The 144,179-nt window shown below is 34.2% G+C and overlaps 8 protein-coding genes across 10 annotated transcripts; 6 read left to right on the top strand and 2 right to left on the bottom strand.

Annotated features, from left to right (window-relative positions):
* Nucleotides 1-31,947: 31,947 nt before the first annotated feature.
* LOC132696771 (short transient receptor potential channel 4-like) lies at nucleotides 31,948-39,637 on the bottom strand. The gene is made up of 3 exons (XM_060661782.1): nucleotides 39,475-39,637; nucleotides 39,079-39,414; nucleotides 31,948-33,832 (listed from the first exon to the last, which is right to left on the bottom strand). Exons 1-3 carry the CDS (start codon nucleotides 39,617-39,619, stop codon nucleotides 32,010-32,012), a joined length of 2,304 nt encoding a protein of 767 aa, XP_060517765.1. The 5' UTR covers nucleotides 39,620-39,637; the 3' UTR covers nucleotides 31,948-32,009.
* A 5,414-nt stretch (nucleotides 39,638-45,051) lies between these two features.
* On the top strand, nucleotides 45,052-49,904 carry LOC132697007 (gustatory receptor for sugar taste 64e-like). Its single transcript, XM_060662235.1, has 8 exons — nucleotides 45,052-45,147; nucleotides 45,205-45,513; nucleotides 47,377-47,562; nucleotides 48,724-48,878; nucleotides 48,959-49,084; nucleotides 49,273-49,584; nucleotides 49,646-49,735; nucleotides 49,791-49,904. The coding sequence occupies exons 1-8, from the start codon at nucleotides 45,141-45,143 to the stop codon at nucleotides 49,851-49,853; spliced, it is 1,248 nt and encodes a 415-aa protein (XP_060518218.1). The 5' UTR covers nucleotides 45,052-45,140; the 3' UTR covers nucleotides 49,854-49,904.
* A 339-nt stretch (nucleotides 49,905-50,243) lies between these two features.
* LOC132696971 (ATP-dependent RNA helicase WM6) lies at nucleotides 50,244-56,098 on the top strand. Its single transcript, XM_060662183.1, has 8 exons — nucleotides 50,244-50,336; nucleotides 50,537-50,749; nucleotides 50,848-51,252; nucleotides 52,063-52,181; nucleotides 53,979-54,110; nucleotides 54,280-54,426; nucleotides 55,550-55,805; nucleotides 55,867-56,098. The coding sequence occupies exons 2-8, from the start codon at nucleotides 50,554-50,556 to the stop codon at nucleotides 55,878-55,880; spliced, it is 1,269 nt and encodes a 422-aa protein (XP_060518166.1). The 5' UTR covers nucleotides 50,244-50,336; nucleotides 50,537-50,553; the 3' UTR covers nucleotides 55,881-56,098.
* A 7,881-nt stretch (nucleotides 56,099-63,979) lies between these two features.
* On the top strand, nucleotides 63,980-106,988 carry LOC132696139 (four and a half LIM domains protein 2). Of its 2 annotated transcripts, XM_060660786.1 has the most exons (6): nucleotides 63,980-64,275; nucleotides 71,443-71,632; nucleotides 84,390-84,564; nucleotides 104,424-104,593; nucleotides 104,649-104,852; nucleotides 106,284-106,988. In XM_060660786.1, exons 1-6 carry the CDS (start codon nucleotides 64,121-64,123, stop codon nucleotides 106,422-106,424), a joined length of 1,035 nt encoding a protein of 344 aa, XP_060516769.1. In that variant the 5' UTR covers nucleotides 63,980-64,120; the 3' UTR covers nucleotides 106,425-106,988. The 2 variants fall into 2 exon arrangements, with proteins under 2 accessions (XP_060516769.1, XP_060516770.1); XM_060660787.1 differs by lacking the exons at nucleotides 63,980-64,275; nucleotides 71,443-71,632; nucleotides 84,390-84,564 and adding an exon at nucleotides 97,601-97,911.
* Nucleotides 106,989-116,571: 9,583 nt separating this feature from the next.
* Nucleotides 116,572-120,161, top strand: LOC132696875 (uncharacterized). The gene is made up of 3 exons (XM_060661968.1): nucleotides 116,572-116,649; nucleotides 116,842-116,906; nucleotides 118,877-120,161. The coding sequence occupies exons 1-3, from the start codon at nucleotides 116,626-116,628 to the stop codon at nucleotides 120,102-120,104; spliced, it is 1,317 nt and encodes a 438-aa protein (XP_060517951.1). The 5' UTR covers nucleotides 116,572-116,625; the 3' UTR covers nucleotides 120,105-120,161.
* Nucleotides 120,162-121,817: 1,656 nt separating this feature from the next.
* On the bottom strand, nucleotides 121,818-123,318 carry LOC132696641 (protein abrupt-like). Its single transcript, XM_060661590.1, has 3 exons — nucleotides 123,001-123,318; nucleotides 122,195-122,950; nucleotides 121,818-122,141 (listed from the first exon to the last, which is right to left on the bottom strand). Exons 1-3 carry the CDS (start codon nucleotides 123,181-123,183, stop codon nucleotides 121,896-121,898), a joined length of 1,185 nt encoding a protein of 394 aa, XP_060517573.1. The 5' UTR covers nucleotides 123,184-123,318; the 3' UTR covers nucleotides 121,818-121,895.
* A 322-nt stretch (nucleotides 123,319-123,640) lies between these two features.
* On the top strand, nucleotides 123,641-133,858 carry LOC132696664 (HEAT repeat-containing protein 1). Of its 2 annotated transcripts, none has more exons than XM_060661620.1 (4): nucleotides 123,641-123,723; nucleotides 123,782-124,944; nucleotides 126,828-129,598; nucleotides 131,554-133,858. In XM_060661620.1, the coding sequence occupies exons 2-4, from the start codon at nucleotides 123,791-123,793 to the stop codon at nucleotides 133,659-133,661; spliced, it is 6,033 nt and encodes a 2,010-aa protein (XP_060517603.1). In that variant the 5' UTR covers nucleotides 123,641-123,723; nucleotides 123,782-123,790; the 3' UTR covers nucleotides 133,662-133,858. The 2 variants fall into 2 exon arrangements, with proteins under 2 accessions (XP_060517603.1, XP_060517602.1); XM_060661619.1 differs by having other exon boundaries at nucleotides 123,775-124,944.
* Nucleotides 133,859-134,518: 660 nt separating this feature from the next.
* On the top strand, nucleotides 134,519-137,272 carry LOC132696453 (deoxyribodipyrimidine photo-lyase-like). The gene is made up of 6 exons (XM_060661270.1): nucleotides 134,519-135,054; nucleotides 135,166-135,365; nucleotides 136,036-136,402; nucleotides 136,454-136,646; nucleotides 136,727-136,968; nucleotides 137,034-137,272. The coding sequence occupies exons 1-6, from the start codon at nucleotides 134,703-134,705 to the stop codon at nucleotides 137,216-137,218; spliced, it is 1,539 nt and encodes a 512-aa protein (XP_060517253.1). The 5' UTR covers nucleotides 134,519-134,702; the 3' UTR covers nucleotides 137,219-137,272.
* Nucleotides 137,273-144,179: the final 6,907 nt, after the last annotated feature.

Genomic DNA, 144,179 nt, shown 5'->3' with positions numbered 1-144,179 from the left:
ACAAAGAGCAAGATGGCCAAACACCGCACTCATCGCCCGTCATCGTCAAACACCAGGATATATTTGGCTAGGAATAAAGGTGGAAGAGGTGGAACCTGGAAATGAAGTACGCGGTCCAAATAAAGAAATTGTATACTTACTTCACTAACTCCACGGCGAATCTGCACAGAGCGATTGTGGAAGCTGACAACTACTCTCCATTGAACCTGACTTCTGCAACCTCTCCTAAAATAAAAACGAACATACAAATGCTGGAAGAGAAGTTGAGAAATAAACAACTACACGGAAGATACGCAGCGGCTTTGCATGGCAGTGAGGTTCATGAGAGGTTGTCCACTCTCTATCTTACCAAGGGTAGTCTGATACCTGAAACAAAGGGATTTATTCAATCAATTCAGGATCAGGTGATGGCGACAAAAAATTAAATTAACTATATCAAGAAAAAGGACCTATCTGTCGCCTGGGTGCCCAATCCTCGTGCCAAGGGATTACACGGAGCGGCACACCAGATTTGCACCCAGAAATCTGCAAAAAATATAATCTGATTAATACAATAACACCGTTTTATAAATACTTACTCAAAATTATAATGGAGAACGAAAATCTGAAAATTTATTGCGACAGGGAAATGGTCACGAATAGAGAGATAACAACGAATATCTTTGACATCACTATACCACTCGGTGATAATATCAAAAGAGCGAGAAATGATAACTTCAGCACGACACTTATATCTACCATGAAGACATGGACGAAGAGAAAGAGTGTGAATATTTATAACATCTGACGTTTGCAGGAACAGAATATGCGGTTTCTCCAGTCGAACGATATACTCGTGCAATTGGCAGCGGAAAAAGATCACAATTTCGCTACCTTGAAACTACAGCACAATCGGGTAGAGTTCGATGTCCAAAAGAAGGTTGCAAGAACACGCCGATCGGTCAGAGCTGGCAACACACGGAATATGTCCTAGAAGTTTAGACACCATAAACATGGATCATCAACTCTATCCTGAGATCGATGGATTTCTTGTTGCTATTCAAGTTCAAGTCATCAGAATGAGAAAGTATTAAAAGTATTGCCTATTCCTGAATGTCGAGGACAGATGTAGGAAATGTGGAGAGCCTGGTGAGTCCATCGACCATATTATGGCGTGTTATGCCTGCAAATAATGCATATCTTGGTCGCCAAGATAATACATCAGCAACTGGCTCTTAATATAAATACCTATCTTCCCCCCTGTTGAGCAGTGCTTTACTGGGACCGCTCTATAACAACAGATAGAACTCTCGACTGCAACAGGTCGGATATATTGCCACAACCACGCGAAAGTGGAAGCAGAAAATACTAGAAAACTTATCGAAATCAAACATGTTTGGCAGTGGCATCGGATAATCACCATACCATTCGTAAAACCATTGGATTAAGCACTAGTATCGCTTCGTACGGAAATAAAGCAGTCTTACTGCAAACCTGCCATTTAGTCCGAAGATTCATAAACTTAGTGGGACGAAATGAACTGTTTTCACACCAAATGATTAGTACTTGATATCTCAGAATATCAGAGCAAAAAATAAAAAAACAAATAACAATAATAAACTGGTTTTATTAATAATAAAAGTATTACAATATAAATTGTGATGCACAAAGTGCGCTCTTCCATGTAACAGCAAGAACCTAGAAAGCAGATTTAATAAAAAATATCAAAGGAAATACCCAAGAATTATGAAAATACATATTTGTATTCATACATTACCATAGTATCGTTTTGTAAAACTATTATTGGTACCAAAATATACTTCCTTATCTACATCCTAAATACAAGAAAAAGACCCACATCATAAACTCAGACACTTTTTATTGTGGATAGGCACTGTTGAGGTTGCAACATCCGGGTAATTCAAAATCCAAAAGGTTTTCGCAAGCACTTTAATGGCGTGACCTAATTATCGCCAACATGGTATGCCTTGCGTTTATAACCAAAATTATAATCACCTTTTGTACAACACACGTTTAACGTAAAGCAGGAACGAGATTTCACTCTACGAATAGAAAAATTAATAAATCCTTTCACAACAACATCGAAGGAAAAATCAATGAAAACGATTAATTGCCAGCAAGCGGGAGACGCCTCCCCCTTCTTGCCTTTGCTCATAACCTCAACCGTGTAACACGGGTTGCCAGCGTGCCTGGCGTCTAACATTTGAATTTATTTATTTGTTCGGTTTTCCCGAACAGGCACGTTATAGCATAAGGTATTTAGTTAATGAAGTTACTAAAGAGTAGGCAAATTCAATTAATCTCGTAATCAATTGTGCACCCTTAAGGGACAACGAATTGAGAGTACTAGAAGCTCCATTCGATGAGTTTGAGGAACTATCCAAACTCCCCATGTGCGTTCATAATAGACCGAAAGGGGCACATAGAATAGAAATAAGAGTAAAATACTTTTTGCAAATTAAACTCATATGTTTGTTTTGCATCTAATTGCAAGTGATTTAAATGAGACACAATGAAAAAATTAATGATACCATTGTAAGAAGCTTTTTCTAAACGCCCGCTGTAAAATATCATATATACATATCTACCTGACTCGGTCTGTCTTGATGCCTTGTGTACTCTATATACGGTAGCCTGAAAATGCTTTTCTCTTAAGATCGCGCTGTAAATTTCAAAGTTGCGGAAAACCAAATATGGAATTACGTTATTAAATCCTAAAAAATACTGTTCAATATTACCAAAGTTAGAAATGTGTATCTTAAAAGTTTTTCAAGATAGTGGACAGCGAATTGAAATTGATTCATATTGATTATTATTATGTATAAGGGTGTTATGTAAATACTGTGCGTTTGCTGATGTTAAAAATAATAAACTTCCTTTCTCGGTTCTTCTTTATACAAACTTTTTTTGGTTGGCAATTAATCGATTCACCCTGTATGCCGATAGTTAATTTAAAGTAATCGGAACTGAGCGTAACGGCTAGCAGTGCACTGGGTAATCTTATAAGCGACGCCAGATTCGAAAAACATCTGAGCTTGGGAACGCAGGTGCGCAAAGCACGAGCTTTTACTGAAAGTGAAATCGGAAGTTCATTTAGTTCCGAACCGAATTCTTTCTATACTTTTCTACACTCGACTGTTATTGGGTTTACTACTCCATGCTCCCCTCGCGATCGTTTTATACGATATTAATTTTGGTAACTCAATTTTTCAAGGGCCAGGCTTGTAACTTACTTATATGCATAAATACTGCATACTTATATGTAATAAAGCTTATTTTACCGAAACATTTTAAATACCAAAGTTGTTTTGCTCGACATTTGTCAAGCGGCTTTATTATTAAAGGTATATCAAAGTCGACAGTTCTTTTTAATTGTAACTGACTTTGACAAAGTTTGATATGTTTTTGGTTTTATTTAATTTATGTGATCCATTTAAAATATAGAAGTTAGGTACTGCAAAATACTTATGAGATACCCTGTATAACAGCAAGGGCTTTGTCAAATTTATAAGGAACACTAATCCCACTAATAAAATTATCTTTTTTGGGCCTTTAAAAATATATAAAGTTGATAAGTGGGTAGACTTCCGTTTTACTATTTATTTTAATAAAGAAAAAATAATTAAATGTATATAAATGTATATAATTATGACAAAAGTTATTTTTGCAAAAGATTAATTTCTGACTGGTGTATGAAGAAAGTATTAAGCTTAAATTTGTGTTGGCTGGCTGCAAAATTGTCTTATATTAACCCCAGCTTAAAGTAATCACTATTCTAGAGTTGTGAAAAACTCATACGTTTTTTTTTCTATTCCTTACCTAAATATATTCAATGATCCATTAATCAAGCATGCGCAAAGTGCGACTTTAAGATATCGGCTTCGTTAACAACGCTCCTGACCCCTTCAGACGTTTCTGGTCACAGGTTTGGAAGAAATCGGATATTTTCGCTAAATTTCAGCAAACGGATGGGTTACTCAGTATTTGTGCTCTTTTGCAAAAATTTACAAAAAATCAAGGAGCGTAGAAAAAGGGACCTTTACAAAGAGTCCAAATCATCAGTGTTCCGCTGGCGAAATATCTATGGCCACATGATTTCCAGGTAGCATTCACTGTTTTTCTTTACGTCCATAGTTTTTACTGAAAGTAAAGAAGTTGTATTTTTAAAGATACTTACATTTTTCAAAGTTTCTGCATCGTATAATAACCATTTTTCTACTATCGTCTGAAAATACCTACTTATAGACCCATCTGGAGTGCGTCTATTAAGCATTTACCGCACTTGTTGCATAATATACTATTACCAGGCAGTTAATTCACTAAGTATGGTTACCACGTCAACCCAAAAAAAACGACCATATAAATATATACACTAAACGACTCAAATATGAAATAAAACGTACAGGGTGGATCAAAAAGTATATGTCGATACCAAGTTGCTTTTTTTAAATGGAACATTATTTTCTAAAATAAATTTCTGCGTCATATTTCACGCCTTCATGTAGCATACCCTATACCTATAACTTACTTTTTATGAGCAAAATAATAAAATTAATGAAACTCAGAGAATATGGAGACACAACGTCAACTCAAAAAGAAGTTTGTAGTTTGTTAACCGCAAAATATCCAGAGAGCTCCTTAACAAGATCCACATTGAGTAAAATTGAGAGAAAATTTATAGAAACAAGGCATGTCAAAAAAAAAATCTACTCGGGATGTTTTCATTAATTTGCTTTTTTTCGTATCTACACTTTTTCCTAAACCATTTTTGACTTTAAATATCTCCAGAACTTTACTGGTACTGGTACCTGATCATTTTAAAATTAAATTTCTGTTTTTTTGTCTGTAAATCATAAAAGGTAAGAAAGAGGCGCATGATACATTACAAAAAAGAACTTTGTATCGAGCATTTGTCTTCCATATTTTGGCTGTACACTGTATATAAAAAAAATACGCCTCTCAAAACCAAAATAAATAACGTGCCTAAAAAAATCACCTGAACAATGCCAAAATAAACGTTGTTAGATCATTGACATCTATATGATTACAAATGCACTTGATCATGTCCTTTGCTAACCTAAACCAATAGGTTTGTGGAGGGAGATGGTAGGAGAATACTACGAAAAGTTGAATACCGATCTACGGTATATTTAAAAAAAGTGCCTACGATTAATTAAAGCTGGTATTTCGAACCTTCTTAAGAGAACATTATAATCAAAGCCTGACTCTGGAAATGTCGAAAGATACCATCAGTCTTAAATCCTAAATTTTAAAAATCTGCTTTGAATTTTTGCTAACTGAATAATATATTTATTGAAAGTAGACTGCCGTATAATGGCGCTATAATAGAACGTCAATAGGGTGTCGTAAATGCGTGTTCGCTTGTAAACTCACTAGCATTCTTAAATGTAAATCCTAAAATTTTGGAAAATCCTATAATTTTGAGTTTGATTGATGTGGTCAGCAAACGAAAACTTAGTGTCTGTGTCTTTATCTCCATGCTATCTTTTCAAAAAAATCAGCTTTTGCACGGACGTTCACAATTTCAATTTAAGATTTAAAGGCCTGCTCACCCCTCTACGTCACACCTCTGGAATTTCTGAAAGATCCTTTACATATGACATAGCTAAGACATATAATGCATTGAATCAGTCTCTTAAATTGCTAAATAATACCTTTTCCACACACCTGCGCAAAGTATTATTATCAGTAAATATTTAAAGAATGTCTACTGTAAACTATTTCCAAAGTGTAAGTCCCTCTGTTTGCACAGATCGTACTGGGTTTATTTATGAATTTTTCCTGCCTAGCGCTGCCACCTTCTTCTTGGGATCGGTTTAAAAACGGAGACTCAAAATATCTTATTTTGGTCATCTGAACCGTCCCTTTTCATTGTATATTTATATGTGAATAAAAATTATTATTATTATTATTAAATACAACTCCTAAATATTTCCTGAATAATATTCAAAACCGAGCCAACCAAAACCTATTCGAAAAACTAACAGAACATTTGTCAATGTTCCGTATATATGGTGTTCCACTTAAAATAGGAGGAAAGTTGAAACCAGTACAAGAAACTTTTGCATTTAACTTTTTAGTACCGTGCGTTCAGTTTATCTTGATAAAATTTTAATTGGCTGTAACTTTTTTGCTTTTAGAGATACCAAGGTAAACAAAAAAAAACAAAATGTAGGGTTAGTAGTCAACTTTTTTTCCAAGTGACAAAGACAAGACAAGACAAATCACTATCAATTTTCATATAAGCCTACATCACATTTTTTTTAAATGGAACACCCTGTACATTGTAGATGTGTTTAATAGAATATCTTATTCCGACTACAATGATGTAACATACTTTATATTTTAGTCCATTCGTTTCTGACAAATCGGCAAAAATAAAAACAATTTCTATAATTTCTAAGAGTGCCGTGACTGATAAAGCCAAGAGAAATTGAACGCACGGTACATCGAAAGTGGTTGTGAATGATTTCGTAAAATTAGTCGGAAAACCTTTCGCCTTTGCGGAATCAAATCACGCGAAACGCAAATAAATTAATTTCTCAAGAACGACATCCGTATATAATGACGGTGTTAATTTGAGAGTGCTTTTTTCTGCGCGGGGGGTGCATTTCATTGGCTTTCCTCAGGGACACTCGCGTGATATACGACACCGCATAGGATTTCTTGACGTCGCGTTGCGACTGTCCTTTTTTTCAGATTCAACAAAAAATCGCAATCAGCAACATCAAAAGATTTTTCAAAACACGCGTTATAATTCGTTCCTCGGTTTGCAAGAAATTGGCTCTGATTTTGATTGTGTAACAATTTATCAACAGAAACGGAAATTTTATAGAACTTTTAGATTTTATGCCCATAATTGTCACACCCTGTATATAATTCAACCAATATTGGATATAGAGGTTTTAGCTCTGGATCTCCTACTTTTGGTGGTATGTGAATTTTTTCAATAGGATGAATGGTTTTCGAGAAAATACTTGTTTTCTGAAAGCATGCAGTACGACGTAATAGTAAATGACGTCATCGCGTCTAGATGGAGTGCGAAAAATGGCGATTTTCATATGGATTTTTTCAAATATCTCGAGCAGTGTATGTTTCAAATGAGACGAAAAATTTGATATATTTTTTACGAATTTTGTGTTACGGCTAATAATTTACTCCGGAAAAGGACAATTTTCAGGGTCTTTTACATTTTTATCCATAATTCAAAAACGCTGTATATAATCGAAAAAACGCATAAAATAAAAGGTATAGTACTGGATCTTCCGCGTCTGTCGGCTAAACAATTTTGCCGATAGGGTTAAAAGTTTTTTGTGAAAACCAAAAACAAAAACAAAAAAAAATCTTATTTTTTTAAAAAATACTTTGGGTTACTTAATTGCGTCCAACTTTAATAATTTAAATATGGGGCCGGACTCCTACTTATCTGTCAAATCTGAAGTTGGCAGCTGCAAATTTATGGTACCTATTACGTTTTTTATTATTACATGGAATATCGCTAACAATAGATTTAAAACTCAAATACTCAAATACCTAGCTATTTATGCGGGTTATATTGTCATGTAAAAGGAACTGACATGTTAAATATTTTTCAGTTTTTTTGAATATGCTACGCACAATATTTTTTGGATTTGATAACCGGTTTTCGAGAAATGATTTTTTTCTTGGAACCTTGCAAACGCGGTTTAAAATTTTTTTTTAATACTTGCCGACCCTCGAGCCTCCCCAATTTCAACAGGTTTCGTTAGGGGACCAAACTCTAATTGTTTGCCAAATTTGAAGTCGCTAGCTTTAAATTTCGGGCACTTATCGTGTTTCATAGCAATGTCCAAAAAATAGTCGAAAATCTAAAAAAAAAAGATGGACGCCGATGGCCTTGGCTTATGTGTTTCGTGGACTGCTTAAAAGGAGCCAAATTTGAACGTCATATTGCCTAGCGGGTATATTTTCGAAAAATTCGATTTTATCGACTATTGCGAAAGTAATAAGAATAAAGGGATTTCGCTATAAAAAAATTTTTGCCCATAACATTAAACAGTTTTGTGTCTACATTTTTTAGTACTCCCCCTCTATAGGCTACTACTTCCTGGAGACTGGCTAGCCCATTTTCATTTTCCTTTTGATCGTTGAAATAATTATCCGGATTAAATACGATTGATTTTAGAGGGTTGCTAAAATAAATTGAACTGTTACTAATTAGATAAATATGAGTTAATTACTTAGTTTTTTTGTTTTTATACGGATTTTAAAATTGTTGTAAAAATGATGTTATGGGCATATCAGAAGAAAAAAGAAAATAACAAAAATAGTTTTCCTTTCCTCGAATACATTCGTAATTTCACATTTTTGTAGTCTTTGTATCTTCTGATTTGTTCATATAGGGTCTTTTAATGAACACACTTTTAACTACCTCGTTAGTTTAATTAATTAATTCAGAAGATGGGTGTCTGAAGACCCCGAATTCAATTAAACTCGGTGGAAATGACTAGTTATTTTAATTTTAATTAATTTAAATAAACGCATCAGTCAACAGTCTTTAATAATTTGTCACTGTTGAAAGTTCTTGAGAAAGACTGTTTGTAACTCGTTATGTTGGCATCCACCATCGTCTGATTTTCGTTAATAGCACACTTTAGCAATTGTTGCAGAAAGGTTTATAACAAAAACCATGGTTATCAATATTTTGTAATACGTCTGGGGCCTAATTCTCAAAATAAGAGGATAGTAATTCTTCTATATAACGCTTGTATTGATGGTAATATTTCTAATTGAACTTATAAGAAAGGTAAAATTTGCACAACAGATTGAGTTTACCCAGTCATTTGATTATTTGAGTATTGAAAGGAATAATAAATACTGCATAGGTGAGGCTGCCTCTCAGTATTTACAAAATTTGTTTTTTTAGAGGTGGGGAGACACAACGGCACGATCGGATGACGACACACACGTGACGAAACACGTAGACGTAGCATCGGGGCCCGAGTTTTGGTTTTCTCAACAAACTGAATCGAAATTAAGTAGCTAGGCTGATGTTTTAAAGTTTTTATTTTCTTAGGCGGAAATCTACATAAAATCGTTTGAAGTTCAGTCGGCGGTATTGCGCGGTGGCTTAACGACACAGAGGCGGTCTGCCCGCCGGCTGGCAAGCTTCGCCACGGGCGCGCCTCCCGCATTTACATTTTGCGAAGGGTTGCGAAATGGATGGGGTGGTGGAGACGCAGATATTCCATTCGAGTTTTGTCTTTGTTCTTCAAAAAATATTTACGTTGAGACAATTTGGGCCGCCCGCGTCGAAAAGGGCGGAAATTACATGCTTACGTGGTTTGTAATTTAACCAAAGGGGTAGTCAGACGCTAATGGCTTTGTTGTGCTAAAACCATGTGGTCCGTTTTTTCTTTGTCGGGGAAGGGAGGAGATGTTGCGTTTCGGTAGATCTTTATCTAAAAATAGGGTAATGATTGCTTTTTCGTTATTAGCTGTCCCATTACAAATCAATTACTACGTACGGCGGGGGACCACGCCCTCGCCATATTCGTTTACTAATCCTTGAGCAACTGTATAGAAACTGCGTAGAACTCTGTTGCAGAAGTAACGTTCAACACAAACAAAACTATCCCGATATTTATTATTATTATTATTATTCTAATAAATAACCAATTACAATAATTATGGCAATATCTGCCACTGGTCAGGGCAGTCGCACTTGCTGACGTTTCGCCAATCGTCCTGTTGGCTTCTTCAGAGCTTGACTAAAACTGGCTCGCATTTTACTCTGCACCTGCTTATATATTGTTTGAGCGGAGCGGAGCTAAATGAGGGGCATAATGATGGCTGATTCCCATATTGGTGACAGGTAGAGACCTGAGTTGCGGTTAAGATTGTTAGGTTGTTTATAAATTTCTATAGACTTTCGCATTTTTCGTTGGTAATAATAAGCTTCCATTCTTAGATATTCTTATCAATCGAAAAACAAACCTAACATTGGGTAATTGTGTTTACCGAACACCTACCCACAGAGACCGATTCCTTAATGCATGGTCACATCATCATCCGGCCCAAAAATCATTGGTTATCAACTAACTCTCTTGTTTACAGAGTCGTAAAACTATCTCAGCCCGAGTCATTGAACCCCGAATTAAAACACCTTCAGAGATATTAAGCGTACCATCAAAACATTCACGACAACCTTCCAATAGCAACAGCTGTTGTCGACCACAATCACCAAACCGGACATACAATTTTATTCAATAAAACTAATATTCTTGCATGTAATCAATTCTTCTACCAACAGAAAATAGGAGGATCTATAGAAATCTATAAACAATCTAACAATCTTAACCGCGACGCCGGTCTCTACCTCAGTCATCCGAGAGAGTGTTTATGCCCCTCATGCCCCTCATTTAACTCAAAAAATATATAAGCAGGTACATAGTACGAGCCAGTTTCAGTCAAGCTCAGAAGAAGCCAAGAGGATGATTGGCGAAACGTCAGCAAGTTTGACTCACCAAATCCGACGAAAGAGGAATCCAGAAGATTTGTAAAAAGTTGGTGTTTTTTTAATGCTGTTATTATCTATGCAATGTCCTAGGGTCTCAAGATCGCGTCCTAATGTAAAAATGGATCCATAAAATTTTCGCATTATTATTATCAATGACCTCCTTGGTATCAGATTATTGTTGATCTGATGTGAAATCTAAAATATATCTAAAGGTGCATGCACAGCAATAATAACTTTTCGTAAGCAAGAAATTAAATCATTGTTATCTAGATCCGTTTCAGAAAAATTGCCAACGCAAAGGTGGCGGCCTGGAAACTGTAGCGGAAAACTGATGCTAAACCGATACGCCAATCGAAAAAGATGTTGTATCCGCATAGGAGTGGTCTGAGCACTAAGATTAAGTTAAAATTAAGGAGGGTATTGTATTAATTCATCTTAATTAGGCAAATGTTGCTTCACAGGACATATTTAGATCAGGGGAAATCAGGGATCATGGATCAGAATTCTTAGATATGCATACAATATTAGAAAATGTGATTTTGAAAATTTGCATCAGAGAATTTCCTGCAGAACCCACTTTTTCATGGTCTTATATCCTTATATCCTCGCCAAAAGATAAAACTGTTACCTACCGTACCTCATATTTTAAAGCGTTCAAGCATTCAATCCTTCAAAAATAAATCCAAGTGCCTATTGTTAACGATCTTATAAACTTCGTCTGAAAAATGAGCTAATATTCACTAATATAGCAAATAAATAATTTTTCTTAAAATTGTCTTTTAATCCACTTTGCAAAATGTTTTACACGTTATAGTGGTAACATATATATTGCATATTTGTGTCTTTCAAATAACAATAACAACTTTAATAAAAGTTTATGTATTTTGCTGAAAATAATCCGATTTTTTATAAATACCAATAGATAAAGACGTTAGGATAATGTTTGTTTTTTATTTAATTTAATTAAATTTAATTCTGTTAATACTACACATCAATTTCGAATAAAATTAGTGATAACACCAAAGACGTTTTATTAACAGGATACACCACATTCACTAAATGAGTCGACATCGACAACACTTTTATGACTTGGTTCCTATGGTTGGTTACACATTTTACGCTTTGAACTATCAAAACTTCCATTTGTGCTGTGGCATACCATACCATAGGGTTCGACTCCATAACAGTCAAAAGACAACCAAAGTTTAGCGAGAAGAATTTGTTGTACCCTTTGGAGTGAGCCTTAGGTTTAACATCAGTTCATAAACTACGGAATTCTGGTGGTTCAGCGATGTGATCATAGCTTGCTATATTTTTTCTATTTTTATTTTTATTTTTGTTTTATATCCTCATTTTGAATAAATTCCCATATGGATTTGGATGAGTATACTGCAGTGGTTTCTTCTGTTGTTTAAAGTAGGTTCATTTTTCTCACTAAAAAAAGAAACAGGTCACAGAAATAGAATGCTGAATGATTGAAAGAACTAACACAAATAATACCCGGTATCTCAATGACTCAATTCCAATAAAACTTTTCAAACTTTTTTAGAAACCTCAAAATAAATTTTGAAACTAAAGTATGCGTTGCTAGTACAATTTTCTTTTTCGACATTGACTTACGATTCTCGATGCTGTACATCTTTTGCAAACCCTAAGATAACAGAACTCTAGCAATCCCACAACTCCCATTGATTTCATAATCTTTGTTTCATTTTCTAACCTGTGCTATTAATGGTTGAGTTCATTTTCTTCAGTACAGAATTGAAAACTGACATAAGGAATATCGTAACTGATTTTCCGCACACTAAACAGCGCAAAACTATTTAAGCTAACCGAAACTATTTTTAATAATAAATAGTTAATATTTATAAACAAAACGTTTCTCAATTAATAAAAATTGCAAAATCACTAACAGCACAAAATTCAGCATTAAAATTTGAAATGGCCAAAAATCCTTAACGTAGACAAAGAAATGAATTAGATATTGATCCTAAATTTGAGAATAACAAATTTACTGTAGCTTGAATTACACGATATGTTTGGATGAGCCTGTACAGTTTGTATAAGTAATTAAATATTTTTGTTTATTTAGAAAATTCACAACATAGTATTTTATTATAAATCAGATAGAATTGTTTGATGGCATTATTCAGTTTTTCTCATTGCCCTAGTAATCGACGAGTGCTAATATTATCAGAAGTCCGTTGTGAACATTTCGTCTCTATTTTGAAATAAATGGAGTATACTAAATTATAAAATTTCACGGAAGACATCTCCATAATTTTTTAAATTTGGTACAGACCTATATCACAAGCAATAGGTAAATCTTCGTTTCCATGGTTGTAGTTCTCTCAAAAAATGGAAAAAGGAATATAATATAGATTTTGATGGGTTTTGCAATAGTTGTATTGAACTGAGGATAAAATAAATAAGAACTAACAGTTCAGATTTTCACGAAATTACATATTTTCACATGACAATTGTTTCGACAACACCGTGTCTTTATCAAATCTGATATCTGAAATCTGTAATCTGATAAGAAAATCACATTTGATAAAAACACGGTGTTGTCGAAACAATTGTCATGTGAAAATCTGAACTTTAAGTTCTTATTTATTTTGTCAATAGTTATATCCCGAAAAAAACAAGAATTATCATGTACATCAACTCTTGTAAAAGGTATAAACCTCAATACAAAAAAATCCATAAGAATAATGGTTCATCGCAGATTCACTATGAATAGCAAATTCATAAGGAGCCAATAATTTCTTCGAAATGCAACATTCTTTTTTGTTTTTTTTTTTTAACTTAATTATCCTGAGGGTTAGAAATAAAGAACACAGAAACAAAATATTTATACTTTTTACAAAACTTCTGGATTCCTCCTGCGTCGGCTTTTGCTGAGTCGAACTTGCTGACTTTTCGCCAATATCCTGTTGACTTCTTCAGAACTTGCCGGAATTTGGCTCGCATTTTACTCTGTACCTGCTTATATATTGTTTGAGGGGGGTGGAGCTAAATGCGGAGCATAAACACCGTCTCGGATGACTGATTCCCATATTGGTGACAGGTAGAGACCTGAGTCGCGGTTAAGATTGTTAGGTTGTTCATAGATTTCTATAGACTCTCGGACTTTTCGTTTGGTAGAAAAATTGATTACATTCAAGAATTTTAGTTTTATCGAATAAAATTGTATGTCCGGTTTCGTGATTGTGTTCGGCAACATGATGAGCTGATGAGTTTATTTGTCTTAGTCGTAAGGCTCTTTCGTGTGCTTTGAGCCTAGTTAACATTTTTCGTCCGGTCTCTCCAATGTATTCTTTGCCGCATATGCATGGAATGCTGTAAATTCCTGGCATCTCAAATGGAATTTTGTCTGTGACGAACCGAAGATGTTGAGAGATTTTTGGACAAGTGGTAAATATGGTTTTGACGTTATACTTCTTTAGAACTTTTGATATATGGTCAGTGATGTTTTGAATGTAAGGAAGGATAACAGTGGCAAGTGTAAGATTGCTTTCGCCCTCATTGAAGTGTATTTTTGAAGTTCATTTTTAATATGGAAATTATTAGAGAGAAGAGCAGAAGTAAGATGTTTTAATTCTGTGTTCAGTGACTCGGGCTGAGATAGTTTTAAGGATCTGTATACAAGAGAGTTGATAACCGATGATTTTTGGACGGGATGGTGATGTGACCATGCATCAAGGTATCGGTCTGTGTGCTTAGGTTTTCTGTAAACACAATGACCCAATGTTAGGTCTGATTTTCTATTGGTAAGAATATCTAAGAATTATTATTTATTATATTATATTATAATTAGTTTCCAACCCATTAAGTTTTAGTTCATCTTATTTCAATGTTTCCCAAAAAATATTATTATTATTTTATATTTTATTTACATTTTGAAATAAATAAATCTAAAAAAGAACTTTTCACTTTTTTTTATAGATGAAAATCACCACAATCACAACACTAATATTATCATGAATTTTAAGTCATATAACTGTTGAAAGTGCGAGTTATTTTATTGCATATATTAATTAAGCAAAATAACTGCATCTATGAGAACTACAGCAAATTCGAATTTTCGCTGTAAAATATGGTTTACACTTCAATCATATTGGCAGCACAATATATCATATCATGTGTTTTATAATAATCCCAAATAATCTGATGTCTCCCATGACAGGTCAAAATATTTACACATTAGAGTAAAATGCGCCAATCGTAGTAATGTGCGTTTAGAAAATTATCGGCGTGTCGACTCAGAAACTAATCTAAAGAAATATTCATAAATATATTTAGTGCAGGCAGTTTTCGCCTTCTATTTTGATCTATAAATGGTATTTCTGTCAGGAATACTGTAGTACCGGCTGTTTACGTTGGTTACTTAAACACATCATCATCTGTACGTGTATATCAGTCGAACGCTCAGCGTCAATGGTTGTGCGATTGCTCGTTTAATTCTATAACACTGTTAATTAGCGGCGGTTAATGTAGCTTAATTGGGAATCAGCCATGTGTCCAGCCGAGCAAATCCTTTCAGCTCGATTCGCACGATCTCGTGACCCCGGTTGAGCTCCTAACAGCATTTATGACATCATCGCGATAATCACAAACAATGGTGACTCAGCCGTTCCGTTCATTAAGTAGGTACACGTCGCTGGATCTCGCGGGTGAAAAAACTGCGTCATGTTTTTATATGAACAATATGGACATTGCTTGACTTTTCTTTCAGTTCCGGAATAGCTGAGAGAATGAATGAATGTGTTGCAGTCAAAGCATTCGTTTAGTAAATGTATACATTTACTAGCCAATGCATACTTTTGCTAAACTCCGTAGTTAAAGTATTCATTTTAACCGAAATGAACACATTTGCTAGTGGACGTATGCATTCACGGACTACTTCTAGTCAAAGAGGGAAGTGGGTTAAATTTACCGGGAAACCTAAAACCTAACCTCTTTATTCGTGCTGCACCGTTTGCTGTTTGTTGTTTTTCCGTTTGAGATTTTTGGTAAGTGAATTGTTTAAATTGTATGTGTCCAGAATAATTAATAATTATTAATTATTTTTTTAGTCATAAATATAAAATGGATAAAGAAGGGATGAAAGTTAAATTCTACGAATATCTCCACAAAAAGCTGACGGCTATTGTATGACTGCGGAAAGATGTACAAAACTAATAAATGATGTTAAATCCGCTAAATATGCTCAGAAAAAAGAAAATCGTCACTTCTGGTTACTAAAACATTATGATATAGTGTATGTATAATGTGGATAAACTAATTGCACTAATAGCAAATGAAAAAGTGCTGTATTATATTACTGTTGAAGAATTGTTTGAAGTTTTATATGAAACTCATTTATCAATTGGACATGGTGGACGAGACAGAATGAAACAGGAACTTAACCTTCGCTTTAGAAATATAACAGCACAAGATCTTCAAACATTTTTAAATAATTGTGAAGTGTGCCTTAAAAAAAGGGCGAAAAAAAAGAAACGCTTGGTGGTTAAGCAAATGGTGTTTTCTCATTTTAATTCAAGATGTCAAGTAGATTTAATTGACTTCTAATCACAGCCAGATAATAAATTTAAATTTATATGGGTATACCAGGACCACTTAACAAAGTTTGTCATTCTTAGAGCTCCTAAGAATAAGACAGCTAATGAAGTTGCTGATCAACTCCTTCGAATTTTTTTACTATTTGGGGCACCAACTATTTTGCAATCGGACAATGGCCGAGAATTTGTTAACCACGTCATTGCTGATTTGAAAGGTTTATGGCCTGAATTAAAAATTGTTTAGCCACGCCACAGCCAGTCTCAAGGCAGAGGCAGGCAATCAAGATATTGAGAATATTTTAACCGCATGGATGCAACAAAATCAAACCAGTAATTGGAGTAGAGGACTGGATCATATGCAGTTTATGAAAAATCGAGTCATTCACGTTGGTATAAAGCGAAGTCCTTACGAGGCAATGTTTGGACAACCCGCCAAGGTCGGTCTTACCTCTTCTTCCTTACAACACGAGGTATTATACAATATAAACAGTGAAGAAGATTTGGAGAAAATTCTTGAAAATGTCAACGGTAATGAAGAAAGTGTCCAGGAGATTCCACGACTTGAAACCATTGTGGAAGATGCTCTAGAATCAGATATAATCATCAGTGAAGATGTCGGGGAATTGCTAGTGGTTCAAGATGACACGGAACAGCGTTGTTCACCGCTTGACACTACGAAAATGTGATGGATGTGACATTTTACTGAATTCGAAATGTAATAAAATGTGCAATCACAGATCAATAATGCCCGAGCAGAATCAAAAGAAAACTTACATAAGCAAGCTAAGCGCATGAAATTAATTTCCGATGCTTCGCATCCTCCGGCGAAGATAGGAATGACAGTAAGAATTAAGGCACCGGAAGTTGATAGAGGGCGGGGAGATTCTCGTGCAATATTGGGATGTTTATTAACCAAAACGGATGATGACTATTTTCAAATTGGAACGCGCAATGGAATTTTAAAAGGGTTATATTCCAGATTTTAGTTTAGCGTTTGTCCCGAAAATATATTAACGCCAAATGATATTCAAGACAAGGCCATTGAATTACCATTACGAACTATTACAACCAAACAGTCGATAGGTACCGGACAGGGATTTTCTAAATGCCAATGTAAAACAAAATGCACAACAAACAGATGTGCATGCCTTACACCGAAAAAATTGTTCAATTCCAAGTGCCATGGAAGTTTGAATTGTTCAATTGTTATTTAAAAATGTGTTTGTGTTTCAAATTATTTTCTTTCTATGATAGGTGCTTTTGTATTTTTATGTTATACTAGCTCTAGTGCAATAATCATCCAGTCAATAATTAATTTAATTATTCGCTAAACTAAATTTTATTTTGAAATTCATCAATTAACACTTTGACTGCAGTTGGTAAGTAACTGCATGCATTACCTAGTTAATGCATGCAGTTACTAGTTAAAGTGTTCATTCCAATAAAATGGGAAGTGAATGTATGCATTGGCTAGTAAATGTATACATTGACTGGAATGTATACTTTGACTGCAACAAATATATCATTATATCATTGAGTGATTTTTGGCTGATTGATTTCACCGTTGAGAGATTTCGGCGTATGACTTCTTTTAATTTAGGTTTATGGGAATTAAATTAAGCTCTAATTCAAAATTCTGACCTTACTATTTAATATCCTATACTTAACACACATTTCGAGACTACTTGCTGCAAATCTTGTAGTTTTATTACTAAAAATCGTCAAGTAAATCATTTCAAAGTGGATGGAGCTTGGCAATAATTTCACCAAATTTTATTTAATTATCTTTATAGGTTTGAAAGTGATATACAATCATTATCAAGTCTTTCCTGTGTCACCATGAGGGAAATGGGGACCACATTTTTTAAGAACTTTCACATGGCTAAATTATTCTAAACACGGTGACCTCTACAGTGGAGCAGTTATTTACTGCCGATAATTATACATGTACATAAATGCAATGATAGAAATTTCCCATTTTTATGTTGGTTTAAAAATACCCATTCGGCCAAATCTAAAGGCTAAAATATTTTTTTTTATTAATTATGCACAAGTATGTGCAGTTCTACATTCAGCGTTTGATATTAGTTTATTTTTCATAATAAATTGTAAAATGTAAATTTGTAAGAGATTTCTTATAGTTCATATAAAATTATAACCTATTTATGATTCGTATATTTAGCACATAAAAACGCTAGAGCAAAGTCGAAAAATTTTTACGAACAAAGAAAGAAAGCTTTTCCACATTTCGAATATGATCGTAACAATTTTTATAATTATGCGTGTATTTTAATGCAGATTCGAATTCAACAGAAACATTTAAACAACTTATTATATTTTTTTATACCTGCAAATGAGCCTATAGAATCACCATTAACTGATTACTTACATTATAAGATTAAAAATATCTCGACTGCCTTTGTCAAGAACCTCTGGGATTTTAAATACAAGAAAAAGAATTATATGCTATGAATTTTCATTTTGGAAGCGCTTTAGGGGCCATAAGAAGCAAATTTTGAACCTTTTAAACAAACGAAAAATCAGTCAGTTACAATTTATTCATTATAATTTTAAATAACTATTTAAAAAGTAATTTCGAGCACCAGAGGCAGTCATTTTGAGGGGAAGACCTAAGCGAGATCACATAGCCTTCAACTTGGAAGGAGCGAGGGAGATCCCTTCTAAAACAGTGAAATATTTAGGCATAACCATAGACAGCAGAGAAAGTTTCACAAAAAATATTGACTGTGTAACTGTGAAAGCAGAAGCAAAAATATCTAGCTTAGCCAGAATTGTGCCTAACGTAAGAGGGCCCAAGAGCGAAAAAAAAGCAGTACTGTGCAGCGCTATCCCTAAAAGCACTGCAGGTTGTTGCAGGAGCACTACCAAATGACTTGATGGTCAATGAACGAAAGCACATCTATAAACACAAAGGCGGAGACCAACAAAACAAAAAGGCTACTACACGCGAAAATGCACTGGACATCTGGCAACAAAGGTGGCAAAACGAGACTCTAAAGGCCCAATGGACCAAAAAGCTCATACCGAACCTGAAAATGTGGCTAGATTGCAAACATCGTAGTACAGATTACTACTTAACACAGGCCCTAAGCGCGCACGGCTGTTTTAGAGTTTTCGCTAAGACATTTGGCAAGGGCCACACGGACCGCTGCATATACTGCTCCGAGGTTGATACCGTCCAACACACCCTGTTCGATTGTTCGATATGGTATATAAGCTAAGAGCATATGGCGCAATAGACTGTGCGCTAGATCTAGATTCGTTTGTACCGAAGATGGTGGAAAGCGCAGAAAATTGGCGAGTTGTGAAAGATATGGTAAGAAGAATTTTGAGCGAAAAAGAGAGAGACGAACTTGAAAGATAAAAACAAACAAGGTAGGAACAAGGATAAAAAAAACACTGCTGGTTGCACCAGAAGACATGTCGACGACGGTTCCGGGTGTAACGTTTGGAGCAACAGGGGGTTTTAGTGGGTGGTCCGAAACCTCGGAGAGTCCCACACTACCACGACGCAAACCACCAAGCGCGTGGTGTGCATAAAGCATTTCCGCCTCAAAAAAAAAGTAATTTCGAAGAACCATAACGTCAATAAAAGAGTATGGATAAAATTGGAATACTATAAGTGTAAATGGAGTGAAAGCTTGCTAAAAATTAATTTATGGGAAAAATTCAAAAGAAATTGATGAAAACACATTATCAGAAACAATTCAAGAAAAAAATCGGCTATATAAAAATCTGCAGTCAATAAAAGAAAAACAAAATTCGACCTCTTCGGGTTCTAATACAAACTGCTAAACATACCTACATGCAAAAGAAAATAAATAAAAGTAAAGTTTCTTGGTCAACTACGTGGAACTGCGTTAATAAAATTAAAATTAAAAATTAAAAAAAATAATATTAGTATGTAATAAATTATAATACATTATATATAAAACAAAAACAAAACAAAAAGAGAATTAGAAAACCTTTATACAAAAGCAGAGACAAAATAGGTAATGATAGACCAATATCAATGCTAACAATTTTTGCTAAAATATTGGAGGTTTATAAAATACCAAATGATTCCATTTCTGAACAAAAATATCAGCCTCCTATGTTTGTAGATTGGTCTAAGGCATTCGACATAGCTTGCCATAGTAAGTTACTTAAGAAATTACAAAAATACCGATTCAGAGGAAAAATTTAAAATTTACTAAAAAAATATAGGGTGGCGTTCGTTGTCCCATTTTATTTACCTTATATAAACAAACGTAATTAGTTATGCGGATGATACAATGAAACTGCAAGATGGATTCGAGGAGATCACACTTCTTGTTATATAAAAATCACCTGCCAAGTTTGGATAAGTTAACAGTAAATAATAATATTCTATGAAATATACCGGCTTTCCTATAGACAGTTTTCTTAGATGGAATTTACATATCGCAAAATGTAATTTATAAACTTAGAGGGTTACTGTCTAAATTTTACCGATTAAGAGACTTCTTATCAATCCGATAATTGAGAACTACGTAGACACACCTATCATACGGCACCTTGGACTAGGATGGAGTTTTGGGAATCATGTTAAAAAGAGACTCTGCAAAAAATAAAATTATTGTTTCGTAAACCAAAATTATACACAACTAATTTGCTGTTTCAGGAGAGCGACATGATGGATATAAGGCAGCTATATTGTCTATCCGTATTAAAAGATATAATACATACGACGGCAGTGCCAAAATTTCTTGGTCTGAATATGAAAGAAACAGAGTAACAATTTTTTATTATTTTTCAATATAATCCACCTTAACTTCAATACGCTTATTACATCTCTTTATTAACAACTCAATCCCTTTAAAACAATATTATTTTTGTTTGTCTGCAAAATGAGCTAAAACAGCCTCTTTTAACTCAACTCAACGTTAAACCGCCGTCCACGTAAATCCTTTTTCAAACATCCAAGCAAATAATAGTCGCTGGGGGCCATATCTGGACTATAGGGAGGATGATCCATTTGTTGGAACCCACACTCTAAAATGGCAGCTTGTGCAACATCAGCAGTATGGACAGGTATGTTCGTGCAAAAGACGCACACCTCTGGTCAGTTTTCCTAGACGTTTTACACGTATTCAGTCTCGCAATTTATGTAATAATGTTGCATAATATTTATCATTGACAGTGGTATTGGTTTCATTAAAATATATCAAAAGAATTCCTTCACAATCCCAAAAGATCGTGGCTATCACCTTTTTTGTTGACTGGCAGACTCCGATTTTTCTTGGAGGTGCTTCACCCTTACGACGCCACTCCATTGATTCTTTTTTCGATAGAGGGTCACAATAGAGAACAATAGTTTCATCTCCCGCCACAATAGTTTCTATCACAGGGTTCGGTTCCGACCCACAGAGTTTCAAAAAAGACCGCGCACACTCGACACGGCGCTGTTTTTGAATAGCCGAAAGGTTTTTAGGAACCCATCTTGCGCTAACCTTATGCATACCTAAATGATCAGGCAGGATTCGACGAACACTTGTATCAGAAAGCTTAGTCATTTCTGAGATTTGACCTTTAAAGGTCGCTCATTCAATACCACCTCTTCCACAATCGCAACAATATCTTCCGTTATGACCTCCACTGGTCGACCACTTCTTGAATCATCTTCAAGGGACTCCTGCCCCATTCGAAAACGTTTTGCCCATTCTTTCACTACAGAATACGAAGGAGAACTTTCGCCGTACGCACCATCCAGCCTTTCTTTAATAATTTTAGGTGCTAACCCTTCTTTTGTCAAAAACTTTATGACTGCTCTATAGTCAATTTGCGTTATTTGCCACATTTTTTCGGACACGTCTTGTTTAAAATGCTGTCAATAAAAAACTATTTGACGCAAGACTTCTACTAAGATTAAAAGAAGACAAAGTTTTATCGTGATACTGGAGCTGCATCTATGTCAGGCCGGCAAATTTTGGCGCTAACCTCGTACATACCATATGTACATAGCAGAAATAGCGCAGTACCCCACAGCTCTTCAAAAAACCAACGGACAACATTCTTCACCCAGACTTAGAACATGCTACCGATGTGTATACAAGACACCCAAAATTATATTGGTCCACAGCTTTTAAATGATCCTATTGATTATGAGTACTTAAAATAGATAGATTCAAATTTAACTCTTAACTCTGTATCTGTTTATCTAGTATTGATTTTTCGAAAATAAACGTTATTATTATTATTCTTAATAAAACAAAAAAGGCGAAACTTTAGCACAGAATAAACAAAAATGAATTTTGTGTTCTTTTGCGCATAGTTTTGTGGAAAACCATCAGGCTGTTGATATAACGATATATTTAACTCCGTTGCTCCGATAATTAAATTAACGAAATCATCCAAGCATCGTATTTGAGCTTGTCGTTTAATAATTGTAAAGTTGATTTTTGGAATGTTCCAAAATTGGTCAGGTCCCGCGTATATATATATTAATAGCAAGCGACATACTTAATTTGATTAATCCCGTTGTTTTAGAGATAACGCCCGTATACATATGAACCCCGACGAGGTTACTAAATATTAATAAAACTAATGTAAACAATTAAAGAGGATTGAAGATTGGACTCGTCATTATAAATGAGTTTTAATTAATTAATGGGTAAAACGGACTAAAACACTAAACGAAAAAGGTGGTCATTTACTTGCGCTGCGAGTTGGGATAAACGCATGTGGGCACCGATTTAAAAATCATTATGGCCCCTTAAAACGATTATATCATTGAAGCAAAAAAAAAAAAACAAGTCAACGGCGATATAAGGGCACCGTTTAGATTTATTGCATTCGCTAGATTAAAATAATCGTAAAAAATAAATAAAGTGCTTTTTTTATAACGTTATAAATTGTCAGGGAATCATTTAAAGTAGTCAGAATCGCCATTGAATGAACAAGTAGATTCGACGAGGGCATATTCTACGAAATAGAAAAACACAATATTAGGTCCGGAATTTTGATCAGATAGTTTATGATATTTTGGACTTGGTTTGGTTTTCCCGTGCGCTCTTCATTTCATTATCCAATACAAGAAAGGCTAGCGCCGTACAAAAAGATTTTATAGGTTTGTTTACAACAAAAAAACCTCAAATACACCCACGACGAGAGGGACCCGTTTGAACAAGCACATTTCTTCCAATCTCAATCTCCTCCAGAGCCTTCTCAAAATTGGCATTGATAATATCGTGCCAGCACTCAAGTTGGTCGACGAACTTCATTATTATTTCAATATTTGGCCAGATATTAGTATCACTGATAACCAATAGAACAGTTTCCACCTTGGGAAGTAAAAATTTCCCTGGTTCTTAGCTAAAATTCAAATTTTACCTAACCCCAATAGCATGGAACCACGGAAATGTAAAAATTAAGACAGTTGTGATTTATTTATTATTTATAACTTGTGATATTCTACTTACTTTTGTTTGCTATATATGTTAGTATAGTGAGCTTTTTCTATACAATGATTATTACAGATGAATTCATACGAAGCATTCTACAAAATCGAAGTAGCTATAAGTTCTATTGACATTTATAATTTAAATTTCAGTTTAAAACAAAATTAACATTAATTAACTGAGTTATACAGATTTGGTCGAAGCAAAATTTATGATTTTGTACAAAGAACTATAAAAATCGCCCCGATACTGATACTCGTAATTATTTCTATTTAAAATTCATTACAACAAATATTTTGAAAGGCTCTGCATCTATAATATTGAGCAGACAAGAACGGACAAAGAAACTGAATAGGCTGCAAAACAGTTTTTTAAATTTTTAAATTTAATTTTTTTAACAACAAATAATTTCAGCTTTCCATTTTGTGTATTGTTTAAGTAATTTGTATTGGCAATTATAAGTGTTTCATAATATTTCTATTGCAGAAATAAACACTAACTAAAAAAATTAAATAAATGAGTCCAGAGAAAGTGCTATTAATTATTTTCTTGAATTTTAAAACTACGAAATTTCTAATATTAACCGCGGTTGTTGCTCTTTACGCGGAGGTATTCCAACATTCTCTTAAATTAAATTAAATTAAATGTTAATATCTCAAAAAAGATTTAACGCATTTTGATGAACTGTAAAAAAAGCCCTTTACTAGGCTCTGATCGTGCGTTTTCTGACATAATTAGATGGAAAATAACAACCTAACCTAAAATGTGAATAAAAGAATTTATCAATTTTGCAATTATCCCAAATTTACCAAACAAAACGCCACATTATTAATTAAAATTAATAATAATATTCAAAATCAAAGTAAAATGTTATTATTTATGTTCGAAGAGTGTGCGCGAGTTACGTAGTAATTTACATAACTTATATTACTTCGTAGTGACATGATTAACTGTTCTCAAATTTTTAATTATTACCACTTATCTTCTGACTAAAAATTAATTTTAATCACTAATTCGATTACTGATTAATTGTTGGCAACTAACATTAAAAAAATAAACAAAATATCTCTTTTGACACAAATAATTCATTTCACCATATATTTTACTATTAATCGTGTTATAAAAATGGTAAGAAATTAAAATAAAATCTTATCCTAAATAATGAATTAGTGTTTTATTTGGTTCAGGAAAATGTAACATGAATAACAACTCGTAAAGAAGTTTTTTTTTAAATCAATTTTTTTTTTTTACTTTAGTTTTTTTAATTATATTTGAGTTTAGAATAAAGATATTGGGACGCAATTGTTATTGTGCGACATTTTCAATATCTACCGATATTTAAGGTCTACAAATAACTACAAATGAACCCAATACAGAAACTATGCATAATAAGACAAAATATATAATATTAAATTTCATTCCCTCGTACATTCCGTCAACAATCATTCATTCACCCATTCTCCCCGTTATTCTTTAAGAACTCCGTATTGTTTTGCTCACTAATATTTTTTTAGTGAGTTGTTAAATTTGCTTTCGTTGGTAATTAGTTTAATAGAGTCTAGCAAGTGATTATAAATTTTAATAGGCATTATATAGCTGTTTTCCATGGAACACGTGAATTCGTGCTGTGGTTATATAGTAATATAACTATGAACTTTAGCAGATTTTATAAAGTTCTATAAATGTTTTCTTAAGTAAATGTCAGACTGCAAAAATATAATCACCGTGAGCATCTGTAGCTCCCTGAAGAGGTCTGCACAGAAAAAGGTACTAATTTAAAATACCATTGTTCTTCGTTTTTGCCTATCCGATGTACACACTATCACCCCAAACGAAAATAATAAGATAGTATGGAGTTAACATGTATAGTATGTAGGATAGCACAACCTTTCTATTTACAGAATTTCCCAGTTTTGATAGCATAAAAGAGTGGGAGGTATTATTCATTTTGTTAGTCGCTCATTTGATATGACTCGCCTAAGATGGGTCAAAATCTAAATAATTTTACTACTTCTCACTGTTAAATGGAATTTCAAGAATACTACTGTCCGGTTATCTATAAGAGAAAATACGTGAAGTTATATTAAAACCTAGGCCATTCTCATCACTGAAGGACTACATCTTGCTTGTACAATAAGATGAATATCAGAACTTCTTACAACAAGAGCGACATTAGCTGGAAATGTTTTTTTTTATATCATCACTAAATAGAAAAAGGAGCGGTCCCAGGACGTTACCCTGTTGTACACCTCTTTTAATTACACGCCACTCTGAGAGGATTTATGTCGCCCCTCTCTCCGTCCTCCAAATATGAGAGTAGACAGCTACAAAACAGACTCCACAATTAATAGGTTTTAGCTTTAAGAATTTATGATTAACCATTTCAAATACCGGTGAGTAATCCAAGAACGAGCCAGTAGCTTTATGCTTTTCGGTTAGTGTCTGGATGATGAAGTTTACTATGTCTATGATAGCATCCATTTTGGAGAAAAGCTGACAGTAAAGTCACTGCCCCATAACTGTCTTTTCTTTTTCAAAGCTAGCGGCAAAACACCCTTAGTGGAGAAGTCAGTAATAAGGAGAGTTACAATCGTTACGATTTTAATTATATCACTTGTGTCATGAATACTCACATGGAATTTGTAGGTGTTACCTGACTGCAGTTTGTGTTTACATTAAAGTAATCATTAAATCTATTAGATGCTGTTTTGAGGCTCGTTATTGCATGTTCAGTTCATCTTTAAAACCTTTAGGATAAGTTTTTTTTATATTAATTTCTTTGTTAATTATTCGCTACTCTGCTTGTGATTTGTTAGTGCTTCATTATATTCAATATATTGTTTTGCACTGAAATTTAGTACGTTTTATTGGCGACATTCTTATACTTTTTATGATGATGAGATGACTATGGTGATATCCAAAAATCATATAACCCGAATCGACACCTCGGAAGACACAAATCGACATTCCAAAAGTCTCGAAAACTGATTAGCAATGAAAGCGGAACACTTGGTGCCGCCACATAAATTTTCCCGACGAAACGGTAATAAATCTAAACGTGTCCTGGAGGAGTTTGTCCGAGAGAGCGTTGATACGGACCCAGAGTGCCGGGTTTAGCCCGCATATCAGGGGCTCTTCGCTAAGCTGTGCACAACACCTGGCGTGGTTCACATCGTCAACCTTAAACCTCAGTTCCAAGATTTTCCCGGACATGTTTTCCGAAACACATTCGCAGTCGAAGGTAGTTTGCCCGAGATTATTTTGCTACAGGTCGAGAGACAACCGTTTATACTTGTAAAGGAAATTTGAAAGGAGAGAATTAAGAATGCTGGGTGTTCATAAAAAAGATAATACAGGAACTTGTGAAGCAACTATGAAAAAAAAAGCTACATTGACCAACCAACATAGCCGCTGACAGATCGTCAATAATTTTGGATGAACGAAAATATCAATGCAGTTTGCAAAATCTCATTTTTTACCATTCTGAGTATTTTACCTAATAGCTATGTGAGTTTATCCTTAATTTGCTAGCGTTGCACATAAGAAACGCGAAATCTTTTGCTTAAGTGAATCCGAACTTTTGTTATTGTTATCAGAAATGACGCTTTTTGGATAATGCCTTGCTGTAGATGTACCCATTCCAAATGAGTTTATTGTTTTTTTTATATCCGTTGCAGAACTGAAGCTTCATATATAGGTTCTTATTTAGGTTTTTTTGCTTATGAGAAAATAGTCGGCTTAGAGGAATTCAACTGCCAAGCAAAAAATGGACAAAAAGTCTACAGGTAAATATTAATAGATAGATAGATTATTTTTGTCCGTTGGGTAGACAATAACGATTGCATCAACTTAGTATAACAGGTATTTATAAGTAATGTTTTAGAGTAGTGTTGAAATAATAAGACATTGTTATTATAATACAATTTATTAAAGTAACCAAATGAAATGAAAACAGTAGGTGCCACCTTATAATTAAATCGTGAAATTTGTAATTTTTCAAACACATTTCCACAGGCTACTGTAATACCACTTTACAAATCTTCTGGGTTTCTGCCGAGTCGGTTGTTGATGAATCAAACTTGCTGCAGTTTCCCCAATCATTCTTCAGAGCTTAACCAAAACTGCCTGGTTTGAGTTAAGTTCTGAAGAAGCCAACAGGATGATTGCCGAAACATCAGCAAGCAATTTTCCAAATTATCGTGGGGCAACCTTGTAAAACCGTTCCCAACTGTTCCCAAATATAAGTACTACCAAACACACAAATCAATCTTTTTGTGAATTGTCTAAGTTGCGGAAAATTGTCTTCCAAGTATCAACAGTCTTCCATGTTTTTGAAATCGCTTAATTTCTCCTTGTTTTTGAAGATTCAAATTTGATTCATTCCGAGTAAAGTCGACGAGGAATTCCAAGTCCATTGTGGGTCACTTAATTCAGATAGTGGTTTATCTTTTATTTGCATAACATCTGCTATTTCGTTTCTAAGCTCGTAAAACCATTTCTTGATTTCACAATAATATGTTACGTCATCCTATTCGACGCCTTTGAAAATTGATAGTTTTTACTGCCATGGAGTCTTAGAACACGAGTTATGTTGGTGGTTAATGGTCAGGTCATATTATTGCACATTTAATTCAGTTGCTTTTTCATTCAAAATTCGGATTAGATCTTTACGTAAGTCGGACGTAAATGGCAAACAAAAACTTCTCAATACCTTTTGAACTTAATGAAAATATCCTCCTCGGGAGTGGTCCCTTTTAGCGGCTGCAAAGCAAGCAATTCCTGGGTAACGGTGAACTCTTTATCAACACTTCGAATAAACATAGCCTGGGAGAAAATGATTTCAAACCAGCTATCAATGTTGCTTTTATTAAGGACGCAAAACAGTGCAAACTTCTAAATTCTCCTTCTGCGAACAAAAACTATAAAACTAGCTTTCACATTATCATGTCGTGTTCTTTGTTCATGAGACATTTGCTGCCGTTTTCCAATTTTGTGGTAATCTTCTGGATTTTATTTTTTCTGAACTTGATTCATTACACGGCAAACAAATACGCTTGCCGTTGTGCAACATAAAAAAAAATAGTCATGGTGTTGATTTGTATGGATGATAGACATATACAATATAGGAAATCATAATTCTGTTTCGCAGCGCGATTCTCGCATAGATATTGTGAATACTGATATTGTGAATCTTTCAAAATATAGAACACCAGATAGGGGTGCAGGTAGACTTTCAGCATCTTTGTCAAGCAGATCTGGAAGTTCTTTTTTTACACCTCAAATAAGGAAAGAAGGCTCTGTGCGAATGAAACATGCTGTTCCACTATCAGAACATATGTTAGATGTGATATTTGGCCTCTGCATAAATTGCAATATAGACTATCGTGACCTGCTACGTGCCACTCTCGGGATCCTTGACAACAACAAACGTACAATACTACGCCTATGTCATTCAGCTAAAGCCACTAAGTTTTACAGTTAAACAATGGTTTGTAAGTTACTGGCATTATGAAGCAGAGCATAAACAGTTATGATTAATTGGTTAGTTGCCAGAACAAAATATATATAACATTATTTTCTTATACTTACTCACAGGTATGTTCAATTCCTAGCAAGGGTAAAGAACAATAACCCTTGTTTGCACATAGTCTTGCAAATAAAGTGGTTTGATTGATTGATTGAAATAAATTGGCTGGAATAACCTCTTGCTGCATTGCAAACCACATTCTGTCGCTAAAAGAGTGGGGGGACAAGTCGTTTTCAATTAGTAATTTTTGTAAGGCTCTAGAATTTATGAAAAAACTATTTTTTTGACCCGTTTTCCAATGAAAATTTTCTATTGTACATAATGCCTAATTTTTATTCTGTTAAAATAAAATTCTTTGCTTTTGACATGTATCCTACCGGAACGCCATTGGTATATACATTTTCAACTCAAACCCCGATGGTACATACCTGCAGTGGATTAATGGAAATAATTTTGCTATCAATTAAACGCCAAACAATGAAAGTGGCTTATCTATTTCTTGGGTCACTCTGTAGCCCTTTTGCATACCTACCTTTAGGTATCTTTAACCGTTTCAGAAACAATTAACAAAAAAAAAGATTTATTGTGGCCATTACTTCTTTATTTTACCCTATAACTAATGTTACCGGCGAATTGCGTTTTTACACGTCACTTAAGATTTTCGTGTGCGAAAATGAATCAAACTCCACATTTCTCACGCCAATTTGAGCCGCGCCATATGTACCCACGCAATAAACTCTAATTGACTTAAAATGGAACGTCCTATGAAATGTATGCGGTTTGCTAATTTTACTCCCAACAAAGTGTCCGTGATTCGTGCAAACGTTTCTGCGACGCTTCGTCGATTCATTGAATCGATTAAAATTGTGTCGACCAAAAAATGTAATTTCAAGGTCGCTTAAAGGGCGCCGGAAGCACCCACGACTTGTCCAACTGTAAGCTCGTTCGGGTGTCAAAGTACACGTCTTACTTATATTGTTTTTTGCTTCCAAAGCCTTTTACGGCCCTTATTTTTTAACTTTTTCACCTGAAATCAATTTGTCTCATCCATATTTCCAAGTTATGGGATTAAAACTATCAATATTCGTATACTCGCGGAGTAACCAAATTGGTAACAGGCACTTGAACCGCCACTAAATTTGAAATTGCCCATATAAAAAACAAAAAAATTAAAAAACTGGCCGAACCCAAAACCCAAATGATGCGCCATCTGTTAGGTGGTAGCTGAATTGAACGCGAAACTTATGCTGAGAACCGCTCGGATGTTTAATGATGGCGCGACAAGGTGGCGCTAAAGCTCGAGCATAATTTATATTTACTTGTGCAATAAATTTTTCAATAAATATATAAGGAGTAAACGATATACTTTCTTTTCAATATAAATAATTAGAAAATAAAATTTGTTGGGAACAGCTGTAGTTAATAGAGGGCCTTACTAGTTCTGTATTATCTTGCATAAGCACAGTCTTGTCCGACTTATATATTGATTAACACGCCGCTCTTTGCTAGATTGAGGATAATATTAAGAATTATTTTGATTAATTGCAGATACAACCACCAATTTCAATTACCTACGAACTATGACTATACAGTTTATTAAAATATCCTTAATATTGGTTGATTTAAGTCTTTACACAGTCACCGTAAACGGCCACTGAAAACCAAATTTAAATTTGGTTTTCTTTTCGATTCTGATAATTCTTTTTTAATTTGTAGATTGATTCCTCAGATGATGTTATATCAGATTTTTTTTATAATAATAATAATATGACTTAATTCTAAATACATTAGAAGAACACATCACAAAAGCCGAAAGAAATGTTATACAGCCTTACTTAACCCGCAGTTGCAATGATGGGAGGAAAATTACTCATTAATACAGGACAGGCCGGTAGAATATACAAAATGAATAAAAACACAAGACAAAATACAAAACAATAGAAAGAAGGGAAACAAGAAAAGCCCAAGTTAAACATTTTTTACATAAATTTGTTTATATCACAAAAAGTAAGTAACAAAAGACGAAGAAGATAAGTGGAGCATGCACTCCAGGCATACGCAGGTTTTAGATATTGTAGGAGGTAAAATTGTAAGGCTAAGAGGGATCCTGTTATAATTTAAACAAACCTGATAGGAAAAGAATCTCATAAAGAGTAATGTTTCGTGAGGGGGAGGCGATATACTGCTTTTATGCCTAAAGTCCAAATTATGAGGATCATATCTGAAATAGATATTCAGGACATATTTTACTGGTTATTTTATTAAATAGCACTATACTATGATAATATCCTCCTTTCTCCGTGTTTTACCAAGAAATTTCCATCATTTTAGAATCAACCCTCCGTTCATACCTCTGATACCTGGCGGCCATTTTATGAACTTGAAAATAATTTCTAACTTCTTCTCTTGGCCGATTTACCTACAAATATTTTTTTTTAACTTGGGTTCCTGAGATATGGCCGGTGTCCTTTTAATGGACCACCTGGTACATCTGACGTTTCAATCCACAATGTCTCTTTCGAGATAATTATGTCGTAAATTCTTTTTTCAGAAATTCTCACTTAAGTCAGACCTTGTGAATTTTTACTCAGAACTTCTGACTTGTTTCCCAGAGAGTTTGATTTAAGTCAAAAATTCTAGCCTCTTCCTCAAAATTTTTTCTATTTAAATTAAAACCATTTTTGTGTCCTTTTAGCCCTTTTGTATAAAACTGAATATTTAATAATCTGAAGAAAAATTTCAGACATAGCATCGTTACAAATTGTGTCTACTTTTTAGTACCCGTTTTTTTGGCGGTGAGTGTGTATTAAAAAAAATGATTTTGTACTAGCTTGTTGAATTTTTTAACTTTTTTCAATACTTCTGTAGGAGTCTAATAAATATTTGCAGTGTAGAATGATATTTATTCCATATATCGGATTTGTGGCCGTTTATCTTAATCTTCTAGGACTACTTGTTCCTCATGTCTCCTTCTCGGCAATTATGTCGCTCAGCAACGCCTTCAGCTCGTGAATCTCTTGCCTGAGCAAATCCATCTCGGTGGCGTCCTGATTCGCCTCGTCCTTCTCCCTGAAGTATCTCTGGACTATCAGCGACATCAGCGCCGGAAACTCCATATCGTGCATACTTTTCTCCACCGTATCGCCTGGATGTTTCCTCTGACACGTGACGGTGCTTTGACCTTTGTCCACCGGACGGACGCCGTTCATGGTTTCGATGAAAACGCTCACTCCGGCCGGGGTGGGGATGAGATTAAATGGCGGCGGAGTAGTACTCTGCAGCATGTACTCTAAATAAAAGTCCGTTTTGCCGAACGTCCATTCGACGTCCAAATTGTCCAGCACGCGTTGAAACGTGGACGACATCGTCGCTATCAGCATGTTCAAGATCATCACTACGATGAGGACTTCGAAAAGGGCGAAACATATATAGCCTACAGTTTCGGTAAACTCGTGGGTGTTGATGATGGTTGCGCCGGGACCTTCTCCGGGCAAGTTTTCGATCACCACGTCGGCAGATTCGAGGGCGGACATGCACAAGATTGCCCAGAAAAAGGTTTTCAACGTGGACGCGAAGTCCACGAAAGAAGAGGTCTGTTGCGTTTTGATGCCATTCTCGTCCACTTGCACCATGCCGTCGTAGTACTGGTAGAAACGGCACAGGCCCGCCGTGAACGAGATTATGATGATAGCGAAGATGACGAAGTACTTGGCCATGTCCGCACACATTTTACCCAGCGATATTTGCAACGGGCCCAAGTAATAGTTGAGCCGGCAGAAGAATATCAGCTTGAAGAATGTCATTATAGTCGCGACGGCGAACGTGCCTTCCGCGACCAAAAGTGGATCCAGGTGGTGCCAGTATTTCCGTTCCAAGTCCACCTGGCCGTTGTTGACGGCGTCCAGGTACGAAGCCAACCAAAACAGAAACGTCAACACGAAAAGACTGTTGCTGATCAACGCGTGCCAGTTCCACATTTTCCGGAAGTACCGCTTCGGACCGATGAACGCGAGCATCCTGATGTTGCTCCAAATGTTCCCAGCCACGAAAACCATGATCACAGGTTCGAGTCCCGAATTCGGAGGTTTCCGTTTCTGGTCGGTTTTGTCCATGTTCGATTCGAGGAATATCAACACCAGGAACACCAGGTAAGCTGAGACGTGACTGATCATTTTGTTGAGCGGGATACTCCAGTGCTTCGTGAGCGAGTGATTCGGCATCACCATACACATCAGGGTGATAATGGGAAGCGTGAATATCCGCAAGACCGGATACAAATAGATGACCGCTGCAGATTTGAGTTTGTATTCGTGCCAATCGCCGCACCACGTGGCTTCCACAATCTGCTGCGTGTTCGGATGCGCAACGAACGTCTTCTGCTTGTAGTCCATCGCCAGCGCCAACCTGGGCAAGCTGTAGATGTAGGATTCGGTGCCCGCGTGTTGCTTCAGGATCAGTTCCATCTCGCAGGTGCTGCGGCAACACGCGATAAGATCTACCGCGAAGTTGCTGATTTCGTTTGAAAGTTCGGAGTATGCGACACGGAACTCGGGCACCAGCTTCGAGCACTCTTTGAGTTCCTCGCTCAACTGGAAAGCTGCCAGGATCGGGTCGTGGGTCGAATGGCAAATGTAGGCGGGATTGGAGACGGCCCTGTAAAGGTTGAGGCGCAGGCTTTCAGCGTGCAGCAGGTCGTCCCTCTCTAAATGTACTCTGCAGTCCGCGCATCTGCAACTCGGCGGGTGCGGTTTGGTGATCACGTGACCCCTTTGGATCAGAAGCTCTGTGAACGCGATAGCGAGGGATTGGTGTGCCGGTTAATGATCTGGTTTGAACTACGGACTTTAAAATTTTAATTAAAGCTCCTAAACGTGTTGTTGGCTGTATTTCAACGCTTCAAGCAAAAGGAAATTCGACAGAGACAATTGTAAAATTAACATGTATAACGTGTGCCAAATAAAACGACCCACTATACGATCTGGAAACCCATAGGAGATACAAAAAAAGTTTCGTACAAAAGTTTCTTGGACTCTCCTGAAGATTTAAAATATTATAATTTTGTTGATACAGGGTGTCCCAAAAGTGCCCCTTTCGACATCAACTTTGTTATTTTAAATGGAATACCCTGCATATATCGACATTTTGGTAATCCTTGGTTAAAATAAAGGTCACTTTCTTAAGAAATTCCTATTCGAATTTTGCTTTGTTTAGGCAGAAATTGAGGTTATGGGTATTTTTTCATATTTTGATTGGCCCTTATAAAATTGTGTTGTGACGCTACTGATCCCGGTATTGCAACGGAAATTTAACCACAGACTAGGGAGATGATGCACTATTCAATCAGTTTTAAAGAAGCTCCTCAGCTTATACAGGGTGTCCCAAATAGGTGGTGCCATTTTGGCGAATTCAATTAACAAAATCTCAAGATTTGGAACACCATATATTTTTACAGGTGTTATTTTAAACCTCAAATGTCTCAAAAAGTAAGAGAAATTTAAATATTACAAATTTATATATAGCATATATTTTATTTGTATTTTAAATAAGTTATAGTTTTTTGGTTAGCCTATAAACTTTAATTATTTATTTTAGTTAATAGGTATTTTCAATCAAGCTAGATAATTAACTATTAACTGTTTATTTAAATATGAATTCTGAAGTTTTATTAAATCTATTAAAGTGTGTAGTATAGAGTCGATTTTTCTTAAAATCTCCAAGTATTAATGGACGCCCTCTAGTGTTAACAATACGTTTTATCCGTATATCGCTGCAAAATAATAAGTTTTGTTAGTTAGTTAGACGTTACTCCTTTTAGATTATTTGATTATTTTTTCTATTAGATACAAATTTTTTATTTTAAATCGAATCTAGTATATTTTGTTGAGCTAGTAGTAGTTTTTTTTTTGCAACGATGTTCTTAAAAATACCGGGATAGGACAGATTTTTATCTAATTAGGTTTGCTGTGCTAAGTCAAGTGCGTGAAAATATAAGGCAATTTTGAGAAACTTTATGGATTTATGGATTCATACTGGAAGTGAAAATTGGTCTAGACAGTGGTAAGGGTATTTGGAGAGATGATACATTTGTTTCAGGATGACTAGGGCACTGGTCCTGACGAAACCCAGTGCTGGATGATGCGATGTTAGCTTCTTTAAGGAAACCTTGAGCTTCTCTCCATTCAAGACCGTACTGCGTGGTGATGAACCACAACCTGCACGAGGTGGCCTTGTTAACACGGAACAGTACGGATTTAGATCAGGAGGTCGAAAAACATCCATGGTGCATTGAAGCAGAGACCACCATTATAAAGATGAGGCGTAAAGAAAATTATTCTGGACCGGTTCATTGTTGGAATGCCATAAGTGTGACTGAAGCAGTTTGAACAGTTATGGTACTGCGACGAGGAAGGCAACGGAAATTGTATTTCCTAGCACAATTATCATGGGGTCAAACAAAATACAAATGGCCCTTAGTCCCCGGCGGACCTTAGATGGTCAGAGGATGCGAACAAGAAGCCTTAATGTATCGGGAAAGCTGGAAAATACAGCAGCTGAAATAGAAAGACTAAATATTAATATTTTGGGTGTCAGCAATGTCCATTGGTCAGGGTCAGGAAAATGCCCAACGAAGAATGGTATGATGTACTTTTCTGAAAACAGCACAGCTCATCGTTATGGTGTCGCAGTTATTGTGGACAAAGGCTCAAATAGTGCAGTAGAGACTTTTATTCACCTGTCAGATCGTGTAATGATGCTTACATTTCAAATAAACCCGGTCCCTCTCAATATGATTCAGATCTACGCCCCTACAGCAGACAAAGAGGAAGAGGAAATCGATAACTTCTATCAAGAAATCGAAACCGCAAAAAAAAAAAACAAAAATTATGAAGCAACAATAATTATGGGTGATTTTAATACTAAAGTTGAAGAGGACAAAGTTGAGAGTTGCGCTAAAAGATTTGTCATGGGATAGTACAATGAACGAGGAGGGGAGAGGCTGGTGGAGTTTTACCAAACGAAGAAATTGGTTGGCAGACAGCACAAATAGCATAGTAGTAAATTTGCCAAAACATACCCAAGAGCCCACGTCAAATCTGATTACAACTCCGTAGTCTCCAGTATTAACGTTAGACTGAAAATATTGAAACGGGCGGTAAATAAATGTAGAATCGATGTGAGAAAACTTAAAGAGCGCGGCGTACTTCATTAAACGACACAAAAAGTCCATAACAACCTAAAGCGTATACCAAATTTTCAAGACACTTCTAAAATAAACGAGACATGGTATAGCATATAAAACGATTTAACAGCAAGTCAAAAAATGCGAATTTCAGAACGAAAGGTAAGACAAAGTTGAATGACAGAGGAAAGACCATGCTTAACGGACGAAAGGCGTAAGAATAAAAATAACAGCATCAAATATCAAGAAATCGACAACATCGTTCAAAGAAAAAATAAATCTGCCAAAGAAGACTGGATAAGGAGTGACTGTGTGGAAAAAAACGAACAGAGATATGACAGCTTCAATCTGCATAGGAAGCTGAAAGAAATGACCGGAATGAAGAAATATAGGCAGTCTACTGTATTGAGAAGTTCTGACGGCAGTATTATTGCGGATGTGAAGCGAAAACTAATTCGCTGGACTGAATATATTAAACACCTTGTCAATGACGATCGGCCTGCCTTGGCCATGCTGAAGAGACTGATTCGGTGATGCTCCGCTGAGACGAAAGGAGGAAGAGCAAATGGCCCCGACGAGATACCGATCGAGCTTTTTGAAATTATAGATGAAGGTACAATTATGATACTCGTAAATCTCTTTAATATCATATGCTCAACCGGAGTTATTCCAGTTATGTCTTGCATCTACATTTAAAACGTTACCTAAGAAACAAAATGCCACAGAATGTTCCGTTCATCGAACAATAGCCCTTATGAGTCACACTTTGAAGGTGTTTTTAAGAATTATTCATAATAGAATATTCGCTAAGTTGGACTCCGAAATCAGCGATAGCCAATTAGGCTTTAGAAAGGGTATGGGGACTAGAGAGACTTTGTTCAGAATAAACGTATTAGCGCAACGATGTCTCGACATGAACCAAGATGTCTACGCCTGTTTTGTTGATGTTGAAAAGGCGTTAGATAATGTTCAACACCAAAAACTTATAGAAATATTACAGAACGAGACATCAAAATCATAGCGAATCTTTATAAACGCGCAGATTTTGAACAACTTAAACTTAAATAACGTTATGCGGACGACACCATTATAGTTACGGACAAGCTTGAAGATCTACAAACCCTGCTGCAGATGTTAAATGATACATGTGACTAAACGTGAACTTTAAGAAAACTAAATAAATTATTATTACAAAAAAAGTAAAAGTATCAGCGAATTTTGGAAATCTCATGAACTGGCAGGGTTTGCAATCTGGAACTGCTACAAAGAACAGGAGGAAATTATTAACTCTCTAAAAAGAAGAGAATTTGAATACTTTGGCCACGTGATCAGAGGACCTAAATATGCAATGCTACAGAACGAAAGAAAGATCAAGGGCAGAAGGAGTCAAGGGAGAAGAAAAACCTCTTGGCTCAAAAACTTAAGGAAATGGTTTGGAATGACATCAAACCAACTATTCAGAGCAGCTGTTAACAAGATTATTATAGCAATGATAATATCCAACCTCCGTGAGGAGAAGGAACGAGGAGAGGAAGAAGAAGTGTTTTGGCATATTGGCATATGGCATATGACATATGGCATATTGGTGAAAAAGTGTGTTTCTGAAAAGAGCATCACGAAGACACTAGCTTTACTAAAAAGGAAGGTAAGCCGCAAAACCAGCAAGAATGGGACAAACTGTGCACAGTTATGAAAAGAGACAACAACACCAGACTTGCTTGGAACGATATATTTTTGTTCGAATGGTCCAAAATTTCGTAACCTTAGGTTTGATGATCTGCAATGAATTAACAGCATGACATTTATCCAAAACACCCTGCATATACAAGGGATTTTAAAACAAATACGAAAAGAGTAGTTTGATTTATAAACATTGGGTCATTCTTCTTAACTAACTAAATTTAAAAAAAATATATATTTTTTTGTCTCCTGCATTTTTTTTTCATACTTACTGTTTCCAAATAAAAAAGTGAAAATTAAAAAAAATAACGATATACAAAATAGATAAAAATATCTAGTGACCAGAGGTCACTTCTTAAAGCGTCTCTTATCTTGCTTTATTTAACATTGATTAGTTAGTTTGGATAGAAAACACTACTAACTTAATAAAAAATTTCATTTTAAAATTCAAATTCCATTTAATTGGTCAATAATAAGAGCTTTTAAGCCATAATTTGAGTTACATTGTTTAAATAAAACGTTTTTAAAGCAGGTGTTTATTCATAGTTTACGCATGAATAGATTAATTAGTTTCAGAAATATTTATTAAGAAATTATTTTTAAAATGTAATTGCTTTAAAAAAAAAGCTTTAAATGCTGGTAAAACAAACTACTTCTCTTTAGTAGCACTCAGCTAAACTATTTATCAGAGACAGCAAAGTTGCTAATAAACCCGTTTATCGAAATTTATTTTTTCCTATGTCTTTGTTTAAGTTTTTCTTTAAATTTATTTAAAAAGATTGATAGATGATACACTCATTATAAAAAAAATAAAAATATATGTAGAAAATGTTTTTTTTAATAGTAATATTTCCGTAATATTTTGTTCTTTCATCGATGTTCGCTTTTCAGCTAAAAAATAAAAATATTAATTTTCCGCCATATTTGTGCAGCGCAGTGGTTGACTTCTGACCCAACATTTATACAACAAATATCCATTTGTTTTAAGCAAGGAATCACCTTCTTAAGTTTTCCGCGTTTGTTTTGAAACGCCCTATATATTTATCAGAAGGTGGGCCAATTTTTAAGAGACGCGATTATAAGTAACATTAGAATAAAACTCGCAAGTAGTACAAACATTAAAGTATTCTTTTCGGATATGCTGTTGCTCTCTACCTATACTCGCTCACCAATGATTTCGTAGTGACCACATTGCGCAGCCAATATGAGAGGCGTGATGTAGTCTGGAAAATCTGTACTGTGGGTGACTCCGACAAACTCCAAACTGGGTGCTATCTGACTCAGCTTTTCCAATAGCATCTCCAAAATTTTCCTTTGGTTATCTTTAATGGCGTGAAGAATGCAATCGCCAATATCGATCCCGGGTTGCGTTAAAAGAAACTCGACCATTGGTTCCGAATGGTTTTGGACGGCTATCAAGAGCGCCGAGACGCCTTGGAAATTCACACAGTTTATGTTGAACCCCCGATTAGCTTCCAAATACTCTTTAACGGTGATTACATCTCCTGTAAATCAACAAGACGTTTCCGATGGTTTTTTATTCTTCCGAAGCCCACAAAACTGACCTGCGGTCACGAGTTCGAAAAATTTCTTCTCAGACTCCTGTAAGTGAGGCAGAATGATGCTTGGCCTAGGCATTAGCACTTCCGAGTCTTGATGTAACCTTTTGTAAGGAACCCCTCCGGGCGGTGCCAGATGCTGATCCGCCATTTTTCCAATGCTCCGTTTGTTAATATAATCGGTAAAATATTGAAAGGCCGATTCCGGCGAGCTGTCAAAATCTGACTTTGAGTAGACAGGATTATGAATAATATACTAAAACTTTATGTTTATGTTCTGTTTTTTAATTGAACTGTAAACCTACCTGTACTTTAGTGTTGTTGGCAAAGTTCCTTCATTAAAAATTGCTAATGTTCTTTAATTTGCTGAGAAACAGATTAGTAAAACTTCGCTTTCTAAAAATGGCAAAATTAGGATTCTCAATGTGGTCAAAACTTTTCGCCACTAAAAGTCAATATTCGCAATTGCAAAAACGGTTTAAATTCTCCTTTCCCATGGCCAAGAAGATATTGTGGAAAATGAAGTTTCGTTACGAAGAAACTCAAAAGAGAAGATCACTTTTCATACAGAAAAACGAAGTTATGTGTTGGCGACGATGATATTAGAGAGTAGTTAGGCAGTTTCGAACGGAAAACAGGAACATCTATAGTCTAGACTACTTAAAGCAAGTGCTAAATCTTAGTTATAGTCATGGCCAATGACAATCCAGCAAATCCTAAAAGTATTCACGCCTTCTTGGGAAAAAAATGACATCATTCATTGGCATACGTTAAATAAGTAGCGATTTTAGGAAGATACGCTTAAAAAATAGCAAAAATAACAATTATTTTCTTCAAATAATTCGATCTTACACAAATACGCCACCTCACCAGACTTTAGGGTTTTCTTTAGGAATTTACCATTTATCAATTGGATCAGATAAGGGTTGATAGTGCTATCAGACAAATAAGAACCAATGCAAGTAGTACTGATAGAATGGAATGATCAGCTATGTCATTGTTTATTTGTCAGACCATATAACTTTTGTATTCAATAGATGTTTAAAGCAGAAAAATCAGATTCTGCCTGGAATCCAATCGAAATCGGCAACTATTTGACCCACAAAGGGTGTTTTTAAATTGTAGTTGCCGATATCGAATAAATTCCAGTCAGAATCTGCTGTTCTTTGTGGTAAACTTCAATGCTTCTGGCTTAACAAATCATCCACTTACTTAATTCAAAGGTATTTGAGTGGGCGAAGTCAGAGGGTATCTTATGGCGATAAATTGTCACCTTTTTCGGAAATTACAGTGGGGGTTCCCCAGAGCAGTATATTGAGTCCCTTCGTATTTTAAGTGTGTACCCCTGATTTTTCTGATTATTTTAAACATCTAAAGTCGAATAAATATGCTGACGATATGCAGCTATATTTATCGATCAAGTTTCAGTTTGAAGACTCACTGTGGGCCAATAGAAAAATTAATGCTGGCCTGCAATTTGCTTCAAAAATTTCAAAACTAAAGCACAATTTTTATTATTTGATAAAAACGTGTATTCGCTTAAAATTAATATTTAATTCAATTCAATAATAAAAATATTTAGTTCAGAAAAACTACCAGAAACTAACGACCCTTTATATTTTCAAGTATTCATTAACTACATACACTGATCCTTTTCCTTCTATCATATTGCAACCTAGTGTATTGGCCTCCCTTTTCGATAAAGATCACACGGGATGGCAGAGGTTACAGCATAGCTGTTTAAGATTTTGTTATAATATAAGGAAATTTGACCATATTTTACCATAATCCAACGGTTGGCTTAATAGCTAACAGCCAAAGTACCTTTATGAAATAGTTATTATTGAATCTGATATACATCAGCATACTACACGATTTAACTTTCTGTACTCTGTACAGTGCTCGTTCAGTTATAATGCCACAAAAGGTTTGCTGATGATGTTATTGTTTAACATGCTTCAACAATAGTTTTTGCCGCCCTTTCCTTCTCCACGAAGCTTGTGCTTGTGTTATGTATTCGGTTTCTTTGAGGTGACAAATTGGAGATACATTTAAAGTTATTTTGGCCGTTCAAGACTAGTATTAGTACTCATGCAAAGTCCATTGCTTATATTCTAATGTAGCTATTACGTATTTCTCGAAACTTTTTAATTTGAAGTGGTTAGGTGAGTAGCTGCGCTAGCCACCCTTCTATATTTCTAGTCTACCTTAACAGTTTTACTACATAAATAAAGACCTATTATTATTATTATTATTTAGCTAATCAGAGTTTCCCACCTTATCCGTTCGTTAGAACTTTTTGGGGTTCGGAAAAACTTAAAAGTTTGAAATTCTCGAACTTGAGGTTATTCAAGATTTCCCCTCATTTAAAACTATTTTGAAGGTCACAGCACTTCTGGTTACGCTGCAACTCACCTTCAACATCGTTATTTTACATGTGTATTATTTTATTTTGGATTTCTGAGAAAATGTGATGAGTTTCCTACTTATTTTCAACTGTTTGTCAGACATCTTGCTTTGTGTGAGAATTTTAACCGATTTGTACCAGTGGATCTTTTATCCGTTTCTGATCGGTGGTAAATCTTTCTTCAATATCCTAAAGGAGAGTAATACTTGTGAAATCCGTGCCGACAATTGCTTTGATTGATTGATTATTTTCAAAAACTAGGAGTTATTTTCTTTCAAATGTTTTGAATTTCATTCTGCATCGATTGGCTATTACTTTCCCTATACGTATTTTGAACGATTTTTTGTTAATCCGTATTTTACATTTTCAATTTTTAGCAGAAATCACAATAATATTTCTGTTTTTTTTTATGTAAAATAATTGTGTTACAGCAACGAAATTGAATGTAATTGAATATAACATAATATAACAAGACAAATGTGTAGCAGTAATGGTGAGGCATTATCGCAATAATTGTAAGAATTGTTCGATATGGAGCCCACTCTGTTACTTAGAGGAAGAACATTAATAAAATCACAGACCGTTTAAGTATATAAATTCTCATCGTACACCTGGTATACAGTTCTTATTTTTTTGCCAATTTAAAATTCCTTGCCTGCCAAATTTCGATTAGTCAGTGCAGAAAATATTATATTTCATTGCAGATGCGTTTATCACAAATCAAAAATGGATAAAACGTGCACTCTTACAAATAGTTGAAAATAAGTAGGAGACCTAATGAAACTCATGATAAAATTTCCTCAGAAATCCAAAAATAAAATAATATACAGGGCATTTAAAATTGGTATGTGGTGCGGTGCGACCATGAAAATAATTTCTAATGAAAGAAAATCTTGAATAACCCTGAATCCTAAAATTTCAAACTACTAACCCCAAAAACTTCTAACGAACTGTTACGGCAAGAAATGAGATATAATATAGTTTATAATACAAAATGATCAAGTATAGGTGACATCGTACCCACTTTTTAACATGGTATATGAATATACATATTTTGTAGAAACTATAATTAATACTTGATTAATGATTAATTATTATAATTAGTAACTTCCAATTATGATTACAGCGAACTCCAGGTATAAAGTACCCTCTAGGAACCAGAAAATGAGTACTCTATAAGGAAAAGTACGCTCTAAAAAAATACAAATAAAAAAAATTATGTAGGTAGGTACCTATTTTTATTGAACTGAGGTGGCTTTTACTTGATGAAAATTCATTTATCAAACTAAATAAGAACTAAAAGTTCAGTTTTTCACAAAAATATATATTTTTACATGACAATTGTTTCGACAACACCGTGTCTTTAACAAATGTGATTGATTGATTTTTTTTCTATTCAAATAGAACACTAATAAATACTAATATAGGTACTGAAAAACGAGAGAAACTAAACTACCTTTACTAAAAACTTATTTACCTATATAAACTTTACAACATACAAGTAAAAAACATACTTTATTCTTTTTGAGTAAAAAAATCGTTTGACTTATAAATGACAGGTGGATTTTTCACATTTTTCATGCAACTCGGTTGTTCATTTTTACCAATAAGAAGTTTGCATTTTTCGCTTCCTGTCATATTTGCGCATACCCAAACTGTGTACCCCAAATTTCACTGCTTCCCACCCATACACTTTTCTCCTCTAAATTTAAGGGTACGATCTGAAGTCATCTTGTAAAATAGCCCAGGCTCATCACCATTGAAAATATCCTCAAACCAGTTCAGCACAGCTTGTTTGTTAACATCTCCTGCTTCACCAGAAATTTTTCCGACGTTTATGTTGTGACGAAGATTAAAACGTTCAATCTAATCTGTAGAATAACTAAAATCCTCACCGTGTTATCCCCTGGGTAATTCTTCGACTTTCGATTACAGAACTGGACCACTTATTGCAATATTTTCGGATCTTCGAACTTGGAACCATCGTAAAAGAGCTTCATCTACATCTGAACATACAGGATTTCTAATTTTTTTAATCCTGTGCGATTTACAGTCACTTGCTTTCTTGATCTTTTCGCGATTACTACCCATTGTATAGTAATTTCCACCTTACCGACGCCGCTCTCAATAATCTGATCGTCTCTATATTTTCTTTTACAGCTAAAGACTTGCGCCGATCCGACATTTTAACTACAAACTCAAAAAATCGTGTTAGCGCACCTTTCCATTAAACAATTAAATAAATCCCCAATTTTTTCAGGGAACCACCGCTGGATTATCGAGCGGTTTTAACGTACGCTCGTAATTTATAACCAAAATATTAGTGAATGTACTTTATAACCGTAGTAAAATTTATATATGGTACGTAATATCCGATGAAAAATCAAGAGTATTTTGACCGGACCAGTAAAATATGTACGCAATACTCGGAAGTACGTTATATCCCATGTACGTTATAAACGGAGTTTACTGAATATACTTTCATTAATAATTACTTAATTAAATAATTTAATATTAATACACAAAACCAACAAATTCAGAAATTTAAGAAATAGTAAAATCCACAAAAATTTTTTTTTAGATTTTCAGAAAAATTATCATTCTATGTCCCTTATATTTTTAGAGTTTAATGAGTTAAAATTAAAGGTGATCCTGAGCGCGACGATCCCAAACTTCTAATAATAATTAATATTCTTAACTTCCATGCTACCTCAATTGGAAAATTTTAAATTATAAGAGACCATACTTTTATAAGAGGGGGGGATTACTTTGAAGGAGACAACATTAATTTTCGGCAAATTTCAGGTAAGATCGAAAAATAAATGCATTAGTAAATGGAGAAGTTTGCTTTCAAAATAATTATTGTTTTGAGTTTTTTGTCTCTTATCTCAAAAAAAAGGATTGGTAATTCTTTTTTTTAAATATCCTTCCACAGTTTTTCTTTTTGAGTAGCCAATATTCGGCGGTGTGCCTGATTTACAAAGTCGTGGTGGCCAGAGGAAACATCGCTTCTTCGTTTGTATAAAACGCAATACATATAGCGTGCTTGAGTGCATTTATTATTTATTAAAATATTTATGCGCCCTCATCAGTCTGTGATACTGTTTTTGAACGTCGATACGATATGCCAACAAACACGAGCAGTGCTTTTTAGTTATATTTGAGGTTGCTGAATATTTAATATTTCTGGCACGGGCAAATGCTTCGAAAACAACTTTAAGATGTCTAGAACAGTGGTGTAAACACGGCGAAGGTCCGCGACAACATGGAAGGTATAACATTCAAATTTTAACATTGGTTACGGTTCGTTTGACATGGCGATTTTTCAGGGAACCAACTTTTCGAAATACGTTGTCCGAAGCGCAAAACAAACAAACAAAGACGTTCGAAACTTTTATTACCGTCGGAGCAAAACTGCAATTCCTTTCACGTCGTCATGAGGTTCCCTATAAAGGTCGCCCAAATGTTCAGTTTTTTGCCCATAGGTGGGATCGACGGCCCTACCTCCAAATCAATCCGGTTCCGATGGATCTCCTGGAAAATGGGATACGCTTTTGTGACGTTCGTTCTGTTCGTTATTAACATTGGCGTCCTCTTTTACATCATCCTGGTTCGAGGCTTGAATATGTTACGGCTGTGTAAGTAATAAATAGCTGCGGCAAAGTTTGAAAATGGGGCGCAATGAGCATCCAAAAGGTTTCTAGGTTTACTCCTAAAAAGAAGTCACCTTTCAATCCCCTACCGACCCACAACTAGTTTTACCGCTTAAGGTCTAAATGGTCGGACGTAAAAAAGCTGTGGACTTCTTGTTTTAACGTTGAGACAGTTTGTGTAATCACACCGTCATCCATTTTTTTCGATAAATATGTTTCCGTGTGCATTTGTTCCTCGATATTAGAGAGGAACTTGTTGTTTGCTGACCAGCAAACCACAAAAATATTAAAGTAGATTTAATAGATGAGTAGCACGTTTATTATAGGAGCCGGATTAATGGACCTTATAATGGTCACTAGTTTCGAACCTTAATTCGATTTCGATGGAACCCAATTGCTAAATCAGTTAAATAATTTCTATTTTCCCCTCAATTCTCATTCTTAAAATCCAGAGAGAAAATAATTTTGTCAAACGAATTTAAAAATAAATAATAATTTTTCCTGTGACGAAGATTTAAGCTAAAATTTCAAACGTTTACGCTTAAATGTTAAAGACAAAACCAACTCGCCTAATAACAACTAACCAAGAAAGTATTGTTCAAATAAACTATCAACTCTGTACTGAACCACCTTAAATTCTAAAAATCCAAACACAAAACTTGATTATCAAATGAATTTAAATAGAAACTTTAAAAACAGAAAACACAAAAAAATTGACGTTTCTGTTCAAAAGCTAAAGACAAAACAAATTCGCTTAACAACTTCCAATCAAAGCAGTTACGCTAAATAAAAACATACGACTGGGCTTGTGCTAATAACTTATTTGACAAAAATCCGCCAACCGTTTTAACAGTCATTGAACTGTCTGACAAGTCTGATAGAACTGCTGAGTTTAGTCCTTATTCTATGTTTAAGCTTGTAGCGTAGAATCCTGACGATCACAGACTATTTCTGAGGCATGTAAGAATCCTAAAACCATATATAACATAATACAGTGAGGCCCTACCACCTTAAAAATTGATGCGCCTATGATATTTTGCACCTAACTTCTTTATCCACACATTTTTGATTGACGATTTAATGGAATCTGGACATATTTTAATAATATACTGACATAAAAATGCCGCATACACGATATCGATATGTCAGTGGCCATGTGGGTTGTTGATTGCAACTACGAGGTCATTGGTTAAAAACGGGATTTCAAATCTAGCGCATGCGCATACATTGTCAATTTTTTTCATAATTGCTTCATCATAGGCAGGGTCCCTTTATCTCTAGTAGCTATATGGTTCAGGCGTTTTCATTTGACCTGTGTTTTTTTTGTTAAAATATGGTCAGGTATCCATTAAATTTGTTTGTTTATAAATATGGTGCCAAGTACAGGTTAGAGCATGAAATTAATGGTTATGGCCGGAGGATTTTCTTTTTGAGAAGATCCAATCAACATCCACGTGCGCGAGATTAAAAATCTCGTTTTTAACCAATGACCTTGCGGCATTCGACAACCAACATGGCCACTGCTAGATCGTCAATAAGTTTGAAAACGGAATTTTTGCAGCAGTATTTTGTCAAAATGTTTAGATCTCATTAAATTTCTGGATAAATAAGTGTGCGAAAATCGCTGTTTAGAAAGAAAATAACAGAGCTCAGGTTAGTGGGTGAAATGTCGAAGCATGCGCGGAAAACCATTACCTTTCTAAGAAAATGTCAATACTGCTTTTGGCACATAATTTTTTACTCTAGGAGGGCCACTACACCTACATTATCTAATAGCAACGTCTTACAATCAGACGGTATTCTTACTGTCTCTATTTTCAGTTATCTATCATGGCATATGATTTTCAGCGTACTTGATTTTCCACGCCGAGGCTTTAATATTGACGGTATTGTATGGTAAACTGGCTAAAGAATGGCCGGATTTTGTCCGCGAATGGGACCGAGTTGAGGTCAGCATGAAGCACTACGAACTTCCGCAAAACTTGCGGAAAACACTCAAGGTTGTCACGTCGTTGTTTTTATCGGTTGCTTTTGGTAAGTTTGGTGCTCTTGCGACGTGTGTTCAAAAAGTAAGATGACTTTTAAGTTTTATCAGAAAGTGTTTATTTATTTATCAAAATTAATGTTGCCCTTCAAAGTAATCCCCCAAATGTAATACACTTGGGCCAACGTTTTTTCCAACCCTTAAAGCACTTTCTGGTATAGGTTTGAATTCTTCCAGCGATTTTTTTTTATCTCCTCAGTCGTTCTAAACAGCCTTCTTTTCATGGGTCTCTTCAGTTGTGGTAACAGGAAAAAGTCGCAGGGGGCCATATCCCGTGAATATGGTGGTTGAGACATGCTCCTGGTTTTGTTTTTGTCCAAAAAGGTAGACACATGAAACGATGAGTAAGCAGGTGCATTGACGTGATGCAAAATCCATGAATTGGTTTCCTACAACTCGGGACTTTTCCTTCGTATTGCTTCTCGCAAACGGCGCATAACTTCAATGTAATACTCTTTATTGACCGTACGAACTCTTGATGTACTATGCCTCGATAATCAAAGAAAACCAAACCTTGACATTTAATCGAATTTAACGTGCTTTTTTAGGTCTTGGCGATTCTGGGTTCTTATCAGTTATGAACTTATTTATGACCTTTTTGAGCATATCAGACATCGTTTAACAGCTCTTGAGCGATGCTCATTCGACGGTCCTTTTGTTCAAACTTAAGCCACTTCGGAACAAATTTTGCTGCTACACATTTTATGCCCAAAACTTCGGAAAACATTGCATGGCAAGAGCCAATAGAGATGTCGATCTCTTCAGCCACTTCTCCAATAGTAATTCGACGAATTTTCAACAAAATTTGTTTCACTTCTTTAACGCTTTCATGAATTATTGACGTTTTGTTGCTCAAAGTAGATTCACTGTATTCACTGTATTCCATTTTTTACCAAAATTTTATGCAAATTTATTTCATTTTTTACAGCAGAAAATCTCCGAATATACAAAACAAGTCTAACGGTTCTTTCTCACAAAAAAAGTTAACGTGCAAACTGACTGAAACAATAAACATATGTTAGGGACATGTGTACCAACATAACAAAAAAAAATATCGAAGATCGAATGTAGGTTCGTAACCCGCCCAGTTAGAAAAGTCGTCTTACTTTTTGAGCACACCTCGTACTAACAGAATAATAAATATTTTTCAGTCGAACACAATATGTTGACTTATAACAAATTGGCGATTTCATTTGGACCCGGTGTATCGGCGTACGATGTTTTCAAAGAGTATTTCACATGTCGCAGCTACTGGGATGTATTCGCGTTCGTTGACTACTCCGTCTGGATGGGTATAATTTTACAGGTGAAGAGTCGAAATTCGTCATAATCAAACAATAAAATAACAATATACACCTTTAAAATACCCTGGTTCTGATTTTGTAGATATTAAATTGGCAGCGAACTTTTATGTGGACTTACACTGACGTATTCATAATATTAATGGGCATTTGTATATCGTTGAAACTGAGGCAAATAAAGAGACGAGCAAAGAATTTATCGCAATTAAAGGTAAGGACATTGTTTCCACTTAGTTGCGCTTAATTGAGAGACATATATTCAAACTGACAATTCTATCATCTATGAACCAGGCTTGGTTTTAAACCCGACTAACCAAAACCAATCTTACTCTGCTGAGGAGCTTGGAGCCTGTTTTTTTAAGATATGACGAAATAGCTAAAAATGTATATACTTTATAGATCGCGGATATACGACCATGGAGATCACTTAGAGAAGACTACGTGAAGCTGACCCGATTATTAATAATTACTAACGAAAAACTTTCTTATATTATTATCGTTTCATATTCGGCGAATATGTACTTCATCTTAATCCAGCTCTTTAGCATATTATCCGAAGGTATCCAAGGATATAACCTCATTTATCTGTGGATTTCTTTTGGTCTTCTTATTGCCCGTCTGACATACGTATGTTACTACGGGGGAACGCCAGCAAACGAATGCTTGGAAATTGTTAAAATTTTAAACGCCGTGAAAGGTACTAACATTGAAGTAAGTTTGTATTGTCTACTAAGTCGAACCTGGAGCGAACATTTATAGGACTTTTTTTCAGATAAATAGGTTTATAACGCATATTTCCACGCACGAAATGGTGCTAACAGGGATGAACTTTTTCAAAATAACGCAAAACTTGATATTAAAGGTTCATGTTATTTCCCATTGTATAATGGAGGATCCACAGATATATTATTTTTTAGATTGCTACGGCTCTTGTGGGATATGAACTAGTAATGATTCAAATGTACATTCATAGAACTTGATAAGCCAACACAGTATTGAAATGTATTTGTTAAAAAGATTGGTAGGAATAAACCTGCATTGTTTTATGATGAGTGGTGCCTTTTTTTCTATAAAATGGGTCTACAATTTTCTAGAAGCTTATTTTGTGTGAATTTAATAATATTTCTGTTTATTAAATTTTTTTAATCGAGACAAATTATGATTCCCTTACTTGCGACGAGCTTGGACGGTTATTGACAATGGACGAATGATTATTGCGCGTTGGCGGTCCTGTAAAACGTAAAAGAAGACGTATTTGTTATCATGACGACGAAAAGTGGCTGAATGATCCTAGCAAACTCGGTCAATAGAAGTAAAAGAAGAAGAAGACCATGACCAGTAAGTGTTAAGAAGTAGAGTTATAGCTATTCTATGGTTGTTTGGTTCGTGGCTGTGGCGCATCGTTCGTACGATTTGTGTCACATTTGGTTCTGTTGTGTGTGTTTGGCGGCATTTGCTTTTAGGTAAGAGTCCGTATTTATTTTGGCCATCTTGTTATTATTTGCCTGTTTTCCAATGATTTACTTTACCTTTCTTAGTGAGAGTGTTGTTTTATTTTGTATTTTTTAAAATTTGCTAGTTCTACTTTTTGTAATCGTTTTCATGGCGTCCTCCATTTCACGCCGTTTACTCGTTCTTCAAAAATATTTTTTTTTGTAATCAGATATTATTGCTTCCGAAATGGCCGATGCAGAGGATCTTTTGGATTATGAAGATGAGGAACAAACTGAGCAAGTTACAAACGCGACGGCTGACGCCAAGAAGAGTGTTAAGGGTACCTACGTGTCTATTCACAGTTCGGGATTTAGGGATTTCCTTTTAAAACCTGAAATTTTACGAGCAATTGTCGATTGCGGATTTGAACATCCTTCCGAAGGTACAATTTCGCTATTTTATGCTTAAATAAATAACTTGCTTGCATCTTACAGCGTACAGTAAATTTGAAGGTTTCTAGGTATATAATTTTTGTTTCAGTTCAGCATGAATGCATTCCACAGGCAGTTTTGGGCATGGACATACTCTGCCAAGCCAAGTCTGGCATGGGTAAAACAGCAGTATTTGTATTAGCTACTTTGCAGCAACTCGAACCCACTGAAAATGTCGTTTATGTTCTTGTCATGTGTCATACTAGGGAACTTGCATTCCAAATAAGTAAAGAATATGAAAGGTTCAGCAAGTACATGGCTAATATTAAGGTCGGGGTCTTCTTTGGCGGCATGCCCATACAGAAGGACGAGGAAGTATTGAAGAACAGCTGCCCCCACATTGTTGTCGGAACTCCTGGACGCATATTGGCGCTTGTGCGGTCGAAGAAGCTGAATCTTAAGCACCTGAAACATTTTATCCTTGACGAATGCGACAAAATGTTGGAGCTATTAGGTAAGTGCAAACATAACCAATACTAGATAATTTTATTTGTTAATGTTTATTATGGTTGGGATATTCTTGCAAAGCCTTCTTATTTATTTAAAAAAATAAAATCTAAATCATATGCTATTAATTCATGTGAATGTAAGAACAGTTAAATACAGTTTCCATTTAATATGCTGCTGAGATATTCTAATATATTTTTTTAGAAAATCCTAAAGTATGCTAGCAAATCACTCAATTTTATTGTAAGATGTTTCAGTTGTGCTTGTTTTGGCTACCCCTCCATCTCTCTTTTTATGCATGAGACTGAACTTAATAAATAAATTGTGAAATGTATTTTTTCTTACTATTTGTACATTTTATGGATTCCGAGTCATTTACTCTACCATTGCAGTAGCCTGTTAAAGTTTCTTTGTCATTTTTTAAATCTGATGTAAGTTTCTGTCATTTTTTGTTAAATTGTGATTTTCATTTTTGTCTATTTCTGAACTTATGGGGATTAGTAGTTTTGTTTCTTTGCGAGATAGATGTCCATTCAACCTGTTTTATATTTTTCAAACATATTTATTAATTGGAAAAAATACACGTTTATTTTTTGGCATTTGGCAAATGGGGAGGGAAAAGTTGGATTGAAGCATATTTTAATTTGTTTATTAATTATTGAGAATTTTTTAGTATACTAATATATAGAATATTAGTATTATTAATATGTGTCTCTTGAATTGTAACTTTCTTGAAGATTGTAAACTGAGATTTTTTGGTGGAAACTTTGTCGAACATTTTATTTACTTTTCCACTAAACTATTTTTTTTTTTTAAGACATGAGACGGGACGTTCAAGAAATATACAGAAACACGCCCCATGGCAAGCAAGTAATGATGTTCAGCGCCACGCTCAGCAAAGAAATTCGACCGGTTTGCAAGAAGTTCATGCAAGACGTAATTGAACCCCTTAACTATTACCTCAACGTATACGCCCCCACCGTTCGTGGTAGATGAAACTGCCGCCGCCGGGCCGAATCCAATGTCTATTGCTTTCTGGGGGGTCGTGGGGTGGTTAGAGTACTGTAGCCCAACGGGTAGGCCGGGGTTGGGCGGGGCTAAGAAGATTCGACGACGACGAAGATTGGGTTGCGCCATAAAATGTCAATGTTTCGGCCGCGCTACAGTACTTCAAAATTTTCACAAAAATCTTCATAATGTCTACTCCGGTTGCGGATTTCGTGTAATGGTTCTTCTATTTGGAGGCGTGAGCGTCCGTGTATCCTGGTTTCTTTATCGACTTTGATTTTTATTTTGGATTGGATTAACGGTGCCGGACGGTGGGACGGAGCCATCTTCAGAACTGTATGTAAGACGGAAATGGGCAGATCATCATTGCGCATTGTTTGATTTTTTTTATTCTTTTTTTTTTTCGGACTGGCACGGGAGAGGACGGCCGGTTAACGTTTTGTGGCAGTTGTTGCCCGAAATCAGTTTTATTAAATAAAAAAAAGGCTCGTGAGAAAAGCTCCTTTGTGTAATTTTTGGTCTATCTAAATTTTAGAGCCAAAAGTTTGAGAAAATGGCTGGATGGTTTTAAAGAGATTTTTTTTAAAAAAATGTTCACGTGATAGTTAAGTCCCGCGATTTTTTTAAAAAATTTCCCAATAAGCGTTTTGCGTTCTTTTTTTAATCAATGAAATCATTTATAAAAACTTGACAAAGTTAAAACAGCCCTATGAACAAAATTGTTAAAAACAATTTAGCTAAGCTTCCGAAATCGTAAAACTACCTAGAACACACTGTGTGGAGTACAAATATTGAAACCTTATTAAAATTTCGACTCTGATCTCAATCGTTTAAAGTGAATTTAATCGCTGTTTTTAAAAAAAACTGAATTTGAAAGTTAAGTTTAAATTCACGTGGGTTTTGTTTTGTTTAAAGGTTTACCTTTTTCTATATTATGCTATTGTTAAAAACTATTCTCTCTACTGTGTGGGCTTTGACAACCATTCTTTGACCATATTGCTGACAACTTGTATATTGTTAATCTCAACTCTTGTAGTCTTAATTTTTATCAAAAATCAAGATTTATAACAAGTGATTTCTGTTTATTTTTCATTATTTGTAATCATTGAAATTTTTTTCTTATATATAGGGTGTTTCAAGGTTTAATACAAAGATTTTCAGAGAAAATATACCTTAAAAAAACTTTTTTGTTGATTACCCTAAATAGTTTTGACAAAACTTGGACGCTTATTTGTCATCACTAGGATCTTGATTTTGTGTTGAGGGTGATCTAGTTCATATTAGTAGAATCATGGTACACCATTGATGTTTTGAGAATTTTATATTTTTTGGGTGAAGCAATTAAAAAAAAAAGAAAGTGGTTCCTTATGGTTTCTTATATTCAGCCTGGGTTTTAAGATAAATATTACATTGATAAAAAAATCTAAGTGTGTTGACCATTATCGTAAAAACGAAGTTGAACATAACAAAAAAGGTTTTTTTTTATAAATATACTCTTAAATGTTCTATTAAATTGGGAAACACCCTATATGCTATAGCGGATATGGAACTTCTTTTTGATTTCCATGCAATAGTTTTTCTATTCTAGACAGCGATAAAATTATTGGGAATTGTTCTTTGGTTAAAATATATTTGACTGCTTTGGTTCTATTCCATTTACTTAAAAAAGTTTAATCGATTTTGAAGTAGTGATTCCTGTATTAACGTTTTTTTCCCCGCCATTAGCCGATGGAAGTCTATGTGGACGATGAAGCGAAACTAACCCTGCACGGACTCCAGCAACATTATGTAAAGCTAAAAGAGAACGAAAAGAACAAAAAGTTGTTCGAGCTGCTGGACGTTTTGGAATTTAATCAGGTTATTTGGTTTTTCTTTACTTTTTACACAGGATTTTTTTCCATCCATTACATGATGAATAAGTTGAAATGATTCGATGATATTGAAACTCTCTCACTGATACGACAACTTAACGCTGACGATAGGCAAGTGTTGTGTTTGATTTGTTCTCCATGTTGCATGGTTTTAGGTTGTAATCTTCGTAAAGTCTGTCCAGAGGTGTGTGGCTCTGGCACAGCTGCTGACTGAACAAAATTTTCCTGCTATCGGCATACACAGAGGCATGGATCAGAAGGAAAGACTTTCGCGATATGAGCAATTTAAAGATTTCCAGAAGGTATTTTATAATTGTTATTATTGTCTATTTCAGAAAGGTGTAGAGTAATAAAACCTTATTAGATTAGCGGCCGACCCATCAAATACTTGAGCCCCTTTTATTGTTTGGTATTGATTTTTGCACATAATTTTTTTTACAGGTAGTACGACCGGGGTTTGGGTCAATTTATGGGTTTTGTCTATTTTTTATTTTAACAGAATAAAACTAGGCATTATGTACATAGTATTAGATACTCTTAATACTTTGAGTGTTTCTTTCTGGCTATAACTCTCACTTGCGTCCATATAACCTCTATAAGATTTAGTTCGCAAGACGCAGGACAGTTATTGCTATATATGTCGAAGCGTATTTCATAAAACGATGAGTAAATTTGCTTTATCTAATAGTTCTTTCTTTATAAAATTATCTTTAAATTCAATATTTTGACATCATTTCATTAAAACATGGCCTGCACCGGCTATATTTTTGCCTTGCCACATTTTTGGTATTTTAAGCGTACCTTTATCATGATAAGAATTTTCTTCTGCTGTCATCCGTAAAGTGGCGCATAAAAGTTTTCAGCGGAATATCGCAAGGTCCATTAAAATCTTATTTATCTAAACTTTTCAGCAGTAAATCGAGTGCTGCTGATTAATATTGGTGATATGATAAAAAAAGTTGTCATTGTTACATGGATTTTGTTGATCTAGCGGGTATTTATCGCACACAAATGAAATGGAATTCGATTTTAGGTTCATACGTCCACTTTTAAGCGGAAGACTTTTCAAAGGTGACTTACACTTTTAGTGTCTTCATCAAGAACTTTTACTCGTCTGCTCCGATTTTTCTTGGGAGGCACTATTTCACCTGCTGTCTTGAAAAACGTACAATGGGCCATATATTAGTTAGGCGGCACTTGGTCAAAAATGATTTATTTTATTACTCTAAACTTTTCAGAAGCCCCTTCATAACTTTCGGCAATGAATACTTTTTTACTATGATGATATTAGACGTAGGGACATATGAACCCTTTCTGATTATTTACGTAAATGGGAATTGTTTCTGATAGACCAATTCCCCTAACTTTCTCCTGACATTTTTTTGCGTTTAGTGAAGGTGGGGTTTTTGTTTTTTATTTTTTCAGAGGATATTGGTAGCGACGAACCTTTTCGGTAGAGGAATGGATATCGAAAGAGTGAATATCGTGTTTAATTACGATATGCCCGAGGATTCGGATACGTACTTGCATAGGGTAGCGAGAGCTGGTCGTTTTGGCACCAAAGGGTTGGCCATTACCTTCGTCTCTGAAGAAAGCGACGCCAAAATTTTAAACGAAGTCCAAGACAGGTTCGACGTAAACATAACGGAGCTTCCGGACGAGATCGATCTCAGTTCTTACAGTAAGGCATTTTAGGAGAGATTTGGATTATTTTATATTTAAATACTTCTTTGTTTTTTCAGTCGAAGGACGATAAAATACGGTTCAAGTTTTTCAGTGTCAGAATATATATTCACAACTTTATTGATCGGATATCAGATTGGTTCAAAAATTGTATTGGTCGGTGTGTGTGATGGGATTCCTCTGATATCACAAATACCGTGTATGTGAATTTTGTGATTAGTGTTAGTTTTTATTAAGCCTGATTGTGTCTAGAATAAAGCCATTGTTTTTAGGACTTGCGCGGTTTTGTTACTTTTTTGTTGCCCACAACTCCTCAAGTATTTATCCGTGATAGAAGTTTTTAGGTTGTGAAATTAAATAATTTCTTTGTGTTGTTTTCTTTTGTTTATACCAACCACTAGGAACTTTCCAAAAGAAAAAAAGATTGCACGCCTTTCAAAATTCGCTGTAGCAACAAATTTGAGGGATCCTTTTAAGTATGTTTTTATAAACGTGGCAATAATGTTAGGTTCCAAGTGGTATATAAAATGATACAGAATAGTACCCTCTTTGTCAGTTTCTTTAAAATATGGAATCTCGAGGGCGAGGGTCGCATGACTCGTTAAGAGGTACCCAGTTTTATTTGATTCCACATAAAGATGCATTTTAAGGACAGAATAAAGTACACTTTGAAATGGTTCAAAAGTTTTTACTTACTGGCTTTCCAATTTTGAACTTTTATCTTGACACAACTAGCACAAAAATTCTATGGCGACTTGGCTATTAAATTGTATTAAAAGCGGCAAGCCTGGAAGAAGTATCTCAAGCTTATTTTCTTAATTTGGTGTATTTTAGAGAAGCCTTGCACAGAAAAATTAACAACATGGTTAGCCAAGCTTGCTTTTTGGCTAGTATAATACAATGCGGGGTTTTAAATCAACCACGAATAATTGAATATAGCACCACTTTTTCATTTGACTCATTATTTTAGATTGTCGTTTTGTTTGTATTTTTTAACTGCGTGGAATAAATCCAGCTTGAACAGTGCCAAACTGTCAACATTTCAGGCAACTATGAATTAAATAATTGTCCAAGCATGCGTATAAATAAGCGGAGACGACTTTGTTTTCCCCGAAAATTTAGTGGTATTGGGAATATTTCGAAAAACTACGGCCGAAAAAATATCAGAACCAAAGCGAAGAAGATCGATGCTGATAAGAGTCCTCCAAACGATATACCGTCTTTACGACATAATCCGGTATTTAACTGGGATACATTTTTTGAAGGTCTAACCGCAGGCCTACCTTGCTTGGGTTTCTCTTTGTAATCCTGGGTAAATAGATTCGCAATTCCACGATGATGGTCCAGAACCGTACTTCGTAAATGCAATGCTGAAAACTGATTGATTTGTGTAGAGTTTCATCGGTGAGGTTCCTCGATTACTATTATTCCATGCAGTGAAAAATCGATTCTTACTTTAAAATGTTTATTATAAATCAAGGAGTAAATTTAGCTACAAAACAATGTTAGAATATTTATAAAAAAAAAAGTTTTCTACACCAAAATAATCACTATCGTCACTCATTAATAATTAATTTTGGCACTAGTCAACTTATGTTAGCACCCAAATAGCACAAGGACGTCCGTAAAACGTCTTCGGGATATCTGATGGGACATAGCGTATATCCTAGGGATATACTGTTTCAGCTAAGGGACATCCTTAAGACGTCTCAAGGATATACGATATTACTAAATGCAACGTCAACAGTATACCAGATATCAGATTATACCATACTAAGGATATCCAGTTATACTACTTAAGACGTCCTTAGTATATCCGATTGTGAGGATATAGAATCTTATATACATATACCCGTGGAACTTACTTATTAGGTTATTTCCACAAGGCTGAAAAGATGTCGGACGACGAGACGGAGGAGAAGCCGACGAGACTCGAGCAGGTCCGGCACGGCACGACCGCGAGTATTTGCGTCATTGGTTGTAACCGAACAGAGTTGTCAAATGAGATCTTATAAACAAATATATTATTTGTACGTTTTTGTAACATTTTTACTTAGATGAATCCGTATTTTCTGTGGTATTTTTATTAAAAAAGCGTTTCTTGTCTCGTTCGTGTCCAAAAATAATAAAAGCAAGTTAATGTCAAAGGATTGATTTCTGTTGTTTTTAGGACTCGCCAACAGTGACGTCGATGTAGATGTGCACAAAAACGTTGCCAATAAAATGTTTCTCAAAACACCACAAATCCAAAAAAACTATTTTCCTTCTCAGTGGTTCAAAATTTACTTTTTTAGGTTTCATTTTGTTTTACTGTTTTTCACTTTTTCCCTTATTTATATTCTGATGTTCCCATTATGTCGCAAGGTGATATCCTCAAACGATATATTTAGAAGATATCTGTGGTATATCGTATGGATCTCCCTGGGATATATTTAGTATATATGCATGTCCCGGGACATTCGACTTAAATGGGAGATTGACCGGATCTACTGGGGATATTGTGTGCTATCTGGGCATTTTCTCTTCATGAAAAACATGTTTTACATATTTTTTCAACTAGAAGCAGATATTTCTTATCAAACGTTCCTGTCTTAAGAACTTCTTTTCTTGACTAAATATATGATGGGGACGTTTTTCGCAAGAATTTTTTTGGATTTCTCTCAAATATCTTGTCCTCCACTCCGAAATTCTTCTTGATTCCAACAAAACTTGTCTCTTATTGATGATTTTGTAATAAAAACTAATTCTTCATACGAACGCACGCAAAGTCTCTTGGCGACAGTCAATGTTCAAAACACTAGGCAACTCTTCATGTAGAGTTTTAATTGTTAAAACAATAGTCTTCTGATACGCATTTCACGATCTTTCCGCATTTTTCTTTCTTGCACACCATTCACAACTACGAGTACTGTGGGATACGGTGTTTTAACGTCGAACGTCAATTTTCACGATTTCACCAACCCGGTAAATCAACCAATGGCAAACTCGGAAAACATCCATAATAAATCAATTATCTACATAAGATTTCGTATTGCTTTGCTAGGAAAATATTTTAGTGTCATCATGTTAAACCCTTAAATTGGATATCAGCTTAGCTTTCTGCATTCAATACAGAAGTTCAACTTATCTAATTGAAATGGAGCTACCTCAAATATGGACTGGTTTAGGAAGATTTATAAAAAGCACACTAATATGAATATTAATAACAGTTTAATCAAAGAAAATTTCCGTATTCTTAAAATACAACAGGACAGGACAGTTCATGCAGGCTAACATCTTAAATACGGCCCTGCCTTGTGCTACATGTGCTGAAAAGAATAGTCCCTTCTTTACAACAGGCGGGTCTTAAACTCATTCAGAAGTCAAAACCATAAAAAGTTGTAAAAACGGTATATCGTTTGGTGAACTTTAATACAACCAATCACCGCTAAAATAAGTTTGGAAGCGGTATAAATACGTCCAGATGACGCAAAATACAAGTTGGTGGGTGAAATGTAGTTCCCAATATTCACAATTTTTACGATGATAAGTAGTTCCACGCTATTAAAGAGATCTCGAGTTTAGTGAGGAGCGTAGATGCTTTCTCGTTTTCGCGAAAGTAATAATAATTCTTTAATCCCTTAATTTAGCAAAAACGTCTCAGAAGTTGTAATAAATATTAAAAAGCCTTAAAAGCAAAACTTGTTTTCACGTATAATTTAACATATATTGTTATATATACAGAGTGTTGATATATTCATCGACATGTGACAACTTCCTTATTTTAAATGAATCAGCCTGCATATTATATAATATGTGTATGTATAATATCATACTTAAGTCACACATATATTGAATTTTATGTCAAAGTGACGGATTGAATGCATTTATTATATACTTGGGGTTGACTTTCTTACAGGACATCTTAATTGCATCGACATTTTAAATATAAATAAATCCAGAGTGATGAAAAATTAATAATAAAAATTTAAATCAGAAAATCGTCAAGTTATTTTTTTATAACGGAAAATTTTCTTATTAAACATTAAAAAAAGTATAACTTCTTCTTGTCTCTTTGAGAAAGTTGTAGATTTTGAAAATTGTAAAATTTTGCAGGAAAAAACAATGAAACTACTATAATGACACATACTAATTGCTGTGATTCTTACAAATCACGGTCGGGATTTAAGTAATGTCAAAATCAAATTATAAAAAATAGTCAGACAATTAAGAGAACCGTTTTATAGAAAATCTAATTTTCATATATTTTGCTGAATGTTGCCATTTTTTATGTATTAAAACAACGACAACAATTAAAAACTACCAAGTTAGATGGTATATAACTGGTAAGCATTGAAAAAAATTCTTTGGACATTTTTTATGTTAGTGTTTGATAACCACTAAAGTAGATTGGATTCCCTTCTAAAGTTTTCAGTCGGAAATAACGATAAATATATTTAGATTTTCAAACGTATCTTTTAATGTAAAATTCAAAATATGTCAGAAACGGTGGACTATAATATTTTATACGAAATATTTCTAGAGTATTTCGAGAAATCCAAAAATGCTCCAATATAGGCTTTCTCTATGATATAAAAAAGGTGTCACTTGTCCACTAAACTACAGACACTCTGTATATAATAGAACATTTAAAATTTATGAGTATAAATGAGACCATCTTTTTGTATTTAATTTATGGGTTACAAAATAATCATCCAGTAATAACTGGGTCACTCCGTACACTAGGAGTATTCAAACAGAAATCTTGGTCAGGTTTCGGTATAGTATATTTATTCGTATTTGAAATCTATATATCCCACTCGTTCCTATGATTCAGCCCTGGTGTTTTGTTAAACAATCTCGGCAATGACTCACCATTAACTGATTTTTGCTCTTATTGTATAGGTTTCGCTTTTTATAGGTGCAAGCAATATTCAGTGCAAGGTGTTAAAAGTACCATTTATAAATTAATATCGTGGGTGGCTTATCCTCGATCTTAATTGCCATTTAATGTTTTGTTTAGGTCTGTCCTGTTTAAATCCGTTTCCTGAGTAACCGCACCGACACAAACGTCTAGAAAAATAATCCTCGGCTGTGCGGGGGCGAACTTTACTATGAACAACGCAGTAAATATTCGGGAACTACTATAAGTTCAATACAAATATTTGTTGATCGCATCTGAAAATTTTGAACAACGTTTTAGTTTAAATAATGATTTATGCGTGTATCCCATATTTAATAGCATTTTTTATTAATTAATAAATCCAGTTTGAAATATACATTGTCAGTAAGAAAAAACAGGATTAATTTCTATCATGAAATTTGATATACAGCGTATATTATTTCAAAACAAACTCTACAGCATCTGATAATACCCTGCTTATAGGATTTGTCTAAACTGTAACAAATAATATATTTTTTTATTTTTTTAAACTATTGTTACAGTTGTAACCTGTCGTTGGTGTATGTATTTATAATTAACAACAAGGCTGTAGTATAATTATTTTTTATGCTTGAATAACGTTGACTTTATTTTAACAAAAAAAAACCGACAATGTTGCTAAGTTGGCTGGATGTCAAAAATGATCAGGCATTGTTTCCATCGTCAGCTGGTTTTAATTTAATCGATAACTTTTGGGACACCTTGTTTTTTTTTTGCAAAATTCTCACGCAGAATTTCCAAAAAAAAAAATGGTTTGGTGCTGGTCAGTTTTGTTTAATCTAAATTTGTCATTATAAAGTGAAAATCACTTTAGGATAATCGCGTCTGTGTTCTGTGTTCTATGATTTTGTGCTCATATAGTAGAACAGATGATGATGAGCAAATGTATTTTATTATACTGATCAAATGCAAGTAATATATGTTAAATATAAACAACTCCTCAAATACACCTTTTATCGATAAAATATGTACAGTGTGTCCAAGTTAGTTGTCACATGGAAACTCTCATAGTTTTATGAAAACAAGTTATTTTCGATAAACAAATTTTTATTTAATAAAAAATATGTAGACAATGTTGGTGTTTTAACACATATCTCTGGCCTTGGGAAAACTAAGTTTGAATATGTTGCAGTGGGTTGATCAATACATAAATAGCTGACTTATCTGTACACGAAGAATGTATTTTTTAAGTTTTTAAATAAGGAAACTAAATTTATTTGCAGACCTGTTATTAAATCATTAAAAGGATTATGCAGTTGATTTGGTTTTTGTGTTAATCTGATATATATTGCTTATAATTCTCGCCTCATAATTATGCACATTAGATTTTTGGTCATTATAACTATTGATTATTAATTTACAAATGTTCCATTTGCAGAAGTGAACTCAACTTTAAAATTTAAGATATTTAATTTTTTGTATAACCTTGTGTTAATTAGTCTGTCAAACTAATACAATAGTTTTACAATTTTGTTCTATAACACTTGCATCCTTTGAAAATATGTTTTGCTATAAGTTTCCATATAGGAAAATACATCATAGGTATAATTTTATTATCTATAGTATTTAATAGTATATTGATAATTTTTAATATATTACTATATAACCAATCCAAATATTTGCTGACCTATCCGTACAAGACGTAAAAGTCTTTCTGAGATCTATTAACAACTTGGCGCTTAATATGCTACTGTTTTTAAGGAAACCACACTGGAATTTGTCCAGCCGAACTGTGTTTGCAATGTATTGTAATGAGCGCATTTTCATAATTTGCTATTCCGTTTGAATATAGACATTTGATGCATATATAACATTTTATTTTGTTAATGAAAAGATAAACAATTTAATTGATAAGTAATAATTCACATTCATAACAAACAATATTGGAATTGAAAATAAAATATGTAATATGTATTTTATTTTAAATTACTAGTCTGAATATATATACACCACCTCTTTCTCATTCTTGATGATCACACCTGCTGTAATTATTATAATAATTATAAATGACCAATACGACCTACATTATCAGTACTAATCAAGGGAAGCTAATAAAAATTTCAGATGGACACTTCCTAGAATACTATTAGCAAAATGTTCTTCCGTTATCTTCATCGCAATTAACAATAACAATATATTATTTACTGTTTCATCATTTTAGTGTTTATTTCTGGATAAAATTAGTTTCATAAACTTTTCATACTGCTTTAGATTTGTGGTTAATTGTCCAAAAATGTTTGTAATCGGTTGTCTTCTCTCTATAATTCTTTATGTCTTGTATTGCTTGTATAATGAATTTTTTGTATTAATAAGATCCCTATGAATATATTTCATCGTATTTTTTATATCATATATAATATATCAGCTAAATGTCAGTACTGTGCCATGTCCGTTTCCAAAATTTATCTGTAACTTTTTTTTGTCTCAATAAATGTTTTAAACTAATTACTAATTAGTAACTAAACTAAAAAATTGACACTTTTTTGGTTAATGATTTAAGTTAATACTGAATTACGGCTCAATTATTTTTGTCTTTATAATATGAGGAATGTACCTTGAGATTTATGAAACGTTATCTAAGATCTGTTTACAAACACGGAGTTGATGAAATGCTACAAAGAGTACCGTGGATAAATAAGTCAGTACCGTGGAACGGAAATTTTGAAATTTGTTTCTCGTTGTTGATGCTTTGAAGCTGTAGTAAAATGTTTTCAGGCTTTTATTTTTACAGAAAAATAGATCAATAATATGCATACAAAAACTTTAAAGAGTCTAGTTTTAAAACCTTAGAAATTTTAAGTAAAAAAGTAAGTTATAATTGAATCCCCCATGTACTAATATTTTGTGATTTAAAAAATGTTAAATCATATTGTGTCGTACATCGTTATTGACCTTTAAATTTTGCAACTTTATTTACCCATCCCTATCCTTATATTGGACACACTGTATAAAAATGCAAAAGTTTCCCATATGGTGCCAACTGAGTTAGACGGACTGGTTTTATATTACACTTTCTTTTTAAAAGCAAAAAAAATATATCGGCCAGAGGCGTCCGTCAGCGACCGTTTTCCCGCAATTTCTTTTGCCGAAAACGCTAAAACTCAACAATTACTGGATTACGTCAAGGAGTATTTAATGTGTTTTCGTCTTCTTAAAACAGTCGCCGAAATCTGGTGCACGCGGCACCACACGGGCCCGCTGCTCTTCTATCATTTTCTAAAAATACCGGCGCTCGGGAAAATCATCTCTCTCCGGACAGTTTCACACAATTTCACAGAATCCCAGTTGCGAATCGTTGTTATAGGTGCCCGTTGGTGGTGCGCGGTTGGTATACCCTCGGCAGATTTTCCCGATAAAAAAAGCGGAAAAAGAGAAAAAGGGACGCGTGGAAAATGGGCGACGTCGACGCATACACTACCAATTTCACAATCACGGAGAAGAAAACGAAAAAGGTGAAAAAAGTGAGCAAGCGCAGAGAGGAGAACGACTCGGGGAATACCGAAGTGACCATCACCGAGTTGGACCAACGCACCAACGGAACCAGGGGGTATGTGTGACGGCATTTTTAAGTTGGCGCGGACGAACGCGTTCTAAACCGACTTTGTAGCGCAACACTACAGCCAGCGGGGAACCTTCCGCCGCGCCTACAAATCTCAGTCGTATATATGATATACCAGATGCAGCCCAAGTGGAAAGGGTCTTGTTTTTTCACCCTTGCGATACTTAAATGAGCAAAGTTTTACAAAATTTTGTTGCTAACTTAATGACGTAAATCATTTTTTCTACTCCCGTCTGTAAGATAACTAATTACACACCGATCAGACGCGCGGGAAGCGTCACTTTACCACGTCAGTTTCGTTTCCCATGAATCCGAGCCACTTCGAACATTTCTGAGATTTTAACGCACGGATTTGGGAACAATCGGATGTTTTCGGAGATATTTCTCACTCTTTGAATTTTGACGTTTGTCAATTCTGACAGTCATATCAGTGAATGTATTCGTATTGTTTTGCTTAAACTAACGGTCCTAGAAAAAGTATAGTATGCAACACGTTCGGTAAACTCACTCGTTTATTAAAAACTCGCTCCGCTCGCGTCAAATAAACTCGTGAGTCACTTGTTGCATAATATACTATTTTCTACTCCCGTCTGTAAAATACCTAATTATACACCGATCTAGCGTGCAGGAAGCGTCACTTTACCACGTCAGTTTCGTTTCCCAGGAATCCGAGCCACTTCGGACATTTCCGGGATTTTACCACACGGATTTGGCTAGTTGACGTTTGTCAATTCTACATTCACTGATATGACAGTATTGGTGTTGTTTTGCGAAAATGTACCCAAAAACTAACGATCGTAACGATCGTAGAAAAAGTATAGTATGCAACATTGTGAAAAAACTGAAGGAGAAGACTTTCTGGTTCGACCAAGATAGAAAAATGATAAATGAAATGGTTGTTTATCTTGGTTTTCGAGTTGTTTTGAAAAAACTGAAGAGCGTCACTTTTAGCCTTCGGATTTTAAAGCATGGTTATATCTTTAAAAAGCCGGAGGGAAACACATTCTCCTAGGAATGGATGTCCTGAGTCTGTCACTCTATTGAGAATAACAAAAGACACAAAGAACTTCGTTCCCTACTAATTAAATAAATCAAATAAGAGAATTTGAATATCTCGCGCTGAATTTCCAGATTGTCAAAGAAGTGTTTTAGGAGACAAACTCATTTTCGTAGCGAATTAATTGTATAGTTTAAAAAAATTAAACAGAGATCACTTAAGCATTTTCTAGATCTTATTTAAGTCAATGAACGAGTAAGACCTAATAACATTTTCTCATGTTAGCGAAGTTTACTTCGGTTCGTTATGACGTAATCAGTATCGTCGCCAAAATGGATGAACGTAATTTAGTTTTCGTCGCCCGAAATCGACTATAGTTTACTGATATCATCATCGTTTGGTAGTCGATATCATAGTTTACTTCTTCTTAGCAAACCTACAAATAGTTGACACTATTATATCGCGCCCTGAATTTTCAGGCTGCCAAGTAATTATTAAGAATTTTGGAAGACAAAATCATTTTCTCTGGCGTTCGGGTATTACGGATGTCATTCTTTAAAGGTGCTTGAAAACGCATTCTTAAAAAGTTTCTTTTCGTAATTTTTTCGATTACGTCTTCTTAGATATGGTTCTTGTAAATTGTAAATTTTGATGAAAATGAAAAAAGTTTTTTTGCATAGTTTAAAAACGCGAAAATGCAATTCAAAATTAAAATTAAATTAAGAAGGGATCACTTAAAGGTGTCTAGATATTATTGAAGTTAATGAATGAGTAACCCCTAATAACATTTTGTCATGTTACCGATGCTTCCGTTAGTTAACTATGACGTAATCAGTATCGTCGCCAAAATGGTTGAACCACCTTACTTTAACATATATAGTTTAAATTAATTTTATTAATTAAATATCTCAAAACCAGCACGCCGCTTTTCCCTAGTTCCTCCGACCTGTTTATCGCACATCAGCGGCGTTGCCGCATTCACAAATTAGGTCCGGTGCGAATCGTCAGTGGCTTGCGTCACTCGGTGCAATGTGATATTATAGTCTCCCGCGGCGAAAACGAAAATAAAATTAGAATCGTATAACACTGGCGCGAACGGAATTTGACATCCGGAGCGAATTTTACCCGCTTTTAAAAATAACCGAATAAAATTTATACGTCTGATAAAGCTATGAAAAAATTACACTCAGACACGCTCATTATTAACGCATCACACCATAACAAAGCAGCTGCTACTGGTGATCAAATGAACTATGTAGTAAGAATCGAACCAAGAACCACTTTGCTGCTGCCGTGACGTCAACTGGCTACTGAAAACTCGAATAGACCAACATTAATATACGAATTTTGGTAAATTATGCAATGACCAACCTGTCTCTAGGCCTTCCAGGAAATGGTAGAATTCTCGTGAAGTATTTAATCTAAATATCAAAAATACAGAAAAAATCAACAACCCCGTTACTAATCAATTAAACTCTTTCAATTCTCTTCAAATTGTTTCTCTTCTCACTTGAAATATGTATTTAATCTTACGAGTGACACTGATTACAACTGGTACAACTGTTATTGCACTTATTGATAATGTTTCTGGCTGTGTAAACGTCCGCAAAACTAAATTTCATTTCCAAAAAAGTAAACCTTTCACAAAGCACGAACAACGCAAGTTTCAATTATCACTATTTGTAAAAATCAAGAAATACTGAGTGGTAAATGTCTATTATACCAAATCTTGGGATCGAATGGGATGTAGTACACAGCTTAGCCATTAACAAAAGTAACTACCCTCTCACGGTTTCGTTCTTGTGCCCGAATAAATTAGGTTAGTTCATTCCATTTGATTATTAACGGATCATGCAATAAGAAAGCAACTGCTATTGGTGATCAAATGAACTAAGGAGTAACAGTCGAACCAAGAACCACTTTGCTGCGGCCGTGAGATCAACTGGCCCACAGCAAGCTCTAATAGACCAACATTAATATACGAACTTTGGTTAAGGATTCTGAAGTATTTAATCTAAATATTATGTACATAAATAAAGAAATAAAGAGAAATTAATAAGTCCGTTACTAATTAATAAAACTAGCGAACTGCGTCAATATTTTCCGAATTGTTTCAATTCATTCATAAAGTATGTATTTAATCAACTGGTACAATTGTTATTACACTTATTGATAATGTTTCTTGCTATGTAAACATGTGAAAAAATAAATATCATTTTCAAAAAAAATTTACTATTTTCATTAACTAATGAAACTTATTATCACAAGTTGGGAAAACCAAAGAAATATTAAATGATTTCTATTATACCAGATCTTTGGATCGAATGGGATGTAGTACATCACATCCCTGGTGAGCGCTTGAAAGAAGTAACTTCCCTTTCATTTTTGTGCTTGAACAGATGAGCCTAGTAGACAAGAGGTGATTTCGGACGAACTTACTTATACTTACTTGAATTACCAAAAAGGAACATCAAGAGTTGCAGCTGATGGTGTAGTCGCAAAAAAAATATGGTATAAATTCAGAATTCAATAAAAAAATTCTTTGCCTTTACACACAAATACCGTGGTGTATATCGAGTAGTTTTTTTAGAAAAGCAAGTATTGCATTATGGCATCCACGTGATTAATGCAATTAATCATCATTAACGGGTATAGAAATGGAGCTTCTAAGATCTTATTCAAATCAATGAATGAGAAATGTCTAGTAACATTTTCTCGAGTGTCAGTGTCATGGCTAAATTGGTTTTCTTTAGCTTAATTTTCGACGCAGACAATCGACTATAGTTTGCTGATATCATTTTCGTTTTGTAGTGAATATTACATCTTGCTTATCAGATGAATGAATCGTCTATGTATTTTGTTACTTCGTCTTTTTATTCTTGCTAACCAAACCTTCTTGCACAGAGATGACCTCATTATTTCTAAAACACGCTTTTATTGGTTTATATTTTAGCAAAGAATTAGTTTTGGTTAGTAACCCTATTGAGGAATGCACTTAAACCGATCATGATTAATGTAATCACATTTGAACAGCTGGAGAGCTGAGACTTTTTCAAGTATTTTGCTAGATCATCCAACATTTTAACGATGGTCTCCAAACATTTATTATAATTGTAGTTGACAAACTTCTACGAGAAATCCATGACAGCCTCGCGTCTAAAGTTGCTGTGGTTAGGCGCAAGATGTGTCAGGCGCTTTATTTTATCGTATTTTGCCAAGATACTGCACTTTCGTAACGCTAACACGACATCTTTTGCCAATTTGTATTTCGAAAGAAACATAACACCGATAAATAACGTTTCTGGAGCAGGATCCATGACCACGCGCATTTACAATAAATATGGATATTGACCTCATTAATAAAAATAGAACCATCGCATCCGCTGGTGCGATTTTGATTTTTAACCGCACGGGTTGTCGAATTCTTCGATATTTTTGCACCCTACGTCAAACTCCACACGAGTATGATAACCTTCTTGTTGTTTATATGTCAGTAACACAAACTAAAGGCACCTTTCCACTTGTGGCGTATCTAAGATAAATACAGTCCGATTACTTCATCAAACATGCCACTCACATACCCCCGACTAAACCAAAGGTATACATGCAAAACAAATGTGAAACAATCTGCGTGTTTTATATTGTGTTGTCTGAATATTGTATCTTGTGTTATTCGTTTAGTTGTCTGCTAATACGCACTATTAATGTTTGCTGTCACCTGCTAATTCTTTTCTGTTTATAGCACTTACTAATCTGCTTTGAACGTCCAAATCTGCCAAGTAGATAGCTGTTCGATAATAAACGGAATTGACTAATGCGCATGCGTTGTTAATTCGAATGCTGACCAGATATACGAATAAATTTTATAAACGCTTATATCATCTCAGTTTACGTTTATTTAATTAATTTGATTAATTTCAAGCCGGTATTAATTTTAACAAATCAAATCAGTATATTAATTTATTTCGTTTCTTCGATTGACCAGCGGGTATATTGGATTCCGATCGAATCCGGTACACTTCTCACACTGCCAAAAATAAGTAACCGTCTCGAATCTCAGCTCTGGCACGTATGGAACGGCTAAATGTAAACCACTTGGAAATAATTAAATTAAAATAAATAAAAAGCTTGGCAACTTTTCCTTGGCTTTGGAAAACTCGGTAGTATTATGGCGTTTTCCGGATTAAACAATATTGAGAAACAGTGTTTAGCCTGGGAAAATTGCATAGCAGTTTACGTTAAATATGTATGTTTCGTTCCCAAGTTGTCCTTATTCATTTTTCATATGTCCTATTTTGTTATAATATCTTTAAAATTTTAACTGTTTGATTTTTTTTTCTCTTTTCCGTTTCCTTAAAATGTCCGAATATCGTGACTTCATTGAAATTTATTTAGTAATTTTATATAGGGTGTCTTAAAAAATATGCAACAACGCTCGGCTAAAGTTACGTCACGAACAAAAAAAAAACTAATTCTGGAAATTCATTTCAAAGATACGATTCGCCATATATTAAAAAAAAGGGTTTTGTAATTGAGTGCGCCAATCCTTACGTCCTCCTAAGTTGGTGGCGGTCATTATCATCATTTTCTTTAGTGTAAGTTTTATTACTAAGTTTGTATTGTATATCAAAGGACCCAAAAATATATGCAAGGTCCTCAAACTGGATATTTTAACATCTTTAGTGCCTTATACAGAGCTGATAACAAACAGTCAGTGGCGTACCCTTTTTGACAACAATATTCGTTAAGATACCCACCGGAAAGTCAGTTCATAATTTTAATCCCTAGTTAACCCTTTTATCATTACAAATGATAACAACAAATTAAAAAAAAATCATTTCATCATTTTCTGACCTACGTTTATATCAACCTGCATCGCTCTGGTGTGTTTTTTCTCAAACATTCAATTCAATATTGTTTTTAATTTAGTATTTTCTATTAATTAGAGAATATTTTTTTGTGTTCGAATGTCGCTTCGTTTTTTTATTTTATCGCTAGTTAATTTTTTTTGCATTAATATATAGACCGGTGTTTCTCAACCTCCCTCCCCCCAAATAAGAAAAAAAACCCCTACCTCTTCATTACAGCTTATATTAGAATAAGAATGTCGTAAAAATGAGGAGGAAAAAATTCGCCATTTGATCAATCTCTTGTTCTTGTAATAATTGTTAATACTTGTTCTTTTATTATTTTTTAATTATTTGTTAGCATTTGTCACCAATTACCAACATAAATTTAATATTTATACTATAAAATACTAACTTAAAAACGGAGGAAGTCGTTTTACTGAAACCACTTTGCTTTTCACACATACGAAAGCGCTGGATTTGGTTTAATCAGGCAAGGAGTTTCTGACATAAGTACGAATTTTGAAAGAACAAATGACTTGCTAAATACAACAGCGGCACTCAAACTGAAAAATATGAAATAAAAAGTTATGGGCACTTGAAAATATCCCCAGATTTTCAGTGGAAGGTTAAATTTCTATAGCGTGAAATAGATTCATTTATTTGCCTTTAGTTAAGTCCCCAGAGAAGCAAGAACAGGTTATCTACTGAGTTGAAAGAAAAAAACAGGTTGACTTATAAAGAAAAATATTATGATATTTCAACATTTGACTTAAATGTTCATTTTAATGCTCTCTGTAGATTTTAATCTTTTCAGTATTTTTTAAAAATTTTCAAAATCTATATAACCGACGGAGTTAGACGGCTTTTCTACGAAAAATTGAAAATTATTTCAGATTTCCATCATGTTTCAACCAGAACTCGACAGATATAAGTAATATGGTAAAACCTTTAGGAGCAACGTCCAAATAAGTTTCAATTCGTAATTGTAAAAGAAACCTGCAATTTTTTTATACTATAAAATTAAAATATTGGGCGCCCTGTATCTCCGAAATCAGCGACATTTGTATGAGGCATGATTCGCAATGTTCCTTACGAAAGGCATATGTCAGAAATTGACCTGAACCGAGTTAATTATTTTTTACACATTGCAACCTTCCACATACTTTAACGCTAAGCCTTTGACGTTGAGAAACTATGATCTAGCGACAATTGTGACGATCTAGAGGTCGAACATGAAATTTTCATCCTCTTTCACAAGATCATCGAATCATAGTATGTATATATTTTTTGTTCGCAGCCGATTTTCAGAAACGATTACAACAAAAGCACCAATAAGGACTGGCAGGCGCAGCACTTCTGCTGTTGGCAATGCGACGAAAGTCTGACGGGTCAGAGGTACGTCCTTCGGGACGATCATCCATATTGCGTATCATGTTACGAATCAGTGTTCGCGAACGCCTGCGAGAAATGTAGCCGTATCATCGGTATCGATTCCAAGGTGAGAAAAAACTTGATATACTTAAAGTTCTCGGATACTGAACAATCGCTCAAAAAATAATAAAACTGAATGGTTTTAATGTAATTACCAAAAAATGGAAAGTATAGGAGCTGTAAATAACGTTTTCTTGAATGAATTTTGACGGTCATGTCAGTGAATATATTCGTGTTACTTCAAAAAAATGTTCCCAAAAACACTCGATTCGCTCGTGCCAAATTAACTGGTGACTCAAATGCCGTTTACCATAATATACTAAAAATGTATGCAAAACATGCGGCTATGACATTTTCGTACAAATTTTCCCATTACACTTACCTTCTTTTTATGCAAAAAATTTGCTGAATGTCAGTTGCCATGTTTATTGATGAACGCCAAAAAGTATTTCTACTACCAAAAATGAGATTTAAAACAACTCAAGCATACGGGTATTGAAATTTTAAAATCCCTTGGTCGGGGGGGACCAAGGAATTTTGGGGGACTCTCCTGCCTATTAATATTATTATTATTATTTCTCTGTAAATATTCTAGTAGGCAGTTTTAGTAAAGTTTTAGTTCGTTAATTATAATTATATTCTTTATTTATTATTATTATTTGCCAAATCCGTAATTTTGCATGGGAAATTGTCAAAGAAAAGGCGCCTAAAGATTAAAAAATCGCACATTACTTACACTTGAGATTTAGTTTTTGTTATTCGCCTAGTGAAAATTACTATTTTACTATTGTTTATTACTAATTTATCTTGAAACATCTACACACACATTTCAAACACATACAGACTGTACCTACAATGTTAAAATATTAAATTTTTTAAAATAGGTTTTGAATGAAGATTTGGAAATACCTGCTATACACCATATGGCTTTTTTGAACCAAGAAACATCTGTTGTTGTTTGCCAATCGGCCATTCCAAGAATAAAGGAATAAAGTTAACATCAACTAACTACTGACCGCAAATATTTACTATTTATGTGAAGCGAAAGGTTTTTACATGTTTGTCTTTGTGACAGTTATTGATTATATATATATATATATATATATATATATATATATATATATATATATATATATATATATATATATATATATATATATATATATATATATATATATATATATATATATATATATATATATATATATATATATATATATATATATATACATTCTAATTTATTTATTTGTATTTATAGCGACAAATTATTATTTATAATATTCTGGTTCTTAATGTAATATTTAAATTATATGTAAACTATAAAATTGAGGGAATCGTGGTATTTAAACAACTTTGCCTTGAAATCACAAACTGTCATGGTATGCCCATATTTAAATTTAAAAATGCAAAGGGACTGCCTAACAAATCTCAGTACAAATGTCATTCAATATATTGAAATACCACAATATTTTTTAAATTTACATTTCTAGCACCTCTATAGGTTATAAAATCACTAAAGCACCTAAGTGTTAGCATCAAAATGAAATTCAATGTGCTTAAGTTCTTAAACCTGATAGGTGAAAATTTTTACATCCTACTTCTCAATTATGCACGGACCAAGCATGTGGAAAGGGTTTCTATAAAATTTCAGCTTCTTACACCACGGCCACGAACCACTTTCCCATCGGTTTCGGATTGTTCGGTAGGTTTTAGCAATGGTACCTTCTTCTTTTTCATGCTGCTTCTCCATGTTTGCTAACATCATGGCAATGCTGACCATGGAAACCACTGCTCTGAAAAGATTCCGCAGCCAGGATATTCTTCTTCTTCCAATTAATCTTCTTTCCCTGGATTATCAAGTGACGTAGCTCATACTTTGAACCCCGAATTATGTGATCCAGATAGAAGATCTTTCTCCTTTTCACTTCTTTAACTCTTTGTTCATCCTGATTAAGCACTTCTACGTTGGTCGTGTGCTCCATCCACGATATTTAAAGGTCCATGTTTCTACGCTATAGTACAGCACTGGGCATACATAGCACCTCAGCATGCATACTCTAAGATCTAGGCTCAGGTCGCGGCTACAGAGCATCTTTTTCATTTTGACAAATGCTGCACGTGCTTTCTCTATGCGGATCTTGATTTCGGAACAGTATTCGACAGTAGAGGTGATATTTGCACACAAATAATAATATTTTGCAATCCGCTCTAATTGTTGTTCATCTACACAAAGGTGTTCTTGCTGGGCGTTGTTTTTTGTTATGATCATATACATGTACCTTAACATTTGTCAAATCTGACAGTCACGTCACATGTCATATTTACATTTATTCAGGTAGTTTTGCAATAATGTAGCTAAAAACCAATAGTCGTAGAAAAAGTTGATAAACTTCTTCAGTCACTTCCTTATTAAGTACTCGCTTCGCTCGTGCAAATAATATTACTAAAATTACGTTTATCAAACTTATTTTCATAATATACCTAATATTTAAAGTGGAACTTTATTAGTGTAATAAAAAAAGATCTAATTCTTGTTAAACAAATCTCGTAGTGACCTAACATTTTTTTTCTAATTTACTTTTACAATTGTTTTGGTACTGTTACGGGCACTTACTAGTAAAATAACACAATAAGACACAGACAGAACATCAATTCTTTGGAGAACGTCATTCTCTAATATCAAGAATCGGTAACCTTCTCGAAAGATTTTCGTTTTCCCAATACGTTATCCTATGTTTGTTTGAGTCGGGCTTACTTTTGTTGAAAGTAATAAAAAAAAGAATGTTTACAATCCCGGCTAAAAGGAATTTCGCGGCAATAATGAAATTAGTAATGCGTTCCTTGGCAACTCGTCAAAACTTTACAATTTCTCCTAGACCATCCCGGCCATCTTTTCTTTATTATATAGGTTTTTGTTTCCATTGCTCGCACTATCCAATAGGCATTTTGATGTGTGCTGACGTCGTCATAGGTGACTCGGCGTCGGCAGCCGACGTCATATGGTGCAGTTAATTACCTAATTTTATGCTTACGATTGACGTAACAAATGCTTTACCAAAAATCGTAGGTAACATGTTTTTACTTTTTTTGGCGATCTTAATACACCCAAATGATTAATTTTGGTTAGTTAGCAAATCAACTTAATATGTAATAATTTCTTATTAGGGTTTATAAGGAACCTAATTAAATTATCAAACAAATTTGACTGACCAATATGATCAGGGCAAACGGAAAAAAAACAAAACAATTCAAAAGGTATGTTTTATATTTATTTTGCAAAAATAAATATTTTTACGAAACGTATTTGGATTTTAGTCCAAGTAGTAAAAAATAAAAATAATTCCCCCCACCAAAAAAAAAAACATCTGCAACTTCACATTTAGCAGAATTCCTATGGCTACCATAATGTCAACCTCGAGTAATTTGAATTACTACTATTTGAACAACCCTAGATGTTCACACGTCACAGATATTTTATACTGTGAACTGCTAAAAGCACCAATGTTAGCTGTTTGTTAAAAATGCCGCAGGAACAATATTTGACGTACAAATTCATATAATCATTATCCCTATGCGACCAAACCGGGTGTGTTTATACGTCAAAGTAACGTCAAAATTGGTGCTTCTCACGTGATTATTATTTGAGTTTGACCCTATAATTGACTTCGAATTGATCATGGGAATTTAATGTCATAATATTCACATCAGCCAGACGTATTAAAAGAGACCTTCTTATTGGGAATTTTTCTTTTGGTTAGTTTGTCGTTTCCTCTTGAGTAATTATAATTTTTTTCGGTGTCATTCAAAAAAGGTGTTTCCTTAGAATCTAAACCAATCATGATTATCAGATCTACAAGAAAACTTTAAATCTTAAATAACAACGTGACCACACCAGAAAAACATGTTTTTCCTAGACCAATTCTAACAACGCAAAAGTTAAGGTTTACAACAACAATCAAAAGGAAAACTGGGTTTCTTTGCACTGTTTAAGGATAGATTATATTATAGTATTTCTATTATTTGTATAGATAGTTTCGTCGTCGTATATTAGGAGAATAAAAAGAGCTACAAATTACAAGAAGAGCAACTCAAACGCTTAATTCCTTGCTGTGGTCCAACGATATTAAAACATGTACGAAAATTAGAATATATGAAGCAGTTGTGGAACCCATCTTAACGGACGGCGCAGAATGCTGGCAAACGACGAAGAACGACAAGCAAGTTATCGACACAGTAGAAATGGGTTTCTTGAGAAGAGCATGCCAAGTGTCGAGAGTAGAACACTTCAGGAATGAAGAAATATGAAGAAGAACAGAGAACGAACGATGAGCCAAAAAAAATACTAAAATCTCATGGAACGATGGTATAAGAAATATAATGAAGGACAGAGCAATTAAAGAAGATGAATGAAGATAAATGGAGGTCGAAATGTGGGATGCCGCAGAAGCTGTAGGAACCCCACTGTATATATATATATATATATATATATATATATATATATATATATATATATATATATATATATATATATATATATATATATATATATATATATATATATATATATATATATATATATATATATATATATATATAGATATATTCATAGCTGCTTACTTCATGTATATATAAATATATATGATGACACTATATTCCGAGATATCATCCGTTCGCTCGTTGAACTCCGACTGGAATCCTGCATCCGACTGGAATCCTGCAGACGTTTCGCCAAAATCTCACTTGGCATCTTCAATGCTCGCGCTCCGAAAACACTTCGAACACTCGGAGCGCGAGCATTGAAGATGCCAAGTGAGATTTTGGCGAAACGTCTGCAGGATTCTAATCGGAGTTCAACGAGCGAACGGATGATATCCCGGAATATAGTGTCATCACATTTTTCCATCCGTGAATCAATACGTGAGAATATATATATATATATATATATATATATATATATATATATATATATATATATATATATATATATATATATATATATATATATATATATATATATATATATATGATGACACTATATTCCGGGATATCATCCGTTCGCTCGTTGAACTCCGACTGGAATCCTGCATCCGACTGGAATCCTGCAAATCTTGCATCCGACTGGAATCCTGCAGACGTTTCGCCAAAATCTCACTTGGCATCTTCAATGCTCGCGTTCCGAAAACACTTCGAACACTGGGAGGTTATCGGCGGTGCGTGCGGTATTTATACTCTGCGCCGGAGATGGTAACGGTGCTGCTTATGCGTGGGGGGAGGTGGCTCCGCCCCCTGAATTGTCGCGTTGTTAATTTCGCCCGATCGTAGTTGCGATGTTCCCGTTGGCTGCTGCGCATCGCTCTGCTGTTTGATTATCGTTCTCCACGTGTTGGATAAATGCAGAGCGTCGTCTCTCGTATTGAGGTGTCCGGACTTTTCTATTTCGATGGCCTCTCGTATAATCCTAGTCCTAAAATCAGGAATATTAGCTATTTGTTTGCAAGTGCCGAAATCAATTTTATGGCCTGTCTGATGTTGGTGCTGAAACAAAGCAGATGTTGTTTGTTTGTTTCTTATGGCTAAACGATGTTCCTCGAGTCTGGCTGAAATCCTTCTGTTGGTCTGTCCCACATACGTCAGGCTGCACGATCCGCATGCTACACTGTATACTCCTTGGTTTTCCAGAGTAATTTTTTGTTTTGGGTTTCTTAGTATTGCTCCGATGGTATGGTCAGGTTTGTATGCCGTTGAGATGTCGTTTTTCCGTAATATTCGGCCGATTTTGTCAGTAACCCCCTTGATGTATATATATATATATATATATATATATGTATATATATATATATATATATATATATATATATATATATATATATATATATATATATATATATACACACATGAAGTAAGCAGCTATGATTATATCCATGTTTTGGTAACCCAAATTCGACGAAGTTTGAAAACAAAAAAAGCGTCAGAAAAACGTGCGAGGATGTATCCGGTTGCCTTTGCATTGTGCAAACCATTCTAAATGAAACTTTGTACTTGGATTTTCCTTTGTCCAATTTTTTCTCTTGACGAAAAGCCTGAATTAAGCCGACTTTATTTAGATACGCGTGAAAACATTGAGTTATCAACCTTTACTTGAGTTGCATCCAGTATGACATTTCCCTCAATATTCAAGACTTGGCCGAATGCAGTTTTGAACGGAACCTATTTTTTATCCAATATCGGTAAAATATCACATTCCAACGCTCACAGGTAACTCATGAAATAAAAATGTGAGGTACAAATAAGGTTATGGTTTTAAGTTCTGCCAAAATTAGTGTAACTTCATGGCCACTAAATTATACCATAACCGATGGACAAGAAATTTTTACCAAATCCGGGCGACGATACCAGCATTTTTTCGATCAAAAATTGGTTGGTCCATGACTTCCATATTATTATAATGTTCTCCTAAAGCACGTCTATTAAGTTATCATTAACGTATAAATCGATATTACCACTTACTTTACAGAAAAGTAACGCAAATGCAACGTAAAAATGTGGTCGTAAATCTGAAAAATGCTACTTGAGTAATTAACATCGTTTATACGCGTTTGTTTCGTGACTCCGCTGTGTACATCATCTTCCCACGCTTCGGAAATTTACAAAAGTCTCGGTGTAAAAAAAAGATATTCGCCTTTTTAAAAATTAAAAATGACGTCACATCTGCAAACACAATGCTGTTGCACGGACCTTGACTATAGCGACGTAACGCGAAACCCACACCGCTGTTGACTATAAAAATTTACCTTATTCCCATATACGGCTAATTGGTCAAGGATTTTGTGAGCATTTTAACGAATATTTTATTAAAATCGTCTAGCGCGAGATGAGTGGATCCTTGGGTCTCATGTTGTTTGTGTCTCTCGCCCAGCTTTTTCGGTCACAGTTATAAATAATTTGACGGTTTATATTATCGATTCGTATAGGCTATTGCCGAAAAGAATTGAGAAAGAAAATCGGAGATTGTGTCCGGTTCAACTCAATTTCGGTGTCTTTGATTCTGGATCTGTCGAATTCTATTTGTACTTGTGGGTGACCAATAGGCCTGACCGCTTCAGTCATAAAATTCTTTCACATTTTCGAATATTCCACCAGGGTGCTTTTTCCTTTGGCACGCCATTTTCAACAGGCAAAACCCATGGGTGTAAGGACTTGATAAAAAGAAAGTTACCTAACCGGACTATATTACTCCGTATACGTTAGAAATTTTTGGACAAAAACCGATCACCATATATTACTGCGCAAGTTGCAGAATATTACTAATCTTTCGAATGATTTTTTCTTTTAACAGAATTGTATCACTACAGCAGGCAACTCTTTGTCGAATTCTAAAATTTTGTTGCTATGACTGAAGTCGAATTTGGGTCCTTTACGTACAGAATGATTGCAAATAATTACAAAAGGTTTGCTTGTGGTAAGTCAGTGGTACTCTGTGAAACCTCTGAAACCTAATGTTCCTATTGCGGCTAAGTTACGTCTCTTTAACGAAATAATATATTTTTCGACTATACACTCATTGGTGAGCCTTCTGCAGAGGTGCGATGCGTTTAGAAAAATTACTGGCGAGATCTATCACATATCTACCCTTAAACTTATTTAGATACGCAACGTTTATCAGGAGGAAACTGGAGTATTCATCTGACAACCTATCTATGAAAATCAATTTGGAGAGTGTTTAACATAAATGCTTAAAATATTTTCACTCTTAGTTACACGGATCTAACTTTTGTTGCTCTAACGGTTTGTTATGGAGTCTTTGAACGTTAAAAGGGTCTGTTTATCTGTCGCCACGCTGTATAAACTGGTTAATAATTCTATAACTTGTCCGTCCCCAATTGAGAGAATCCCTTTTTTAATTCTACTCTATAATTCACACAATGCAGACCTATTTTTATAATTTTAAGCCAATCTGATGGTCAGGTCACCAATTTATCAATTGTGTTTATACTGCGCATGAGTGACTTTTGATAATGATGTAACTGTGTGTTTATTATTATCTTTTTGTTATTACAGTGAACGTTCTATAAGCAACCTCTATACAAGCAAATAATAAAAAAAAATAAAATAGATTTTTTGGTCACAGGAAAATTGAAATCTCCTCGTTTCTTCAAAGATGTGAATTAGCCAGTATATTGCAAATCATCCAAAAATGCTTGCCAAACTTATACACATTTTAGCGACTGGTATAATGATGTATTCATACCTTCAGTTCTCTTAATAGATAATGCAACTTGGTCTGAGAATAAATTTACTGGTAACCCAAATTTCAAAGTTATGTTTTTCCCACTAATAACACACCATTATTGCAACTACTAGATCAAAATGTGATAAAGTCACTAAAACAACGCTCTCGCAAACATCTACTTGTATGTCTTGCAGCCTGAGCTGCACAAGATGGAATAGTTTCAGCACTGCAAAATATAAATTTGACAGATGTTTATTTAGTGGTCTAAGCATTTATAAAAAGCATTTATAAAAAAATCATTTCAACATCTCTTTTCGTCGAGTGATGAGATTCAATACAACATTCCTTTTCAGAAGAAGATGATATTCCCTTGGCAATATTGTATAATTCGATATTTAATGATTTTAATTTAGCTGAAAATATGGAGTGGGCAAGTGGAATTTAACCTTGAAAAAAATCTTGAAGTAGAAAGTGAAACTCTTGTGTGATGACTCCAATAAAAACATCAGTGATATTGTAAATTCATTTAACTTGATAATAGAATGGGCAAGAGAAAATGACGTATCCTTGCAACGAAGTTCTTTTGTTACAAAGAATAAGAGAAACCAAGGATTTATTAAAATTTAATTGTTTATTTTTTTTTAAATATAATTAATAGTAAAATGTTTTCTTTTGCAAAATCAAACTGAATTTATTTATTTATTTAACCGTTTAGTTACTAAAAGAAATAAGTAAAAATATTTTTCACACTGTAAATATTTTTATAATCCCTTGTTCTCTATAAACAACTTTTTCCAATAAGAAACTTTTTTATAATAATATATTACAATCCCCTATTCTCTATAAACAACTTTTCCCAATAAGAAACTCCTTTATTGCAATATTTTATAACCGATATCATATATCAAAACTCAAAACCCAATATTTAGGTTGCAATAAATAATTCACGTTGTGACACCCTTTTAAACTATTCTAAACTCTCGGGAATGATCGTGACGTCATACCGCTGCTTTTCGATCAATACGGCGACATGTGTTATTCTCAATTATATTATTTACGTTTATTTTTGGCTCTTGTAAAATGAGTTTTTTTTTAGTCCACGACATTTTGTATTTGTGCTTAGTGTGCTTTACATGATAATAATGGAAGCAACAAAAAAACAATATTACAAATCGTGCCATCGTGTTTGGGTACAACCCGTAAAATGCCAAGTAAACTTTTTATTCGTCTAAAAGAAAATAAAAGGCGTAGTTTTTTATTAACATTATTTTCAGTTGTAATTTTAGCCTTTACCTTGAAAACATTTTTAACTCTTCGAACTTGCACCCATTCTATTGCAGTCTCCATAGGAATAGCTTCCTGGTGTATATAAAATAAGGAACACTAAGTTATCAGTGCCAATAAACTTTAAAATCAGTATTTACGTTTCCAGTAGTTTAAAAAAAATCATTTTTGTGTTTTTTTTGTTGAATAATTTACATTTTATTTCATCTACCATCTGAATTTTAAAAACTAAAAAACTTTAAGCTGATTACAATATTATATTGGTTTAAAACTAGTGGCTAATTTTTTTATGAACATACCTTTTAGCTTTAACAACGCGAACCTCATCAAAAGAAAAACTTTCGGTGGTTTGAGTGTAAGATTTCTCCATAAACTAAAGGTAAATTATTAGATTTTTAAAACTTTCACGCAGCAGCCAATGATAGCGCGTTTCAAAGAGGATTTAAATAAAATAATTTTTAAGTGCTTATATTTGTTACATAGAACAACAAAAAAAATTTTTTTTTGACACTGTGGTTCCCCCTATTGGTTTAAATGAATTGCTTATATAGAGCGTTCACTGTATTACCGTTAACAGTTTTCGTTTTTGGATAGATGTTATTAGTGCGTTGGTATTTATTGTTTTATTGCATTGTTTTATTTTAAGTATGTTTTGTGGTAATTGGCGTATTTATACTGGTTTGCCTCCAACTGGAACAAGTGAACTTGGGATGCTTTCAGCAACGCAAAAATATTTTTTTATTTACTTCCACAGGAAAAATAACAAAAATAAAACCGTTCAGTCTTGCAAGAAGTGCCACTCAACTGTAATTAAGCATTGGCGATACTCCAAAAACAAAAAAAGCCGGCTATTTAGCATAGTGACAGTAATATACATCTGAGATACTTATACTTCGTTTCGTTCATAGAATATTGAAAAGTAACCGCGTGGTTAATAAACATTTGTCCCAATGTCCCCCAATTTCCCTTCAAACTAATTTACAATATTTTTATTTAGCAATTATTTCTAAACCAATTGCTCAAGTAATACATTATCTCAGCCGTACTTGTTGAAACATTAAATAACTCCAAAACAAGTAATTTTTTTTTCTATAAACAAGAGTATATTTTTTGGCGAAAAATCTTTAAGCATTACATCGTTTTTGCCCAAAAAAAAAAAATATCCCGCTATTGTACAAACCCTTTAAAATTCAGAAATTCAGTAGTATATACCAATAACATTTTAATTATTCTATAGAACACAAATGTATGTGTTTGAAGGAGGATTAGCGAAACATGGTGGGCATATAGTTTGTATATATTTTTTGTAAATTATTAATAGAAAAAAATGTCGACTTTTTAGTCACAGGTCAATTAAGAAAATATCTTCGGGTCTATCAATTCTCCTAAAAAGTTTGGTTAACTCTTTGTCAAACCCCTTTTAGAAGGGGAGGAGACCCCGTATCATCTGCTCACCGAGTGCCCTGCCTTGACATGGGCAAGATTGGGAGTCTACAAATACATAATGCATAACTGTTATAAGAGGTTAGAGATATTCAGTTGTTTTAAAATGTTTACAATTGCACCCTTAAACAATGTTATTGCTAAAAAATCTTTAAAAAAATTTAATTAGATATTTCCATTTTTTTAAAATTGATTTTGATTTTTAATTTTTCACCCTGTTTTATTACAAAAATACGTTATTTCGTGCGAACACATAGTACATTTCATATTTGGCCTCTTTAATCTTGACTAATTGAAAACGAGCATTTGTTGTTATTATTAATGATTACCAAATATCTGTAACATTTTAATTCGGTTGTATTTTGCATAATATAACGAATTTTTGGCAACCTGCATTATGCGAGTAACTTGTATATTATATTTATAATCACAGGGGACAGAAAACAGCAGTCTGTGTTAACGCCGGAACGTTGCTATAAATAGACGATTGCTTATTTTGTTCATAAATCAGGTGTTAAGCCGTACACAGCACACAGCAAATTATAAATATATATTATGTTGTAGCTAATGTTTATGTTTTAAATTCCGAACGTGCTTTGCGCTATACAAACGCGCTTAATTCGATGATTATTTTTTTAAATACCTTCCACTTAAGCTAAAGTAAACATGGCACAAAAATGCAGCTATAATTGAAAATTTTTGTTTTATCATACCACGTGAATAAACAAAATGTGCGCAACAAAGGCCAAATAAGTACTAACAACTGAGTTCTTGATAATGCTAGAACAAAGCTCAAATGTACGCTATTAGGATTAGGATTTCAAAAAACAACCGAATATGTTGAAATTTCATCAAATAAACAGACATGTTTTGTCGATTAATGGATATTTTTGTTTTCACAAAGGTCGCGATAGCGTGTTCATAAGCAATATTGTTATTATATTTTAGCGGACTTTTCTGTACGAGTACACGTCATTAAGCGCATTATCAAAATAGTATATTATGCCGTAGGATTTATAAACTCCTTTTTAATCACGAATTTCATTTGGCTCGAGCGGATCGTACTATTTTTTCTACGATCGTCAGTTTTTGGGTGTATTTTTGCACAACAACTCGGAATGATATACATTCTAAGCATGGTGATGATCTCCTAGAGACGTTGTTGTCTGTGGTATACATTATTTTGATATTATTGCAAAAGACTATTATTAAATTCTTATTAAATACAAAAAAAATTGCTTTATAAGCTATATTTCCCCAGAGTTTAACTATTAGTGACTGTTTTCCAAAATACCTTAAATCTAATTTAGCTCAAATTAGACTAACTAATAGTCGCTTCATAAAATTCACATTGATAACTTGATTTCGAAAACTTAAGTCGTTTCTTATAATTGAATGATTTTTTTTTTGTTTGTTTTTATTATTGCGAACATCTTCTTTTATTTTATTTTGTTTGTTTTATCTATTTCTTTTTCTTTCACTAGGTGTTCTGTTTGTAGCATTAAGAACGCATTACCCTCTAAAGATCGTTGTTATATTAATAAACGATAAATAAATTAAAATGGCTTTGAATGACGCAAGCTTGATCGGTGAACAGTAGGTTATTTTAGAGTGGAGAGTAGGAAAATGTATCTTCAATGACTTTTATCGATGATTAGGACTCGATTTATACTTTCGATCTCAGTTAGCAATTAAAGTAACGTAACCGTTCCAAATGGTTATATTTGTAAACTTTCGTACTTAACATATATCGTCCTTATACCTTCTATAACGATTGCTAGTTATTCTTGCCCTGGCTAGGTTTATAAATGACGAAACTTTCAAATTATTCAAAATCTATGAACATTTAACATTTATTTATTTTTAGGATCTGTCCTACAAAGACAAGCATTGGCACGAGGCGTGTTTTTTGTGTACAACTTGTGGAGATTCGTTGGTGGACAAGCAATTTGGATCAAAGGGTGATCGTATCTACTGCGGACGCTGCTACGACGAGCAATTCGCGTCCAGATGCGATGGCTGCCACGAGATCTTCAGGGCGGGTAAGCTAGACGAGATCTTTCACAATATTTTTACCGGCTATCCGTTAAATTAAATGATATAAATTTCAAGCATAAGAAAATGCTTAAAACGTAAATTCATTTATTTAGAATGTAGATCTAGTTTTTCTTAAATTACACCTAACATTTACTTAAATAATAATTAATAATTAATAAAGGTGGCAATTTCGTCATAATGGTTTATTTTTTTTATTATTCAGTGTTTTAACATTTGATACTTTTTCGCGTAGCATAATCATGATAAAAGGAGTTCAGCAGTTCAGTGGTATGCCTTTTAATCTTTGAAAGATTGTACTCTAGATAACCTACATGAGACGACAGCATTAGGTGAAAGACAAAATAATGTATTATTAATGTTTTGTTTAATTCACACACTATAAGAATATTAGATAGTAGTGTTTTACCCAAAAAATTAATACGCTGATCCGAGGCCAAACTATCATCCAGTTTAATCCAAAAATTTTACACTGGCACCCATCGCCAAGATATTATTTGTTGAGAGCACAAGGTGCTGTATTTAATCTAATAGCGTTGTTAGAGAACAATTACCCTGCCCTATCTCCTACTTCGTTTATTTTTTCTATTAAAGCTTGCCTGTTTGGACCACAGTTAATAATTGACGTATCGTCTGCATAAAAAATGCTTTTATTACGGGACAATGACGTAGATCGTTAATGTAGACAGTAAACAGCAGCGGACCGAAAACAGAGCTCTGTTTCACTGGGGGCACGCCCCTATCCACCCTTGAATGGAATGAAAGTCCTCGTACACCATATTTGCTCAGTTTTTCCAGCAGTAAGTCATGAGAAACGCAGTTTGCAGGTTGCAAGAACGGTAGGGGTTTCGCAAGGGCCTTAAAAGCTACAATTCAAGGTTTTTGGCATTGAGAACTCTGAAGAATAGACCACGGCGGAAAATATCAGAAGACTTCGCGCTTGGAAAATATTCAATAGAACGCAGTAAAGGCAAAATATAACTGTCAGTTTAAATTGATATTTGGAGCAGGAACTGGACTATTGAAGATTGAGAAAATGTCTTATATTCGGAAGAGACGAAAAACGGCCTACGATTCAATGACCGACGAATTCGCATTTTGAAAGGAGGAGACATCTCCTTTGATTAGCATTCGGCAGACACAAACAGCTCAAACGTATGTTGATTTAGTTTTGCAACCTATGGTCCGGCTCTGGGTGGAAACGGAAAGTGCAATTTTAGAATGGCCTTCTCGCTCACCGGATCTTAATCAAATAGAGCACTTATGAGATAAGAAGAAAAGAAGAATTAGAGCCCGTCAAAATGACTCTGGCAATATAGAGCAACTTTATACAAGTGGATTTGAAGGAATGGGCAAATGTTTCTCAAGAAAATATTAGCAACTTTATGGCATTCATCGTCCAATTCCTGCTTGTATCTTTACTGGACGTATTATTAAAGCATTATTTCTTGAATTATTTTATTAATTCTTAAATCGTTATTTTCTGAAAACATGTTTTTATAGAAATCTACACGTTCTATTAATTGTTCTATTATTAAGAGAATTGAAATAATTTTCAATTATTTTGATAATGAACTTGCTTTGGAAAAGCTGCTTGACTTTTAACAAATTAAATTGTATTTCTTGAAATTATTGGGTAATGCCATATAAGTTTGGTTGTATATAAAATAAGGGTAATAAGAAGGTGTACGACGCACGGAGTGAAAGCCATAAACAAATTGGAAGCATGGACAGCCAGAACGAAAAACGAATTCTCAGGCTTATTAACAAAGTTCGCGAACTCCCATTGCAAAAAAAGAAAGACTGCATACCTGGGTCGCGTAATGCGCAATCATAAATATCAATTTCTGCAACTGATTATTAAGGGCAAGATCGAGGGTAGAACAGGACTAGGATGAAAGAAAATGTCATGGCCGAGGAACGTGAAACAGCATATGTAACATTCAGGCATTGATTCACACAGTCAGAAATAGACAAGCTATGGAAAACGTGGTCGCAAACATCTATTAACGGATAAGCAGAGAAAGAAGAAGAATAAGAAAGAAGAAAGGTTATGTAAAAAACGTTTGTCTTTAAGAATCAGAAACAGTAATTAATAAACGAGTTTCAAAATAAGCAAATTGCTTCCATGATACATGCAAAAAAATATTTATGATATTTGGTATTCGTTACTAAAACCGAAGTCCTTTGTAAAATATATCCTTTTCTGCACATAAATCTTTTTTATGTATTTTTTGTACGCTACTCTACCCAGTGAGAAAAATAAAATTATAATTATAATATATGTCGGCGCACTTAGCTTTAAGTGGTCCATATTTTCCCATATTTCGTTTTGGGTGTTTGGAATGTTTATTTTTGACTCGCATTATTTATCGGTTTCACCTAAACAGTTATAATTCTGCCATTCGTAATATTGTGGACCCATGCGAACCCACCGCAACGCGAACCGGAGAAGATAGTATGGCTTTATAAAAGCACAGGTTAGGCCGGATTTTGAGTAGCTCTGATAGTTTGTTTTTGATAGGATATTTTGTAGTTGATCGAGCCGGTCGCGGATCGTTGGATTCCCTTTAATAATCAATCAAGTGATTAGATTATTCGTTTGTTCTAAGCACTGTGTTATGTGCAACCTTTTAATATGTCCGAGCAGTCTAACCCTATGTCGCCTCGCTCGCTATCAGAACCCGCCACTCCGGGTTTCTATTTCTATTTTATCATTTTTATTATATTATTTCGATTATTTCTTACGATCTCCGACATATATTATAATTAAAATAATAATATTCTAGAAGGATATACCAATAGGAATATATACTGGCATTTAAAATTAATTATTATTAATTAAAATTTCAAAAAGATATGTATCTCGAAACGTTCAAAAAATTGTTTTGGCATACTTAAATTTGTTTTATAATATCAAAATTCACAATTTTTTAAGTTTTATTCAACATTTCGATCACAAAATCTTTATCAAGAATCGTAATGTTATTTTCAATGAATAACATGACATATCAGTTTAGATTTTTTTTCAATATCGTAGAACAATGCAGCAAAATCACTTTCTCAGCGGTACTTTCTTTGTTCGCCGTGTATATACATAGACTTACCGTTGGCGCACTCTGTAATAATCACTTAATTTGCGCCTTAAACACGATCATGCGTCATTGGTCCGTTGGAAATTAATCCCATTAGAGAAATATCCGCCCACAAAGCTTTACAAAATTTAAACCTGTCCAAGGCAACCGAAAAATAAACATCTATAAATTGGTCGTTCGATAATAATTGTGACAGCTATGCCTTTCGGCTAAAGAATTTTAAGAGGTTACGGTATAAATATATAAGTTGTTTTTCCTTTTCGGAAAATATGCAGCCTAAAGCATAAAGATAACGTTTAGGCGTTAACAATGACACACATTGGGTATTTAAGAAAGTTAGCATTGTTTAATATCGCAGACCTCCGCGAAACAAATCGCAGATATTGACCTGATTAGAAAACGTTGATTGGGTGTAATCCGCATCACATACGTCTGGCCCGGTAACTTTTTCTTGAGTCGAAGAAAAAAAGCAACAAGATGCGTTATCGTTTCCTTCAAGATGGCCTAGACTTGCACGTGCAGTCAATGTGTTACAGAAATAAGGAAATAATAAACTTTTATACCGTTTCCGCTATCAGAATTGCTTTTTTTAAACAAATTACTTTCGATATAGAAAACGCTGTAATAAACGAAAGTTTGAAACGATGTGAGATGTATAGTGTACCTCCAAGTATATCGTTTTGACTTTTGACGGACTCTCAAAAAGTAATTACGGCCTGTATTCAGAAGTTATTATCGAACTATTATATTAAAAATATTATGCCCTCTCTCTCTATCTCCTTTGTTTTTTGTAATTGTTATGAAACTTTAATTGCCTACGTTTTTAACATTCGGTTAAAGTTACTTGCAGTATGTGTCCTGTTAACTTGTCATAAAATTAAGGCGTGAACAGTATCCGGATCACCGGATATCTGCATTTTTATAATGCATTGAGAGCCATATGTTTTTCGTTTCGAGAATATTTGCTACAAAATGATATTTACTTTAAATCCAGCCACAAGAAAAGGCAACTTTTGGTGTAAATAAATAATATATATGTCGTGACAGTTTAGCTGAACAGATGCGGTATACTATTTTCTTACTCCATAGCATTGTATATTTAAACCCCATCGAATATTTGTGGCAGCAAGTAAAACCAAATGTGGCAGCAGAAAATATTTATTTTAAGTCATAAATTTAAATAAAAATATAATTAATAATATACCTGTTGGGAGCTGGGAGAAAGCAGTACAGTACATTTTAAAAAATGGAGATTCCTACATTTGCATACAAAATAACATAGACATTGTAATTGATCATAATAACAACTCTGGGAGTGAAACGGCATTACATGTTGATTACAATTGTACCTGTTTAGGCAACTAATAATAATTTGTATGCGATCTTATTTTTATTTTCTTTTAGTTGTTAACGTTTGGTATAAGGGAATTACTTTTAATTTGTTTGGATGAATAATCAAAAATTTAAAATTGGACACCTGAACATTCGCTCTATTTTTACACATTGTAATGATTTTTATGACTTTGTTGAGGGTAATAGTTTTGATGTAATCTTTCTGTCGGAAAGTTGGCTCTCACGTGATGCATCGGAACCTTTTTGTATTCCCGGTTTTGACTTTTTTCGAAAGGATAGGGTGGGTCGTGGAGGTGGAATTGCTGCATATGTTAAAAGTCATTAAATGTAGAAGTTACTAATCATAATTTTAGTGTAAATAGCGGATTAAAATACTTAATCTTAAAAATTTGCATAAAAAGAAAAAAAACGCATTTTCTTGTTTCTATAGACCCCCAATATTAATTTAAACGCTGCTTTGGGTGATTTACACAATATGTTTTCCCATGTTTATCCCACCGTTGATGACACTTTTTGTCTTGGCGATTTTAATGTTACTGATTTGAATAGTTCCCTTCTTTGAAAATTACAATCTTTATCAAGTTATAAACGAACCTACAAGAACTACAGCAACTAATAGTACCTTGATTGATGCGATTTTTGTTAATGAATGATTTCTTGCCAACGAATCTAGCACTTTAGATACACGTCACATTTCCGATTATAAATTAATTTATTGCATATTGGATTTTTTTAAAAAGCTTATTGAACCCATGATTCTAAATGCTCCAATTAAAGAATCGCGTTTTACTTATACAAAGGCTCCCTGGTTGACGTAAAATGTTAAAATATTTATGAAGCAGAGAGATTTAGCTTTACAAAGATTTAAAAGAACTAGGAATAATAATGATTGGCTCTTATACAAAAATCTAAGGAATTTTACATTGTCTACAATAAGAAGAGAAAAGAGGATATTAATTCTAATTTTAATTTTAACTCAAAAAAAGACACTACTCTTCCTAATAACTTGAATGACCCTGAAGAAATTAATACGTTCTTTTCTCAGTTACTTCAAATCAAGTGAAACTGTAATGATAAAATGCAATATTATCAAGATAATTGTGTTAATAATGCTCTACACTTTTCTTTAGAATTAACAAATCTTGCTGATGTTCATAAATATATTAATGAAATTAAAACAAACGCCACTGGGGTTGACGAAATCTCTCCACTTATGCTTAAATACTGTAGTCCTTTCATTGATAAATATGTCCACTCACATAATTAATTCTTCCATAGAGGTAAACTACTTTCCAAAATGCTGGAAAATGTCACTTGGAAAAGCATTAGCTAAAAATAATGCCCCGACAAGTTTCAATGACGTAAGAATAATAAGTATATTGCAGGCACTATCAAAAATATACGAAAAAGTTCTTAATAATCAAATGTATACCTACATAATGGATAATAGAATATTACAAGAAAGTCAGTGCGGTTTTAAACGAAAGTCAAGTAGTCCATAAGTGCCATTGATGATATTGTCCGAGCCACTGACAAAAACCTAATGAAGGCGTTAATACTTTTGGATTTTTTGAAGGTACTCGATGCGGTGAATCATGACCTATTGAATTCCAAGCTGAATTTCTATGGTTTTTCGTCTAATTCACGCGAGCTGATTAAATCGTATTTTTCAAATCGATATCAGATATTCGAAAGAAATTGAAATTTTCCCTAGGGTGACGCAAAGTTCCATTTTGGGGCCGTTATTTTTTTTGATTTACACTTCTGACATTTTAAAATCTTTAAATTTTTGCAAAGTTCAGGCATGTGCAGGGGTATTTATAAATCAAAATCTTAACAGGATTAGTGAACTTTCTCGTGCCCATAATTTAAAGCAAAACTCATCTAAATCGCATTTAATGATATTTGGCAATAAAAATAAAGTTAAGCTGCTTAAACAAAATATTAATATAATGTTAGATAATATTAAACTTTCCGTTGTCGATTCAGCAAACAATTTAGACTGTGATCTAAGATTTCGTGAATATTTAAAAAATCTTTCGAAAGGCATATTTCTCACTAAAAATCTTATATAGTAACGCATATTTTAAATTTTAGACTTGTTCTCTCACATTTTAACTACTGTGATGTAGTGTAGGGTTTTTTTTATTGATAACGATTGTAAGTGCCGCATTCAAAGGTTGCAGAATCCTTGTGTTCCGTTTTATTATGGGTCTTCCAAAATATGGCCATGTATCTGCTGCATATTGTCAACTTAATTGACTTAAAATGGAAGAAAGAAGAGTTTTTCATTTCAACGTATTCGTTATGAAAATTATCCATAACCTCGATTCACCCACTTTGCTGAGAGAGCGGCTTACTCCTAGGAGTACTATCCACTCTGTGAATGTAAAATAGAGGTACCGACTAACGACGCCACATCATCAGAGTGCTTTGTTTCGTAGATCTTTCACATTCAACGCAATTCGTGTTTATAATTCTTTGTCATAGGAATTCAGTAAATGAAATTTATATTCATTTAAAAAAAGGCACAAAGATCATTTGTTACAAATACAGTTTTCCTAATAATGTGTTGCTAATGTGGATTATATTGAGTTATCCAATTCTTGTTGTTCTTCCGATTCTGCAGGTATTTTTCATAATTTATTTGTTGTTCATCCATTTTTTATATCAATAAATAGTCCTCAATTTATTAATTATATATATAGTTCTTTAGCGGTTCAGTAGAATAGCTATTTAAAGCTAGACTACGCCGCTTTTGAGCTATCTGTTTACTTTTCGTTTGAAAAATATTAATATTGTATATTATATACATATATATATATATATATATATATATATATATATATATATATATATATATATATATATATATATATATATATATATATATATATATATATATAAGTTTTACAATAAAGGTTATTTATTATTATTATTATTAATATTATTATTATTATTTTATTATACATAAATCAAAATTTTAATATTTAATCTTTGCATTCTTAAAACGCTTTAAAAGTCATTACCGACTTGTCAAGGGTTTTATTTAGACAGCAGGTCATTTCTATAATTGCCGTCAATGGTCAAGACGATTTACCTTGAGACAAAGTATATAAATATAGGGTTGCCTGAGTTCTGTTAACCTTGAATTATCTTCAGCATCCAGCACATTAATAAAGCCATTTTCAACATAGAAGATTATGAAGAACTTGGATTGTTTTAATAAATAAACATTTAAACTTAAGGAAAACGTTCATACAAAAAATGTATCTCGCTAAACTGTGGTTAGCTTTTAAAGTGTTAATTAGAAAAAATCGTAATAAAAATAATCGCTGCTTACAAATGATATTTTGCAGTTAAAATATAGATAACAGAACGAGAAATATGTTTTTTTCATAATTTGAGTCACTTTTAATATTGATGACGTTAACAAAATCAAACAAAACATGTGCAACGGTTTCCTGTAGCCTTATGTTACAGACAGTACACAAAACAACACGATGTTATCTATAGCACATCTTGGTAAAACAAAAGGTTATCGCATAACGCTATTCTTGTAAGTCTATACCGATTGAGACTTTTTTTTAAGTAACTTAAAATCCAATCCAACACTCTCCAGGTCAATATCTTTAACAAATCTTAACTACTCTCGAGTCGAAAAGTCTGCAGTCTTTCCAATCTATATTACAGATTACATAATTAAATTCTAGGCATACTTATATATTTACATACTGACAAATTGACAAATTTTATTATAACATAATCCAATGGATTTATAAATCATAACCTAAAATTATGTGAGGTTATCCACATAAACAATGTCAAAAGTAGTGGCAGCATTGTTGAAATATTTTGTATCGGGTGGTACTAAATGCGGGAGGCGCTTGCGCAGTACAAATTCGTTACCTGCAAGCAGTCTGGAGTATACATTTTACTAAAAAATAGTTATTTTTAGTACAAAATTCAAAAATGTTTATTATTAACCTCCACAGAATTGAATTTTTTTCGTCGCTATATCCTAAAGGTAACAAAAAACTAACCAAAAAGTAAGGTCTCAAACATCCACCTTCACGAGAAGGTGTTTGTTTTTTGTCTCTTGATTGAATGATTGATTGATTGGCATACAGCTAGCTGGGCGAAGCTAGTACTTGAATCTTCCGAGAGAAAGCTAAACCGTCAAATCCATTATAGAGGTTTCCAGGGAACTGTTACAGGACACTAAAAGTTCAAGGCCTCCGAACAAAACTCCGATCTAATTTCGTAGGCTATTCTTTTCCATATCGGGTAAAATTCGTGCCCCATATTTTTTCTCGGCAGAGTCGTTACAGACATGCATAGTTTAACCTTGATTCGGACGAGAGCATGGCACCGGTATCTTAGTTTCGTACGTCAATTTGTTGCCTTCGCGATGATTCAAAACCGTTTCTGTCGTACAATCGACGGCGAACATTTCAATAGTCCAGGAGATAACGAATTCGTTCGGTACGTCGCATGCTTACACGCTGTGACGTATGCAGGTGACGTCACGCGGCTTCGTGAGAAGCCCAATAGACACGATGCAATTTTTACAACTTTTGACGCTTAATAAATGTACTTTTTAGTGTTCGAACATATTATTTAAATGGTTAAACTTTACCCAAAAATGTATGTTTCTACTCCCTCCATTTATTTCACTGCATGAAACTCTACCCAAATCCGTTAGTACGAAGTACGAAGTACGATTCTGGAACCTCATTGTGGAATTGCGACTTTATTTGTTGAGGGTTACAAAGAGAAACCGAAGCGAGGTAGGCCTGCAGTTCGACAATCATAAAAATTTACCAAAGTTAAATACCGGATTATGTCATAAAAATGGTATATTGTTCGGAGAACTCTAACCTGATGTTTCGCCACCCTTGCTATACCGAATGAAAGTTTTGTTTTATAATATCAAAACTTCTTTATTTCAATTAAACGACAACAGTTAATCAGTTAATCAATATAATTAACCAAGTTTATATGGTTACAGTGTCAATAACAATTTTTGACAGTTTTATTAAAGTTACCCATTTCACAGAATTTGGTAGATGTTTGTGTATCCCAATGCACTTATAATAAGATCATATCTCATTTATCTACAGTCTGTGATTAGGTAGCATAGAATTCTGATTTCGAGTTATAATTATGTATTATATTTCCAATGAACTCATTTTTATTCTATTATAAGTATTAGATATTTGTAAATATATTGATTACAGCTTCTTCTACAAGAGTCCTGGTTCTTCTTTTTTTTTTTTTCATTGATTTTATATTGCTCTTATATATATATATATATATATATATATATATATATATATATATATATATATATATATATATATATATATATATATATATATATATATATATATGGTATTATAATTATGTATTATATGCTTCACCTAGTTCTTCATTTTATGGTCCTCTTTTGTACACTAAAAACTCTTTGTATATACTGCAATATTACAAAGTATTTTTTCTCAAATTGTTCAACAATTACATTGGTAAATTGAAAAATGGCGACGCTAGTTGATATATACATCGTCATTTCAAACATCAGAAACTTTCGTCTTCCCAATACGTTGCGTAATATATTAATATTCAAAAAATTGACTACTCAAATTTTTGAAAATTACTTTAAAAAGGGTGAAGAGATTAACTTGTTGTATAATATACTATTACCCGATAATAACTCGTGAATATAAGAATATCCATATTCACAAAGTGCTGTATAAGGTTCAATATTACATTATTTATATTAAATGTTTGTGTTCTTATTAAAAGACACTGCTTTTAAAATTTAAAAAATGTTTATTGGCTTTCAAAAAAAAAATTGCTACGTAAATTGCAATTTTTTAACCAAATTGCTCACTGGCATTCTTTAAAATAATAATATAATATTTGGTAAAGACCTTTTGTGAAATCATTAGACTTGTGATAAGGGACTGGAAGCGTATACACAATAGGCCTGCTGAGTCTTAAGTGTTCGGGTTCAAATCATCCGGTTTCTTTTACCTACAGAATTATAATTTTTATATTTTTTTTTTGTTTGTATTGAGTAAATATTGTCACTTTTATTTTTATTTTTTCACTTTAATTATATCCGAGGTTAAACCTATGAGTTTATGTGAGTTTTTTTGCACCTATTATAATGTGTCTTGTTTGTCACATCTCTCCCAATTTGGTTGAAGACCATCTGGACCAAAGGGTCAAACGGTATTAAGCTCCGTTTTTAATTTTTTTCAATAAATCAATTTCGAAGCTATTTGCTATTTATATTGTAATGTTAGAATATATGAACAAAAAATAATTCTTCTTGATAAAAATACAAGTAAATTCATGTCTTCTTCTTTATTTAAAATGGTTTAAATGTTTTTAAATGGATTTAATATATTGCGATTCAACTAGGCTATTTCGTCCATTACTTCTGTTTGCTGCTGGAAGGATGGCGTGAACTATTTAGTTTCAGGAGAATCAAAAACCTATTTTATGCTTTTTTCCAGTTTAGCGGCACAAATGTAAACGGTATTAAGTCACCCGGCCTAACCTTACATTTGGACTTAATATTTTAAACAGATTTTTCTTTGCCGGACTGTTTGGTTCGGGCAAGAAAAAGACAAGACGCAATTTTTATTGAATTGTAATCGAAAATAATAGATATGTGACTTAATACTCATTTGAAATAGTAAACGCGGAAAATTGTAAATAATATTCGCTTATAAAAACTAAAATTGTAAAACGGTGCACTTAATTTAAAATTAAATATGTTTTTATTCATTGTTCTTCAAAAAATACAATTATTGTCAATTTTTATTTTTTGTATTGGAATTCAAAAATTTAAAATTTGGGTATTTTATTTTAGTCACGTGTTTGACTTAATAATCGCCTGACTGAAAAAGTTTATCAACATGAAGGACACTATCCTATTTAAAATTTTTAAAAGCAGCGCCATCAGGATTGACAAACGTTAAAAAATATCGAAAATATCTTAACGCTCCCAAACAAGTGACTAAAATACCGTAAACGTCCGAAGTGCTTCGCGATAGTAGAAACGGAGCGGTCTTGACTCCTAGGTGCACGTTGGGGTAAAAAACACCCGTCCAATTTTTTGAATCATTAGGCAACACTGCTGAAAGTAAGCAATCGCATATTCAGTACAATCCTAGACGCCCAACTTTGAAAAATCGTAATCTAGATATAGATCAATTTATTAACTAAAGCGCCTCATGTGGACTTATGTTACACAGTCAAAACCAACATTGGGCGTTTGTTTTATTGGTCAGGTATGTTGGTGTCTCTATTGCGGTCAGCCTAAGCGTTATGAAACCTATTGAGGGGTCCAGTCCAAATGTCATAGCAGACAATCGTTTTCCAGTTGCTGAAACAACCTCTACCGAAAAATTTTGCCTTTGTAGGTACCATCAGTAAATTCGTCAATTTTTGGATACCAAAACTACATCATCTATGTACACCAAAAAGAAACAAAAATATTCTGATGATTTCTTCCATGCATATAGAGGACAATACTATAGATGAATTACTAGCGGTACCAAAAGCCAGAAATTGTTGCTTTCTACAACCACTAGTGACCCGACGTTGAAAAAATCAATCAAATAAAGTTGAAAAAATGAAGAGACTGTACATTGGTGATGATTCGGACAAAAGGACAAATAACATGCGTTAAAAGAAGTGAAAAGACTGCAAATATCTGTGCCGAAAAGAAACCTAACCACCAGCTACAATGGCTGGAAAAGTATCGAAAACTACAGATGTCAAGATTTACTAGAAGGCGAGACATTGCATACGCAAATATTTTTGTGTTAAATGTAGCATGAAGGTGTGCCTAAAACATTTCAGGCGAGGTGACAAAAAACTTGTTTTCATATATGAATGAATGAATTGAAAGATTTGAAATTTCAACGCAATTTTGTTGAAGATTTCTCTGATGAAAGACTCTGCAAATGCTTAGACCTTATATAACCTTTGGTCATTTAGCAAATCTGAACGAACCTTGATCTCTGTATTCGAGTCCATCTACTTGTTTTGCCAATGACAACAAAATCAAAAGGGCTGTTTGGATTTTTAGCCAAAATTAAGAGACCCAGAAAGATCGAAGGATACCATTACGCAATGGGAAATCACAAAACAACGCAAGGTTTTGATGTCAGTGTTACCAAAAGCAGAAAGACTTATTGTTTCAGGTAGAGAGCACTGAGCATGGCATAAAGTTGAAAGTTAAAATTAAAATTTGGAATTTTGGTCTCGTAACTTTCTTCTATAATAATTCTGATTAATAAATAAAAACTTTATAATGACCGTAAGTGTTGCTTCATTAAAAGATAACACGTTGAAACGTTATGGGGTTCTGAGAACACACCACATATTAACATACTTAAGTTTTCTACGTGTGCACTTAAGGGTTAAAGTAGTACTTTGCGCATGCTCGATCAGTGCATAATTGGGTAGGGAGTAAAAAAAAATTACTGCCTCCCGGACTAAAGTCGACGAAGTCTAACATTTCAAACAGACGGTGCTTTAATGGTGGGCCGGGTTTGATTATCTCCTTTACCGTCGTCGAGTTGGTCGGAGTCGGATTACTGCGTTTCTTCAATGAAAGCATGTGTGTGTTCATTTAAAACGCGCTCGAGATCTACGCGAAAGTTATGGCGTCGGACGTGTTGAGTGACAAGTTTAAGAAGATGAACCTGCAGACGAAGAGGGTCGGCGAAAATAGGATTAGGAAGGCGAAAGAGCGGAACGAGGACATCGCGATCCTCACGATGGAACTACCCGGAGAAAAGTCGAACTTCCGGTGCTCGTTGGAGGACCGGTGCCTTTTCGGCGATCCCAAATCGCTACCGCTGGGTGTGTTTCGTATTTTCTGTTTTTTCGGAATTGTTGAATATCCGCGGACGTAGATATTTATGAAAATTCATTAGCCGCATATGACGAGTAGTCTACTTTTCAAAATCACTTCCCTCTTTTAAATGTCAGCAATTTTTTATTTTAAATTATTGTTTTGTTTGCGTTTATTACTAATCTTTATAAATATAATTATGAGATATTTATTTTCTGTATGCACCCTATATAAAAAACTAAATTTCTGATTAACTCCTTTGATATGAAAAAAAAGCAATGCTATAACTGATTCTCATTTTCGTAAAAGCCCCTTATATTCGAAAATAAAAAAGCTAACACACATTATTAGCATTTTATTATTCTAATGGGTCGATGAGATGAAAAAATTTAGTCCATTTTAGGTTTTATAATTTATCGGGTGAAATTAAAATTATATATTTCTTTTGTTCGCACTCTGTATGTCCAGATACTATCAAGGGGATTTTCAAAAATCTTGTCCAATAGCATTTAACCAAGAAATAAATTTTCACTTATTTTACGCATTATTGCTTCCATTTTCTCCAATGCGTTTCCACGGGAATATTTAAAAAAAAATCAATTTTGATTGGTTAAAAACTACTGGTGTGAAATTTTCTTCAAAAAGTCCATTTATTCGAACAAAAAAGCGAAAATTGCTTTGGTTATTTTAATGAGAAAAATTTTAAGTTTTATAACATTTTGGTAACAATAAAATTAATACAAAAAAAATGCAACTGCGTTAAACCAAACAAAATATTATTATTAAGGGTACAAATTTCTGGAAAAAATAGGTATTTAGAATAGCACTTGAGGGAACTGAAAAAAAAATGTGGTGACAGAAAAGTACATCACTGTAGCTATCCAGACATTAAAAAAATGTATTGAAAAAAGGATGTCTCCGAAAGTTATCTAAAATCCCAGTAATCGTCTTAGGCCAAAAAATATTTCATTACTAAGTGTCCAAATTTTTGGAAAACCCCTTGAGATACTTACTTCACACACTAGTGTTTCAATTATTTCCATTGCTATGGCAATCTGTCAAAAAAATCAATTTTAATTTGTTAAAAGCTACTGGTGTGAAATTTTATTATTAAGGGTTCAAATATTTGGAAAAAATAAGTATTTAGAAAACCACTTGAGAAAACTAAATGCATTTTCAAAAAAAATTTCCTGTGACAGAAAAGTACGTCATCTAGACATTAAAAAAATGTATTGAATAAAAGGTCTCTGAAAGTTATCTAAAGTCCCAGTAATCATTTTATACCAAAAAATATTTCATTATTAAGTGTCCAAATTGTTGAAAAAACCGTTAAGATAACTTAGACGAAATAAATTTTCACTTACTTCACACACTAATGTTTCAATTATTTCCATTGCTATGGCAATCTGTCAAAAAAATCAGTTTTAATTTGTTAAAAGCTACTGATGTAAAATTTTCGTAAAAAGTCCTTTTATTAGAAGAAAAGATCGAAACTTGCTAGAAATGATTATTCCAATTAGAACAATTTTAGCTTTTATAACGTATTGGTAAAAATGAAATTAATAAAAAAAAATCTGCAACTGCGTTAGGCCAAAGAATATTTTATTATTAAGTGTCCAAATTTTTGGAAAAAATATAAATAAATAAATAAATGAATGAATAGTAAACAAATAGTATAAATCTTCAAAAAAATGTGGTTATGACAGAAAAGTACGTCAGGGTAGCAATCAAAATATAAAAAAAATTCTCACATTAATTGAATAAAGGTCTAATCAAATAAAAGGCTATTAATTTCGTTTTCACTTTCTTTAAAAACTTTGACACTCTATTGTCCTAGTAAAACATTTTTCGACTTACTTTGCTCAGAAAGAAATTAATAAAATGCACATTTGCAATCAAAGATAAATTGCAATGATGGTTTTCGATAAATTCCGTATTTTAATTTTTAATACCTACACGCCTAGAATCGTTCCTAAATTGGGGTCACATTAATTTCCATACAATAGAAAGACGTTTTTTGGTTAATGAAATTAATGTGACAGCGTAGTTACTACAGGTAGTTCATTTGAATAATACATATAATAATAATTATATATTAATATAATTATAGGCACGGGCAGATAGTTAAAATATTTATTATTCTAAGATCAGGTAAGTTAAAACTTTTATAGGAATAAGCATAATATGAATCCAGATAAATTGTAGTAAATAATAATTATTAAAAACTCATTCATCAAATTATATTTACAATATCATTTCATTTGTCAATTTTACTAATCACATTCCGAGTAGTCAGATGAACTATAGTTGTTGTAGTCCAGAGAAATATTAAGGGGCTCTACAGCGTTTTCTGGAATGTTATGTGCATCCCACATTATTTGTAGCATATTTTTCTGATGTTGTTCTTATTTAACGTAAGCGAATGATTTAATTAACTCCGAAATACTAGCCATTTTCAAGAACGAACTTTGCCAATCACTGTCTATAATTCCAATTTTAAACACTAATTAAAGCACAGGTAGGTCAACTAACAGTCCGTCCACCTGCCACTCTCGGGACCCTTGACAATCATCATAAGTACAATACTACGCCTATGAAATGCGATTGAGACTATTAAGTTATAAAGTTTAATAATAATTTATAACTCTCTCGCATTAAGTAACAGAGCATATATATTTTTGAACTCACCAAAATTTTATATGTTATGTATGGTTCGCAAGGTAGTTTCATCTGGAAATTTTAGCAATCTAAACATGTAAACATTAATTAGTACATAAATAAGCGTCAACACACATAAATAACTAATTTTTCTTCTCCCAAATTCTAAAATGTGTCCACTTTAAAACCATTGCGAGCCACTTTGGACGTTTTCGGCATTTTAGTCACGGATTTGGGATATTTGCATAATGTACTACTAGTATTATTTTTTCAGCGCGTACGTCTATGTATGTATGTATGTATGTCTATTTTATTTTCAGTTTTTATAAACAAAGGAGTAGCTACTCAGTATATATGTGTAAATGAAGAAAATTAATAATAAAATATATAAACATATAATACAATAATACTAAAACATAATAATATGAGGTTGCATGTGGTTGTTTCTTTTATTGCTAAATAAGGATAACGTGGCTTCTTATACGTTACGGTGGTGATTAACTGTGAACAAAGCGACAATTAAGATCTCTCTAAGTGGCAATTTGCGTGATTTAATACGTGATAATAATTTAACTGACGTACAGTCATTTGCTCAGTTTGCTCTCTTTAATGATAATATCACGACAGAGTCCCTAAATTAATAAAACACCGTCGTCATGATTTTAACGAGACTATAATTTCAATGAACTTTGGCTTTAATTACAGGACATTCCCATCCGCAGTAGTTTTTACTTAAGTAACTAAATCAAATTTCGCTTACTGAACATTAAATAATAATATTAATTTAATATGGAGCAACAGATACACCCAGCACGTGAAACGAAAAAAAAACTGGGATGAGCTTCCGAGAAAGAATTTCATTTTGCAAAACAGGGCTTCGCCTATTAAACAAGTTTAGTCCGATGTATAACTAAATTCACTTTGAAAAATTATCCCTTTTTTAAATAGTTGCAAAAATTCAAAAATGAGTGATTCTTAAATAGCAAATGTCTCTCTTAAAGACAACGAACTGCGAAAGTCCAAGTAAACGCAACGGTTTAGAAAAATTAAGTTTACAGTCAAAATGGATTTGAAGGAGATGCTCAGAGTTGGGGGTTATAGGTTCTAGGATGTGGCTTTCTTGCGACATCTAATACATGCATCAGCGTTTTCAATGAGAGTGTAGAAGTGTGCTGCACCTGGCAGACTTCTAAATATGAAAATTGTTCATGCATGTTCTCAACTTCATTCGAATCAAGTGAGATGCAATTATTGGCAAACTAAAATAATTTAAAACAAAACATTTAAATCAAAATGTTCTGCCGATTTAAAACTTCCAAAGTCACGCGCAGTCAAACTCTTTGCAAAATTACATAAAAAAGTGGTTTTACTTCAGCGATTCATCGAATATGTACAGAAATGGAAGATTTGCCAATATATTATACTTTCACCTCTAGCAAATTACTCATAAAAGAAGGAACAACTTCTTCTGCATGAAAAATCAGTATTGAATAATTTATATTGAATGGTCGGTCCACGCAAGATGCTATCAGATTTTTAACGTCAAATATCCACGATGCGATAGACGCCAACCTCGAATGTGGATTTGTCCAAAGCATTCGACACAGTTTGCCATACTAAAAAATTTTTATTTACAAAAAATTTGCTCGCGTTTGGTCGATTTTTATTTACGTTATATGTAAATGATATCTTACAACTAAAAACAAACAGTACCATAATTAGTTATGCAGATGATACGCTCCTACGTGGAGATCACTGCAACTTTTGATTGAAGAGGATATCGTAATTCTCAAAAATTGGTACCAACACAGTAAATCATAATATTTCTGAAACCTATTCCATAAAATATCTCGGTATTACTATAGACAGCTTGCTTAGTTTATAAACTTGGAAGGTTACTGTTTAAATTTTACTACTTAAGTGACTTCCTTCTGGGCTGGGGCGAAGTTTCGGAAAACCATGTTCAAAATCTTAAGACTACAAAAAAAAAATAATATGTCGAAAACCAAAATTATACCCAACAAATTTGCTATTTCCGGAGAGTATATATATATATATATATATATATATATATATATATATATATATATATATATATATATATATATATATATATATATATATATATATATATATATATATATTGAACTCCGGCTGGAATCCTGCAGACGTTTCGCCAAAATCTCACTCGGCATCTTCAATGCTCGCGCTCCGAAAACACTTCGAACACTGGGAGCACGAGCATTAAAGATGCCAAGTGAGATTTTGGCGAAACGTCTGCAGGATTCCAGTCGGAGTTAAAGAAGCGAACGGATGATATCCTGGAATATAGTGTCATCACATTTTTCCATCCGTGAATCAATACATGAAAAAAAAAAATATATATATATATATATATATATATATATATATATATATATATATATATATATATATATATATGATGACACTATATTCCGGGATATCATACGTTCGCTTGTTGAACTCCGACTGGAATCCTGCAGACGTTTCGCCAAAATCTCACTTGGCATCTTCAATGCTCGCGCTCCGAAAACACTTCGGAGCGATACAGTTAAAACAATCGTAAGAAATACTTACAAAATTAGAGTCTACCACATACTAACTAAAACAATACTTTACAGTTGAGGTAAATGAACGTAACGACATAATGAAACAAACAGATAAGCACTTAGTATACAATTCTTAATAATTGTAGGCAAAAGTTGCGCAAACGGTCGTAGCGAAAAAAAACAATCGATATAAATAATGACAAAAAAGCATAAAAATAACCTACTCCGTGGATCAACAACGCAACGCGAATACGCTACTCGGTGGCCGAACATTACATTATCTGTTGTTTAACTGAAAAATGTTACAGTATATATTGCTTATTTGCTGTGTATCAGACTTGTAGTTAATTGAATTTTTGTTTTTGTTAATATGGCACATTTCAAGAAACAGTCGGACTTTATAATTGTTGTCATATTGCAAAATTTTAGGATTGCTGTAGTCAAATTCATGTCCTGTTTTTATGTAATGTTCAACCACTGCACCAGTATTCTTATAAATACGGCAATCACTTTTGTGTTGTGTTAAACGTTGTTTTAACCACTGAGAGATCTGTTCAATATAGCAGCTTTGACAACCCAAACACGACAATCGATATATGACATTAGAGTTGTATAGAAGCGAAGTTGGATCTTTGACCCTAGAAAAAAGTTTCGAGACTTTTTCAGTATTATATTTAGCAATGTTTATTTCCTTGAATTCTTTGAAAATATTTATGATAGATTCCGTGAGGTTTTTAATATAAGGTATCTTTCTGTAACACATCCGAGCGCCTGGTTCCTCTGTTGGACCGTCATATGTGTTGGAGTTATAGATTAATCTCTTAAGTATATGTTTTGGATAACCGTTAGTGACAAAAATGTTGAAAGTTTTTTTCAGGTTATTTTGAATAAAACTGTCATGGCTCAAATGTGTAACTCTGTTTTTCATGCCTATAATTTTATTATATTTTTGGCTCTGTGGATGAGAGGAATAAAAATTAATAAATCTACCTGAGGCAGTTTCTTTCTGGTACCAATCCAAAATAATTTCATGCTACACAAAAACACACGGATAACGTTCTTATGAATATTATGCACCCAAACTGCTACCAGCAGGTATAAAATAAACTCAAAATTTTGAAACATTAAATTACAAAACAAAAAAATGGATAACTATGACAAATCGACAGCTTTTAAATAATCTAAATGACTTGAAGTACTTGAATGCTTGATATCTACCAAAAGCAAATCTATTTTTGTGTAACAGCCTGAGAAAAAAGTCGAACTAGACTATATATTACTTCTGCATTCAGGAACCAAGAAAATGGAATACAAAACAAGGCAATGGCACGAGAAATGTTTCTGCTGTTGTATCTGCAAGGTACCCATCGGAACCCAAAGCTTCATCCCGCGTGAACAAGAGATCTACTGCGCCAAGTGCTACGAAGACAAATACGCTACGAGGTGTATCAAATGCAATAAGGTACGAAAGCGGCCAAAACTTCCGGGACGGCTATGCGTCATGGCGTGTATTTCAGGTGATCACCAGCGGCGGCGTCACTTACAAGAACGAACCTTGGCATCGCGAATGTTTCACTTGCACAAACTGTCAGAAGAGTCTAGCCGGCGAACGTTTTACCAGTCGCGACGAGAAGCCTTACTGTGCCGAATGCTTTGGCGAATTGTTTGCCAAACGTTGCTTCGCTTGCAACCGACCAATTACAGGCATTGGCGGAACTAAGGTCAGGACCACCGCATCGTCAACTTTTTTGTGAATTGACACATACGGAAAATTTAACGAAATCAAAAATATTCAAAAAATTTCACATCAATTGAAAAGAAAATTTATTCCAGGCCAATTATGAAATTTAGTTTTTTTTTAGAAGACACTTGTCAAAGATACCAGAGTTTTTTCTGCAAATTTCCCTATTCATCACCGTCAATTTGAACCTAACAATAAATATTGTCAATAAAAAAATGGCGATCGTTCAACAGCTTTTTACAGACCTAGAATTGTTAATAAATTTGCCAAAAATATATACCAAATAAGTACTAATCCTAGTGAAACGAGCTTTATGACGATTATTGATCAAACAATTTTTATTTTCATTTTTATTGCATGCCTGGCGAGACGTGCCAAGCAAATAATTTGTACGAAAGTTTTGGTTTGTTTTCCTTTGGTATTGACGTCTTTATTATTGGTCAAAATGGTTACATTTTGCATAACTATACAGAGAGTGTTAAAAAAATTCGCTGTTCATCTTGGCGGTGAGATTACAATATGAGGCGCTGTCAAAGCAATTCGGCTATTGGATTTTTAAGATACGGCATTAAAACCCGTTTGTTTTTAAATGTTGACACTTTGCTCCTTGTAAACTAAAATGAAAAAAATGTCAAAATCAAATTTGGGTTTTAATTTAATTCGACCAACTTTAGAGGAATAAGTCAGACTTTCTGACAAAAATTGAACACCCTGTCTTACCGAAACCGAATATTCTGGTGTCTAATACTTGTACATCTGATGTTTCGATTCACAATGTCCTTTACGAGAAATTCTGACTTGTTTTTCAGAAATTCTGACTGGTTTCTCAGAAATTTGTCAAATTTGTCAAAATTTGTTTCTCAGATATTCTGAATTATACTTCAAACATTTGCCTAAGTTAAAAAAAAACTTTACTTTATTTTTGGTGACCGATTAGTGGATGAATCAAAAATCGAACTGTTTAGAATACATGATTTAGCGTGTAATAAAATAAAAAATGTATATATAAAATATCAAACTTGGTTAGAGTTTCAGCGTGGTAGAAATTTGTACTGGTCAAGCATATTATGGTTTTGTGGTATATTTTTAAAATATTTTGAAAGTTACAGCATTGCGAGATCTAGCCAAAACCAGTGCTGAAAACTGGAATTTTGAACAGAAAACCTTACAGTTTGTTACACTTGCAAATCCTACAAATAAAAACAAAAGTATAATAGAAAGAGGTAGATGTTGACACAAAATACTTAGTATTTTGAGTTATTTTGTTTTGGGATGCAAAGTTGCAATGTTGGGCGGATATTGCAACGCTGAAGGAGTTAAAATATTCTCCCTAGTCTTTCAGAACTGAAAGTGACAAATCAAAAAAAAATAAATTATTGACTCTTGGATAAATTTTCCCTTATGGTTTCAGTTCATCTCGTTCGAAGATCGCCACTGGCACAACGATTGCTTCTTCTGCGCTAGTTGCCGTACTAGTCTAGTTGGACGAGGCTTTATCACAGACGCAGACGACATCATCTGTCCGGAGTGTGCCAAATCTAGACTTATGTAAATCTTAGCCACCACGAAGGTATCTATATGGACGGTTAAAATCGGGGCGCCATATTTGACAGGCAGTAAAAAGCAAATAAAATGAAGAAAATTTTTTCCAATTTTGCAGGACGTAATCTGCGCTGTCCTTGTTTGTTTTCGAGGTAAATTTATAATAGTTGATTTTAATTTGCTTGAAGGCATTTAGCGTAAATAATTATTTTTATTATTTTCAATAGATTTTATGCAACCGCCTCGCTAGACTAATATATGTATAAATTATAGTTCGTTAGCTTTTGGTGCGTTAAAATCTTTTAATGTTTAAATGATCAAAGAAACTATTTTTGAAGCAATTTTTAGTGTAATAAGAGAGCCGTGTCTTACAGGATTATCATAGTGACTTAATAGTGTTAATCAGACGCCTTAATTTGTTGCGAAGTAATTATAAACTATTTATTTATTAAATATGATTTTAATTTTACTAAAATTTTGTATTTATGGATTGTTATAGTTTTTTATTTATCTGTAAAACCACGCTTGTATAGAATATTGTTATATTTATTCAACAAATAAACTCTTCAATAAATTTGGGACAGTTTAATTTCCTGAGCGCGGCACATGTCCAAATAGCAAAAAATAATATAAAAACAGTATTAATAACTACCAATAAAGACTAAAATGTGATGCATTTAGGTTAAATGAAATGTTAGATATTATACGCTCTTTAGGGTCCAAAGACAAGCAGTCAAATTCCAAAAGTGACGGACAAAGCACTATACACATGATTGCAAAAGTTTTTTGACGATGAGAAAATAATATCTAAAGAGCAGTATGATTTTCAACTAAAACGACAGAACTCCTGCAATAACTTCATTGCCTTTGACCTCTCTCATGCGTTCTTAATCCCAAACCTCGTCTTTCTAATAGTTTGGGGAACAATCAACCTAATAGTATCATACGCAATAGAGACGGAGCTCAGAATTTGTATGCTGATCCTTTTAGTGTTGACCTGGTAAGGGATATTAGGGTCTCCCGGAGAAAAATAGTTACGAACTCAATAGAAAGATTGAAATAGCTATAACAAAATTTTAGACCTACTGTATCGACCACCTAAAAATTGTAGTAGTTGAATTCACAGTACACAGTCCTTTAGATTTAGTGATAGAATTAAAAGTTCAAATACAGAATTTCTAGCACAATAACTTGACTGTCAATTAAGTTGGTCCAATCAAATAGACCCACATCTCGATAAACTTAATAGTTATAATTCTAGTTCTAAACTCCTAGTATATACACAATTAAATACATAACATTTTCAGAATATATGCATCGAAATGAACAAAAATGCAAATATGAAAAAAAAAATTATATGAAAAATTATGAACATTAATTTTATTTTAAATAATGCCAGAACTATTTTTTTATAATTAAACCCGTTCTTCAGAAATCCTATATTTTTTTACCTATATCACAGACATATTTCAAAAAATATAAATGAAACAAAAAAAAATCGTAATAAAAGTGCTTTATTCATTATTCATTGATACTTACAAGCAAATTGCAAAATATAAAATATAAAACAAAAATCTCACAGCCAGGAAATGTTATTTCTGTTTGAAAAAAAACGTATATAATACAATTACTAATTCAACAATAGATTCCTTTAATCGCAACTTGAACAACAGATAATTCGTAAACTTAACAAACTATTCGTTGCAGTTACAACATATAATGACTAAATGTTCTTGTTCATGTTTAAAAATGTTCAAAATTTCCCAAAAGAAACTTGTGTCATTTTTCTGTAAATATATGTTTAAAAATGAAAACAAAATAGTTTTGTAATTAAGTGTTTCTAATGCAGTTCTCTTTCGAAATTAGTGCAATTGGCTTTAAAAAAATAGGGAAATATTTTTAAGGAGTTTTTTTGCAATCTTCCTCAAATTGATTTATTAAACCCGCTAAGAAACTCCCCAATCCTCCAATTTCGTGAGTGCTATAGGCAGAAACGAATAATTTGTTTATATAAATATTAAATATAATTTCACTGTTGGGTTATAAAAACGAGTTTTTGCATTTATTAGCGCGGCAGATGATGAGCCGTTTAAATCTTTTTAGCTAACTTTTTTAATTAATTCAAAGTTCTCGGCATAAAATATGGCAGCGGCTAACCAAGTTGCCCAGCAAGTGATTACTGGTTGTGGTGGTAATTGGACAATTTTCCTTATAAAACTGAACACGTGAAGGAGCGTTTAGAAATACTTTTTTTACTTGATTGATTAAATCATTTATCAATAGAAACTGGTCTCTTATACGTTTTGCTGGTTAGAATAAAATATTTTTAAATTGTGTCCTGCTTTAACCATGTGGAATGCATTGGATAAAAGGAGTATGAATTTTTCGATGGGAACACTGTTGTGCAAAAAAAGTTGCTTACTGCTTTTTGAACAAATCTGGTTACACTTAAATTGTTGTTTTTTATTTGCTTGGATGGAACTAAATAGGATCCACCATAATCATGGGATTCATTAGTTTCCGCTAAAACTCCAATCAATAATAAATACGTGCGGTGTCGAAAAGGGCTTTTATATGGCAAAAAATGTAATAAATTCTCTATTATTGGAAGAAAATGAGTTTTTCATTTTCTCTACTCCTAATTCCTAAATATCCTCGGCAATCGCTTACAATATAAGTTGGGAAAGAGCAGTAAACTCGGACCGAATTTCCGTCAAACAAAAAAGGATAATTCGATTCGTATAGAACTTAAAACTACTAGAGTCAAGCAGAGATGTTTTTGGAACTAAAAAAATACTTTTACAAGTATTTATTTACTTAAACTATAAATTTATGGACATAAAATAATATAATAATAGTATGCTTATAGACAACGGTAATTTAAATTATAAATAATACATTATATTTTGCGTAACCAGAAAATAAACAAACTAAAATTCTTCCTAAAACCCTTAAGTTGTGCAGAACCACATATCTTAAATTCACCCTACCACATATTTCAGAAAGTGACTTCAATAAATGTTTAAAGGAATTGCTACATAATGTATATAAAATACAAAGTCTAACCTACATAATGTAAAAATATTAAACACAAATATTTTATTATTATTTTAATTAGTCTGTTTATTTTCGACACTTTTTTGTTATTTATTCTTATTTTCTCTCATATTTCTTTTACTTTTTACTGAAAAACTACAGCAAGCGGAAACGTCCTATCAACCAAGTACGAACACACAGTGGAACTGCATCAAAAACATAAAAAGAAGTGGATGATTGAAAAAATTATAGGTACTTCGGAACAAAGAAAGAAGAACTCGAAAAAGCTAAAGATAAATAGGTGACAAACAGGTCTACCGAAATGGAAGAACTTGTTTCAAAGCAGTATTCACTAAACAGAAAACATCCTTGAAAGAAAGACAGCTGGGTAAATTATATAAAAATAGTCTTTGAAGATGGGCATTCGTCATGTCGTGGAAAATGTATAAACAACAAACATAATTCCTGTTACCTTTCCCAAATCTAAAAATATTGCGATTGTCGTCTTGACTAAATTCTTGCGGATAAAACACTCATCAATTAGAAAGGCGAAGAAGATATAGTTCCTATTTGGTTTCCGGAAGGGCATCGGAATTCAAGAGGTGCTGTTTGCTCTTTCAATGTCTTGTGAAATCTAGGGACCAATTTGTTTTCTTTGTTCACTTCCAAAAGATTTTGGATAAAGTTAACCATCAAAACCTTATCATTCGAAGAGAAGAATTGTGAAAATACTCACAATGTTTATTGAGAACAAACAGCTAACACCAGAGTAGAGGGAAAAAAAACCAAAATCGACAGCAACACGCAATATTGTTATATTGCCATATTGTCTTTCTTATTTTTCAATTTGTATTATACCTTCAGAAATCACCATAGAAGAATTCAAGTTAATGGAATCATTATTAAATATAATTAGATACACGTACGTTACTGCCCTCTGGGCAGAATCTGTTGAGGACCCACAAGAAGTCGTAATATCAATATATAAAGAAACACACGATTAATCGTGGCAAAAATAATACTATATGAGACGTCTTTTGTATGACCTCCAGAATAACGAATACAGACGCAGTTCTCGGAGGGATAATAAGGGAGAATTATTGACAAACATAAAGTTAATTTAAATTACTGAGTCTTGCAACTCATAATGGATATTCATATTCAGAGTAGCAGAAAATCGAACGGCATTCTCTGAAGTAGACGCCAACGTTAGGGTTCTTAACACAGCATGTCAAAAAGTAAGAAAAAGACGTACTTCGAAAATCTCGGTGTATTAAGTAATACTCATGCCCAATTTCAATGTGGCCTGAAAAGTAACAATAAATTACCAAATTGATTGTAAGAGGAAAAAAATCTGTCAAAACTTTCAAATTGCGTTTAAAGCTATTTAAAAAATGATCTCCTTTACTCGCTTGATGAGTTTTTTAGTTGTTGTTTAAATGTTCGATGGTAAATATGTTACAATGTGTTATTTTTCTTTTTTAATTATGAAAAATATAAAAATAAATAAATCAATTACGCATAATCATCCAAAGTTTTGAAAAAAGGAAAAATAGGTTCCATGATTCCCAACGTCCATCTCGATAAGATCACTTTGCAACAACAAATTATTTGAGTTGAAATCGATGATTTTTAAGCCTAAGAGATTGTACCTTTTGTGCGATACGGCTATAAGTATTCTTCCAGCGGACATTTAATAAAAACCAGATTCCACGAGAACATTTATAAAGTAAACTTTATGTATTTGGTTTAAAATCACAAAACTGGTTTCAACCATTTTGCACTGACACAGAAAGGCTTAAACGGGATATTTTTATCGTGCTATGGTGCTCCTTACCGGGTTGATAATTTTAAGGAAATCGTTTGAGAAAGATTGTTTTACACTGGAACTAAATAAATCGGAAATATAAAAAAACTGGCCGTTTAAAAAAAAAATAATTTCGAAAGAACTACATCAAAACCAGGAATTTCTCAAATGATTTCAATATGAAATGTAGTTGTTTTTAGAGAATTTACTGTGAAAAATGGCTCAAGAAATTACTTTTTCCAAATTTTTTTAGAAATGCATCTTTACAAAATTTTAGGGTCTTATAAAAATTACTAAGTGAAAACTACATGTCCCTCCATTCTTTTAGCGGCAGAACTAACTGTGTTTTATTTCATATTACAAGTGAGTTATAAATTTAAAATAAATAAAGTTTCAAATTTTTCGATCTCAAGGGGTTGCTTTGCGACTGTTACTTTCAAAAAATTGATGAAATCGATTCTTTTCGGAAGTATACGCGCTCCTCACTAAACTCCAGATCTCGATTACAGGGTTGAAAAAAAAAACGTTTTTATTTTTTGTCTGTCTGTTCTCCGTTCTAATGTTCAAGGATTTTTCGAACGGTTTCAGCTAGACGCTTCAAATTTTGTTTCTTTTTTACAGTCCACTAGGATCATAAGATATTTGAAAATGGCGGCGATCGGACATTGACGGCCATCTTTTTTTTTTTCGTTTTTTTACCGTTTTTTGAACATTGCTATGAAACACGATAAGTGTCCGAAATTTAAAGCTAGCAACTTCAAATTTGGCATACATATTAAGCCTGGTTCTGAATCTATCCAAATTAGGGGGGCTGGAGTGTCGGAAAGAATTTTTTAAAAATTAAAAACTGCGTGTGCAAGGGTCTTAGAAAAAAATCATTTCTTGAAAACGGTTTACGAGACCGAAAAAATTGTTGAACATGAGGACGAAGATGATTTCTTGAAAATTTTTCAAAAATGTACCGGGCGCACAAATTCAAAAAAACTGAAAAATAGACCCCTCTATTATTGAAAATTGGCTACAACGGAAACACAACAAAACAAAAAGTCTTACTCGATTCTCGCAAAATATATTTTTTAAATTTTTGAAAATATTTTCTCGAGAACTATTAACCCGATCGGCAAAATTTGTGGACCGGGAAATGCGGGGGATCCGGGACCTTAATTTTTATTTCACGCATTTTTGCCATTATATACAGGGTTTTTCAATTATAGACAAAAATCTAACAGACCTTGAAAATCTTTCGTTTCGCTATTAAATTATTACCCGTAAATCAAAATTCGTGAAAAATATCGCCAATTGGTTTATTGGTGTTATTGGCCACAGTTTTTGTATTTATGGGTTTCGTCTATCACATACGCTGTTCCAGATATTTGAAAAAATCCAAATGAAAATCACCTTTTCTCGCCCTCACGTACTGCATGGTTTCAGAAAACAGGTGCTTTCTTGAAAACCACTTAATCTATTGGAAAAAATCATATACCAGGAAACGTAGGAGATCCAGGGCTATAACATTTATTTCGAACATTATTTGATTTATATATTTATGGGCAAAAAAAACTAAAACATCCTAAAAATTTCCGTTTTTGTGGGTAGATTATTGGGGATAAATGAAAAACTGCTAAAGATGCGATAATTTGATTTGAACTGTATCGTAAATTGTGAAGAGAGAGAGAGTTTCAGGTTTCAAATATCATTCGGCGACGCTATTGTTAGTTCGGCGAGACTTGAAAGACACTTTATACAGGGTGTATGCACAAAACAATTACATCGATTTTGCGAAAGTCTCATAGTGGTCCGCAGGAGCACGATAGAAAAACAATGTCTCCCTCTCGCCCAGCGACGATTTTTCGAAAACAATCTTGTTTAATTTGACTAGACCATCTCATAGCTGATCGGCCTCTAATTCTCTTTCCCTGTACTAAATCTTCTGAGTTGCTTCCGCATCGATTATTGATGAATCGAGCTTGCTGACTTTTCCCCGGACACAGTTTCAGTTAAGCTCTGAAGAAGCCAACAGAATGATTGCCGAAACAGTAAGTTTGATTTATCAACAACCGACGCAGAAGGGATTCAGAAGATTTGTAATTATTACTACAGTAGCCAGTAGAAGTTTCTTTGAAAAAATCACTATAAGCCAGTTTATATTATCATCTCGTCTTCTACCCACGTGTCCAAAATATTTCAACACTTTATTCAAAAAAAGTTCTTTGCGTGGTCCAGGGAATTCTAAGCATTCTACTTTGGCTCCGCGATTCAAATGAATCAATATATTTGCGTTCTTTAGCTCTAAGTGTTCACGATTTTGAGCAAAATGTCAGGATTGGAAAGACCAAAATGTCTCTTATTATTTCGTTAGACTCCAACTACTATAGTTCATTTGCAAATGAATTATTGTAAATAATAGAGAAAAGAGAATAATTATGGGCTAGGACTGGAATATGGGCTACAGTGTTATTTCTGATACACCTGTAGATATCTATTGGTAAACGTGTCAGTTATATTTTCTTTAGTAATCGTAACCGTCTTAGAGGTTCTTAGAGGATTCTTCTTTCATAAGCGTCGTTTTGATTATGTGTGATTATGTGTGTATGTACGATGTTTATAAATTTTGCAATGTTGGAGATTTCGTGTTGCTTTTGCGAGTAAATTTGATTTTTAACAATCAAAATACAGCAAAAGGTTTGTACCTTTAGATTTTGTTTTTAAATTTGCACAGATATAAGATACAAAATATTTATGAAGTTATAAAGTTTTTCCAATATGGGCCATTATTATGTTTTTAATATGGGCTATCCCATATTTGTAGCAATATTTAAAATGGTGCGTTTTGTTTTAGAATGCCATGTAAAATACTGATGGTATCTAACTTCCAATCTGAGCACCAAGAAACGAAAGACCTGGGATACAGAGGTTATGAAAAAGACTGTTTAAGCAGTAAGAGAAAAAATATGGGTACTCTAAAGGCAGCTAAAACTTTTTATGTTCCAAGAACTACAGTGCAGCGTTTAGCCAAAATGGTTCATCTTAGCGTGGACCAGGTTTTTCAGATTAAGCTGGGGCGAGGTACAGTTTTGAATTCGGAACTTGAAGAGACATTGGTTCGCTATATCCTTGAAATGGAAGCCAAGTTTTATGGTTTAACACGCAAAGATATTAAACGTATGGCATTTACCTTTGCAGAAATAAATGGCATCAAGCATCCATTTGGAAACACAAAACCAGCAGGTAGGGGCTGGCTAGATATATTTTACTAAGGCATGAAAATATGTTGTCAATTAGAATACCTACTGGGACATCTTTCGCTCGCGCGAAAGGGTTTAACAAAGAGAGTGTTGACAACTTTTTCGCACTTTTGAAAGAACTGTCCAGCTCTTTAATCACTTTAATAGCCTGCATGAGTGCAGGGGGAGACTTCGTACCACCGATGCTCATTTTCCTAGGAAAAATATGAATATTCAACTAATGAAAGGCATCTGTATCAGCAGTTTTGGTGGGTTCAGGCCACGTCATTCGACCAGTGGTTCAGACATTTCATCGTTACGGTAAAACCGTATGCATCTTCACCTGTTCTTCTAGTCTTAGATGGACAATACGTAATATGCGTAATTTAGACGTCGTTAATATGGCGAGAAAATCATGTGACAATCTCATAACCCCCTCATTCAACCCATAAACTACACCCCTTTAACAAAACTTTCATGGGTGCGTTAAAGGGTTACTACAGTGAGGAGATTAGACAATAGATTCGTCACAATCATCTTCCTTTATCGAAATATGATATTCGCGAACTCTTTGGAAAGGCCTATTTCAAAACTCAAACCAGCGGAGTTGCAGTAAATGGATTCCGCACTACTTATTTACTATTTACCCGATTAATAAAATTTTTTTTTCAGAAGCGGACTTTCTTGCTGCTGAAGCAGAAAAAGAACACTGCACCGTTCAAAGTGACATATATGACTCCACGAATGATATTCCCGGTTTGGTTTCAGAGAGAATTGCAATAACAACTCCAAGCCTATCTCAGTCAGCTATAGAGCCACCCAGTTAAGACTACATTCATTTGACATCTCACCGGTTCCGATATCTTTCACAAGCACCGGTAATTACTTCGTCCCCTTACAAAAACGAATTATTGTTGAGCACTGCCAATAAAACCACACAAAATTTTAAACAAGTTAAAAGAAAGGTTTTTTCTCAATCAACACAAAAGATCTCGTTGTACAAAACATCGAAGAACACTAGACAGCGGCAATCAAAGGAAGATTTTGAAAGTGAAGATGACGAAACGCAGTTTGTGTCAGCCGATGAAGGCTTCGAAATTGATGATATGCCTTTACAAAAGAAGCCAGATGACCTAGATGCAGATTTTCTGAAGACCGCAAAGGTGAAGTCTGGATTCAATGTTTAATGTGTAATTTGTGGTGTCATGTCGACTACGCAGGCGCTGATAGAAACGACTATGTCTGGCTTTTGTCGTACTGAATAATATTGTGTTATTTTGGTTGTGTTGTGTTTTTTTAATGTTACACATGAATAAAACTCTTGAGTTAATATTTGTAGGTATTTTCTGCAGTAGCCCATATGTGTAATACTTTCTCATTGCTATGATATGATGTCATTTTTATTTAAACAAAAAAAAATACTTAAGTGAAAATTCAAATAACTGTCAGTATAACTTTTGTTAGGTTCTACTTGTTCTACTAACTAAATGGTAGTCCATATTTGTACCATCTCCTCTACATTTCTCTCTATATCATCTCTTTATAATTATAATCATGCATAATTATTACAATATTTATTATTCTAATAAACTACCTGCAGTAATGCGGCTTATTTTCATTCACCTCGTGCGGGTTTTAAAAACTGAAATACGAAATTTATCGGAAGCTATCATTGCAATTTATGAGAACTTTTAACTGAAAATGTATTCCTCTCTGGCATTGAGCAACGAAATGTAGTTAATCATGTTATATCCTAAGCAATTAATTAGTAGGTAAAATAATAATACTTTAAATAGTAATAAAATTGGAACAAAATTACTCAATAATAAATGGGAAATAAATATTCCATAAATAACGAAAAAAGTTTATACGAAATGCTCCAGACAAAGATATCAGAGCCTATGACTAGCAATGTTATGGCGAAATCCCCGAGGCTTCAAAAATTTTTTCTTTCCAATTTAGGAGATCAGTCTCTAGGCCACCGTGTATAAAATTTTGAAAGAGTCGCGCGGATATCACATACGAACGATCTCCAACACATCTCAGAACCGCAAGTGTTGTAAATTTTCTGGGCCGCCAGTACAATTCCAGTTCTTGTGCGGAACGGCAGCAAAGTATTTTTGCTCCGTTATTCCCGTTAGACAATGTTTAGTGTTATTTTTATTTTGGTACGTAAATATTTCGCTCCACTTTTCGATTGCAAATATGTATTTGGTGTGTGATTTTTACATGTTTGCAGATTTTTCTCATTAATTTGGTCGCTTATTACCCTGTTCTTTAAAAAAAAAAAAACATACCTATATTGTCTACCCCTACAAAAGTCAAGCATTAGAGTTTTTCAATATCATGTTTTTGTGCAGATATTATCGGCATCGGGGTTTGTCTTCAGTCAATCTGCAAGTAATGGTGACAATACACCGACCGAGTAAGTATTCAATTAATTAAGTTTGGCAAAATTCAACTCCAACGCTGCACGTCTAAAATCCGATGATGGGAAAACGGGGCTCCAGAAGACAGAGTTTACAGCGTCTCTGTTAACTGTTCTTTATATTTCCATTCTCCTCAGCAAGTTGTACACTTAATCTGTGGATTGTACCACTCCTGATTTAGAAACCTGGAACGTTCTATTTTGCTAGTGCGGGATGCATTTTTCTAACTGATATATGTCATCGCCACATAGCTATTAGATAATACTTACTACGGCAAAAATTGATGCGCCGCAGCCGGCATAGATATTGTCGTAGATAAGCTTTTTGGACACATTTAACTCTCCGTAAAAATACCGGAACCAAACTTATTGACGATCTATCAGTGGCCATGTTTATTGTTGAGGTCATTGGTTCAAAACGAGGTTTTAAATGTCGCGCATGCGCATATTGAATGGACGTGCTCACTTTTTTCTTATTCGCTTTGTAAGTCCCGGATATTATTGGAATAGGCAGAGCCTCTATATGTCTAATAGCCATATGGTCATTGCAGATCAATTTCGTCCGAACCTGAGATCTAAACGCCATCTACGATCGCAAAACATCCTAGCTAAACAGCATATAATATCGCAAACTAATCTTTTACGTAGTTAGATAAAACAACACATATGAAACAAAATTGTTTAAATATCCCGAAAATCTCACTTACTTTAGTCTGCGTTAGTATCGATCCCTGTTGCGAAATTTGTTGCTAAAATTACAAGAAATTTTGTATTATAAAATTATACCAACACTGGCCCAAACTAACTAGAACTAGTCATAACTAACCAGAACTAACCAATAATAACCAAAATTAACCGAAACTGGTCAGAACTAACCAAAACTACCACATTTTGTGATGTGAGTTTCATGGAGTGGCGAAATAAAAGATTTTATACAATTTGTAGCTAAAAATTATACCAAAACTACCCATAAATTACCAACCAGATTTAATCAAAACTTCACAGAAGTAATCGAAACTAACGAAAACTAACTAAAACTAACCAAAAGTATTGTATAGTTGGCTTATATTATATTATATCAACGTAAAATTCTCTCTACTTAGCCAATGGTCGTTTTCTTTCTATACACTAAAAGAATAGATTTTAAGGCATTGAATCCAGACATGTTAATCTTCTGGAATGCAGGTATGGAGTACTTTTGAAATCCAAGTATGGATTATTCTTAAAAGACGCAAATTTCTTTTTAAATCTAAAAAAGTTCTTTTAAGAAAATTTGAAATATTTATGAAAGAAACATTAAAATATTAAAGTTTATTGAATCATATTTGTAATAATTAACGTGTACTTACAATAAATTGGCGCGAAGATAATGGCACGACGAGAATTGTTTGGTTAGGATTTTAAGGTTTAACCAAAGCATATGAAATTTAGTTTTTGGTGAGTATCGATCCTTCTTATTGATTGTGATTTCATTATCACTGTTTTCAAAAATAATTATAAATTAAATATAAGATCTGACAATATCGGTCTGAATTTAATTTGCAAAATTTGAGTTGACAATAGTCTTCAGCTAGCATTACATATGTGGTATAGTAATAACAGTGAATATTTAAAGGCTAGCCAAGACATCCGCTGCTGGATGTCAAGAAGTTGTACAAAAATCATATTCCATTAGACGTTCAGATATTTTCCTGGAGGGCACGGATAATATATATGGACTAATTTGACATATCCAATTGGTGCCGTGTGCTATCTGGGCAGAAATTTCAACACACGTAACTCAATGACAGATAAAAAAATGCGTGCAGGCTTTAAAAATTTTCAAACTTTCATTCATTCACTCATGTTCATTGTAATTGGATATTTGTTTCAATCTAAAGTGCTGAACGTTATTATTTATAATACAATCAATTATTATCCGACTGGCCAAATAAATTTCTATAGAAAGCAATCTATTTCCTTTCCAGGTTGGACCAGCTGAAGACAAAGGTAGAGTTCCGATCTCAGCCGCCGCCCGACCCGAGCGACCCGAGACTGAGGGCCCAAATCGACGCGAAAACCGAAGAGATTTTGCGAAAAATCGCCCAAGTTAATGATGACCACGGTTTGGCGCCGAAAACCTCCAATCGATTCAGATTTCGGTACCCTGTTCCGTATCAGAGGTCCCAATATAAAAAACGGCGCTCCCAAAATGTAGACTTGTTCAAGCACGTGCTCTCGAATCCGATTTTGGAGTACTTAAAAGCAGGACAGGAACATTCCAAAGACGAGTCCTCGCCACGACTGAGAAGACCCGCCCAAAACGACCAACTCCATCAGGAGGAAAACGTAGCTGGACAACAAATCAAAAGAAAAGTCACGCACTATCAGTTTCTTATACCCGGAGCGATGAGTCCGTTCGAGGTGCCTGCGGGAGATGCGACAACAAACCAACAGGGTCGTCAAAATTGGAACTGGCCCGGTGCAAATTTTTTCCCGATATACATCAGGGACCCGTTCCTTCAGATGTATTACGCGGTCACCAACATGGTAGAGTACGGGCCCAACGCCGGGCAAGGTGGCCCCTGCAAACTGACACCGACCAGGAGAAACACCGCAGAGGCTGAAAAAACCGTTAGTTTCGATACGAGAACGGACGACGCGGTTTTGGACATGGACGACGTCATCGCTGACGATGACGACGACGAGTTTCGGGTCACCATCAGAGAAAAGGACGTCGCAAGGGCGAGGGAATCGCCTGATGGGATGCCAGACGCGATACGTAACGTTAAGCAATCGGTACTGTCGCCGCCAATAAGGGATCAAACGGTTTACGTGGACGAAACGGACGAGCAAGATTTGGAGGAGGAGAAACAAAACATAAACGTTTCGAACGAGGGTTCGAAGAAGGTCTTTAGTAAAGATAACACCGGAAACGGGATCTTCGTGCATAGAATTAGGGTGCGTCAAGGAGGAGTGGCGATAGCGGGACCTGGGGGGATAGCTAGCGCCGGTGACGGTGGCACTGCGATCGTCGGACCCAACGGAGTCGCGTACACGACGAGAGATGGCGTCGCTATCGTCGGCAAAGGCACTAAAGTGGTAGGGGTGGACCACGATGACTTGATGGATATGATTAGGAACTCTCTGAGGAACGGCACGAAACTAGATAAGAATAGGGTAGTTTCGGCAATGGCTAACCCGAATAAGGGTTAACGTATCGGGGTTGTTTATTTTACGTTGTACGTGGGGAGTGCCAAAGATGATTTTATATTATTTTATTTAATCCCTTTTTTACTTTAAGAAAAGAAAAATCGTTAAATAAAACGTTTAATTAAGGAAAAGTTTATAATTAATTTATGCTGCGTTGGGTCCATTTAAATTATTATTGATATTATAATCACTGAATAATATACTCATTATTACATAGGAAATAAAATAAGAAAAAATGCCGATATATGTTTACAGTTACTAAAATTCTTACGGATATTAAAAAGTTTTTTTTTAATGATTAAAAGAAATCGGCATTTTCTTGAATTTGGTATGAATATATAATTGAAATTTCAATTCTGTGCACTCATCTAAACAACAACAAAAAAAACAAAATTACTAATGCCAAATATTAAAGATTCATTTTGCGAAAAGCAATTAAAAATACCGCAAAAGCTGATACTACTCTTCAAAAACTAGTGACACCTAGTGAAACTACTTCTGAAAAATTGAAACCAGTTTTTTTACAAGCTGAGTAAAGAAATATCGCTAATTAAAACGTTTTTATTGAAAAAAAATTATAATGATTTTTTACTGCTTTGCATTCAATTTAGAATTTTTATAATTTAATTTAATATTTTATTATGATAAGAATAGAATAACATACATAACATTTAATTTATAAAATGGATATATAAAATAACATACGAAAAATTGGCATTTTGTTTTTGAAGTGACTGAAAAGTGAGTGATATAAAAGTTGTTATTGAGTTTTCAATTTTTTTAGCAAAACTATTTTTGAAATTCGAAAAAGTATCTACTACTAAATACCTAGTGAAACTAACCTACGTCATCTATGGTTTTACAATTCTGCGAATAAAAAAAATGTTTTTGGTAATGGAAAAATTGTAACTAGTTTTTTCTTGACAAATAAGAAAAAAATCGTTAAATTTTATGGAGAAAAGGTGTATAATGAATTTTTGTTGCGTTGGTATTTATTTAATTTAGAGTTATATTTATTATTTAAATATTTTATTATTTTATGTACTTAATATTACATTATCATTTTGCGTTTGAAGTTACTAAAGTTTGTTGGTCGTCTTTTATGTATTTTATAAAGGATTATTTTTCTACTCTACTCTTCTGTAAAATACGTAATTATATACCGATCTAGCATGCAGGAGGCGTCACTTTAACACGTGAGTTTCTTGGCCCACGGATCCGAGTCACTTCGGCTATTTCCGAGATATTAGCCCACGGGTTTGGGAGCAATCGGATGTTTTCGGAGATATTACCGCACTGCTTGAATTTTGACATTGGTCAATTCTGACAGTCATGTCAGTGAATGTATCCTTGTTTGCAAAAATGTACCCAAAAACTAACGGTCGTTGGAAAAGTATATTATGCAACATGTTTGGTAAACTTTTTAAATCACTCATTTATTAAAATTATTAAATTCCGAAAAAATAGCGGGTAGTCATGCGTAAATGTGATATCAAATTTTTAGTTTGTTACAGTCAATTAGTAATTAAAATTTCCTTTAAAACTGATATTAAATTTGAAAAACTAGTGATACCAAAACTAACCTCCATTAATAGAAAAACTGAAATTAAGTTATTGACATATTAAGAAGCACTCTGGGATTAAAAAATATTTTGGTATGTTTCCTTGATTGCCCATAAAGTAACTCGCAATAAAAACCAAATTTCAAAACCCTTTAAATTTATTAACATAAAATATATGATAAAAAAATATAAAACAGCAAAGTAACAAAAAAAAATAAATAAACAATTGTGTTCAATTCCTTATGGAGTGAGCGTCGGCCATGTGTTTTTTGTACCCTTCCCGATAATCAAAACTTTCGGGACACAGGTGGCAACAATACATGTTTGTTAGATCAGAATGCATAAGCCTCACGTGGTACTTCAAAGCAGACTGATTCGAATAAATTTTCCCGCAATGGGGGCAATTGCCACACTGACTGCTATGATGCGGAACTTCAATACTTTTTGAGAAATCCACAACATCATCAGGAGCCATTAACTGAAAGCAAATAAATCTAGTTTTTTATTTTGTTACTGATAGCTTGTTCTTACCTCTTTGTCCATCTCCATCTCATTTGGTTCTTCAATTTTAATAGCTGGATGCAAAAATTCCGCAGTTCTATCAAAAGTCGATGGACTTGAGGAAGATTCTGATGAGGATCTCATTTTCAACATATCATTTTCAATAATCAGAGATTTTCCGGGTATAAAAATTGGTTTTTGGGTTTCGGGCAATACTGAGATTAAACCCGGTTTCTCACAAGAAAATGTAGGTTTTGCAGCAGCTGATGTTAGTGAACGTTCCAATATACTACCTGACTTTACCTCAAGTGCAGCTTCTAGTATTGACCCTTGAGTTTGTGTTTCAGATTTGGGGTCCAACTCGGTGGCACCATCTTTATTATGCTCAAGTTTATCACTGGTAGCTTCAGTATTTTCTATTTTGGATTTTTCGTTGCTGACTATGTCAAAATGCATAGGAATACTTCTCTTGCGAAAATTGGCCTCTGGCAGATTGTTTTTTACCCCTTTGGGACCAAGTTTTACTTTTTTAGAGCAACTTTCTCCACCAGGAATTTCGATATTGCTCACTTTAGTTTTAGCAGACTCCGGGTGCCGTTTAACTGTATATGGATTTTCACTATTTATTAAACCTGAAACCTGTAACACCATAGCAGTTTGTAAAAATGAAGGAAGTTGTTCTTCAGATATCATAACTTCTCCATGATACATAAAATTAACTATTGCTATTAGATCTATATAAGACACATCCTTAAGGATAACAATTGGGTGAGAGCAAGGATTTTCCTAGAAAAAGAAGAATTAAACAGTAACAAAATCAAAAATGCAATATATACCTTAAATATGGAACGAAAATAAGGACTGCAAGCAGATAGGATAAACTTATGTGCTTTGATGCTGATGCCTTCGCATGATAGGGTAACGTCTGCTAAATCCTCAGTATTCTGCAAGCTTTCAAACGCATTGAGGATACTTGCTTGAAATTTAGTCCACTTTAAACAGAAATGCTTGGAAGTCATATTTAAAATAAAAACGCTTTAATTCGTAAGCATCGCAACTAAATGATAACAAAATGAACATGAAAATAAATAAAAACTTAAATTATTAACGCAAATGTATTGCCAAACTATCCTAAAAAAGTGGGGCTACGGACGTACTCATATCACAGACTATAACAGAGTTTTGGTAAGTTAAATATCCTCTCTCCTTCTTCTTTTCTTTACGAAGCGAATGTAACCATGATCAGTCGGCAATTTCTTTCAGTCTTCTATTCATGTTCCTCAAATGAAATGTGATGCGAAATTAATATCAAAAGTATAGCTGTTCTAATTTGTAATGTTAATCAACTTGGAGGATGATGGATTGGTCTAGACCGATCTCTTGGGAAGGCATCCTTTAGGATTTTTTAATTATGTTCACACTTGCTTAAACTGGCCGAATGACTTAATGTAGTTGTGGTAATTAGAAGAAAATAAAAAAAAACCTCTCCCAAACTATTGGGTTAGGAATGAACCGCGAGTGAATTCAAATTATTTTTGTTTCTAGTTAACATAACTAATGTACGTTCTTTTTAAAATAAAAGGATCAGTCGGCGAATTAATTTATAATAGATTTTAGAATTCGACAATGAGTACATCGTTAGCCCAACAACTTCAGAAGCTTGCCCTTCCTCAAACAAATGTTCTAAAGAAGGATCATAAACGAGCTTCAATTTTATTTGATCCCAAGGAAGCGGCCGGTATCAGAAGGGAAACATATTTTCAAATCGGCTTGCAGGGATTGGAAGAATTAATTCTAAAAAATTCTATATTCGAACCGTTCCGAAATACTTTATTTAATATCAATGCGAAATCTTTCGAGCGATCTGTTCACGATAAAGAAGCTAATCAGAAGCTGGACAAAGCGATAAAAAAATTGTTATTTCTGTTATCGCCTTACTTTTTATTAAACTCAACTCACAAAGTGTTGGAGTGGTTAGTTTATCGATATATGATAAATGAGTTTAACAGAAATGATTTAATTACACTGATATTGCCATACCATGAGTCTAACATATTTATTCGAGTGGTACAAATTTTGAACTTTAAGGATCAAAATGATCCACTGTATTTCCTAAGAGCACTTCAGAAACGCGGAGTCCATTTAACAAAACAAAATTTGCTAAATCATTTAGCGACCAATGTAGGATTTTTAAAATTTGTATCTGACTTTTTACCCCAATTAATCCAGGCTCATGAAAACCAGGGATTACTAACTGTGATTTTTAATTTTTATTGCACAGCTTTTTGTGGGGCAATTGAATACAGAGACGAAGTCACCGAAACCCAGGTCTCATATATGCTGCCGCTTTTATTAAAAGGTTTAAAGTCAGCAACTCCAGACTATGCCGCTGCATCTTACATTATAGCTGCAAGATTAACTGCCAAAACCACTCTCTCAAATAAGCTCTTGGATCGTATGGTTGAGTTAGTATCCAAACTTAAATGCAGCAGTTTAAGAACCGAATCCTGTCTCGCTTTGGTCATCTTTTATCAGTCCCAAAGGCAGTATTTAAACATGCCCAGTGAAGCTTTATTAAGCCTTTGCGAGCTGGAGTGGTTTCCAAAATGTTTGCAATATTTGTGTTCCATTGGCACCAATATTGACTCCCTTGCGGAAGTGTTAATAAAAAGGGCTACTGAAGAAGGAACCACGAATGACATGAAACTAGCCAGGGAACTCATCGACAATATGCTGAAGGAAATTACTTTTGAGGATGACTTTATTGAAAGATTGTTAAGGTGAGTTAATCGAGTGTAGCATCAAATTATTTGGAGTTGTAATATAATGGTTTTACAAAAATTCAAGGTGTACCGATAAGTATTAATAATTATTATAGTATAATTAACTTTAAAAATTGAGGCAAATATTAATAAACTCGTCATTCGTTCATGTGTTCCTAGTTATCAAGTTAAACAATTTTTTTTTTATTATTTCTTTCACTTAATTCCCTTAACTACCTTCACTATATTATATACCTACAGTATGAACAATATTGGTCCCAATACTGTCTCTTGTGGAAAACCATATTTTTGTATTCCTGGTTGAAATTTTGCCATATTTCGTAACTTGTTTCAGACCAGACACATAGTCTGCAATTCATTATAACAGGACCAAAACCATATTTTTCTATTTTAAGTAGAAGCAGCTCTCTGTTCATTGTCGTAAACGCACATCTGCAGTCAAGAAATGCTACGGCAATCATTCATCCATTTTATAAAGCTATTTTTCAGCCAAACAGTTCACTTCAAGTGTTTTTATTCCTAAATCTTGTCTGATGTTCACCTAACATATTTCACTGTTCACTAATTCACCTAGGGGGAGACCATGTTGATTAGTCTAACCTCCTCAAAATTTAATGTTTTAAATTGTATGTTTTTTTTCCCAATTCGGATTACCACGTTAAACTAACCATGATTTTTTCGTAACTCGCACATTTATATTTTATGGCATTTTTCATGTATGTTTTATTCCCTATTAGTTCTACGGCTTCTTTATATGTTTTGATCAAGGTGATATTTTATGGAATTTCTGTAATGCTCTCCAAGTAAATCTTATTAAAGCTTTGTGAAACCGTGAAATCTTTGTTATTTGTGAAAGCCTTGAAATCTTTGTGAAATCATACCACTTGTAACTATACACAATGTAACTATTTTACATGATTTGTGTAAGGTGTGACGTTTGATTGCACATTACAAATCTTTTGGATTCCTCCTGACTTCTTCAGAGCTTAACTGAAGTTTGATTTATAAATAACCAACGCCGGAGGAATCCAGAAGATTTGAAAATAGCATTACTGTAGCTTGTGGAAGTTTCTTTGAAAAATAAAGGAACTTTATTGGGGATATGTTTCATTTGGATTTTTTTGAGTATTCACTTAACTAATGATTTACGGATGGAAAATTATTCCGGAGTGTCATCATCCGTTTGTTTTTTCAATTAAACCAACGTACTTGGTATTTTTGACGTTTTAAGACATAAGACAATATTTTCGCTGCCTTTTTTCTATTACGGATTTAATTTTATTTAATGTTTGTTTAATTTCTAACGAAATGTGTTAAACATGACCTTTTCTGTGAAGAAAATTAATTAAATAATGTTCAAGAAAAAAAATTAATAAAGAAAAAATAATTAAAGGTATTATATTTATCTCCGTTTTGAAGATTTATGGAATTTATGAAATGTGTATTTGTTAATTTAAGGTCACTGACATTACTCTTTCCCACTTAAAAAAAAGTTTAAAATGTACTTTGTATATATAATTTTTACTTATTTTTTTTATTATGACGGAATGCAAGAATTTTCCAAATAATCTAAAAAATATTTTGAAAAATCCGGTAAAATCTTGACTTTCACATATCTCGTTGCCCGCCACAATTTTATAATTAAATTTGTTTTGGCTCATCATTTCGATCGTAATAAGTTCTTTTTGCTTCTCTTATTTGTTTCTTTTTTGTTTATAGCTTGTACAATCATTAACAAAGAATAAAATAATCAAATAAAACAAATCATGGTAATTTTGAATATGCTTGGTTGTGATCGTACCTTATGGTGATGATGAGCTTTAGAGCGCCTACTTTGGTCTGAGGTTATGGAATTTAATATTGTTTTTTCTTTCATCCAGTTCCTTTTTGGACGCCCTGAATAAACAAATGAAATACGCTGAAGAAATAGGACTCTGGGTCACTAGCATCGTGCAGGACATTGAAACAAAGTACCCGGCGGCCTTTGACGAAACGGTCAAGGAAATACTAGTGTCGACATCCACCAAAATCGAGCGCAAACGGAAATCCTGCCTCCAGACTATCTTAAGGAGATCGGTAACTTTTAAAGGAAGATTCGTTGTGCTAGAAAAATTGTATCATCCTGTGCAAGAGATACGCGCGGAAGCCATCAAGTACGTTTTGACAAATCACAAAACTTTAAAACCGAGCGACTTGGAATTCGTGAAAAATATCCTAATCGATATTTTGGGTCAGAAAGATGTAACCAACACGTTAGACATCCTGAAGGTGATCGAAAAAATGAAAATCGCTGACGAACGGTTAGACGCGACGTTGACAAATCTATTAAAAGAGTACGCGACCGACGAAGGCGAGGACAAGGACATCATGTTTCGGATTCTCAAATTGTTGTGCGGCTCGCGCGATTTTAACTGGAAAATATTTTTGGTTGTCTTTCCTTTCATGTGGCCTCGCGCGGAAATAGATTTGGCCGATGCCAAGCGGGTGGTCGCGTTACCGTTTTTTTCGAAAACAAAAACCCGAAGCGTGAACCTCTTGCTGAAATCGTCCGACGTTAAAAGCTTCACGGGAAACTTGCTTCAATATTTGAGTGAAAAGGAGAACGCGGCGGCAAATGTATTGGATTTGATGCGCGATTTGCCCGCGCGCGACTACTTTGCGCAGTACTGCTGTGCGCAGATCGCGTCGCGTTTACTAACGTCGTCGGAAAACATCGCCGCGGCCGTCAAGTTTTTTTACTCGTTTTACGTCGACGCCGAGCAAAAATCGTTCAAAAAGAAACCCTCGTTTCGGGACTACCTTGTCGTTTCCAAAAGGAAATTCCCCGTCAGGGGTATAACTGGATGTATCTGGACGTTGCTCGGACACGTGGACCGTTTAGAACTGACGCCGGTCGATTTTGGTCTCGAACGCGCCGAAAGTTTGATCTTCGAGAACACCGCGGCTTTGCTATTCGATAATTTTGACGCCAACGAGGACGATATCGATTTATTTTTGAACCGGATGTGCAAAGACGCGCAACAAACAGTCGAAAGTTTGCTGAACTTGTGCACGTCGCATCCTGCTTTTTTGAACCCAACTTGCGTGGCCAACATCATGCGTTACGTCGACAAACTCTTACCCGTCCACGGCAGCAAGACTTTGTTATCACTCGACAGCCTGATCGCGATTCATTTATTGATTTTGATGCAATCACCTGACGAACACCTAAGACGAAACGTTGTCGACATGGTCGAACGTTTAAATCAGTCGTCTCAAAAATCTAACAGCTACGTTCATCTCGTGGAAGGACTGTTGGCCCACAGGGAGGAGATTGTAATGGACCACAACCAGACGCCGATAGTCGTAGGCAAACTATTAAGCCAGAGTAACCGGATCAAAGCGAAAAAACAGCTTCAGTCGATCCTGTCGACCATGCAAGACGCGATTTGCAGCAAGAGGACTCCCATGTACACGAAGCAGGGCCTCGTCAGTCTCCTGGCTGAGGTAAAGTCTTTCGAGTTCTTCGAGTCGACGTCCTCTGCGATCGCGGCAATGATGGAAGCGGAAAAACAAGCCTTCGACAAATTCGAGGCGCTTATTTTCAAGACTACTATCGATAAAATCGATGTTCATATCGCGGAGAGAACGTCGCTGGAATCCGACACGTGGAAACTGATACTCACGTGTTTAAGCAACGATCGTACCGAAATTATAATCGACGACGACGAACCACCCACTTGTCTCACGAAGATAACGTTGCAACATTTCACAAAAGATGTGCTGTCGCACTTCACCGACGACGTGCTAGTTACACTGTTAGACATCTTTTGCACGTTGTGCGTGACGTCGAAACATCCGGACGTGATCACGTTAGTGGGGAAAATTTTCAAACACATCGACCTCGATGTCAATGTGATCGCGCCACAGCTCATCCGTATGAGAGACGTCCAATCTGACCAAGAACAATCGGGAAAACGGAATAGAAGAATTAACATACCGTCGGCCGACATCCTGGAGACCACCGACTGGAAAAAGGGAAATGTTGTGCTGGAATTCGTCCAAAACAAAAAGAAAATCCGTAACGCCCATTGTCTGCTGGCGGTAGTTTCCGAGCTCTTGAAGAAATGCTTGGATTTCGAGGAACAAGCGGCTGTGGAATATACCAAGCAGTTACTTCTCTCACTAGTGCTGTTGATTTCCAATAGAATCGACAAACACGTTTTGTCCGATACCGAGTTCAACGTGGACTTGGTAGTGCAGTGCATCAGGTCGTCGCAGAACCCGCAAACGCATCACCACGCGATGCTCCTGCTGGCCTATTTAGCTGAGGTGTTTCCCGACAAAGTTCTGCACCACATCATGTCCATTTTCACTTTTATGGGATCCTCGTTGCTACGTCACGACGACGCATACAGTTTCCAGATCATTATGAAGATCGTTGACATTATAGTGCCGATTTTTCTTCAGAGTAACCAGCTGGATGATTTGGTTAAAGTTCTGAGGGTGTTCGTGGACGCTTTGTTAGACGTTCCCGAACACAGGAGGCTTCCTTTGTACAGACAGCTGTTGCAGAACGTCAATGCGGAAGAGAACATGTACCTATTTTTGCTCGTCATCTTTGATTCGCATGTCATGGAATATAGTCAAAATAGACGGAAATTGGTCAAAGGTAAACTTCGGTTGATACCAGTTCTTTTTGGTTTTGGTATTCGCAACTAAAACTGCATAAATGGCTTCTCTTTTTAGCTTTTTCTCTTCTTTGCCTAGCCATTCACGGTTAACTCAGATAGGTGCACATAAAATATTATCCATCCACTCTCCAACAATCTTACATTTTTTTCATAATCGATATAATGTGCACAAGGTGTTTTCTAATTGAATATCAATAATTAAGAGGGTGATCGCCACTCATTTCTCTTAAAATAGTATTGCAATCTGCAATCATATCTAAAGAAATTTAATTTTATTAGTTTTTTCAATCCTCTCCTCTGAATGGTATAACAATATCGTCAATATGGCAGCATCTAGAGAAATTAGTGCGACGGACTAACAAAAAAAATAACAAACCAAATCTGATCATAAATAAATGCAAATGTTCTTATTTTTTTAAAGGAAATCAGTGGCGTGCCCTCGTGTCGAAAAACAAATAAATATTTTGGTTATTTAGGTTGCCATTGCACTGGTTAAATCGAGAAGCTTATTTTGTGAAAACTAAAATATGTCTAAAATAAAATATCTAGTTTTTAGTTGCCAAACGTAAGAAGATTGTTCTTTTTACTTTTACTGTTTTAATTTAACAACATAACATCCTAACAATAAGGTTAATAATAAACGATTCTTATTTCAATTTATTGTATTTATTTAAATTTACATACTTACTTATTTGTACTTCTATTTTTTGAAGTATTTTAATGAAACAGATAGACAATTACTTAAGTATGTAATAATAATGATAATTAAATTTCTTTAGAAATAATTGGAGATTGTAAGAATAATTTCTATTTTAAGGGAAATCAGTACCATCAATGTTTGCCAAAATAAAAATGTGAAATTCCACGTCCACCTCTGGTGTATTTAAAAAAAAGTGGTACACTATATAATGCCTCGTGATACATAGTACATGTGTGGCAAAATTTCATGAAAATATCTAAAGTGGCATTAGATGTTAAAACAAATATTTTTTATTTTTAAAAACTTTACCACTTTGTGCCTCAAAAGTTAAGATGTTTGTATGCAGTTTTCTTTTAAAAATGGACCCAAAACTCGCCCCGTTAATTCTTCTTCTTAGTTGTGTGCTAAACCATGCTCGAAGATTGGCCAGTCAAAAGTCTCCTGCGTCCTGACGCCTCTTCTTCCTTGAATATTTCCCTGAAGGATACATTGGAGTAATTGATCTTTTGTTCCTCATGATGTGACCCAGGCATTGAAGATTGCGGTATTTGACGATGTTGACTATTTATATGGAGGTTTTCATTCTTCACTTTCACTTCTTGGGTCCATGGTATCTTCAAGATTCTGGTGTACAGTCAGCATTCAAAGGTTTGGAGGTTGGATATGGTTTCCTTGTGTGGGTGTGGCGACTCCACACCATACAGAAGAACCCAGTACGCATAACACTTTAGGAGTCTTTTCTTTATTTCCAGTGAGAGGTGCTTTTGAATACTCGACCCATAGCTAAAAAAGCACTTTTAGCCTTTCCAATTCTGCGCCGAATCTCTTGAGAATTGTCCCACGATTGGTGTCTTTCTATAAAACTATTTGTTCTTCGCATATTCGATAGATCCCATAATAGAAATAGTTTCAACAAATGTCTCATCAGACAAATAGTACGGTAGTGGCCACAGATCTTCGCGCCAGGCTTCTTTGTCCCTATTGAAAAACTACTTTGATATGGCCCTTCTCAAGTAGCTTACACCTGGTGCTTTTCCGTTCTTCATTTGTTGGATGGCTGAAGAAACTTCGTCTGGGAGGATTTCCGGTCCTGAGTCGTTTTCAATGATAGATTCTTGCCTTGCTCTGTGGAATAGTTTCAAATACTGCCGCCTTAATTATTGACATTCAATTAGAAAACAGCCTGTATAATGTAAAGTTACATTTTAAATTAATCTGTAGTTGTTATTTCAGGTGTGGATGCCAATAATAAACGCTTGGACATTACCAGAAGCTTATGCTGCGAGTTTCCACCGCGAGTAACATTAATGTCTTGCGTAAAAGTCATCCAATTCTTGAAGGAGTTCCCCGTGGACACACCGGAAAATAACCAAGCTCAAGACCAGATATCTGTCATAATTAACATCACCAACTACAGCGTCAAGCAGCTTCGACATTACAAGTACGCCGGCATATCGTTCCTTTCCAACTTGTTGTCGTCGCAGACATTCGTAAATCAGGTGGCGCTGCTCTCGGTCGACAATGTTCGCGACTTGGAGCAACTCTTTAAGGATGTAATCGTCGGAGTGCTAACGTTCATTCAAGCAACGTCCAAACTTGCAGAAAAATACGCCAACACCCCGCAGGCGCAGTACTGGAAAATAATCCTGCACCACTCGTACGACATATTGGACGGCGTCAACGCCCTTTTGACCCCGCCCATGTTTCTCCTCGTTGAAAAGGGTTTGCTGAGTTACAATTTGCCGGCTGTTAAACGGCGAGCTTTGGAACTGCTGAACGCGAAACTTCACAACGACGTGTATTTTTTTAAAGACTGCGAGAAAAAAGACGCCTACGTATTGATTCCCGTCATTATGTCGATTGTCGCTGCTATAGACGATGACGACATAGATTCGGAGCAAGAAGTGTTGATACAGACCGCGCTGCTGTCGTTGAAGCTATTCGTCAAAGCATTCTCATCCGAGGATCCCGAAAAATTCGTCGAAATTCTGAAGTTCATCACGAATATAGTAGTATCGCGCAAAGCTCAGAACAACGTGCTAGCGTCGGTCCTTCTCTGCCTAGCCGAATCGTGCGTCCACCTGAAGGCCCACGCGATCTCGTCCTTGGCCGATTTCATGCCCGCTTTCCTCGACATACTGAAAAGTCAGAAACACCAGGAAACGTCTAACTTGCTCCTGTTGAGCGTCGTCACCGCCACCCAAAAGCTAATAGAGAGCTTGCCACTGTTTCTAAGTCCCTACTTGAAAAAAATACTAACGGAGGTTTCGGTTTTGGTCAGCAGATGGAGCGGCTACGCTCAAAACCCTAAGCTGCAGCCATTCCTCAACAAACTTGACTTGATCAAACGGAAACTCGGCACCTTGATCCCGTTGAGGGTGTTGTTGCCGGCGGCGGTCGCCTCCTACGGATCTCTGATCGAGAAAAACCGCTGGAAGTGCGTGGGACCGTTCATGGATATCCTCGCCGAGGGTTTGAGGCAGGCGAGCGGCGCGGACATCGCCACCAACTTGCCCGCGTTGACGAGCTTCTTCCTAAACGCGTTGGAGTTTCGGGGAAGGTGCGGGTCTGAAGAAGAGGCGGGTGTCGTGGAACGGGAGGTGATTAAAACTCTGCTCGTGGTAATATTGAAATTGTCGGAGCAAACCTTCAGGCCGTTGTTCTACAAAATATACGAATGGGCGTCGCACGACGAGGACCGAACGGGAAGGCTCATTACATTTTATAATCTGTCCAAGGAGATCGCGAACTCTCTGAAGAGTTTGTTCGTGCTGTTCGCGGGACATTTCATAAACAACGCCGTCCAACTGTTGGATTCCGTCAATAGAATAAAAACCGAACGAGGTTTCTACAAAAACGACGACAAAGACGTCCTGCTGTTAGAGTACGTGCTAGAAACGTTACAAGCAACGTTCAAGTTCGACAACCACAAATTTGTAAATAAGGATAGGTTCGATATAATCATGCAACCGTTGGTAGATCAGCTGGAAAATACACTAGATGGTGTGGATAAATTGGTAGAACGGAACGAGAAGATTTTAACCCCGACGATAGTGCATTTCGTAGTAGCTACGGCGGAAGATTCCATATGGAAACAAGCCAATTACCAAATACTGCTGAAGATGCGACATTCGTTGCCCCAAATTAGATTGGCGGCGCTTCATTGCTTGACCCAGGTGGTCATAAAGTTAGGAGAAGATTTTCTTCCCTTGTTACCGGAAACGATACCGTTCCTCGCGGAACTTCTCGAAGACGAAGAGGAAAACGTGGAGAAAGCGTGCCAGAAAGCCGTACAGGAAATGGAAAAGATTTTGGGAGAACCGCTACAAAAGTATTTTTAGTTTGTAGTATCTGACATTAAACAATTATCATAAACTTTTGAGTGTTTCAGTAAAGGGTTCTTTTCCTGTTCGAATATGAATTTTGTATACGAATTAACGTTATTATACAACAATAACAATCCACTAATCATTCATACCAGAAACTATCACCAATTTAACGACTCATTCCCATCATCTACGAAGAATACAAATTAATATCTCCAACTAAATCATAGATTAAATATTTACGAATTAAACGATACCATAGACTTGAAAATAGATATGTTAACTGGGTGTTCAACTGAACACAATTTTTGTTTATACGGGCTATGTCATATTTTTAAAAAGTTTTAAATAGTTCTGGCAAATGATAGTGTTTTTTTTTTTAATTTTGGGATACAAATAATGTATAAAGAAGTGCTTAAGATAAGTAGTTTTCATTACTCCTAACTACGCACAACTGCTCATAGTTTAAACGCTGTGGCTTCTCTAAAACCGCGATTGATTGAAAGTTACTATTAGTTCTGAATTTGTTGCAGTGAAACGAATAAGAAAATTATTATTCTAAGTATGTTCTAAGGTTTTCAACAAAACATTCGGAGTTGTAAGAGTAGTTGAAATATGTTGGAATGTGACGAGTTTGATAGACAACATACAGACTTGTGTACGAGAATAAACGCGTCGGCATCAGGTCACCAAAGAGAAGTAAAGGAGTAGAATAATAGATCGTTTGTTTTTTTCAAAATTAAAATATGCACCGTAGATAAAATAATGTCTGAAATCAAAAAGAATGATTTCATTCCACGCATGGGTACGAAGAAATTGTGGAAATTTAAACGACACCATAGACTTCAAAATAGTCATGTTATCCCAGTGTTCAACTGAACACAAACAATTAATGTTTATATAGGTTATGTTGTATTTTCAAAAAGTTTTGTAAGTTGTAAGTTGTAGCTCTGGTAAGTGATGGTGTTTTTTAATTTTAGACTATATATAATATAAAGAACTGCTAAAGATAAGTAGTTTTTATTACTCTTTAAGTGCGTGCAGTACTGTTATGTTATGGCTTCTCTAAAACCTCGTTTGGGTAACGGTAAAATAAACCTGAGGGAACTTTCAAAAGACATGTTTTTCAAGAATGTCGTCACCTCCAGATTATCTCAGGGAAACGTAGAAAACTTTCCTTTTAACGAATCTCGTTTCCGCGTAATATCAAAAAAAAATAACCTCGCTAACGTTGGCAAAGGAATTTTGTACTGGATGAAAAGAGATTGCAGAGTGGAAGACAACTGGGCCATGTGTTATTCGCAACAGTTGGCTTTAAAAAATAAACTTCCCCTTTTTGTGTGTTTTACGATTTTTGAGCAGCACTATTTGTGCCCCACAAAAAGACAGCAACGTTTTTTACTAACTGGTAAGTTCCTATTAGTATTCTCCGAAGTTATAACTTATTGATAATAGAAAAGGGAAGTCCTCCTTTAAATTATAAAATGTTGCCTTATTGTAAGTTTTGTCGCTCTTTCAGGGCTGGAGCAATTAGCGGAAAATCTTAAAGGTTTAGATATTAACTTTTATTTACTGAACGTTTCTCCAAAATCACTCGCTAAAATCGTTAACAAAAATAAACTTGGGGCGGTTATATGCGACTTAAATACCTTAAGAACTCCTAGAGAATGGGAAAAAGATTTTATGGATAATTTAGATTGCGATATTCCATTTGTACAGGTAAGAATTTTTGCTCTCTATCGTTTCTGCAGAGGGCTATTTTTACTTTCTTATTTATTAACGGATTACTCTATCCCCTCCCCACACCAGAAAATCAACATCATCAATACTTTTGTTAGATATACTTTGTCTCTTGACTTTTGACGGCAAACACTGAAATAGTCTGCGACGCAATAAACCATCACAACTAGGTATTGTAGGGCAGCATCAAGGACGGACTTTTAAAGTGTTCTAAAAACGTAAGGATTAAATATTATATTTTATGTTGGTATAATAAAATCGCGTTAGTATCTACTAATACAAAATAGTATGACACGATAAGTACGTTTTTCTTCAAAATCTAATTATGTTTCAAAAGTTGTCCTCTCTTGCATATCTATTCAAATTGAATTTCAGTTTTTGTACTTGATAAATTTTCTTGTTAGACAACAATTAGTTTTACAATATCTTGACAGTGAGATTGAAAATCACTACGTTTTTTTCGTTCATTCGATAATTCACTATTGAGAATATCCTTTACCAAGGATATTGGCATTTTTGTAAGCAGTGGTATACTCGTAGGAACCTATTTTGAAAACGGGTTATTACTTAAACGTCGTAATTACTTTTTGGGTTAGGGTCCGCAAAAGTCAAGACGATATGGTTTGGGACATACTTTACTACATTTAAGGTAGATGCGCACAATGTCGTTCCTCTGTGGAAATCTTCAGATAAACAAGAAATTATGGCTAGAACCATTCGACCTAAAATAACTAAAGTCCTATCAGAATTCCTAACGGGTTTTCCAAAGATATCCAAACATCCATATAAAGGAACACTGAATGTTCCGTCGGAATACTCGGTAGACTTTAAAGATGCTCCAGCTTCGATTAAAACTGTCTGGGATGTAGATGAAGTGATCGACGTAAAAGCCGGATGCGATGAGGCACTGGACACGTTGCACTCTTTCCTTTGCGACCGTTTACAAAATTACGGTATAAAAAGTAACGATCCCACTGCTGACGCTACATCAAATCTGTCGTTTTGGATTCATTTTGGTAACCACGAGTTGGCGGTGACGTTGCGAGTTTCAAATTTCTCAATTTTAGGACACATCTCGGCCCAGAGGATAGCTTTGGAGGTGAAAAGTTTGGAATCTCTCTATAAAGACCAAGTGGATAAATATTTGGAAGAGCTTATCGTCCGCAAAGAACTCGCTGATAATTTCTGTTTCTATAACGATAACTACGACCGTGTAAAAGGCGCCGCCAAGTGGGCTCAAGAAACACTATCGCATCATAAGTTAGTAAAGTCATGAAATGACATTCTTTCTAGCTTTGTGTTTTTTTTTTTCATTGTTATTTGCTCCCCTTTTGTTACAGAAAAGATAAAAGACTTTACGTCTACAACAGAGATCAATTAGAAAAAGGCCTTACACATGACTCCATATGGAACGCTGCTCAACAGCAGTTATTGAGAGAAGGAAAGGTGCATGGGTACATGCGAATGTACTGGTGTAAAAAAATATTGGAATGGACAACTTCTCCTGAGCAGGCGTTGGAATTTGCAATCTGGTTAAACGATACCTTTGCTTTGGACGGTACTGACTCCAACGGTTATGTAGGTAGGTTTATCTAACACTTGAGTGCCAAAACGAATATAAAACATCTTTTTTTTTTATTTCGATAGGGGTGATGTGGTCAATATGTGGTGTTCACGATCAGGGCTGGAAAGAAAGGGAAGTTTTTGGAAAAATCCGCTATATGGTTGACTATAGTTTGAGGAAGAAATTCGACATGGATGTGTATTGCGCCCGTTATGGAACCCTTACTGAATGTATCACTGGAAAAAGACCAATTAAACGAAAAAGATGATTTTTTTTTTGTTTTTAATTAGGTAATTTATTAAATAAATGACCATATTTTGAAATATTTCAGTATTTATAGTTAAACCTTTATTAGTGATAGGCAAAGAAAATTGACCCAAACTTATAAATAAATATAATTAACTAATCTTATGCTCTGCTTCTTCGTGTAAGAGAGTTGTAAAGCATTACTGAACTGTAAATCTTGGAGGTGGTAGCCGTATTCTATAGGCATAGTATGGTATATACAATGTTTGTAAAAATTCTTTAGAGTGGCAGGTAGACGGATAGGTCATTTATTTACCTATGTCTCTGTTTTTCAAATTAGTGAATTATAGAGACTTTCCGGCAGTTGTTGATAAGTTAGGTCGTGAAAATGCCTAGTTTTTTTAATAAACGAGGAAATATCTCCGAAAACATCCGATTGCTCCCAAATCCGTGCGGTAAAATCCCGGAAATATCCGAAGTGGCTCGGATTCATGGGAAACGAAACTGACGTGGTAAAGTGACGCTTCCCGCACGCTAGATCGATGGGTAATTAGGTATTTTACAGACGGGAGTAGAAAATTAGTATATTATGCAACAAGTGCGGTAAACGGCATTTGATTCACGAGTTTTTAATAAACGGATGAGTTAAAAAGTTTACCGAACGTGTTGCATACTATACTTTTTCTACGGCCGTTAATTATTGGGTACATTTTCGCAAAACAACACTAATACATTCACTGACATGACCGTCAAAATTCAAAATTCAAAGCGTTTGAAATATCTCCGAAAGTATCCTATTGCTCCCAAATCCGTGTGGTAAAATCCCGGAAATGTCCGAAGTGGCTTGGATTCATGGGAAACGAAACTGGCGTGGTAAAGTGGTGCTTCCTGCGCGCTAAATCGGTGGGTAAGTAGGTAGAATTATCGAATGAAGGAAAAAATGTAGTGATTTTCAATCTCACTGTCAAAATATTGTAAAACTGATTGTTGTCTGACAAGAAAATATATCAAGTACAAAAACTTAAAATTCAATTTCAATAGATATGCAAGAGAGGACAACTTTTGGAACATAATTAGATTTTGAAGAAAAACGTACTTATCGTGTCATAGTATTTTGTATAAGATGTCAAATGAAATATATATATATATATATATATATATATATATATATATATATATATATATATATATATATATATATATATATATATATTCATATATTTCATTTGACATACCATTGAATTCATTCCATTCGAAGTCCTGGATTTTCGCCGTTAAGAAGCAAAGAAGTGTCCAAAGAATATAGAAAACGTCGTAGCTTTGGAATTGAAATCTATCAAATGATCATGTAAACAAATAAAAACCAGACTGTCAAAAATATATTCTGTCATTATAAACTTCAAAAAATTTCTAATATAACTCGCTATTGGATACCCAGGAAGAAGCAATTTACATTAAAATTCAACCGTTGGTGATCCGTCAAAAAAATTACAGTTGTGGAATTCTCGACGTAATTTAAATGTTTTGTCGAACTGGCAACTGTCGCAGTGTGTTAGATTAAGAATGAGTCTCCAGAAAATCCATATAAACAGTTCCGTTATATTTAATTTAACCACAATTACTGCAATACGTCGAATTAACAAAGTAACTAACGAAAAGTGTTCTATATATTTGGGAATAGAAATATCAAACTTTATATCGTGAGAAACATCCTTTAACCGTTAAAATTTCGAATACAGTTTCACAGTAGGGTGTGCTGAAAATGTTTTTACTAGGCTGATACTCAAACTATTAGAAATAAACGGAAGTCGAAAGTTAAAACAGGTTTTACAAACCTATTTAAGAGTTGTGGGTATTTCTTGGCAATATGGTGGATGCGCTGACATATTGATAACATTCAACCGCGTTTTTCTTTAAATATCAAAGAGTTGGCACAAAATTTTAAGAGATTGCTTGTATTTGATACTTTCAGACACCGTTTTATAGAGACATTTTCTCATTTATTAACCGCCGACAAAGCCACAAAGTGAGAATTTTATTTGAGATTCGTCCATATGGTACACCGACTAGCATATCGGCAACGTTGCAAACGATCCGACGCTAACAGTGAACTTGAGGTAGGTAGGTTACTCGAGTTCACTGTCTTACTTTCAAACTATACAATCTCTCTTACATCACTTGTACTAGTGTGAGTGAATTAACTCGTTTTATGAGAAAGAAATGGCGCGTTCTTATCGATAAATTCCATAAATTGTTGATTTCCGGGGGATAATTGTTGAATGTTGCACCTACCACTAAATCTCCAGATTCAAACTTTAAATGCTCTGTCAAAAAGGCGTATTTATATTAGAAAATAAGGATTTTTTCTCAAAAAATTGGGAAAAACCATATTTTTTTATTTTAAGTTCGTACTTTCTTATATTTCAACAATTTCAATCAAATAGGTACCTAGGCAATAAAAAATACCAAACGAATAACTTCATAAAATCGCCTAGTGCTCGTTTCCTGAGCATGTCATCGATGCAACAAACAAGGTTAAACGCGATACAGTCTGCTAGGTTACCTGCGTTCATTGTCCCACTCACCTGATCTGCAATGACCAAGAAAAGAAGAGTATTACTAGAAACCACGTAAACACATTCACGCATGTCAATGAACTTTGCGAGTCCCGTAGATTCATGGCACCACAGAACGCCGAAAAATAGCATTTTTTTGGTATTCAGTATTTCGCAGTTTTATTTGTCAAGAAATATTTATTTGCAAATTTAATTAGAACATTTTCATTTCTGCGTTTGGTATACGTTTTGTAATTGAGCTTCTTAAAATTGCTGCCAGGGGCTGAACCGCTAGAAAATTCAGCGGTATTGAGTTTTGTTTGTTTTTTTCTTTAGTAAATATATTTACGATTGGTGAAACTTGTCAGATTTGTAGATGATTTGTCAATCTTGAGGCAACTAAAACCGACTGGCGCTCCATCTCCATCAAGTAATATACTAGTAACAAAATATTAATCAAAGCATTTGTTAAATTAAAAATAAAATCTGATTTACCGTGAATCTAAATCGGCCTTCGGTAAAATATGGTGTTGGTAATTAAACGGAATTTAAAACAAAAAATTGCTGGATATTATTTCGGGTTTCTAAAATGGCCCCCATTGTTGTTTTTAACTTTAAACTTTTGTTTCTACAAAAATGTGTAATGTTAACCATGTACTATTTTAAAGCCGAGAAAAATTAAAATCGTTTTGATGCAATATTGTTTGCTCGATCTTTTGCAAGGAGTTTTTCCTAGGCTAACAATGGTACTATGAATTATGGTAAAAAAAAATCTAGACAAGCAAGAAATACAACGATGTGATTTTTTTAATATCAGATAGTCAAATAACCACCCAATGAAAACCGCATATCTTTATTCTAACCTAAAATATGAAGAAAATAACTTAATTACGCGTTTATGTTTTGATAGGCTCACCCTTTTCCAAATATTTGTTATTACTTATTCTTCCATTAATTAATTAATTAGGTGTGGCCATTTCTTGTACTAAGGTGGCTTTTACTTGAGGAAAATTCATTTAACATAATTAAATTTTAACAAAAAATGTTCAGATTGGTTTGTGACAGCTGTTTCGGCAACTAAATAAATTGTGAAGTTGTGAATATTTTTTGTTCTAATTTAATCGCAATAAATATTTAAGGAATTAAAATTGCAGACCAACAAGACTTCCACCAGCATCAAATAAAAAATTTTATCATACTTATACAAATAATGGTAAAGGAATATTTTTTCTTTTTAAGTTAGTATTTTTGTTAAAACCAAATTTTATTGTATTATGTGTTGCGCACCACACTACTCAAAAGTACAAGAAATCCTTGCTGCTTGAGCTTATATCAGCAGCATTTTCTATCTATTAATATTACCTATTAACGCCAATCCAAGGAGTATTATTTTTGTCTTTTAGAAACATTTATTTTAATTTGCAGAACAGTTGAAATCAGTTAGATTAAAGCTGATGTTTTCTCTGAATTTCAAATGTTTTTCTGCGAAAATTTGTTATTTCCATTTTACCAACAAATTTGAATGGCTCTGGAATAGCCGAAATGAGTTACACTAAAATTGCTTTGTACTTTGGATTTTAAATTTTATTTTGAATATAAAAATGTATGTACGTAGGCTAATAGACTTAAATGAAACATGTCGGTGTAATGTGTAATAACTTCAAAATTTCCTTATTATTGATAAGCGAAAAGAAACCTTATCTTTATAGGCATTTCGCAGATACATCTAAACATATTTCGAAAAAACAAATTTCTTATCTGTTGCATTGTTTGTTACCGGATATTTGGGCGTGTAATTAAAATTTAAAATATCAAGAATTCAACATGCAGCTTTTGAATTTGTTGTCGTAAATACGTTGGTTTGTTTTGTTTTTGTTACTTTCACACTTTTGTAAAGGCGAAAATATTTTTTTTAATATAACTTCCCTTTTACTTAATTCCTTTTCTTTATAATATAAGCACAAACCAAAATTAATCGCGAAAAGAACGATGAACTTTAGATCAAATATCCGTTTTTTTTGCGTCATATTTGATGCAGTTATGTGAAAAGCCTCAAGTGAAGCAATCGGGTTTACTGTTACTCGAGATATACGGCTATCCGTTATTTCAGATGAAAGTAAACCTCCGTAGCGCTACGAGAGGTCTTTGACTGTTTGGTTTTACTTCAGCATCGAACATGGCCGCAACTGTAAATTTAATTAAAAGTAATCTTTAGAATTTGCGTTTTTGTACGCGTACCGGTTTATTAAACGGAGATTATTGGCGCAAGAGTTCCATACGGGGGAAGCGAAATGTTTCAAGAAGGTGCCATTATTTTTATCAAAAAATCAAAATTGATAGGTGATATGCGCCGGCGCATTACCATGGCGCCAAAACCGATTTTTTTTTAAATTCTAGTGTTTATTAATTATTTTTGTATGTTATGGCGTCCAAAGTATAAAAATCTTGCATGTTCATGTCGAAGATACTGGAGAAATGCATAAACATTCAATTATTCGATCATATTGAAAATAGCAACATTTTCCTGAAACTCAATCAGGATTCAGAAAAAATCATAGCTGCGCTACAGCACTGGCTAATGTAACACACGATATATTGAGGGCAGCAGACGAGGGTAATCTCACGGTGCTGGCTATATTGGATTTCTCGAAAGCATTTGATATGATAGATCATAAATTGCTTCTAGCAATTGTGCACTTTGTCGGTCTTAGTAACACATCGATAATTTTTTTCTAACTTTTTATCAAGTAGATCCCAGTTTGTCAGAATCGGATCTGTATTATCAGAACCACTGGACCTCCTTCGAGGTGTTCCGCAAGGAAACTCAAAGAATTGTCTTTAAAGCACTCCCTCCTTCTTAGTCCCCAAAAAATCGGGGATACTGTGTTGCCCGTAAAGGAGACTGTGCGTAATCTCGGCTTCATATTTGATGGCTCTCTTAGATGTATCGCTCATATAAATAGTTGTTGTCGAAGAGCTTATGTCAGAATAAAACATATACAGTAATCGTCACTTTATATCAAAAAAGGTAAAGAAGACTTCACTTTTCGACTCTCTCGTACTATCCTTATTCAATTACTGTGATGTTATTTACACAAATCGTTTAAACAGTTCTGATAAAAGAAAAATTCAGTTAATTCAAAATTCATGTCTTAGATTTATTCATGGAATAAGGAAGTACCAGTCAATTTCACACAAATTCTCTGAAACAGAAGGGCTTAGCATGGACAGGAGGAGAGAATTACATTCTGCTTGCTTTTTTTTATAAACGTATAAACTTTAAATGCCCCACGTACTTATACAGACGCATTGTATTCAGAACACATGTGCATAATTTAAATATCAGGTTTATTGGAAAGATCACTCCACCATTTCAAAGGACGGCAATGTTTGAGCGTAGTTTTACCTTTACCATTGACCGACTTGTTTTATTTACTTTTTTTATTTTAAACAAAAATATAATATAGTTTCTAGTTGGTTTTCTGTAATATATATAGCTTTTTATGTATTTATTTATATAAGCTTCTCGAAATTACTTGCTTATATCACTTTTAGTTTTTTTCATTTTTTTTATATATTGTAGGTAGACTTCTTGGCCTAGTTTATAAGTTAAATAATTTCCTACTTGGTTAAGTGGATCAGCGAGTTACTCCTATGAGTTTCTCATCTGAACTTCGCCATTTTTTGAACATTTGTTTACTTACTCCTCGCTATTATTATTATTATTATTATTATTATTATTATTATTATTATTATTATTATTATTATTATTAAATGGGATTACTAGGTTGCGCATACTTATACACAACCAGCTAGCAGTTTGAAGTAAATTAACTACCCGGGACCATTAGCTTAAAAAAAAATTAATAATAATTTTACAAGATGTTCGTTACAACAACATATCTTACCTAACTCTCGGGAAAATGAAAAATAACGTTTTTATATGAAGTACAGAGGTCCGCTAGCTTTGCTGGTGAGATAACTCCTCTCCAGCAAGCTTCAACTATACCCTCAGTCGTTGAACCCATCTTGGATCTTTGGGTTCGTTAGGCTCTTTTGGTTTCTTCTTAGTTGCTTTACTACATCTTGGCTGTAATAACTTTTTGTAGCAGGCAAACTAACACTGACACATAGTTGGCGTATTACTTTTCTGGATGACGTCATTTTTGGATTAAAAAAAGTGGTTTAAAAATAGCTTTCAGAACTAACACCACAATAGTAAAATTTTTAAAAAATAACAAAACGAAATGTCCAAAATCTTAAAAGTGTCTACAGGTTGAAATGCGGATCTTGTCCTAAAATTTATATTGGACAAACAGGTAGATCCTTCAAGAAACGCATTAACGAACATAAAAGAGCGTTTAAAAACAATAGTCTAGATTCTAATTATGCTACACACTTAAACACAGAAAACACATTTTTGACGAC

This window comes from Cylas formicarius, unplaced genomic scaffold (assembly GCF_029955315.1).
Source record: "Cylas formicarius isolate icCylForm1 unplaced genomic scaffold, icCylForm1.1 PGA_scaffold_1__22_contigs__length_36826433, whole genome shotgun sequence".
In the NCBI taxonomy this organism is placed as follows: Eukaryota; Metazoa; Arthropoda; class Insecta; order Coleoptera; family Brentidae; genus Cylas; species Cylas formicarius.
Note: the sequence above shows the minus strand (reverse complement) of the source record. Positions and strands in the feature narration are given on the sequence as shown.

Coding starts and splice junctions, on each gene's coding strand:
- LOC132696771 (XM_060661782.1), bottom strand. CDS start 39,619: ATGGCGGATCAGCATCTGGCACCGCCCGGAGGGGTTCCTTACAAAAGG. Junction 39,415..39,474: donor TTTCGAACTCGTGACCGCAG/GTCAGTTTTGTG, acceptor GTTGATTTACAG/GAGATGTAATCACCGTTAAA. Junction 33,833..39,078: donor TGGTCACTACGAAATCATTG/GTGAGCGAGTAT, acceptor TCGCGTTCACAG/AGCTTCTGATCCAAAGGGGT.
- LOC132697007 (XM_060662235.1), top strand. Junction 45,514..47,376: donor CTTGAATATGTTACGGCTGT/GTAAGTAATAAA, acceptor TATGATTTTCAG/CGTACTTGATTTTCCACGCC. Junction 48,879..48,958: donor GGATGGGTATAATTTTACAG/GTGAAGAGTCGA, acceptor CTGATTTTGTAG/ATATTAAATTGGCAGCGAAC.
- LOC132696971 (XM_060662183.1), top strand. CDS start 50,554: ATGGCCGATGCAGAGGATCTTTTGGATTATGAAGATGAGGAACAAACT. Junction 51,253..52,062: donor CAAAATGTTGGAGCTATTAG/GTAAGTGCAAAC, acceptor TTTTTTTTTAAG/ACATGAGACGGGACGTTCAA. Junction 54,427..55,549: donor AATTTAAAGATTTCCAGAAG/GTATTTTATAAT, acceptor TTATTTTTTCAG/AGGATATTGGTAGCGACGAA.
- LOC132696139 (XM_060660786.1), top strand. CDS start 64,121: ATGGGCGACGTCGACGCATACACTACCAATTTCACAATCACGGAGAAG. Junction 104,594..104,648: donor GGTGTATCAAATGCAATAAG/GTACGAAAGCGG, acceptor CGTGTATTTCAG/GTGATCACCAGCGGCGGCGT. Junction 104,853..106,283: donor CAGGCATTGGCGGAACTAAG/GTCAGGACCACC, acceptor TTATGGTTTCAG/TTCATCTCGTTCGAAGATCG.
- LOC132696875 (XM_060661968.1), top strand. CDS start 116,626: ATGTTTAGTGTTATTTTTATTTTG. Junction 116,650..116,841: donor TTAGTGTTATTTTTATTTTG/GTACGTAAATAT, acceptor GTTTTTGTGCAG/ATATTATCGGCATCGGGGTT. Junction 116,907..118,876: donor GGTGACAATACACCGACCGA/GTAAGTATTCAA, acceptor TTTCCTTTCCAG/GTTGGACCAGCTGAAGACAA.
- LOC132696641 (XM_060661590.1), bottom strand. CDS start 123,183: ATGACTTCCAAGCATTTCTGTTTAAAGTGGACTAAATTTCAAGCAAGT. Junction 122,951..123,000: donor ATTTTCGTTCCATATTTAAG/GTATATATTGCA, acceptor TTCTTTTTCTAG/GAAAATCCTTGCTCTCACCC. Junction 122,142..122,194: donor AGATGGAGATGGACAAAGAG/GTAAGAACAAGC, acceptor ATTTGCTTTCAG/TTAATGGCTCCTGATGATGT.
- LOC132696664 (XM_060661620.1), top strand. CDS start 123,791: ATGAGTACATCGTTAGCCCAACAACTTCAGAAGCTTGCCCTTCCTCAA. Junction 124,945..126,827: donor TTTATTGAAAGATTGTTAAG/GTGAGTTAATCG, acceptor TCTTTCATCCAG/TTCCTTTTTGGACGCCCTGA. Junction 129,599..131,553: donor TAGACGGAAATTGGTCAAAG/GTAAACTTCGGT, acceptor TTGTTATTTCAG/GTGTGGATGCCAATAATAAA.
- LOC132696453 (XM_060661270.1), top strand. CDS start 134,703: ATGGCTTCTCTAAAACCTCGTTTGGGTAACGGTAAAATAAACCTGAGG. Junction 136,403..136,453: donor GTCGTTTTGGATTCATTTTG/GTAACCACGAGT, acceptor TCTCAATTTTAG/GACACATCTCGGCCCAGAGG. Junction 136,969..137,033: donor TGACTCCAACGGTTATGTAG/GTAGGTTTATCT, acceptor TTATTTCGATAG/GGGTGATGTGGTCAATATGT.